Source organism: Gopherus evgoodei, chromosome 3 (assembly GCF_007399415.2).
Source record: "Gopherus evgoodei ecotype Sinaloan lineage chromosome 3, rGopEvg1_v1.p, whole genome shotgun sequence".
NCBI classification, from domain to species: Eukaryota; Metazoa; Chordata; order Testudines; family Testudinidae; genus Gopherus; species Gopherus evgoodei.
In genome coordinates, this window is record NC_044324.1 from 3684102 (window position 1) to 3789721 (window position 105620).

The following is a 105620-nucleotide window of genomic DNA, read 5'->3' on the forward strand; positions in this document are numbered from 1 at the left end:
ACTCCTATTGACTTTTAACGGAAATTAGGGGCCTAACCTACTTAGGTGCTTTTGTGACTCCTACTGGACACCAGCTGCATCTTTAGGTGCCTAAATACCTTTAGTATCCTAAGTCACTTGGGGCCCAATTTCCAATCTCATTTTCAAAAAGTGAGTTTAGGCACTTATTTTTCTCCGTGGGGGAAAACTGACAAGAATCGCATTTGCAGAATAAATTGTTTAGCAATGGCTGTTTCAACTAAACAGCAGAAGGCTGTGCTGGATCTTCTTTAGAAGGTTTTAAAAACATCTGATGTGCCAGAACATGACAGAACTCAAACAACACTTTTTTGTTGCTCAAAGTGATGTCACTTTTGAAAATTTTAACCTCTAATTAAAACAAAATATTGAAATTATGGTGAATATTTTTGCTGACTTTTTTGGATTTTGGCCAGAACAAAGAAAGGAAGGTGAAATTTTCAACAGTGTTAACTCTTCCCTCCCCGCCATTTTTCTTCTAGATCTTCTGTCAACCTCCCACAAATAATTGTTATGAGCTGGGTGAAACCGTGTTGTGGGTTGGCTTAAAGCCTCACCGAGCTTGGAGTAACATCTATCGAGGTTGATAGGTGTGAACTCACCTGTCAATTAACATAGATGGGGCCTATGTTTACAGTTAAGGTAAAAGGTATGTGTGAACTTGCCCAGGAACTTTTGGGCTGGGTATTATTTTGGGTACAGCTGTGGGGGAGTGTGAAAGAACACGTTCTTTTCACTCCACACACTGGATTCTGTTCTCAGTAAACACAGAGCAAATACTATCTGGTTTAGTGACCTGTCATCCCAGGAGATGTCCCCCAACATGACATAATGTCATTTTCTTAATATAGCCTATTAAAATCTCCCGGATTACTTTCAATAGTCACCAGGGGATCAATGCCGATTCCAGCAGCCTCCAGGCCAATCCCAGAGGGTTGGCTACCCTATCAAAAACGAATAGCTCATTGTCGATCCTGTCCAGGAACCAGCAGGTTTTGATTTATGATGAAGAGACTGGTGTAATTCCCACACATGTAGACATAGTGAAGCTAGCTTTACTCTAGCTAACTCAGGTACCAAGAGCAGCGAAGCTGTGGCATCCTGGGCTAGCTACCCATGCACAAGCCCACCAGGGAGCCTGGGGACACAAATGAGTGGCTAATTCATGCTTCAGAATCTTCGCTGCTATTGGTCCCTTAGCTAGCTAGATCCATCTACCCCTACTGCCACCACGGCTCCAATTACAGTTTAGACATAGCCTAAGTAATAAGATAGTACCCTAACCACTAGACCATCCTTCCTCACTACCTTCTACTGCCAATCCCCATCACCTGCTCTCATCTGAGGATTATGGGTGGGTGGGGAGGTTCCTCTCCTGTACCAGTCACGGAGGCCAAGCTGTCAGAGACAGTACGGCCCTTAAAGGGAAAGGCACAGATTAAGCACACAGGATGAACTAGTGCTGACAGAATCTACATACATCAGTCATAATATTCACCACACAACCCCTCCTCCAGCTGAAGAGGTCACCGCTGAAAGGCTTTGCTGCTGAAGAGACTATCAGGAATACACATAGCAACCAGAGCCTGCAACAGGGCCGCCTAGAGGATTCAGGGGGCCTGGGGTAAAGAAGGGAGCTGCGACGCTTATACTCACCCGGCGGCGGTCCAGGTCTTCGGCGACATTTCAGTGGCAGGGGGCCCTTCAGTCGCTCCGCGTCTTCTGCAGCACTGAAGGGCCCCTCTGCCGCTGAAATGCTGCCCAAGACACGGAGCAACTGAAGGGTCCCCAGCTGCTGAAATACGGGCCAAAGACCCTGACCGCTGCCGGGCCAAAGACCCGGACCACTGCGGGGACTGTGGTCTGGGGCAAATTGCCCCACCTGCCCCCCACGTCCCCCCGGGCAGCCCTGGCCTGCAATGAAGTGAGGAAGCCAAGAATCACAGTCACGTGTCTGAGTGACCAGATGTCTCGATTTCATAGGGATAGTCCTGATTTTGGGGGCTTTCTTATATAGGCTCCTATTACCCCCCAATCACTGTTCGAATGTTTCACACTTGCTGTCTGGTCACTCCAGCTCCACCTGCTGCAAATGCTCTGCAATGAACGTGACTCAGATCCTTACAGCGGCTGGGCAGGTGAGATCTGGGCTGAACTGTCAGTTCTGATCTGTTCAAATAAGACAGGCTGGGAGAAGGTCCAGTTTAAATCTCAACTGGTACATGCACAGACAGTGGTGCTGACCCCTCTGAAGGCCAGCTTACCTAGTTACGCCTGCTCTGGGGTATACAATAAGAGGCACAAGCAGCGGTTGTGTGCTCTAATGGTTATGGGGGAATTAGGAATCGGGAATTCTGGATTCCATTCCCAGGTTTGGGATCTAATATTTAGAGCAGGAATCAGGATCCCTGGCTCTGAAAGGGAGTGTTTCTCCCAGTGTTTAGAACCAATCTATGTCTGTTCAGTATTATTGCTGTGCTGGGGAGACACCCAGTGGTGAAAGAAGATGGCACCATAACCCTCCAAAAATTAGACTACATGTGGAGTGGAAAAAGGATCTTCTTCAAGGAAACATGTAGTACCTGTGAAATAGCTCCTCCCCTCCCATAAGTGTCTCTCTCCCCAGTGTTGCTAACTTTCACAATTTGCTCATGATTCTCACAATATTTGGTGTTTCACTTAAAGCTCCAGCTCCCAGAGCCATGGGATTTGGTGGGACTCGCAGCTTTCTTTTGAAAAAACTAAAGGCTAGTTTCTAGCCCCAGCAATGGCAAAGACTGAAAACAAGACCTGAGTACACCTTATTATGATGATTTACCTTCAAGTGTCAGAAACTAGCCGCAAAACAAAATGAACCCCTGAAATATATGTATTTAAATCTAAAGATTTGTTTAAAGCAAACTCATGATTTTTTAATGTTTGGGGTTAGCGATACCACATGACACTCCACGTCATGATCTCACTGCCCTGACTCCTTTCCAACCATGCATGTGCCAGGGTTTCTTACTGTTCTAGCCAGCAGAGGTGACAACATCTATAGTTAAGTTAGTCTAACATTTTCCACCATAAGACCCTATTTTCAGTTGTTTATAACTTTGTCACATTTTAATCAGTTTAGCGGAAGTTTTCCAGGCTGGGTGTCTGCCTCAGGCTGAATTATTTTATCTTTTAAAAAAAAGTTTCAAACTACCACATTCCAGATGTTTCCCAGGATGAGGTCAGGGAAAGTTACATTCTTTCACCCATGGCAATAAAAAAAGATTTTCACAACTGTTGAGTGGAGAAGCTCCAGCCCCTCCATGCAATCCATGAGAGAAGTCACCACCTGAGAGCCCCCTGGCAGCAGAATGCAGTATTACAACTCCCCTCCCCTCCCACCATCTCCCTCCATTGGCTCCCCATGGCCTGTTCTGGCAACTTGGCCCTCCAGCCAAATCACGCTCAGTTTGCTCCCCATCCTGGAGTTCATGGGCGGTAAATAAAAAGGTCCACAAAAGAATCTTCATGTCCAGCATAAACCAAAATAATCTCCTGCCCTGCCTGGGCTCAATGAAAAGTCAGTGACTGCTGACTCGCTGGTTTCTTCCCCATGGAGAGTCCAAACTGAGTCAATGTGGAATGGACACCCATTGCTTCCGGCCAGTCATAGTCCAGCGGCTCTCAAGGGCTGCCCTCGCCCAGTCCGTCTGGCTTCCTGGAGCACATGTTGCTCCCCTGACTTGTCTTAGGGCCCTTTGCAGCTCTCTGCTGCTTCCTTCCTTGCTATTGTGCAGAGAGCACTCAATCCACCTAGCATCCTTTTACCTGAGCCAATTAATTCATGCAACCTAGCAAACTGATATCATCTAAGGAATTGGCAGCTGAGCCAGCAAAGATGTGGCTGGCCGAGCCTGGCCATCTTTAAAGGCCTAACCAACCTCTGACAGGCAAGGGAGCACCCTCCGTGTCAGGAATGTGTCTTTTGCTGTTCCCCTGGGAAAGCTGCTCAAATTGGACCAAGGGATAAGACGCTGAGGGAAAAAATATTCAGTTTGCACATGCTCAGTAGAAAATTGTTGGAGCTCAGCAGCTACATTTTCTGAAGTTTCCATCTGCACAGAGCATGCGCCATTCCCTCACAGCTCCTATATGCCAACCAGCTTGCACGTGAACTGCCATCGCAGGGCAGCTGGGCTGGACTTCCTCTACAACTGCTATTCTTGGCACCAGTACAATGGTCCCTCACCGCCCCAGCAGAAGCATGCATTGTCAGTTGTGCCCGAATGTCAAATCCAGAGCTTGGCAGACCACTTAGAAGAGCAAAATGCTTCCCTGCCAGGAAAGGAAGGGCTGAGATTTCAGACTCAACTGTGTTAAAAGCCACCCATTTTGTCCCAGGGCTAACTATTCATTTTGGATCCAAGCCATTTTTTTCATTGATTGATGCCTTTCAGGAAATTAAAAACACTGCACCCCTTGGACAATATACGCCCTAAATCAGTATTTCCCGACCAGTTGGATGAGGCATTCTTATAGTTCATGAAAATCTTTTTTGTTACAGTAAAATTCACATTTTTGATCATTACTAGAGCATCCGTCTCATTCTGCAGCTAGAAGAATCATGAGGAACCCTCATATTTTTAGAAATACTGGTTGAAACTGGATTTGTTCCCCATACCTAATAACTGACACAGCTGATGTCTGGAGTTCCTTACAAGGTCGTGAGATCATTACACTATGTCATAACAATGTCCCTGCAAACTAAATTGGGTAGCATTAATATGGAGTGGCGTGCTAGAGATCAGTACAACTTGGACCTGTTTTCCAAAGGTTGAGCTAATTAATCTATTATTGCCTTACTTTTGTGATGTCAAAAGCTTTCTTTTAAAACCATGGTTATACCTAATTAGCAGATGACTCTTCTAGTCCGGCACCCATTTGAACCACAGTGATATTTGGACAGTGATATTAAAAAAACCCTCTTTGGTGGAAAGATAATTACTTGGCTGCAATAGGACTGTTCTGAGACTGAAGAATGGGAACAGCAGAGAAGTTAAAAATTGGAGCCATTGTATCTGTGTCGATACCAAAAGTTATAGGAATCAGACTGGGTTGAGCAGTCTGAGAAGAATGAATGAATGAAGCAATTCTGCAACAGAACAGGAAGTAGGAGATTTTCATAAGCGCTGAGGGGCTGTTCCCAGCAAAGTAAATGGTCAAACTCCCACAGCCGGATTCTAATCTCATTTATAGTAAGAAGTTGTCTACATGACAAGTTACTCTCAGCAAGCTATTGTATAAATCTATTGTAACATCCCGTGTGGACACCTTGATGCATATAGTAGATTCACATCCTGGCTTGCCACGCAGTGACTTGCCATGTAAACAAGTCCCTAAGGCCACTTTATACCTCTCTGGTATTGTGAAGGGGCTTCAGTATTGCTGTAGTGGGTGTGGCTGCCCCATAGCACCACCTACTGGCCAAGCATGGTGGGCACTCCCTTGCCTCAATTTCCCTCCCCGAGGTGAGTCTCCTCAGCTCTCAACAACCCAATCTGTGCTGGAACTATGGTTTAGCCCTCTGGCACCAGACTAGAGAGTGAGATTCTATGGCCTGCATTGTGCAGGAGGTCAGACTAGATGATCATAATGGTCCCTTATGACCTTAAGATCTATGAGTCTATGAGTCCCAACAAGCAAAAATAGTTCTTCTGCTCTTTGGAGCTTCTCTTCAGCTCATCCCCTGGCCCTGCTCCCAGCCCCTTCCTGGTCTACCTTTGAAAGTATTTATGGCTGGGACAGAGCACGCAGCCTGGTTCCCCAGCGTATTATTCTCAGACCCTTTCTGTGCTCTGTATCCTTCCCCACTCCAGTTAGAGCCCTATCTGCAACTCCACTCTCAGATGACTTCTTATGCTTTATGGGGAAGCATCCTCTCCCGTATACCTTCACGCCACTTCACACTTACCCTGCTCTGTATCCTTAGAAAACACAAACCTCAACCGAGCTTTTCTAGTGTGACTCTACCTTCCTGATACACCCACTAAACCCCTCATAGTACATTCCGTCACCTCAAAGTCTCTAAATTCTTCACAAAGAATCTGCCTTTCCTGGAAACACTCCCTACATTCCCACAGCAAGTGGGCAGCTGTTGCTTTAACCTTACACGCATTCCACAACCCACTGTGGTGTCTAGTCAACAGCTAAGAAATGATTCTTCACAACACAGTGGCCAGTTAGCAAGTCTATATAGGAGTCCTTCACTCCTCCTGTCAGAGCTTTAGAGTTGCATGTTACCCTCTATTTTGGGGGGCATACTTCATAGAATTTTCTTCCTCTTCCCTCCTTAGTCCGTAATTCTTGCCGTTTCTCTTTTAACTCTTTCCTTGCTAAACTTTGAAATTCCTGCTTATCCAGAGGAATCAGTTTGTTTGGCAATTTTGAGTAGTCGAGGGGAAAAATAATTGATTTAGGGTCAGACCAAAAAGGGAAATATTGAAATTTCTGGCAAGTCAAAGACAAGAAAAAAAAATCATTTCTGGTCAAATGAAATTTTTTGTTATAGCAATAGCAAATCATTTTGTTTTGATTTTGGACATTTGTAGTTTATTAAATTTAAATTCAAGTTCATTTTAAAACAAAAATCAAAAAGCTTCATTTTCAAATATTTAGACGAAACATTCTGATGTTTTTGTTTGTTTTTGCTGCAATGAACAATCCCCCCCCCCCCAAGTAAACAAATTCCAGCAATTTGGCAAAAGTCAACAGAAATGTCTCGTGAATTTTTGTATTGCTGAATCTTGCCTTTTGGTGGGGGAGGGAGAAGGGGGGGAAAAGGAAAGTTCCAGCCAAAATTTCTAGCCATTTCCACACGATTACATGCCGGTAGTTTATATAAAGAGCACCATCTACTGGTAAAAAAAGGTATGTAACCCAGTCCATAGATTTGGAGGACCAATAAAGTTGGACTCCAGTTTACACAGCTCTAAAGAGGTGGTGAAAATTCTGATTCCCGCTGGAGTTCTACCATTCAAACATTTGCTCCAGAACAGCATTGTAATCAACATGGGACTGGGAGATCAGGGAAATGAGACAAAAAGGGCCTCCAACAGGCCCGGGTCTTAGGGAAAGAGGGTGTAGAGTCGAGTCCCAGGCTGACCTAGGTCGCAGGGGCTAATGGGAAATCTCCAGCAGTTCCAGGCAACAGAAATAATCCATCAGTGTTTAATGCTAGAGCTGAAAACTCTCAGACAGAGGTCTCTCTGCCCTTGCTTTCCCCAAGAGGAAACCTACAGCTGCCTCACTCCCTTCAAAGCCAGGGGACAGCTCCTTCAAAAGGCAACAAGGAAGAGCATCCCAGGATGCAATGCAGGCACCGACACCTACTTTCTGCCTAGGGTATTGGTATCTCCTAGCAGCTCCCTTGACTCACAGGGGGAGGGATAGCTCATTGAGGGGAGCATTTGGCCTGCTAAACCCAGGGTTATAAATTCAATCCTTGAGGGGGCCATTTAGGGATGGGGGGGGGGAAATGTGTCTGGGGATTGGTCCTGCTTGGAGCAGGGGATTGGACTAGATGACCTCCCGAGGTCCCTTCCAACCCTGATATTCTTCAATTCCTGGGTAGGGGATGAATAACCTGACAGCATAAAGGGCTGCAGAGGGGGTGTAAAGTTGCTCCCAGTTACCCCACCACCTGAACAGGTTTCCTGCTGGAGGAGGTTAAAAGGATTTGCAGCAAATGTTGCCTGTGCAGAATTTTTCACTGCAAAGACTAGTGCAGCATTCACACATTGGCAGGGAGCCCTGGGGCAGAGGCCATATGGCATAATAGTGCCCTGGCAGGGGGCTGGACTGGATGACTCTAGCAGTTGTCCTTCTCTAACTTCACTGATATAGAAATTATTAGAACAATTTTCACAGAAGGAATTTGAATCAGCATCATTCCATCAAAATCAGAGTGATGCCAGTTTACACCAGCCAAGCATCTAGCCTGTTGTTTCAGGGGAAGTTAGAGGTGGCCAAAATAGGGCTTGGGATGGAAGGTCCATCCTCAGTAGACAAGTTCAGTCCAGGACTTTAATTTAAGCAAGTCATTGTAAGACAGTGAGATTCCTCATTCCTTTATATATGAGGCAAACTCATGAGCCAGGAAGGACCCCTACACGTTGTGTCAAATCCATCTTACAATTATTTGAGATTCATGGCTGATCTTCCAGAGATCAAGGAAGATTGTCAATTTAAGTATTTTTGTCCCACAATGGGGCAGGTTTCTTTGGCACTCTGGCTCTTTTCTTTTCACTTGAGCAGAAAGGTGTTTGGAACAGAAACCCTGCAGGCTCAGAAATCATTTCTCCACATAAGATGTGTTGTGACAATAAGGGATTGGTTAACTACGAGGGAAAAATTGATAGGTAGCTTGATTGGTCCGAGCACTGTGAAAAACACGTTGCTGAAGGTGTACGTAAAAAAAAAAAAAAAGCGGCAACAGATCCACTTAAAAAAAAAACAACACCATGTAATGATTCATAATGACCCATGCAACTAAAAACAGGAGTACCAGTGACCCACCTGTCATCTTTTAGCATCCTGCTAACAAGCTTAAAAGCACCTGTGAGAAGCAGAGTTTAGCCACAACCGGTTTGTACAAGGAAAACAAGATTCTGATTTTAGGAGAACATTGGTTCTTGTGCAAGGTAAGCCTTTTCCCTCTTCTCAGTATCCAGTTTCAGCACTTTGAAGAAGTAAAGTCAGGGTGATGTATCTGATGGTAGGGAAAAGATTAAAAATTCTAAATTATTCATGAAACTAGGGAGTTTTTAACTATATAGCAAATAATTATTTGGATTTTGACTAACCTTCTCAGGAAATGGTCTGATTTACTTCAGTGATGTGTTATTGTCCTAGAAGTGACCAGCTAAAGGAAGATATGGGGATAATAAGCAATTTCAAATGTTTGGGACTGGAAGTATGGGTCCAAGGGGTGCTGCTACACCCCCTGGCTTGACGTGGATTCCATCATATATAGGGTTTATAATTTGGTTCATTGACTCTCAGCAACCCCCCCACCCATAAAAATTGTTCCAGCACCCCAGTTTCAAATCTTTGAACCATTATTATTTAGATCTTCTAAAGGGTGTGTGTGTGTGTGTATTATATATGTAAAAAAAATACACTAAAGATTGAGGTGCTCAGCTGGCTGCTATGGTAATGGGGACCATATAGACAGGAGTGCAGGGTAAGATTTATTACCTTAAAAACAAGTCTTTGAAATATACAGCTGTTTTCTTGTAATCATGTACGTTTGATTAACCATTATATATGCCTATAGGTAATCAGGTCCTAGGATCTAATTTTCCACCCATCAAAATGCTGGAAATGCATTGTTAAATTACTTGTGTTGTTATTCATCCAGCTAAGGCTGGATGTAGTCTGTTGGCAAATTGTAACCTTGGGTGTTATTGTCTTGTACAGAAAGCCAAATGAAAAGCATACAGTGGATCTACCTATATGGACTAGTAATCGTGGTGTTGATCCCAGCCAGCTGGCAGATTGTCCTCAACGATTTGTCCAATGAGTCTAGGTAAGGTACATTTGAGACTGACAAGTACACTGTGGGTTGGTGGTACTGGGCTGAAGCAGGTGGAGAGATCACAAATGCGACCCATCAGATACAGCTTAATAATGTCAATTACTCTGTTTTATTTGGCTTTGCTGCCAGGCGATGGTAGAGCATATTTCGATGTGCAGCAGATGAAAACGTGAATAAGATGATGAGGTATATTAGGAAAGGAACAGAGAATATGGACCATATTATTAGGCGCTGCAGTATCATCTAGGAGCCCTAGTGATCATAGGATGGGAAAGGACCTTGCAAAGTCATCTAGTCCAGTCCCCTGCACTCATGGCATGGGGTTAAGTATTATCTAGATCATTTTTGACAGGTGTTGGTCTCATCTGCTCTTAAAAATCTCCAGTTACAGATATTCCACAACCTCTGTAGGCAAATTTATTCCGGTGTTCAACTATCCTGACAGTTAGGACATTTTTCCTAACGTCTGAACCTAAACCTCCCTTGCTGCAATTTAAGCCCGTTGCTTCTTGTTCTAGACTCAGAGGTTAAGGAAAACTCTCTCTCTCTCTCCCCCTCCTCCTTGTAACAATCTTTAATGTACCTGAAAACTGTTCTCATGTCCTCCCACACTCACCTCCAGACTAAACAAACCCATTTGTTTCAATCTTCCCTCATAGATTATATTTTCTAGACCTTTAATCATTTTGGTTGCTCTTCTCTGGACTTTCTCCAGTTTGTCCACCTCTTTTCTGAAATATGTCACCCAGAACTGGACACAATACTCCAGCTGAGGCCTAATCAGAGCGGAAGAATTACTTTTCGTGTCTTGCTTACAACACTCCTGTCCTGCTAATACATCCCAGAACGATGTTTGCTTTTTTCACAATCGTCTTACCCTGACTCATTTAGCTTGTGATCTTCTATGACCCCCAGATTCTCTTCTGCAATACTCCTTCCTAAGTAGTTATTTCCCATTTTGTATGTGCACAGCTGATTGTTCCTTCCAAAGTGGAGCACTTTACATTTGTCCTTGTTGAATTCCATCCTATTTACTTCAGACCATTTCAAAATTGTAATCCTATCCTCCAAAAGGACTTGCAACCCCTCCACAGCTTGATATTGTCCTGATGAACCAGGGCCACGTTGTGCTAGCGCTGTATAGATTTGGTCCTGTAAGACACTGAGCATGCAGTGCCGGGTCCTGTTGTAGATTATGTGGGTAACTTTAAGAGGCAGTGGGACCTAGTGGGTAGAGCACTGGACAGGGATTTAGGAGAGCTGGGTTGCTCCTAGCTCTGCCACTGGGGTACCTTGGGCAAATCACTTCACTTCCCCGTGTCTCAGTTTCCCCATCTGTAAAATGTGGATATGATGCTGCCCCCCCCCTTTATAAAGCACTTTGAGATCTACAGTAGACACATGCTAAAGAAAAGCAATGTATTATTATTAATGGTATATAGTGTAGCTCTGCATAAGCAATGCATGTTTTGGTATTATGGCAGCACCTACAGGCTCAGGCCAAGATCAGGGCCTTGTTACACTAGACCAGGGGTCGGCAATCTTTCAGAAGTGCTGTGCCAAGTCTTCATTTATTCACTCTAATTTAAGGTTTCGCTTGCCAGTAATACATTTTAACATTTTTAGAAGGTCTCTTTCTCTAAGTCTATAATATATAACTAAACTATTGTTGTATGTAAAATAAATAAGGTTTTTAAAGTGTTTAAGAAGCTTAATTCAAAATTAAATTAAAATGCAGAGCTCCCCGGACCAGTGGGCAGGATCTGGGCAGTGTGAGTGCCGCTGAAAATCAGCTTGTGTGCCACCTTCAGCACGTGTGCCATAGGTTGCCTACCCCTGCGCTAGATACTGTCCAGAAAGGGATTGCCTGGGCCCTGGAGAATTTGGGCCTAGTCTACACTGGGGGAGAGGGAGGTGCGCAAATCGATCTAAGATCTCGTAGCTGAAGTTGATGCATCTTAGATCGACTTATTTCGTGTCCTCGCGGCGCGGGATCGACGGCCGCCGCTCCCCCATCAACTCTGCTTCCACTTCTCATCCTAGTGGAGTTCCGGAGTTATCGGGGGAGCGCGTTCGAGGATCGATGTAGACACGATACATCGATCCCCAATGGATTGATCTGGCAGGTGGTGTAGACATACCTTTAGTCTAAACACACACACAGGACAAAAAGGATGGGACTTACCTACAGTTACATTGTCATAGCAAGTCAGTGGCAAGGGAGGGAACAGAATTCATGCCTGCCGACACAACGTGCTATCCACAGGGCCCTGTATCCATCCCACTGCAGCACCCTCCTTCACGTTTCCCATCCCTCTCTCTCAAACAGATGGCAATCTTTTGAATCGAAAAGCGCTCGGAGTTTTACTTCCAACATCAAGCGGCATTCTGAAGGCACCTTCACCAGCGATTTTACCAGATATTTGGACAAGATGAAGGCCAAGGATTTTGTGCACTGGCTTATCAACACGAAACGTTACAGGTAAACAAGTGGAATGTGGCTGAACTAGTAGAACAGAGACATGGTTCTAGGCAGACTCCTGAGAACTTAGCAACTTAAGGATCGGAAGAAGGCGGCCTATGACTACTAGAAAGACTTCGGTCGAGGCCATTTCATAGTGGAAAATTGTGGGTTTTGACAAAATGAATTTTTTCATGCAAGTATTGGCTCTCTGTGGGAAATTCTGATCTTTTGTCAAAAAGCCAAAACACCCAACTACTGAAATAGTTTGGCCAAAAAACAAAATATTTTGGCCCAAACCAGAAAAATGGGTCAGTTGGTGGCCGAAAGTTGTTCAGGATTCAAAATTTCCACCCAACAAAATCTGAAAATTTTCTGTGGAAATGTTTAGACAGGGGCAGGGGGGAAACCTACATGCTTGTTTGTCAACCTTTTCTGTGGAAATTTTCTAGTGGGATGGGGAGTGGGTCAGATTCCCACAGAGAGGAGTCAAGGCTGGATTCTTTAGGACAAACTCTGGGGTATGTACTCTGCAGCTGGAAGCATGCCTCCTACGCCAGGCAGAGAAGACTAGTTCTGTTCAAACTACTGCACTAAAAATAGGAATGGGGACATTGCAGCAAGGGCTGTGGCATGAACTAGCCACCCAACTACAAGCCCACCTGACCCCCTGGGTGTATTTTGGGTGGCTATCCCACGCCATAATCTCCACACCAGCTCAAGCAGAGGTAGCATGACCATCTACCCAGGCTGAAAGGCCTGCATCAAGCTGCAGTGTAGATCTGGCATGGAGACAGGGCCTCTGAGGGTACCAGAATCCCTCTCTGATCACCCAAATGGCAACAGCCCAGGCCAAGCCAACCCAAAGTGGTCTGGGCAGCTCTGGGAGGCAGGCACATGGTCACAGGTGTCTTGGGCAAAAGAATGAGAACAGAAGTCAATGAGGGGCGGTTTTTAAGGGGGGCGGGGTGGGAGAGTTTCCAAGAGATCAGGCAGAAGATGAGGCATAAATGAAAAAATAATGTCTTTTGCTCTTTAATGATGCAGTATACCAAGGAATGAGGGTTGAATGGTTTTTTTTGCACAGCTAGTACATTCACAGATGGGTTTTCCTTATTTTCTACAGTTCTACAAAGAGGTTCATAAAAGGAGACCACGACACCATCTCCTTCCCTTCTGACCACTCACTATTTAGGTAATTCAGATACACTTTGAATTTCCAAACGTCTACTTTTCACAAACTGCTCCTATAGCTAGGTTGTCCTGATGTCTGGATCTGACAACATGAGCTAAAGAACCAGTACATGAGCTCCAGATCAGTAGCAAAGGGACGGGGCAGAGAACATTGTGTAATCAAAGTCAAAATGTTTCATGCGACCGTATCAATTCCAAAGATATTTTCCCCAGAAATTGACATGATTCAAAATTGCAATGGCCTATTTTGTTGGGACTGTCCTGGTTTGTTGCTCTCTGATTAATTTTAATATTGTAGCTAATAACAGAGTTCTACATTATCAAAGCAAAAATGTTTCAATGAGGGGTTTCGGTGTTTCCAAACTGAAATTATTTGGCATTTCTGTTCTGCAGAAAAAATATGACATTTCAATTTTTCCATCCCAATTTGGGACCAAACAAGTGTCAGAAATGCCATTTGTGAGCAGCTCCCGTACCAAGCAATTCTATTCAAATCAGCAGCAGATACTGAACTAGGGAACATGAGAACATAAGAATGGCCATACTGGGTCAGATCAAATGTCCATCTAGCCCAGTATCTGTCTACCGACAGTGGCCACCACCCTCTGACAAACAGAGGCTAGGGACACCATTCCTTACCCATCCTGGCTAATAGCCATTAACGGACTTAACCTCCATGAATTTGTCCAGTTCTCTTTTAAATGCTGTTATAGTCCTAGTCTTCACAACCTCCTCAGGCAAGGAGTTCCACAAGTTGACTGCGCTGTGTGAAGAAGAACTTCCTTTTATTTGTTTTAAACCTGCTGCCTATTAATCTTATTTGGTGACCCCTAGTTCTTGTATTATGGGAATAAGTAAATAACTTTTCCTTATCCACTTTCTCCACATCACTCATGATTTTATATACCTCTATCATATTCCCCCTCAGTCTCCTCTTTTCCAAGCTGAGGAGTCCTAGCCTCTTTAATCTCTCCTCATATGGGACCCTCTCCAAACCCCTAATCATTTTAGTTGCCCTTTTCTGAACCTTTTCTAGTGCTAGTATATCTTTTTTGAGACCAGGAGTCCACATCTGCACGCAGTATTCGAGATGTGGGCGTACCATGGATTTATATAAGGGCAAATATACTCAGTCTTATTCTCTACCCCCTTTTTAATGATTCCTAACATCCTGTTTGCTTTTTTGACCGCCTCTGACACTGCGTGGCCATGTTCAGAGAACTATCCATCATGACTCCAAGATCTTTTTCCTGACTCGTTGTAGCTAAATTAGCCCCCCATCATATTGTATGTATAGCTGGGGTTATTTTTTCCCAACATGCATTACTTTACATTTATCCACACGAAATTTCATTTGCCATTTTGTTGCCCAATCACTTAGTTTTGTGAGATCTTTTTGAAGTTCTTCACAGTCTGCTTTGGTCTTGACTATCTTGAGCAGTTTAGTATCATCTGCAAACTTTGCCACCTTGCAGAGCAGAAAGCATGGGCTCCTACCCTCTGAGCTAGAAGACCCACTGCCTAGCAGCCCCATAGACCTATGTATGTGGTCTAACCAGTAGAGCTGGACATGGTGTTAATGTTGGACAGTCAATCTACCAAGCCAAAATCATTCATGGAACTAATTCAGTGCTAGACTGTGGTAAGGGTGTAGACAGACTGCCCAGAGCAGAGCCGGACTTAGTATTACTTTAGTCTGTGGTGTCTCCTGGCTGGCTGGCTGGGTGGGGAAAGTCATATATGGCACAGAGCATTTTCCCCTCTGTGTTGGCCAACGTGTTTGATGAGGCAGAGTCAAAGCTCCACTGCTCCCTGCCCTGGCCAAGCCGATTGCTGCCCACTGGCAAAGGAAGGGTAGTAGAAGGCTGACAACACTGCTCTATGGGTAGCAACACCAACAGGCTGCACAGGAGAAAAAGAGGGAGCTTTATGCACCATTACTCCCCTGTGCTGATGCATGTGGAGGGGCAGCATCTCCATGAATAAAGACAAAAACCAAAACAGTTGTGAGTTGATTGTGAACAGTTTGCAAACAGAAAGAGAAGGTGACTTGTCTTTCTATCCCAGTGAATAGACTGGTAGCAAACAGTACATGTTAACCAGACCCTACCTAAAGCATTGACCCAGCAACTACTGATTTAGGAGGAAATCTATACCTATTTTAATCCCAACAGTACAGCCATCCATTGCAATTCCAGGAATCGCTGAATAGCAGCGGCTAACATGACTGGCAATATAGACCTGTTTCACTGCCCTATATTCCTGAGCTCCCATGATGTTCTGTGTGTTTGTTTCTTAGGTCCGATTAGCCACCAGACCAAGAAATCAGCCTTGTGGAAGGATATTCCCACAGCTGTCTAGTGGATCTAGTCACCTCTGACAACGATCAAAGGATTCCTCAATGAATTATACTATGTGTTCATTGCTCCCCAGCTATTGTCATGACAAGGTAGAGTGAAATATCCAACCTCTGTGACTAATGAGGTCAGCACGCCCTGTTAAAAAATGGATTCGTTTCGACCCTTTACGCCGCTGTTTTAGTGTTGTCTGTGGGCTGCTTCTCTGGCACCAGCATTTTTGTATGTTCTCATAAATGACAATAAAGCTGTGGTAAATGAAGCTTTTTGTTTTCCCCAAGACAAGATCTGCCATATTTTAGAGAAAGTCATCCTGATCATTTTCCAATTCGCACCATTAGTGAAAAACCTACCAAACAGCATCCAAGGGCCCAGGATATTTAAGATTCCAACTCACAAACTTATTGAAGCTTGTGCTAAACATTAACACAGGCCTGGGTGAGAAAGGACTTTGATCGGAGACATCCACTGCTCTATAGAACAGCTGGGGTCTTGGTCCGTGATGGGTGCTTCAAATAATGCAAACAGGAAAAGGCTGGCAGTTCTAAGTATAACTCAGCCTGTCGGACTCAGATTAGAAAGGACACCTGCAAGCCCCAAAGCATGCAGTTAGAGAAAATTAAATAGCCAGGCCTTGCTCTTATACAAGATGACTTTTCACTCAAAGCACTTTACAGAGGTGGTAAGTATCATTCTCTCTATTGGGAAACTGAGGCAGAGGCAGGTTGAGTTACCCATGATTACCCAACAGCCTAGCCAGGAACAGAACACAGTTCTCAGGGATCCCTATGCCAGGCTCTAGCCACAAAGCCAGGGCTGTGCTCTGCCCTAAAACCAGAGTTTGAGCACATTCTTAACTTTAAGCAGCTGCTTGAGTCCCATTTAAGTCCATTGGATTTCAGCAAGCACTTCGCCAAGTCAAGGCATTAGCTCAATCCGGACATCTCTTTGGACTTCACTGGGGTCAGGGACACGTGGTCAAAGGTGGAGAACAGCTGTTTGCTTTATACATTTCAAAGCCAATTTAGTTGTTCCTATTTGCACCCCCCTCCCAGGGTACACTCACCCCAGATAGCACCTCCTCCTGGCCACTCTAGGGATTAGCTCTTTCCAGGTCCAAGTCCCCATTCCACTGTTCGTAGCATTCCCTGCTGCTGACTCAACCGGTTCACTCTTCAGGACTTGACCCTCCAGCCAAGTCACTATGAGTTTCCCCTTCCAGGGGACCAAAGTCTTTTCTTACCAGCAGTCTTCTCATTCATTACCCCTATGGTGCCACTTCCGCAGGGCTGGTAGGGGAGCCCAGGCTCACTCTCTGCTCCAGGTTCCAGGCCAGGGACTCTATGACTGGCAACTCTAGGATCCTGCTGCTCTTTTCCTGGACTTCCTCCTACAGCTTCTGGCTTCCCCCTTCTCTAGGTGCTTCTGCTCCAGCCCCCACCTCTCAGCACGTAACTGCAAATCATTCAATTCTCCCACACCACCTAACTCCCAGGGAATAACTGCAGGCTACTTCCCTACAGACCCTTTCTTCTGCTAGCCTTTTCCTCCTCAGCTGAGCACCTTCAGCCTTACTTTGGCCACCTAATTCCCCTCAGCTGTGGCCTTGGCTGGTTAATAGGCCCCTTTTTCGCCTCATTAACCCCTTCCAGGCACAGCTGCTGGAACTAGGGGTGCTGCCGCACCCCCTGGTTTGACATGGTTTCCATCCTATCCAGGGTTTACAGTTTGGTCTAATGGTTCTCAGCACCCCCACTATACAAATTGTTCCAGCCTCTTGCTTCTGGGCTGTTGTGGGGTGAACACCCTCCCCCCCCACACACACACACAAAAACAGCTGGATCTGCATTAGGGTTTGTAGAACTGTTAGTTGTTTGGTAGCACTTGCTGGCAAAGAAAGGAGATTCTCATCACTGAATCTTGACTCCATTAAAGGTGGCTCGCCCCTTTCTGAAGGGGAGGGAAAAGAAGGGAATATAAAATTGAAATAAAATGCCTCTCCTGAGCGGCTCCATAGAATAAAACGCAGGAATGTTGCTATTAGAACTCAACAGCCATGCTCTGTAGCTGTCATCAGCACATTTGTTGATTCCAACATCTTCTTTTGTTTTTAATCCATTAGAAGGTGGGGGAATTCGCTGCCATCTGAGAGTCAGGCATCCAACTCCCCAGCAGGAGCTGGACTCCTTTCTTGCATTGCTGAGAAAACTTTAAGTGCATGGGGGAAGGTTAAGCCCATTGAGAGGCTTCCTAAAGACTTGGGTGATAAGGTCACTCTGTGTCTATACCAGGGTGGGCATGCTGCAGCCCATGGGCTCCTGCTGGGGAACAGGGTCTAGGGCTTGCCCCACTCCAGCTGGGGAGCAGGGTCTGGAACTTGCCCCACTCCGGCACTCCAGCTGGGGAGCAGGATCAGGGGCTGCTCCATGCAGCTCCGAGAAGCTGCGGCATGGCCCCCCTCCAGCTCCTACGCACTCCAATGGCCCCACTCCAATAGCCTGCTCTGGCGCTCCAATGGGAGCTGCAGGGGCGGTGCCTGCAGATGGTGCAGCGTGCAGAGCCGCCTGGCCGTACCTCCATGTAAGAGTCGGAGAAGGGACATGCCACTGCTTCCGGGAGCTGCTTGAGGTAAGCGCCGCTCAGAGCTTGCACCACTAGCCTCTCCCCATGCCCCAACTCCCTGCGCCAGCCCTGATCCCCCTCCTGCTCTCCAAATCCCTCGATCCCAGCCCAAAGCCCTCTCCTGCACCCTGAACTCCTCATTTCTGGCCCCACCCTGGAGCCCACACCCCCAGTCAGAGCCCTCACCCACTCCTGCACCCCAACCCCAATTTTGTGAGCATTCATGCCCCACCCGATGTGGCCCTTGGGCCAAAAAGTTTGCCCACCCCTGGTCTGTACAGTAGGGTGCTGGGAAGCTGGGCACGAGAGGAAAAGGGGAAAACATGAATAAATCTTGTTAGAAAAGCTGGGAGAGCTGGGGAGGGTGTTGATGGAAATCGGTGAGGAGAGGCTGGCCTAGCCCATGGCATCAGATTAGTGTCTATGTCTCTAGCCTTTATTGTGCTACACGGACACTGCCCAATTTAGAATCAGCTAGTGGCTTCTTTCACTAACCCTCCCCAGCTCCCCCACCCCCCCAAGCTAAATGACAAAAGATCTTGTCCTCTTTCGCAATAATTAGGGGCAAAGCTTTCTCTCTACTGTTATGATACCCTTCCCTGCCACTGTCCTTTTTTCACCCCAAGTTATATACACTCTTCCTACAGACACAATACATCAGCTACTCTCTGCTGCGTCTCTTGTGCCCAGGAAAATCAGCAAAACAGGCTGCATTCATGGTGCATTTTAATTTGGATCTCTGTTATAACCTTCAGGCCTTGACTCAGCCCAGTTGTTTGCCCAATGCTAAGCAAGCAAGACATCCCCTGGATTTCAGCGACCCCTCACAAGCTTAAGGTTGATTTCCATGAGTTTAATGTTTGCTTCTTGCTGAATAAAGGCTGAAGGCTGCAGAGTTTGGTGAGTAACGTGCAGCAAACGATATTTGTGGTGGATTTGGGTAAAATTTTCAAAAGTGCCCACTGGCCAGTTTTTTTTAAAGGTAACTAGCAGCATCAAAAGGCACCTAAATCTCATTCATTTCAATGGGTGCCAGGCTTTTGAAAACCCCTTTAGGGACCTAAATACCTTTTAAAAGCTGGTCCTGAGGCTCTAGGAGTAGAACTGGGATGTATATTTTTTATCAAAATTTATTTTTGGTCCAAAAAATTGCAGATTTGGTGACACCAAAATATTTCACAAATTCGTATCAGTTTCACCAAATTGTTTTAGTTGGGAAAAAAAATCCGTGCTTAAGGGCTTATCTGGATCACGGTCAGAGTGCACTGCCACCCCCTACCCCCCCAGCAAAACTGAGCTCCTTGGTACAGTGTTTTTCCTCTACAAAATAGAAAAAAAACACTCGAACACACCTGTGGTTTCCTTTGGCTATGTCCTAGGGTGACCAGACGCCCGATATTTCGCTCCGCCGGCAGCACTCACCTTTTGGGTTTTTTCCCACTTCTTGCTTTTTTTTTCCTTGCTGCTTCACCAGCAGCACTCGACTTTTTTTTCCCCCCCTCGCTGCTCCGCCGGCAGCACTCGGCTTTTTTAATTTATTTTTTGCTCCCCATGTGTCCCGATATTTTCTCCCTCTCATCTGGTCACCCTACTACATCTGCAAAGCCACCCCAGCACTGTTTACTCAGTATTCCCTTCTCCCCTAACCCCTGCTGCTTCTTACTCAAAAATAAATCTGAAAAGCCCCTTCAGATTCCCGCCACATCTCTCAATGTGCAGCGGCAGTCAAAAAAGTGAACAGAATGTTGGGAATCGTTAAGAAAGGGATAGATAATAAGACAGAAAATATCATGTTGCCTCTATATAAACCCATGATAACGTCCACATCATCAATACTGCGTGCAGATGTGGTTGCCCCATCTCAAAAAAAAATAAATTGGACGTAGGCAAGGTTCAGAAAAGAGCAACAAAAATGACTGGGGGTATGCAAGGGCTACTGCATGAGGAGAGATTAATAAGACTGGGAAGATTAATAAAAAGAAATGGAGGGATATGATAGAGGTCTATAAAATCTTGACTCATGTGGAGTAAGCAAATAAGGAAGCGTTATTTACTCCTGCCCATAACACGAGAACTAGGGGTCACCCAATGAAATTAATAGGTAGCAGGTTAAAACAAAGGGAAGTATTTTTTCACACAACGCAGAGTCAGTCTGTGGAACTCTTTGCCAGAGGATGCTGTGAAGGCCAAGACAATAACAGGGATCAAAAAGAAACTAGATAAATTCATGGAGGACAGGTCCATCAATGGCTATTAGCCAGGATGGGCAGGGATGGTATCCCTAGCCTCTGTTTGCTAGAAACTGGGAATGGGCGACAGGGGATGGATCATTTGATGATTCCCTATTCTGTTCATTCCCTCTTTTTGAAGCACCTGGCACTGGCCATTGTCAGAAGACAGGATACTGGGCTAGATGGACCTTTGATCTGACCCAGTATGGCCGTTCTGATGTTCTCTCCAACAGCAGGATTTTTCTCTTTCAAATACACTGAAGGTGGCATTCAGAGTCAAACATATTTTTTTTATTATTTTTTTCCATTATTTTCGATGAGCTACAGATCAATCAAAGACAGGCACAGTTCTGACTGTTGAGGTACCACAATCACCAAGCAACATTTCACAGACATGAACCACAGGACAACAACGTTTTTTTACATAACAAACTCAACCAAAACCCCCAACCCTGAAATAAAATCTATCAAATCACATGTCAGACTTTTAGCAAACAGTTTAATTTGTAAATAACACACAGTTCAATTCTGTTATCCAGTTTTATTTACAACGTGGAGTGTTTTCAAACTACATCATCTCTTACAACAAAATAAATATATTTCAGTATCTCTAGAAAGAAAATAAATTTCTCCATTTCTACATGTGGCGTACGAGGAGGAAAAAAATATACTAGAAAAAATGTGCCAGCACCTTTTAAAAATTTTTTCCTTCCGTGTTTAGGGAATATTATGCACATCATTTCAGCTACTATTTTCAATGGGACCGAAGGGAACTAGGCATCAGATTCCCTTCGTGAAATTTGGTGCCTAACTCCTCCCAGCCTTCATCATTCTCTGAATTTAAAAAACCAGACAAATTAGACCCATTGGATTTACAGGGGACTATTCAAAAATGCCTTACAAGAGCAAGCAAAGACATGAACTTATGTGAATGTAAAAGAATCCACCCATTAGAAACCATCTCTGTTTATTGGTACTATAGGTGTTTTAAAAAAAAAGGGATGCTAATTTAAAACACCTTGAGGTGATGGTACATTTTGCTCCAGGGGGACATTTTCAAAGGCACACATGGGAATTAGGAGCCTAATCTCTAGTTAAAGTCAAAGGAGTTAGGTACCAACCAGCCACATGTGCCTTTGAAAATCTTTCCACGGTGTATTACAGCATTGCCAACCTCGAGTAGTCAAAAATCCTAAATCTGACCCTCCCAAAATCACAAGAATTAAAATCATGGGATTTTTTAAAATGAAAAATCTGGGGTGAGGGGCAGTCCTGCTGTTTTTTTGAATGTTAGAGTTTTTGTTTTGTTTTGTTTTCCCTGCAGCCATGAAAGCTAATTTTTTTTAATAAAAGCTGAGATTTTTATGTCATCACCTGACTCCAGGAGCTGGGCCTTCAAATCAAAACACCAACATAACATTTGTGAGACTATCACGAGAGCTGGCAACACTGTGGGATTCTGACTTCATCGTAGTCCCAAGGCAGAATGTAAGAATAATCTTCAAAGGAGAGCTATGAAATGGTTAGAGCGATGCTTGAAACGAATGAAAACAAATAATTTATTTTAAAGGAAGGGAATGGCTAATAATGATGCACGGGTAGAGGGAGCAAATTTTCTCCTGAGATGCAAAGAGTTTCCATTTTCCTTAAGGTGGAACTAATCCAGACTAGTTTTAGCAGGATTTTTCATCTTCAGACGTTGGTGGAAGTATTACCTTCCAAGTCACCAAGATCATCTAGGTCTTTGACCTCTCTGGCTGAGTCTGCTGTATTGTGCTCTGTCCTGAATACACCAGATTATGTCTACACTGCAAAGAAAAACCCACAGCACCGAGTCTCAGAACCCAGGTCAGTTGACTCAGGCTCACAAGGATTAGGCTGTGGGGCTAAAAATAGCAGTGTAAACATTTCTGTTCAGGCTGGAGCCCCAGCTCAAAGACCATCCCACTCCGCCAGGTTTCAGAGCCCCAGCTCCAGCCCAAGCAGGACTGTCTACACTGCTATTTTTAGCCCTGTAAACCTGAGTCAATTGACCCCGCGTCAACATCCCCAAAGAGACACCAAGTGGTGAGAACACAATGGTCTGCTGGGTGATGCTACTATGAACCCCAGAACACGCACTTCTATTAGCTCTGCCTTCAGAACTGGTTCCAATTCACGCTGCTGCTTCTGCCCCTGGTGGTCTTATGGGGCTGGCAGCTGCATTTAAGAACAGAGGGGTTCTCTTGACCATAGACTGTCCATCACTGTGGGTGGAACACAGTCATAAAGATTCCATGGTGCTAGGGTGACCAGATGTCCCGATTTTATAGGGACAGTCCCGATTTTTGGTCTTTTTCTTAAATAGACGCCTATTACCCCTACCACTGTCCGGATGTTTCACATTTGCTGTCTGGTCACCCTACATAGTGCAGTTCCTGGAACCAGCCGTAGAGGAGCCCTGACTTTGGAGCTCACCTTGCTGGTATCAGGAGTTGTCAGGGTTAATCACAGGCTGCACTGTTCTTCAGCCAGCTACTCTACCTTTCTTCTTCCTTTGCTCTGACTCTGGATAATTTAGCCTGTTGCTCAGATTTGCTGCAGCTCTGCTTAGTGCTGCCCTCTAGGGGTATCTTTGAGCACCTTGCTCGACGCACTTTGTTGCCGCAAAGAGTAGAACCGGGCAAAAATTGTTGACAGTTTTTGGGGAGTGAAAAAAATACAGATTTGGTGACCTCTAAACACTAATTTGTGAGGATTGGAGAAAAAACAACCTAAAAAACTCCCACCCGCTCCTCCAAATTCTATTTGCAAGAAGACACACTTTGATTTTTCGACTTGAAATGACTTTTGCTGTCCAATTTTCCTTTTGTTTGATTTTAAAATAACAAAATGGCTCAAAATCTAACTGAATTTTTTCCCATTCACCGAAAAAAAAAATTGGGAAAAAAATCTTTCATTTCCTGAATCTGTGGTGGCAGTCGGTGTTCAATTTTTCAATAATTGCCAGAGACCTGAAAAAACTATTATAGCATCACAGAATCATGGAAGGGACCTCAGGAGATCATCTCATCCAGTCCCCTGTACTCAAGGCAGGACTAAGTAATAACTAGACTATTCCTGACAGAGGTTTTTCTAACCTGTTCTTAAAAATCTGTAAGGACAGAGATTCCACAACTTCCCTAGTTAATCTGTTTCGGTGCTTAACCACCCTGACAGGAAGTTTTTCCTAATATCCAACCTAAACCTTCCTTGCTGCAATTTAAGCCCATTGCTTCTTGTCCCCTTCTCAGAGGATGAAGAGAACAATTTTTCACCCTCCTCCTTGTAACAATCTTTTATGCACAGCACCACCCCAGCGTCATGTCACGTCTCCATCTGCACGTTTCTCAGCACAGCATCATGTCCCAAAGCACAACATCTCCCATGCACCCCAGTACCTTCCCCAGCCCAGCCCCCCTGCCCCTGCATTCTCCACTAAGAGCAGACTGTCATCAGGCCCCCATGAGGCCTTAGGCATGTATATAGAAGAGGAGACATAGCTGGGGGACTGGCCACTGATGTCTTTGTAGAGACACTGCCCTACATCCTTTGGGGAGCTGCACAATCTGACTGTGCTCAGTGGAGAAAGACGGGGACTCGCACATTTCTATTTGTTATCAATCTGGTTTGAAATCAGTGACGGGCCAGATTCTCCATCATTGACACCAGTGCCCAGTGTAAAATGCAAGGCTCTGAAACACACGAGGCCAACCAGAATAGCAGCCCTTCGCATTGGTATAAATGACTGCACAAGACAGCGGAGAACCAAGGTCCAGTGCCTTCCTATGGGATGTTTTTAGCTGACGGATTACAAAGTAATTAGATTCTTTGGTGTTTGCAACCTGCTTCTGCATGTCCTGTTCTAGAAACAGGTCAGCTATCTAGTCATTACCATTAGGTAACGAGTCAACCAATCATGATACGTGGTAGGAAACAGAGGCATGCTCAAAACATAGGCCACAAAGATGGCAGCTAAACATTGACATTGATCCTTGGAATCTTTGGTGTTTTCCTTAAAGCTCCTGCTCCTGGAGTCATGTTGTTATGCAAGAGCCTCAGCTTTCATCAAACTAAAAAAGCTTCGAGCCTTCGTGGTTGCAGAGAAAAACTTGAAATTATGACCTGAGAGCACCCTATAGGCTCAGAAACAAAGCCAAAATGAACCCAAAATGTGATTGTTTTTCCCCCGTTTGTTAATTTTTGGTTTTCTTGATCTCATGGTTTTTAAGTCAATCTCATGATTTCTGAACAGTTTGGGGATTGGCCATACTGGTTACATCTCTGTTCTGGAACTATTTTGATTCTAGCTGAGGGCCCAGTCCCTGGCAAAGCTTTGCAGTTTTATTGTAGGTTGGGTTTTACTTATTTAAAAGGAGGGGATGTGGTACCGCAGCAAGCTGGGTTTGTGCTGTAAACAGTTCCACACTGTGCATCCTTTTACTCCATCCTTAATACAATTAAAAGTAGGCCACTTTTAAAGATACAGCCAGCTCTCCCTGAGCAATGTCATCACTTTCAACCACTCCATAGTGCTATCATTTTTAAAGTAAAAAAAAAATTGTTGCTAAAGTCACTTAAAGGGACCCAGTAATTATTTTTTATAGAAAGCATATAGAAGAAAGTGTTCTCCTGTCCAGTAGAAACAATTGTAACCATTGCATAAACAAGCCATTTTATTATTTAACAGAACTGATATTTCTTTTTAAAATGGCAGGAAAATCCTGGATTTTCTCCATGCGTTTCTCCGTGCTATATTTTTCTTCCCTGGAGTGGTCAGCGGGAGCAAACAATCGAACTCGTTTGAACACAGAGCTTGATACATTTATGAATAGAGTTACATGATGGGGTGACCGGAGGCTGGATTATATCATTATATGGAATAATGATATAGATGATTATATGCGATAACAGGAGACTGGACTCAATGATCCCTTCAGGCCTATTTAATGAGGGAGAGGATATGCTTGTTTCAGACATCGACGGGTCAGCTACTGCAGGTCTGAAACCTACAAGTGCTGCTGGATCTGAATGCAAAGAACTCGCCCTCCTTCTCAGCTCAAAGGCTGTAGCTGACTCTAACCACTCGAGGGACACAGACAGCCTCGCTGCGCAAGGATGGGTTACACTGGCACAGACGGCCAGGATAAAATAGCATGTTATATTAATGCAGCCACGCAGATGATTCAGGGGGCCTGGGGCAAAGCAATTTCGGGGGCTCCTTCCATTAAAAAAAAGTTGCAATACTATAGAACACTATATTCTAGTGGAGGCCCCTGCAGGTCCCGGGGTCTGGGGCAAATTGCCTTACTTGCACCTCACCACCACCACCACCACCCCGGGCGGCCCTGCAGCCATGCCGCCATGAGTTCTGTGCAGACGCAGCCGGGCAGGAGTGAGAATAAAACCCAAGCTGTCTTTTCTTATCTGGGAAGCGAAAGCAGAGCTGGAACAAGAGGCCTGACCTTTTCCTTCCTCAAGCTGACACGTTTTCAGCTCCCAGGGCTGTTGACCTGAAGGTCCCTCCCCACCAGTGGTCATTAGCAGAGAAGATGACTGGAAAATCTTCAATGCTTCAGTGGGCCCTTGGTGGATGACTGGGTCAGGAACCCCACCCCTTTATCAGCCTGAGTTATGCAGTAGGAGGCCAGACTGGGGATCAAAATGGACCCTTCTGGTCTATCAATCTGTAAATTCTGAGCTGGGGGAGATTCCCAGCTTTTGACAAGGGGCCTTAGATCTCTCAGACTCTAGTCCTTACTGCAACAGTCCTATAGTTTGTGGGATTATATCAAGCCTATTAGCATCTTTATCATTCAACAGCTGAAGGGAGGGCATTATGCAAGTGCACAAAGGAACCAGGCAGCCCTTGCCGATGGGGGCAGCCAGTAAATATGTGGCCGACATCTTCTTATTGGTCACAATAGCAAAGGCGGGAATCATGAAGGGCGTGATGCAGCCATGTTCCCAATGTAGACCCTGTGAGGCCCCTGCTTCATCAGGGGAAACCAAAGCTGCAACCAGCAGGCCAACTCTTTTAGATCCTGGCCAGCATGGATTTTCAAGCTGCAGCCATGCATAAGAGCTACTGCAGGTTCCTAGCTGTAATTGCTATAGGTAGTAGGTCTGAGAGAACAGGGACTAGTAAACGGTATTCTAAGTCAGTTTGTCACCCCAGTTCATCACTCCTGCGCAGGGAAATTCCTTTCCTGCCCCGCCTCCCCCATGCATGTATCACATCTACCATCTGTAGAAGTTCTCTGGGTTCCCTCACCATCTTTTCTCATGAGCTGTTTGTATTTTCATGATCCCCACCCACCCGCCAAACTTACTGGCTGTGAGCTAGGAACTTTTTCTCAAATCCATCTATTCTTAGGTCATTGGGCTACTCTGAATTGATCATGCAAGCCTTGGAGAAAATCAATTTTCACAGAAACAGGAGTCCTAGAAAAAAATCCTTTCCAAAGCTTTCGCGCCACTAGCTATGGAGAGTCTGATATAAAGAAGGGGCGGGTAAAAGACCGTTCTAGAGTTTCCATCTCACAAGGATAGGCGTAAAGATCAAGGAGTTACAACAAAGCTGTAATGTGATGCAAGAAAATGATATAAAGCTCTGGCCCAAAAACACTGCCCAACACATTCGTCTTCAACCAAATCTGCTGGGGTAGCAAAAATAATTCAATCATTACCTCACCACCCTCCGTTCTTATATTCAATTTAGAAGATCTGATTCTGATCTCACTTCCATCCAGGGGTGGCTCTAGCTTTTTTGCCACCCCAAGCACAGCAGGTAGGCTGCCTTTGGGAGGTCCCCGGTCCCGTGGATTTGGCTGCTTGCCTGTGGGAGGTCCACCGGTCCCGTGGCTTCATCGGCTTGCCTGCGGGAGGTCCGCCGGTCCCGCGGCTTCATCGGCTTGCCTGCGGGAGGTCCGCCGGTCCCGCGGCTCCGTCAGCTTGCCTGCGGGAGGTCCGCCAGTCCCGCAGCTTCGGCGTACCTGCCGCTGAATTGCTGCCAAAGCAATGGGACCAGCGGGCCTTCCATAGGCAAGCCATCGAAGGTTGCCTGACTGCCGCTCTCACAGGGACCGGCAGGATGCCCCCACGTGGCTTGCCATCCCAGGCACGCGCTTGGAGAGCTGGTGCCTGGAGCCGCCGCTGCTTCCACCATTCAGATGCCAGCCTAATGATGGCGTTACGCCCGATTTACACCAGCGAGGCTGGAACGAGGCTTGGCCCCTGTGTAATGCTTTCCACAGGTGCTTAGTAATATAGTAAATCAGGCAACTGTATTCAAAGAAGAAACTACCATTGAGACTATTCCTTTAAGAGAATGAGCGATGTACACTGACATAATGGATGCTGAAAAAGCAATCTACAAAGCAAATAACTCAAAGTCTATTCATTTTATAATTCGGGCCACCACATCCAGCCCTCTGGATGATCATAACCAGTCAGCTCAATAATTCTGGAAGGAATAAATGAATGCATTTGAAAAGAAAGGAGATCTATGTTTGGAGCGAGTTTCACTGCAGGGGTTAGCATTTACAGCAAACAATCAAGTACTGTTCGGGTGAGTGCTACCATAACACCTATCCACGCTGCAGGACAGGCGGTAACCTTGGAAAGTTCCTAATCGGAGACTAGTCAGATTTGCTTGCAATAAGCATAAAAGATTCCACCAATCGAGAAATCTATGTGCTTTTTAAAAACATAGGCCCTGATCTTAAAACTCTAACCTTTGGGGACTCTCTTCCTGAATTCGATGGGAACTGAGTTTTGGCTGAGTAAGAAAAGCAGAATGAAGCCCTGATTCAGCAAGGTCTGTAAGCACCTGGTTGAATTTTAAGCATCTGAGTCGGCCTATGAGAGTCAACAGATGAGATTCTGAGTTGTGCCTCTAAGAGGCACAGCACAGAGGAGGGTGGTGCCTTTCTGAGCCTGGCCTGCACCAGGGACTACAGTGGCCCCTGCTGTGATTTAGAAACCCCTATGGGCCGGTAAAAGGAGGAATAGCTCAGCGGTTTGAGCATTGGCCTGCTAAACCCAGGGTTGTGAACAGGGCTGGCACTTCCACTAGGCGACCCTAAGCTGTCACCTAGGGTGGCAGGATTTGCGGGGTGGCATTTTGCCGCCCTTGGAGGAAATTTGGCAGCAGAGGGTCCTTCCGCTCCGGGTCTTCGGCAAAAATTCGGCGGCGGATCTCGGAGCGAGTGAAGGGCCTGCCACCAAAGTGCCCCAAAGATGCGGAGTGGAAGGACCCTCCACTGCCGAACGCTCAGAGAAGGAGAGCTGCCATCTAGAGTGGCAAAAAGCCTGGCACTGCTTCTGATTGTGAGTTCAATCCTTGAGGGGGCCACTTAGGGATCTGGGGCAAAATCAGTGCTTGGTCCTGCTAGTGAAGGCAGGGGGCTGGACTCAATGACCCTTCGGGGTCCCTTCCTATTCTATGAGATAGGTCTATCTCCATATATTTATTATAAAGTCATGGCAGCCTCTCAGGCAGGGCCGGCTCCAGGTTTTCTGCCGCCCCAAGCAGCACAAAAAAAAAAAAAAAAGCCACAGCAGCATGATCGCGCTGCTTCACACTTCAGCAGCAATTTGACGGCTGGTCCTTCGCTCCGAGAGAGAGTGAGGGACCCGCCGCTGAATTGCCGCCGAAGACTCGGACCGGCTGGAATGCCGCCTCTTGGTATTGGCCAACCCAAGCACCTGCTTCTTTAGCTGGTGCCTGGAGCCGGCCCTGCTCCCAGGGCTGACCTATAGGCCATGGCACCCTCTGACGCAGCCTTCACAGCTCTGGCATGCCCTCTACCGCAGAGATGTACGGAGGGTTCCTCAGAGGACAGCCTTATGGTGCTGCTGGTGGAACCCATCCCAGCTGGATCTGGGGCTTCTACTGCTCTAGCTGAACAGGAGGGAGAGTTCTGCCCCAGACTAGGATGAAGGACTGGACAACCCCTTGAGATCCCTTCCAGCCATCCAAATTTATGATTCCCTCATGCACAGAACTAGATGTATTTAAAGTTACATGCCTAAGTGCTTTGCTGAACGTGGACCTCAAATGAACACTGATTTCTGAAAAGGGATTCGATAGCTGATCAGATTGTGATACTCTGCCAAGCAGTATAACAAAGAGAAAGTCCCCAGACTATGATACAGTTAGACAATGTGACAGTCGGCTGACAGCTCTTGTTTTCAGATGACATATTAATTAGTTTTGCCTCTTTCCGCCCAAGAAGCGAGCGCCACGAGATTGCAGTTTTCTCCAACTCGTGCATGGTTGGAAGCTATTCGCTGAAGAGCTGGTGTGAATAAATCTTGGTCTGACGTTTGCACGGGAGTGCATCATTGCAGCATCTAAGCTATTCTGGTTGGTCTCTGAGATCGCAACTAATGTTTCTGTCCCATTATGGGAGGAGGGTGACTCTTTGGAGCAGGCTTATGCCGTGAATACTCACCATTATGAATCATCTGCAGTATTCCCTATTCCCACGCACAGCATGAGTTAACATAGGCACCGATTCAGCAAAGGGCTCAGGCACATGCTCAGGCAAAGCAGGTGAACAAGCAAGAAAGAAGCATTGTCTAATGGACAGAACATAGGACTGGGCCATAGGTGCATCCAAACCTTCCAATGGGGGGGAAAGAAAAGTACGGGGGGGGGGGAAGGAGACACCGAAAGCCCCTGACATGGAGCAGGAAGAATGGGAGACCCTGGCATAGGGGGAGGGCAAAAGGGGGTACACAGAGCCCCAGGCATAGGGGAAAGGAGGAAATGGGGGTACACAGAGACCCAGACATAGGGGAGAGGAGGAAATGGGGGTACACAGAGACCCAGGCATGTGGGTTGAACGGGGGTCTCGTATGAGGGGTCGGGGGAGGGAGTACACAAAGCCCCTGGCACAGGGGGTTTAATGGAGGATCCTGGTCTGGAGGGGAAAGGGGGTATGTGGGTACACAAAACTCCTAGCATGAGGGAGGTGGGGGTTGCAGGGACTTCCTAAAAGACAGAGGGCTTGGGGGGGGGTACTCAGGGAGCTTGTGGGGGAGGAATGGAGAGATGCAAGAAGCCCAGGTGTGCGCACAGATATCAGCTGACAGAAGCAGCAATGCCTGCATGACCCTTCTATCCAGACAGTCTGCAAGCTCTTTAAGGCAGGGACAGTCTTTCAGCACAATGGAGCCCCGATCTTAGTCAGCGCCACTTATGGGCCACCATAACACACAGGACTCATTTACATAATCAGCAGAGCTTTTAATTTTAAGCAAGTTCCATTAACTTCAGCGGGACTTAGCATCATAGAATATCAGGGTTGGAAGGGACCTCAGGAGGTCATCAAGTCCAGCCCCCTGCTCAAAGCAGGACCAACACCAACTCAATCAAGAATGTGCTTATAGCCCAGATTTTTAAAGGTATTTGGAGGCGTCACTGTGCTCAGCTGTGCAATGCCAAACTGATTTAGGAGCTTAAGTATCATTGCCAAACGGGATTTAGGCACTTAGAAACCTCAATCCCGCCGACCATCCACCCTAAATTAGGCATTGCACGTCTGAGCACAGACGGCACGCTTTGCTGAGTCCAGGCCTTAGGCGCTAGAACGTGTGCAAAATAGCAAAAACTAGAATGAGCGTGCACTGAAAAACCAGTTTGCAGCTTTGGTCCAGGTCTGCTGAAGATATTCCCATTACACTGGCCTGCCGTGGACTGTCCCAAGATGGACCTGTGACAACTATTAACATACACGCAAAATCACTGCAGAAACTTAACTGAGAACCCAACCAACCCAACAGCCAGTTAGGGAAGAACAGTAAATGGACAGTGGCCCAGAAAGATCAGAAAAGTGAATTTTGTACATTCAGAGTTTATATTTTTAAAGGAAAATCAGATGGAAAATCTATACCACTCAATGGCTGTGTGGTAGCAATCTCTCTACCATGAAGAGAACAGAACGCACGCACGCACGCACAGAGAGAGAGGCTTAACAGCATTGAACTGTCATCGATTGCAATGGCCACCTCAGCTTGCTGGTCTGAAGAGAATAAATGCCCACCGAAGCACACCAAAGATCACTGAAAATGTCTGAATGGCTTTAATGTGAATCCAGTTACTTGAATGAAAAAAGTACCAAAGGAGAGCGGTGGGTTTTTTTCCCCCCTTTCTCCATTTTTAAGAGTATTTTCTCCCCGTGTCTGTACATCTTGGCTCATCCCTGAGTCATCTTCACATTCTCCTCCCCCGCCGCCAAAGTCAAGGTCCCTAAATGGAAAAACTAAGCATAGAGAGAGAGCCTCATTGGCAAGAGAAGGTAACATCTGCCGTCAGATGCTGAATCATTCCTGCCCATAGGAAAACCACAGGGGCTGGGGGCGGGGGATTTCTGCCAGGGGCGACTTGTGGGAGGCGCATAAAAGGTCAAGTGACCCTCGCCAGGGTGAAGTGCCCCCAGCAGCCAGCCTGAGCGGGGAGGGGAAGTAGGGGCTGAGATGGAAGGGAAGGGGTGGAGCCAGAACCTCTCCTGGGACACTGCCCGGTGCACTGAAGCAGCTGCCTGGGATAGCACCTGGCTGCAGCTGCAGCAGGCTGCCCCCAGGTCGAGCAAGCCGGACACACACACACACCCCGTAGGATCAGAATTGGCTCCTGTCCCCAGAAGCTGAGCCTGGGCAGATCAGGTCTCAAAGAGAACCCCCAAGCTAGCTCTGTGTCTGACACACACACGCTCACACCCATCCAGCTGGCACACACACAAACACGTGCAGAGGAGGACCCTGGCTCAGTTAACTCAGATCATGCCATCCGTTTACCTCTTCTCCTGGGATTTAGAGATTTTCTGTATTCATGCTGAGAGCTTTCCATACGGTTGTCTTAGACATTTCATCTGAGATGTTTATCTCTGAAGGATCATCCCTGCAACAAATATTATAGGTGTTGATCGCCGTGATCGCTATCGGTTCCGGTCCAGCAAAGCACTTAAGCACGTGCTTATCTTTAAGCAGGTGAAGAGTCTGAAGTCAACAAGACTGTCCATGTGGTTAAAGTGAAGTCTGGGCTTAATGCCCTGCTGGATCATTGACCTTAGGAACCAACTCACACAAGCGCTGAGCATCTACTGGGTGCACTGACAGTTGTGGGCTCCTAAGTCATGCATGGTGATAAAAACACTTCTGCACATCATTCTAAATGGCTGGCGTCAATATGCCAGAATTGCAGCCAGCTGTTTGTTGAGAAAGCTCCTGTGCAAAATGTGCGGTCGAGAAAGCTTCTGTGCAAAAATGTGCAGTTTCACACACTGTTTGCTCACAGTTTCATTACTAACTTGGAGTCCTCAACTTGGGAGTCCTCAACACAAAGGACAAATGGATTGTTTCTTCGGACTGCGTTTGTCTGATAGTCCCAGTCTGGGAGGACCAGAAAGAGGGCAGGTCTTGACACTATTTCAAACAGTCTCTTAAAACTAGCACAAAGGAATGTCGGTTATGCTCGGAAGAAGCCAAGTCTGGACCTTTTAATCTCATATGAGTTTCCAGTAAGATTAAAAGAACAGATCAGCATCCAAGTGGTGAAGTAACGGCAACATCCTTTAAAGCAGAGGACAAGGGTGCAAGATGCACGTCTTGGCTGCTGATGCTGCTAGCGCTGTTCATAACACCTGGGCTGACGGAGCCCAGGGGAGTAGCAGGTAGGATCCACAATAACATTACCTAGCTCACTCATCATGCTTTCCCTCTGCAGATCTCACAGCACTTGACAAAAGGAGATAATCACCATTACCCCATTTCCCAGATGGGGAACGGAATCAGTTCACCCAAGGTCAACCAGCAGGCCAATGGCAGAGTCAGGCATAGAATTCAGGGGTCCTGCATCCCAAGTTCAGTGCCCTAACCACGAGCACCACTTCCTCACAAAATGTAAAGGTATCTTAGTTTTCACATCCACCACCAGGTCTTGGCTTCAATAGGTTTTCCCATGAGGAAGGAGTGAGAAACCTCACGTCACTTTCATTTCAGGACATGTCAGCCACTTGATTCTGCCTAATGGGGGTTGCCAACAAGGATCAGTGGGAAGTCTGGCTATTAAGACTCATGAAAATCCCCTTTCACATCCTTTTTATTCTCCTTATGAATAGAGCCGATCAGAAAATAGTCAGCAACACATTTTTCTGTCAGAAAATGCCATTCTGGCGAAACTGAACTTTTCCACAAAATAGCATCGATTTTTAGGGGGAAAAAAGGAGGTCGGAAATGTTGAGCGTTCCCATTTTGACATTTTCAGAACACAAAGTTGCCATTTTCATTTCAAAATTACTTTTTGTTTTGAAATTGACTTTATTTTAAAAACATTTTTAAAAATAAAAAATTGTTTCAAAATTGAAACAAAACATTTTGAATGTTCCAACCCTATTATTTTTAAAATTTCATTTCACAGGTTGGGCATTTCGTCCCAATGAGGGCTGGAAAAAAATGTGAAATCTTGAAATTTTTCACAGGATGAAAAATCTGTTTTCCAACCAACTCTATTTTATTAACACATCTGCACTCAGAAGTGGTTATGAGGGAGGGGAGTGGAATCAGTTCACGTTAGGAACACCACCACAGATGTCTGGAGATTTCTCTCTACAGATCTGCCTGGGGAGCGCAAAGCTGTGTAACAGCCTCTATATTTATTGGAATATGAAGGACATTTAAATATGTGGCACTAGAAGAAAGTCAACCTGGTTTGTTTTTTTTAGTGTTCAGATTACAATAACTAAGGCTTGGATGTTCAAAGTGCCCAAATCTCATTGAAATTCAACTCCCTTAGCCAGCTGTGAAAATGCCAGCCTAGGTCACTAATGCTGAGAAAAGCCGGGACTGCTGGAAATACATCACATCCATGACGATACTAGTGGAGCAAAGAACGTGACAACTAAATATTCATGCTGGGTTTTTCCTTAGTGAATTGTACCTGAAATTGTTATTTCGTCCTGGAACAGTCAAATATTTCGTGTTCCCCAATGGTAACTGCATGACATTTGCTTCAGCAGCTTCGATCATTTTCTGAGATTCCTGTTTTTAAAAAAAACAAAACAAGTTCTCTCTGTCGAGGAAGAAATTAAGGGCAGTCTCACCTGGTTAATTCTGCTGGCCAGGGTACAGATGAAGTAGAACCGTGAGAGCAAAAGCTATTGGATCTTCCGCTCCAAATGCAAGTGGATTTTTTTTGACCTTGCCTTCTCTGACATAAATAAATAGCAACATGTGTATTTAAAAAAAAGAACCCTACCCAAACAAAACACTCCACGGAACACACAGGATGAGAGACTGAACCACACATTGTTATGTAAAGCCTCCGCTCAATCCAGTAGAAGGCTATTGTAAGATTTGTAACTTTTCAGTCATTGCTAATATGATCATTAATTCTGCAACCTTCTGCAAACTTTGTAACACTAGTTATTGTTAGTATAGCCTGTTAAGTTTTGTAACTTTTGCAAGTTTTGTAACCTTTTCAGTTACCACTTGTATAAACCTCCAAGCTTTGCAATATTCCATCACTGCAATCAGAGAGAGTGTGAACAAGGGAGTGTGTGTGGGAGATAAGGGAGTGTGAACAAAGGAGTGTATGTGGGACTGGGCAGAGAGGAACTGCAAGGAGAATAGCGCCTAGAGACAGGAGTCAGCTCTGTCCGATGTAATCTGCCCTGAGAAGGCAATCATGGGGTGCTGTAAAGAGAAGAAGAACTTGATATGCCTGAAAGGAACGAGGGCTAGAAATGCCTCGGTGATGGACACAGAAGGGAAACTCAGTGTATGTGACAGGAGCTGCCCAGTTCCATAAAAGGAAGAAGGCATGCACACAAGCCAGCTGCTTCTTGACCTGCTCGCCGGCCCAGATCCGTAACCGCAGGCGGACACACCAGATCTATTACGCTTCAGCTTCTCGGCTTCCTCTGCTGTCTCTGGTAACTCTCTGCCTGTGTGAGTGTGTGGGTGAAGAGGGTATGAATGTGATGAATGTGTGTGTGCATGAATTAGCCCCATCCCTTTTCTGTTTGATCCAACAGCGGCATTTCATAAAAATATACGTGTAACCCTGGGCTGGTTTCTAGGGAAACTGAGGTAACACACATGACCAGATGTTAGCCACATTGCTTAATGCACGACTGGAAGGAACTGAGCTACGACAGTGATGTGTGTGGTACGAGAATCTGTACAGTTTAGTACAGTAATACTCAGGAGCCATAAGTTACTCTTCAATGTGTGTCCTGCGGTTCTTTGCAGCACATGATATTAAAACACTGCACAATTTAACTATTATCCAATCTAAGCAGCAAAGAGGCCTGTGGCACCTTATAGACTAACAGACGTATTGGAGCATGAGCTTTCGTGGGTGAATACCCACTTCGTTGGATGCATGTGTCTGTACTTGTGCAAGTTTCGTCATGAGATTGACGGCATGCATCCGATGAAGTGGGTATTCACCCACGAAAGCTCATGCTCCAATATGTCTGTTAGTCTATAAGGTGTCACAGGATTCTTTGCTGCTTTTACAGATCCAGACTAACACGGCGACCCCTCTGATACTATCCAATCTAAGTTATTCATGAATCAGGATCCTTTTGCTAGGTTATTAACCAATTGTACTTGGTCAATCATTTTGCTAATATATATGAATTCATACTACTGTGGCTCCTCTGGGTAATGTTGATCATTAATTTAGTTCCTGAACCAGTGAGGTCTGGATATAACTGGTATAGTATATAATATAGCATAGTTCTGGCCCACCTAGTATGTTGTATATCCTGCAAAACATTTCAATTTCAATGCAACTGCATTTTCCAAAGGAAAAAACTGTTTCTTTGAAAATTACCAGCCCTGACCCTCCTGCTTCCAGATACATTACACTGCTCTTTATGGTCCTCCAGCCAGATTTCAGTCTATAAACAAAGGGTTATACTGGCCAGTGGAAGTGTTATGAGTTCACAGGCGCTGTCTAGCCCAGGACACTCAATGGATATTACCTCTTCTTCCTTGGCTTTATTTTTGGCATCATCCAGTTTTTTCTTCTTGCTTTCTGGCATGAGGTCATCGAGCCAGCTGAGCTCCCGCTTCGAGAAACAGAAATCCATGACTTGCCGGACAAAGACCAGAGCCAAGACCTACGTGGATACAAATGAACAGCTAATCAGTTCAAAGATGGCTCCGAGCCAATTTTCATATTAGAGTTCACCAGTGAAGTCAATTTGGGTATAAATGGGTGAAATGGACCAAGGTGATTATGGTTTCACTCAATTTTCAGATTCGGAACATCTTTTGTTTTCGGGTATGCGTTAATCAACATTCTGCACACACACTGGGCCCGATCCTCATGTACAGTGAGGCCCTTAACAATGCTCAGGCGATGCACAGGGGCCTTGTCTTCATTAGGGAAAGGTGTGTTTTTAAAATGTGGTAAAATCCTAGTGTAGACAAGGCAAACTATCATTTTAGCAGGCGTTAGCTGGTTGAGTTCAACCCTGGACTCCTGTTCTGGGTTGTCCTCAATCAGCTAACCACAACTGCCTCATTGACATGGGGATTTTGACATGGTTAGTTCACACATGTTAAAAATGCATCTTTTTTCCCAGTTTGGACATGGACGCAGCAGCAGGCCCAATACCTGTCCAGTTAATCTAGCAAGCGTAACAAAAATGCTGCCCCAACTCATTCCTAATGGCAGACTTCAATGAGACCGCTCACGTGAGTAAGGGATATAGACGAGGCCTTTAGGGATCTCTTCTCGTTTGCACTGCACAAAAGAGCCTGAATAGGGAGTTATATTGACACTCATTTTACTTTAGCATTGGAGGCCGTAGGGGAAATGAGATTAAGACTGACCCTTACTCACTCTTGAACAAAACCATCAATCACACCCTAAAGCAGATGACTGGTGTCTATTGATACAAACCATCCAGCTAGAAAAGAACAAGGGCTTTACCATCATGGGAAAGACGATGGCAGCAGGAGAAACTTTGATGGCCCAGAGTGAAACGAGGCACATCAGCTGGATCACGGTGAAGAGATGTACTTTTCGCAAGGGGACGTGCCGTAAGTAGATAAAGTCGGGCTGGTGTTTTGCTGGCATTCCAAACAGCTTCAGGCGATCAAAGAACTGAAAAGACCATGTACAGAAGAGATTCTGATTACGCAGGATTTCAAATGCTGGCCGAGATTTGCATTCAGTAGTTTAAGTTATTAACAGGAAGAGAAATGAGAGAGTCTCCTTTAAAATAACAGGCTAGTAGGCTGTTGAAAATTACCATATGCAAACTAGCATGAGTCTTTTTCCCCCCACCGCAGTGGCTAGATCACGTGTAGAGGTTTGTAATTCTACTACTGCCTGTAAGCTAATGGACCAGGTCCTTTAGTTCAAGGAGTAATAACACCACCACACACTTATACACCACTTTCCATCAGCAGATCCCAGACCACTTTACATATGGGGAAACTGAGGCATAGGGTGGGCAATACCTTGCCTCACATCATCCAGAAGGCCAGCACCAGAAATAGAACCTAGGTGTTAGGAGTCCTAATTCAATGCGCCATGCATTGCCACACTATCTAGCACACAGCCTTGCGTTACAAAATCACATACCTGAATTCCTCTAAGTGAAGAAACACCCATGTAAAGGAACACCCCATAAAGCACCGGCATCGGGATAAACTGCAAAGAGAACATAAGTATTAAAGATAAACCCATATACTGTAAATAAGAGCCATTTATATAAGGCTTGCCCATCATTAAGGCTGACATTTTCCATGCTTCAGCTCTATTTCGGAATGACATTTGGGGGAAAGTTACATCAAAAACAGTTCGATCGTTTCCGAGAACGAGGTTAGAGGAAAGTAGGTTCTTTCGCCAATGTTCAAAAGTACTTACCTCAATGCTGCTGTACTCCGTGACATTGAAGAAAAGCCATCCCCATAGTTCACTGTGACTACATATAAGGCTAGCATGCTTCATCTTAGCCTACAGGTGACGTTTTGGGGTGAAAACTTGTAAGAAAGTCTGTGCAGCCACTATGGAACGGTTAGCCTTTACGAAAGCAGTGCATGCTGGGAATCACAGTCAATTGTAACTGGAAGACCAGCAACTGGATGTAGTACTGGTCTGAATACTCTTGATTTCATCTAGTTTTAAAAACTCAAAAATGGATGAGCCTGGCTCTGGCTGGAAGAAAAAAGGAGTTTGTGGCACATGCTCATGTGCTCCAGGATGATGGCTTAGACATGACCCGAGTCCAGACTCTGCCTCCATGTCTTCATTCAGTTTTAAATCAGTTCCATAGAGGGGAATCCACCCAGGCAGGCTTTCCCCTCCTCAGCACTCTGGGTCTTACGGCTTGCACACACAGCCCCGTCATCGACACATGCAAATTGGAAGGCTCCTGTGAGCAAAACCCACAGCCAGGCACATGAATCATAGAATATCAGGGCTGCAAGGGACCTCAGGTGGTCATCTAGTCCAACCTCCTGCTCAAAGTAGGACCAATCCCCAGACAATTAAATTCACATGCACATGTGGCATGAGATGAAAAACACACGCGTAGAAATATACACGCACAAACAGAGGGCCCATTTGGACAACCCAGCTATATGGGTCTGCAACTTTGTCCATTAACCCTCTTTAAGGGCATGTCTTCACTGTACAAAGTGATGTGTTCTTAATTTGGGGTAGCTCACTCAGGTTAAAACAGCAGCAAAGACACAGCAATTTGGCTTTTCACTCAGGTTAGTAGCTCAAGATAAAGTCTATGGGAAGACTGAGGTTGAATGCAAGCTACTAACGTGAATTAACAGCTGAACAGACATGACTTCACTGCTGTTTTAACCAGGGATAGCTAACCTGAATTAAGAACATAGTTTTTTTTTTCTTCAGTGAAGACATATTCTAAGATGAAAGCCAGTTTTGAGGAAGTGAGCCGGGTGAGCTGCCACCTCTTACGGTAATAGGCTGACCAGATAGCAAGTGTGAAAAATCGGGACAGGGAGTGGGGGGGGGGTAATAGGAGTCTATACAAGAAAAAGCCCCATATATCGGGACTGTCCCTATCAAATCGGGACCCTATATGGTAATGCTCCTTGTAATATTTCTTATCATATTATCCCTGGAAATAGGAACCTGGGAGTGGCCAGACTGGATCAGACCCGAGGTCCACCTAATCGGTACCAGATGCACCAGAGAAAGTGCAAGAACCCAGCAATAGGCAAATGTGGGATAATCTGCCCTTCCCTGAAGTCTCACCTTGATAATTAATAGTTAGAGATTGGCTTAAACCCTGCAGCACAAGAATCTCTCTCTTTTTTCCCCTTGAATTATCTGTTATAACTATAGATATTATTGTTATCCATATAAATGTCCAATCCCTCTTTGAATCTTAAGTTCTTGGCCTCAGCAACATCATGTGGCAGTGAGTTCCACAGTCCAATCACAAACACAATATCTGTCCATATATTTATTGTCTCAATGAACTTTGGGTACTTTGTGTCCTGTTACCTTTAACACAGCAGTCATGAAGACGGAACAGCCCATAAGCACAAAGATCATGAGGCCAGTGACTCTTTGCTCTCGTATCCCGAGAAATTTCGGTTGTTCTCCAGGAGCTGAGCAGCCAGACTCTAGTTTAAGGCTGTTCACGTGGGTGATGGATAGAACAGTCGCAGCGACAAACCAGGGCAGCCCCATCACGGAGCAAACACCAAGCATTATTGCTACCATCAGAAGGTCCAGGTGGTAGCCACATCCTTTCTGCAAGAAAACAGAATCCAGTGAGACATGATACAAGCTTCACCCAAAGGGATGATCTTTGAAAACAGATTCATGGGTTGAAATCCTGGTTCACGTTAATGGCAGTTTTGCCACTGACTTCAATAGACTCAGGATTTCACCCATAAATTTTAAGGCCAAAAGTGACTGTTATGATTAGCTAGTCTAATCTCCTTCATAACATAGGCCATTCGCAGAATTTCACTCAGTTATTCCATATCTTGCAGTTGAGCTGGAGCACAGATTTCAGAAACACAGACTAAACCTTGATGTACAATGCACAAGTTATGTTTTTTAATTAAATGCCATGTAACGATCTGAAAAACACAAATATTAATACAAGAAATAAAGAAACTGAGTTATTTGTGCTCATAAGAATTCTTTCAAAAACAGAGAATTCCTAATTTTTATCCAGAAAAGTTCCAGCAGGAAGATTTTATGCTTTAATAAAGCGCGTTGGAAAACTAACATCCTTCAAGTCTATAATTGTCCAGTCATGTATAAATTAACTTTTAAGCAGAGTTTGGTGGGAAAACATTTTAATTCTTGTTCTTGCAAAAAAACTGATAAAAATGAAAACCACTCAAGTCTGTTGACATTTTTCTTGAAGAACTGTCAAAAAAATCCCTTAAAAACCAATTTAAAAATTAAGCTTTTTTAATATGAAAACCTGGAATTTATCAGCAAAACCAGATTTTTTGGTAGAAATTTCCATTTAATCAGAAATCTATTTTTCCATCAGAAAAATTTAAACTGTTTTTATTTTTAAGCAACTAAGATGAAGCTATACTATGAGTTGCTTTGTGGTGTGTCAAACTAATTAATTCCCCTGTCACCGATCGTAATACAAACCTCTCCTTGATATTTTGGTTTTAGGCTCATTTATTTGTTAGGAAGATTATTGACCGAATTCTCTGTTGCTCTGCCCCATGTGTAGTCATTTAGGGCCTAATTCAGGAAAGCATCTTTATTTAGGACGGCAATTAAGCGATTGCTTAAAGTTAAGCATGTGCTTAAGTCAGGGCCTTGCAAAGTGAGCACAAAGCTGATATAAACTGCTACCATTCCCATGTGGAAGCGTGTCACGCTCACTTGCCATGGGGGGTAAATGACACAAGGTTCAGAGTAATGGAGAATCAGGTCTCTTCATCCACTCCTAAAACACTGTTACCTTGAGTTTATGCTCTTTTCTGTTTATGATAACTGCAGTGATTTGCTGGTCCATGAATATCAAGATGGTGCAGAGGAGAGCTGGGATGAGAGCCGCTAACACCGTCCACCAGGGATTGGGTCCTATCGGGCTAATAATCCACCCACGGTCATCTCTTGTCGGCTACGGCAAAATACACACACACAGAGCATAATAAAAGCCATTTATTGAAGCAATTGTGCCATCCATTCTCAGTCATTTTTCTATCTATGTACTTATCCAGCTCCCATCTCCACAATACCCGAGGGCCTCACAGTCTTGAATGTACTTATCCTCACAACACCCTTGCAAGTTAGGGTTATTGGCCTCATTTTACAGATGAGGAACATGCTACTAAAGAGAATATTTTCTAAAGCTTTCAAAGGATTTAGGAGCCTATGTCCCATTTTTTTCAAAGTCATTTATGCAAAGTAATTTATCCCGTTGATTTTAGGCTCCTAAGGCCAGATCCTCGAAGGTATGCCTTACTCTCATTGATTTCAATGGGAATTAAATGCCTAAATATCTTTAAGGATCTAGGCCTAAGCGCCTAAATCACTTCTAAAAACAGAACAATCCCCAAGCCACTTGGGTGCTTTTGAAAATTCCACCCTGAGAGCTGAAGAGGCTTTCCAAGGTCACCCAGGGATTCTGCGACAAAATCAGGACAGAGCTCCCAGCGCCTGAGTCTCACTCCTTCCTACCAACCACTAGATCTCACAGCTAGGAATTGTATCCAGGAGTCCGGTCTCTTAGTTGCCCTTGCTTTAATCACTCATTCATAGACCCCATCAAGAAATGGGAACGGAACCCAGGAGTCCTGACTTCTAGTCTGCCATCCTCCATCCACTAAACCATACTGCCTTTCACAACATACAGCTCATTTTAAAATGTCATTACAAATGTGGATTGTTCCGTGAACCCAGATCTGTTACACCCACTTGATTACCTTGAAGACACTGGGAACTTGTAGCTTTGGTGATGGGACTCCAATTAAGAAATCAAAAGTCACCATAGTGACGATAGTTAAGAAAACAGCAAAGTCACTTATCGTGGCTCGTACCTGGTATGAAAAATTAAAGAAGCATTTTGCATTAGTAAGGCTGCAAGTTTGGCACGGAGGTCACGTGACTTTCTGGGACCTCCGTGACTTCTGCTGCAGCCAGTTCAACTGGCTGCTGCTGGGGTAGTCTCGGACCACACGCCCCCCAGCAGCAGCAGGAGTTTGGGTGCATGTGGGAGCAGGCTAAGGGTTGGGGTGCGGGAGGGGGTGAGGGCTCTGTGCGGCACTTACCTTGGGGGGCTCCCCAGAAGCGGTGACATGTCCCTCCCTCAGCTCCTACCTCCACATGCAGCCTCTGTCCACAGGCACCGCTGCGGAGCCGGCGCTAGGGGCAATGTGCAGAGGCAATGTGCAGAGCTAGGAAGGACATGTTACCACGTCTGGGGAGCCGCGAGGAGCAGGGTGGGAAGCCTGCCAGCCCTGCCTCCCCTCCACCCAGCTCCAACAGGGGTTCCGGGGCACACACTGTCGCCCACCCCCTCAGCACCAGGCTGCTATCCCCTGAGCACCTGTGGGGCCCCCCAGACCACCCCCCTAAGCACCCGCAGTGTCCCCTGGCCACCCTCTCAAGCGCCCACGGCACCCCCGGGCTGCCCCTCCATAAGCACCCACAGCACCCCTGGGCCTCCCCCCCCACTAAGATTTAGTCAGGGATATACAGTACAAGTCATGGACAGGTCATGGGCTGTGAATTTTCATTTACTGTCCGTGACCCATTCATGACTTTTACTTAAAATACTCGTGACTAAAACGATGCATTAGGCATTAGTAAACTGTCAAAACAAAGTAACAGGCAGTACAGTCAAAGGCAAATGATCTTCCAGTTAAAATTCTTTCCCTTTTTATTGTTAAACATAATGTTAATTTTTAGCAAACAGTCAGATTCAAACATACTTTTTAATAAAAGATTCTACCATTCAGAGTTGTTTTTAAATCCCTGGATTCTTCCCTTTAGGAACATATCAATACCCACAGTCAGTTCCAATAGTTCTGTTACTTTATCCATATTACTGAATTCTCAATTTAGCAATATTGGTTTCAGTCCAAATTGTTCAGGTGCCATGGAGTGCATGCAATGGGGTTTGTGGGCACTGGATAGATTTCACTGGACAAGGATCATTCTAAATATATCACATATATACCCTGATGTGCCGCAATCACGCCACGACATCTGCTTCAATACATGGAGAATTTGGTAAGATTTCCAATACAGTTGTTTGAAAAATGTTTTGGGGTTTTGTTTTGTTTTTTGCCCTCAGGGAAAATGTTGGTTGTCAGACAAAATATTTCAGGCAAAACCCAAAATATTTCAATTTGGAAATGCTGCCATGATGCTTCATGGGAGATGTAGTTCAGGTGCCTCAAGCTCTCATTCTCCTCTATAGGCTGGGCTCCCAGCTCAAACTACATCTCCCAAGATGCACTCTGATCTGCCCTCTTCTAAGAGGAGGCAGTGTATTATGGGAGTCCAGGGCCATATTGCATCATGAGTGATGTAGTCTACCTGGGAAACCCAGACCACAGTGGAGGATGGGAACATGAGAGCAATGAACTATAGTTTTCATATGGGACCATGGCAAAATTTATGACCAGTCCTAATGTCCCCTCAGCCTTGGAATTTATAGCAATATACACTAATGAGAGCTACCATGAAATACTGGTGTTTCAGGAAAGAGAGGGTTGCCAGTTAGCCACCATCTTCTACTTACTTTTGTTGGGAAATAGTGGCTGGTTTTAAACATCTTCAGTGCACCGGACATGATGAAGGTGGTGAAGAAAAGAATGCAAGACCAGAAGAGGACATCTGGCGTGTAGGGGCCATGGTGCCCACAGGCGGGTCCAGTAAATTCTCCATGCATTTTTTGACATTCCTGGAGAAACAGGTAATCAAGACACCACCATAAACACACATGATATCCGTGATACACCACAAATGTGATGGTACATCTCAATAAAGTAGCTCTATAAAGATCTTAGTATCTGCATAGTCTGAAAACAGCATTCAGAGCTAAATCCTGCTATTCTTACATAGGCCAAACTCCCACTGACTACAATTCGCCTTTGGCTGACAGCATGTGGCTTTAATATGCATTAGGTAGCAACATGTAGGAATGATCAGAAGGGCTGTAATGATTCATGGATATTAACACCCTCTTGTTACAAGTGTTGGTTGCTAACTTTTTTCATTCATAGATTTGAAGCCCTGAAGGGACAGTTAGATCATCTAGTAAGACCTCTGATCCTCTAACTCTGAACTTGACAGGAGTAAACTATTAGGTACCTAAAGTCTCCATCCCGCAAACACTTAACAGATGAGAGTCATCGCTTGGGGTTATGTTTTCAAAAGTGTTCATCACTCTACAGTTCCTGTCATGACAAGTAGGGCCAGATTTTCAAAACAGCTCAGCACACAATCTGCTGACTAGAACTGGTCAGAAAATCGATTTTCTGTTTTATGAAACATTTTTGAATGTTGAAAAAAAAAATTGTTCCAAATCATGACAAAATGAAATTCTTAACAAAAATTATTTTGTGGGGGTCATTCAAAACGTTCAGTAAATTTGAAATGTTTTGTTTCGATTTTCTCTTTTTTTTTCAAAGTGAAATTTTACTGCAAATATAATTTCACAGAAAATTTAAGTTGCATCAAAGTGGAATTTTCAGATGGAAAACTGTTTGGACAAAATTTTTCGGATCAGCTGTAGGGTTCACCTCTTTTGACAATCTCTTCCTAATCATTGACGTGCTTATACCTTGTCACTTATTAACTTTGGGTAACCAAGAATTCATCTAGCATGACACTTACCTGAATCGTTGCACTAATGACATAATTTGTGCAAACATTGTAAGACGAGCTGTTTACTAATGGAAAAACAGTAATGGAAATGTAATGGAAAAACAGCTGAGACCATTACAGCCCTGCCAAAGTGCACGTGATCTTAACAGAGTGGAAACGACACCGGCTTTATTTAAAAACTACCCCCTAAAAAAATAAAATGCACTAATGCTTTACACATCACAAATGTCTAGCAGAATACGGGCTATGCTGTGGTCGCCTTGTAGGGTGCGCTAGAGTGCTGAAAGGGCAGGGAGTGCTCATGCACGGAGCTGCTGCAATCTGTCACCTAGTGCTTCAAGGATATTGGGAATAGGCAAAAAGAAACAACATTGCTCCAGGTCCCATTGGAAGCTAGCTAGGAATCATCCCCTGCTAGCAGCAGCAGGCTACCAAGCCAACATTAGAGAAAGTGCAGGCTGCATAGCTACAGAACAGGCGTAGTCCTTGCTGCTCCTGGCCATGGGGCAGTGTTGCCAACTCTTATGATTTTATTGCAAGTCTTGTGATTATTTTTGCTCACGGTTTTTAAGCCCAGCTCATGATTTCAGGGGACTGGACTCACGATTGCTCACCATTTGGGGTTGGCTGTACGGTGACTATTCCTCCTGATGCATTATGCCTGCCCAGGGCAGTCATACTTTTCAGATTCGCTTGCTCAGGCAGGGCTTCTCCCGCCTCCTCTCCCAGCTCTGACCTGGCTCACAGAGTCAAATCCTCATAGGCGCGGGCTTAGACATTACCAGTAAAATGCATTTAAACTGGCAGCTACCAATGGCGATGCCAGTTCACTGCACAGTGACCGTCGAACAAGCATGGGGTAAATTAGGGTGCATTAAGGCAGGAACAGGCAGCAGGTTTAAAACAAACAAAAGGAAGTATTACTTTACACAATGCACAGTCAACCTGTGGAACTCGCTGCCAGGGGATGTTGTGAAGGCCAAAAGTGTAACGAGGCTCAAAACAGAATTAGATAAATTCATGAAGGATAGGTCCATCAGCGGCTATTAGCCAAGATGATCAGGATACAATCCCTAGCCTTTGAGTGCCAGAAGCTGGGACGGAACAACAGGGGATGGATCACTTGATGATTCCCTGTTCTGTTCATTTCCTCTGGGGCATCTGGCATTGGCCACTGTCAGAAGCCAGGACACAGGGCTAGAGGGACCACAGGTCTCACCCAGCATGGCCGTTCTTATGAATAGAGAACAAAACCCAACGTTCCACTGAACTGTAAATCAACGGCACATCCTCAGCTTAAACTGCGAGTGCTGCTTTCATCTAGTGAGACCTCACAGAAAAAGGAAGAGTTCAGGGAAGGCAGGAGAGGGATGGAAAGGAAGGTTAAATCAATGATAATGGTGGAAGGAGAAGTAAGTTCTCATGGAAAAACCCACAGGAAGTGATCGAGAGATTTTGGGGAAAGACCTCTTTATGTTCCACACAGGGTCTCTGATTCCATTAAGAGACTTAAGCATACATCTAGCTTTAAGCAGTTTCCCAACTCACATGCTTAAAGTTAGGCACATCCTTAAGCACATTACTGAATCCGAGTTCCAGGCTTGGAGTAATTAGGCCCCAAATCAGGAAAGCACTTGTGCACGTTCTTAACTTTAAGCGTGCGCTTACGTCACGCTGACATCAATCAGACATAAGTGTGGACTTAGAGATGAGCACAGGATTGCTTTCCTGAACAGAGATGCTTTCCTAAACCAGAGGCATAGGCAGGCTGCATTTACTACTTGGGTCTTTGCAGATGATCCCCTCCCCCAGCCAAGAGAATGCTGGTCCCAAGCATTTAAACTAGGGCTGGTCAGGAAATTTCTGACAAAATGTTTTTTCATCAGAAAATGCCAACTCATCAAAACTGTAATTTTTGGTAGGAAGGGGTTAGTTTTGGCAATATTGTCACAGAACCTGGGTGGGATGTCTGAGGGGTTACCCCTAAATAGCCAGTGGCCTGGGGCACTCAGCTGAGTGATAAATAGAGGAAGTATTTGAACCTGTATCTCCCACATGCTAGTGAAGCAGCCTAGCCACCAGGCTGGAGTCAGTCTCCCTCTGCCCCACTATTTTGTGGTGGAATGTTTTATTTATACAAAGTGCAGCTGCCCAACAGAGATTCTCATTATATATTCCAGCTATTATGACGCTCACCTGGAGATCCAGTTTCAAGTCTCTCCTCCATATCAGGTAGAACAAGTCTCCCATAGGCCAGGTGAGTGCTCTAACCACCAAGCTATTCAGGGCAGGCTTTAGCCTCTCTCTCTCTCCTCTTGTATTCACAGGAAATGGTGAAAAGGTTTCCGTTTCATTGCACATCGCAGTGAAAACAAGGGCTGAAACTTTGACATTTTTTGCAAAACAGAATTCCTGTTTCCTGGCCAGCCCTAATCTTAAACTCACAAGAATCTGAACTGCATTATTTCTGTTACAGAAGTTCTACTACAATTTGAGGCCTGGGATAACTTAGGGGCCTTAAGTAACAATTAGAAGCATGAAAAGGCCGCGCTAACATTAGCAGGAGTGTGACATGATGGTTATTTTGACCATGATGCCCTTCTGCTCCATTTTGATCTGTATAAGGAGACCAGACTGCAAGTGTGAAAAATCAGGACAGAGGGTGAGAGGTAACAGGCACCTACAGAAAACAAAGCCCCAAATATCAGGATTGTCCCTATAAAATCTGGACATCTGGTCACCCTAGATCTGTAATATACCACAGATAAGAGCACAGAGGCCCATGCACTTACGCTGACAGTGAGGTTTCCCCACTCAATCGCAGAAGGGACAATCTTCCTGTCACTCCAGAACTGCAGGGTTTGATTGCTGGGATTGTCAGGAGCGGCACACTTACAGCTAAGAGCAAAGAAAACACATTCGGGTTAAAGTATCAGAAGAGGGGAACTCCTCAGCGATAACAGAGGCTCGTTGCGCAAAAATTATACTTAGCTTTTAATTTTGGGGGAGAATATGCTGTATTCTTCAGATTAAGCACAAAACCAAAGAGATTTAAGAGCAAAATTGAGGTCAGCCTCAGTTACAGAGGCACAACCAGCACCTCCAAAGCAAAATATGTACCATTATCCACACTGTGCAGATGGGGAAACTGAGGCAGAAAGCAGTGAAGGGACTTGTTCAAGGGCTCCTGAACGCAGATGTCCTGACTCCCTGCCCAGTGCCCGAACCACTAGATTGGAATGTTCTCGAAGTACATAGCAAAATGCCAGTGATTTCTAGGTGTTGATGGATTCCCTGTTCAAAAGTTCCCACATCTTTGTGGCACATCTCTGTGCTTTACCACTAAACAGTCACAAATTACGTTAGCTGGAGTTCAAGAAGCTTAGTCCCTGCATTAAGATCCGATTCAGCAAAGCACTTCAGCGTGTGCTTAAATTTGACTCCTGACACTTCTATGGCCTTCACCATCATATCTGAGCATCTTACAATCACTGGTAGATTTGATCCTCCCAACTCCCCCGTGAGACAGAAAAGAATTCTTACAGGCACATTAAGTGATTTGCCCAGGGTCACACAGAAAGCCTGATGCAGAGGGCTTGTCGACAGCTATTCCAGAAAAAGGCAGGATGTGTCTTCAAAGCAGAATAGCTATTCCTGAATAACACCATGTGTGGACACTTGTTCTGGAATGTTCTTAATCCACTTCCAAAGTGGATTCTGGAATAAGAATGTCCACACGGGGAGCTATTAAGGAATAGATGGCAACTAAAGTTGGGTCTCAGGAACCCTAGCCCATTGTCCTTTCCACTAGATTCTAGTTTTTATTAAACAGTAATAAGTCACCAGGACCAGATGAGAATCACCAAAGAGTTCTGAAGGAACTCAAATGTGAAATTGCAGAACTACTGTCATTTGTAACCTATCATTTAAATCAGCTTCTGTATCAAATGACTGGAGGATAGCTAATGTGACGCTAATTTTTAAAAAGGGCTCCAGAGGTGATCCTGGCAATTACAGGCCAGTAGGCCTGACTTCAGTACTGGGCAAACTGGTTGAAACTATAGTAAAGAACAAAATTGTCAGACACATAGATGAACATAATTTGTTGGGGAATAGTCAACATGGTTTTTCAAAGGGAAATCATGCCTCGCCAATCTACTAGAATTCTTTGAGGGGGTCAGTAAACATGTGGACAAGGGGTATCCAGTGGATATAGTGCATTTAGATTTTTAGAAAGCCTTTGACAAGTTCCCTAACCAAAGGCTCTGAAGCAAAATAAGCAGTCATGAGATAAGAGGGAAGGTCCTCTCATGCATTGGTAACTGGTTAAAAGATAGGAAACAAAGGGTAGGAATAAATGGTCAGGTTTCAGAATGGAGAGAGGTAAATAGTGGTGTCCCCCAGGGTCTGTACTAGGCCCAGCCCTATTTAACATATTCATAAATGATCTGGAGAAAGGGGTAAAAACAATGAGGTGGCAAAATTTGCAGATGATACAAAAGTACTCAAGACAGTTAAGTCCCAGGCAGACTGCGAAGAGCTACAAAAGGATCTCTCAAAATGGAGTGAACAGGCAACAAAATGGCAGATGAAATTCAATGCTGATAAATGCAAAGTAATGCACATTAATGAAAACATAATCCCAACTATACATACAAAATGATGGGGTCTAAATTAGCTGTTACCACTCAAGAAAGAGCTCTTGGAGTCATTGTGGATAGTTTTCTGAAAACATCCACTCAATGTGCAGTGGCAGTCAAAAAGCAAACAGAATGTTGGGAATCATTAAGAAGGGTAGATGATAAGACAAAAAAAATCATACCGCCTCTAAATAAATCCGTGGTACGCCCACATCTTGAATACTGTATGCAGATGTGGTTGCATCATCTCAAAAAAGATATATTGGAACTGGAAAAGGTTCAGAAAAGGGCAAAAAAAAATGATTGGGGTATGGAATGGCTTCCGTATGAGGAGAGTTTAATAAGACTGGGACTTTTCAGCTCGGAAAAGAGACGACTAAGGGGGGATAAGATAGAGGTCTATAAAATCATGACTGGTGTGAAGAAAGTAAATAAGGAAGTGTTACTTACTTCTTCTCATAACACAAGGACTAGGGGCCACCAAATGAAATTAATAGACAGCAGGTTTAAAACAAACAAAAAGGAAGTATTTTTTCACACAAAGCAGAGTCAACCTGTGGAACTCCTTGCCACTGGATGTTGTGAAGGCCAAGACTATAACAGGGTTCAAAAAAGAACTAGATAAATTCATAGAGGACAGGTCCATCAATGGCTATTAGCCATGATGGGCAGGGTTAGTGTCCCTAGCCTCCGTTTGCCAGAAACTGGGAATGGGCGACAGGGAATGGATCACTTGATGATTACCTGCATTGGCTTCTGATACTGGGCTAGATGGACCTTTGGTCTGACCCAGTATGGCCGTTGTTATGTTCTTAACCATGGACCAATCCAGTCCCCGAGATCTCCCTGACAGAGCTTAGGAAGGCAACAAGCTGGTCCCTGTTATCAAAAAGGGTGAAAACCACTGTGGTAGATCACCTTCCTCTAAGCACGTGTTTAAACCCACTCTTCTTCAGCAAGGTGCTGTAATCCTGCTGACGCCAAAGGGAATTAAACATGTGCTTAAGTGTTTTGCTAAATCGGGATGGTCTTAGGCGCATACTTTGCTGAATCAGCATCTTACTGTCCTGTTTGACAATAGCAGCTTTAGAAAAGGGGGGGGGAAAAAAAGATTAACTCACTAGTAGAAGGTAAGGTGGTCGAGCTGGCTGTGCATGTGGACGGGGTAGGTTGCCCCTAGCTTAATCAGTTTCTCTAGAGCTTCGTAGATGAAAATGATACAGATCAGAGAAGCAAATGCTTCTTCAGTAAAGCGAGTGATGTAGCGTACGAGGGAGCTGGAGTCTGTTGCCACAAGGACGATGCACAGGAAAGCGGTCCACAGTCCAATGCTGGTTCTCAGGGAAAGGTAGGAGAGCGAGTAGTCTCTGCAAGCGCCAAAGGTCAGAATAAGCCAGCAGGTGCACAGTGAATGGCACAGGAAATTGGGAAGGATTTTATTCATTCATTAAGACTCTTATGAGGACCAATTAAATGCAACACTGCTCTTCAGGCGAACTACCATCAATCCAGGGTATAGACCAGGCAGAGAACAGCTCAAATCTATTATTATTATTATCATTATTAATCAGCCTAGCAACGGCCCAATTAAGCCAGGCACGGTACACATCTGTATTAAAATTTCAGTCCTTGCCCTTACAGTCTTCAAACACATACATGCATAACATTAAGAATGTATAATCCTTAAATTCAATGGGACTAGTTACAATGGCTGGTAGGAAATTTTCCATCCAAAAAAAATTTTTTTCATTGATAAAAAAACTGAATTCCCAATGAATTATTTTTTTTGATGAAAGTGTCTCCTTTCTGCAGAAAAACTAAATGCTTGGAAACCAAAATATTTCAGGCAAAAAAATATTTCACTTTTTCGATTTTCAAATTTCGATTTTCAAATTTCTACCCCAAAATCAGGGGGACACTTTTCCATCAGCTCTAATAGTTATGTGCTTAAAGTTAAGCATGTGCATAAGTGTTTCCAGGATCCAGACCTAAAAGACAGGACATAAGAAGTGGAGGAGACAAGCATTTGGGGATGGGGGCTAGGAACTTGAGAATATGCGTAACTTTAAGCATACAAGCAACACATTCATGGCTGATGAAAGTCAGTGTATCGTTCACCGTTCCGGTTTTTATTAAATCTACTCAAACTATTCCAGTCTTACACCATCACTCATGAAAGCAGCAATGTTTTATTTGCAAGGAGGAAATAAAACTGAATCTTACAATTGCTTTTTTTTTTTTAATACATATTTTCCCTGTTGTTCTTTTAATCTGCCACCTGGCCCATATGCATCAATTCTGTACATTCTAAAGCGCACACGGCCTTACTTGCAGAACTTGAATAAAATCTTTTCAAACACCAACACCGGTCCAGTGCTTCCTAGGATAGTGAGGGGTTGTCCAGCGAACAGAGAGTACACAACTCCAGTCATCGAGGCACCAAATAAGGATTCTATTGCACTCTGAAGTTAAAAACAAACAAGCAGGCAACAGATAAATATTCTTCCATCTTTAAGTTTTATACATATTGGGTCTGAATCTCATTTACACTTAATCCACTTTACACTGTTCTGTCAGTGCATAAGGGTGGGCGTAAACAATATTCACACCATTTTAAGCTGAGTGTATGCTGCCAGAGTGCTGTACAGGACCTTAATGGAGAATTCATGTGATTATTTGCAAAAGACACTAACATCTGGCTAGATTCTTAATGTGAATCTGACACCCAAATCCCTTAGTTGGTTTGAAAATCCCAGTTTGCATCTCTTTGCTTGCATTTTATATGACCAAACAGCAATAAGCATATGGGTGTAGTACTAAGGGACTTTAGTCGGTGACCAAGCAGTTCCTTCCCAGTCCTATATTCCTTTGGATGGAACTAAATATGCTGCCTCAGTTTTCCCATCTGTACAATGGAGATAATGATAACGCCCTCTTTTGTAAAGCGCTTTGAGAGCTACTGATGAAAAGTGCCAGATAAGAGCTAGGGATGAGTATTGTTTATGGATTGCAATGCATTGGATTTAGTGAATAAAATCTGCAAATGCCTCTTCCTTCCTTAAGATTTGATGCCATTTTGGGGGTTCTGGACTCCAGACCATGACTGCAAAATGCTGCCATATAAAAGAGCACATGCACAGGGCTGAATGAAAGTGGTGTGGGCTCATGGCACACTCTTGCCAACCTTTACATAAATACACAACCTGCGGGGGTGTGGGGAGATAGTAACACTGGCAAAGACAAGATGAGGAGTTGTGTGACGCAGCACAATGGGAAATCAAATTACTAGACACTTTGGCCTCATGCTCACAGTGGCTAGCCCCTGCTGCCCCTCCTATTTCAACAGCTACACTCGATTTTTAGCACACTAGCCCAAATGGCGCTAGCACGGATATACCACCTCCAGCTAGAATCTACACCTCCAGCTCCAAATAAGTGTAGATGTACCCTGAGACTTTTACACAAACACCCATCACCTTCCATCTATGTCTCCCATCCTACCTACGGCAGGATCTTAATTTTAAAAAGCAATCACTCTGCCAGGTTAGTGTTATTCACCTATCCAAACTGAGAGGGCTGCCCCATGGAATAACAGCTTTGAAAATGTAACATTGAGAGCTACACTTTATTAGCACGCCCGAAGCATATGCAGCACACGCCATGGAATTCCATGGGGCAGAGGCTTTGCGGATGTGAATTAATATAGTTCCATGAAATCAGTCAGTGTTGCCAACTCTCATGAGTTTATCACGAGCCTCGTGACATTTGGTGGGGTTTCTTAAAGCCCCAGCTCCTGGAATCAAGTGATCACACCAGAATCTCAGCTTTCATTTTTTAAAAAATTTAATTCCTAGACTGCTTGGCTGTGGAGAAAACCTGCCCCCTAAAGGCTCAACTAGCAGAAGGCAAGTCAATAGAACTCAAAACATATTAGCAGCAGTGAAATTCAATGCCTATTGCTCTTGGTGTTCTCTGATGTAGCTTGTTCTCCTGGGAATCATACCTTATGAATTAGAAAAAAAAATTCTTACTATTTGTCCATCGGTTGCTTCCCCAAGCAGCCCCCCAAAGGTAATCACGGGGGACATGCAGGCACAGTATAGGAAGAGGAAAGACGCCAAGCATTGCAAGCTCAGAGCGTCCCTGAAGTCACTCCAGAACCAAGGAGCTTTTCGTTTCACATCCATGATCAAACCACCAAAGAGCCTGCAAAAAAAGAAAAGAAAATGATATTTTTCCCCCTATCGGAGCCAACAATGGCAGATTTTCTTTTTTAAACAAGAGACAAGCAATGGTGTCTTGTAAATTCTCTATGTTGCAAGTCACCCTACACCTTGCTCTGACACTATTCATAATGAAATGATGCCTCATTCCAATGCTTTCCATCAGATCTTAAAGTGCTTTACACAGGAGGTAAGTGTAAATAATAAAATTATTATTATTTATTTGTATTATCTTAGCATGTCAGAGCCCCTGTTGCGCAAGGTGCTGTACAAACACAACAAAAAGACAGGTGACAGCCAACCAAAAACAAAAAAATCCATTACTTGCAAAGGTCTAGGGTGAACTTTAAGGAGAGGCAGATGAATGTTAAATCTGGTCCCACTAACCTTCCTGTTCGTTCAAGTTCGGGTCCACTGTGCTGTTCTGGCTCAGTATGGCAAGCAGTGCCATTAGGGACACCTGGCATCTTCCTCTTGTCCTGTTAAAACAGAAACACAAGAGCGAGATCTTCGTGGTGTTCACCTCTAGATCCCAGGTATCTGATTGCAAGACACTCTTCCGTGCTTAGTAGAATTAAACAGCCCCGAACTCCCGCTGCACAGATCAACCCCTACCTGCCTTTGAAGGTTGTACTAACAGATACACTTTTCACCAGGCACAAAAGATGAACACACCCAGTTTATTTTGGACTGGACGGACTCAGCTGGATCCAGAGCTGAGGGTCTTTCACACAGAACAGTGTTCCACCAGCCCCTCTCTTTGAAATTCAGCCTGGCCATCTCTGCTATCTAAGTACTTATATGGCCAACATTACTGTAGTATCTACATGTTTCACAGTCTTTGATGTATGTATCCTCACAACCCCTGTGTGAGCTAGTAAAGTGCTCTGATTAGGGCTTGACTTCCACAACCTCCGTGACTTCTGCAGCAGCCAGTGTGGCTGACCCCAGGGCTGCCCAAGCAGCTGGCCCCGGGGACCACCTGAGCAACCACCTGAGCAGCAGTCCCGGGGCGGCCAAAGCAGCCACAGCTTGATGGCTCCCGGCAGTGGTCCCAGGGCGGCCGGAGCAGCGGCTGGTCCTGGGACTTTATCCCTCTGGTGACAACCACAGCAGCTGCTGGTCCCCCGGGGGGCTCCCCTCACGGTGGTGGCTAGAGCAGCCACTGGCTACCCCTGGCAGTGGGCCCCCAGGGGCTCCCCCATGCAGATGGTGCTGTGTGCTCCTTCCTGGCAGCGACCCCCCCAAGATTCAATGAAGGATATTTATGGTATAAGTCATGGACAAGTCACAGGCTGTGATTTTTTGTTTACTAAAAATACTCATGATTAATTCATAACCTTAGCTATGATACCCATTTTAGAGATGGGGAAACTGAGGCAGAGAGAGGGGAAGTGACTTGCCACAAGCGTGGGTGACAGTTGCCAAGCCATGAATAAAACCCAGGTCTCAAGTTCCATCCTGTGCTCTGTCCAGTATGACACACTGTTTCACAGGGGTCTCGTGTACAGTTCCTGCTCATACATCCCCGTCAGCCATTATAGTCTCTCTCTCATTCTGGAAGTGAAAAATGTTACCTACCTGGGAAGGTACATTTTTCGGTGGTTCAATTCTAATCGACGGATCCCATTCTCCAGGAGGCAATACTGTCACCTGATCCAGGAACTCATCAATACCAGCTACAAGGTCACCACGGTCTTTGGCTTTATAAGCAACGTCATGGAAAATCTACAAATAAGAGAGTAAGGTTTAGGCATGCTTAGCTTAGGAAGGGGAAACCAAGGCACAGAAAGATGGCATGGCCTGCCCTTTAGGGGGTTAAACTAGATGACCCTTGCAGTCCCTTCTAACCCTATGATTCCATGTTGTACAGCAGGTCAGAGACCGAGCAGGGAACTAAAAACAGTTCTCCTGAATCCCAGTTGAGTGCTTTATCCACTAGATTGCACTGCCTCGCTTGAGTAATAACAAAAAGATAACAATAATGGGCCAGACTGTCAGGTGCTAGTTGACTAGAGCTGGCCAGAGAATGAGGTTTATTCCCAGAGAAAATTTCAATAGCTCAGTGAAAAATAAAAAATAAAAAATATTTTGATTCTGAAATGCCACTGATTTGCCTCATGGGAATTACAGTTTGGTGACCTCATGCTCCCATTGTCCCGTAAAAGCCAGGGTCTCTGGTCAGACTACATCTCCCATGATGCACCATGGCCTCGCTCTTGGACAGTCACTGTCCATGGTGCATCATGGGAGATGTAGTCTGCCTGAGGAACCCAGCACATAGAGGAGAATCGGAGCCTGAGGTGCTTGAACTACAAGTCCCATAAGGCATTGGGGTGGCCTTTCAGAGTCAAAATATTTCAGAATATGGCTGTTATATTTCAGCTTTTAACTAAAATATTTCAACTTTCAGATATTCAGTTTAACAACAAAATCTCAGAATTTTCCATAGAACACACTTTTTGCAAAACATTTTGTTTTGCTGAAATTAAACTCAACCTTCCGTCAAAAAACAGTTTCAATGGAAAATTTTCAGACAGCCTATTTGTCACCCACAATCAGGGCCATTATGCAGACTTGTTGAAAAGCCGGGTGCTTATTTTGATGCCTAAATGGAGGCTGAGCTATTTTGCAAATGTGGATTTCGGCTGCCGTGGGGAAGAGAACAAACTTCTCTAGTGTTACACACCCATCCTGATCTCATTCTTCATCTTATCAGCCTGGAAACAAACAGTACATGCCCTTAAATCCTGGTCTGGAAGAGAGAATGATTTAGAAGAGGGCAGAAAACAAAGAAATGCAAAGGAGAAGAGCTGAAATTGTCACTTGTGCCATACCGTACCTCATCTGTCATGAGAGTGGCCATTGACCTGCCAATCTCATGGTACTGATGTGCTTTCCCTTCTGGTCCCAACAAGATAAATAGGAACCTGGCCACAGAAAACAGAGAAAAAAATGCTTTTATTAAATGGTAGTAAAGAGCAAAAAGAAACCACCTGAAGTTTCCAATGGGATCCGCACAGTAAATTAGCTTCAACGGGAGTTAGCATGCAATGCTCATGGACTTGCAATGGGAGTTAGGCACATTAAAGCCTCTGAAAAGCTCTCCCTTTAAGTGTATTGCTTCTGTAAAAACGTCACTTCACCCACTGGGTGGAGTTCTTCGGAACCCATACCTGTGTATTGAGCTGATAAAAGGCATAAGAGAAAAGCTGGCCTGAGTTTACTGGGACTTTCCACAGAATTTTTTTAATCTGATTTGAATATATATACATAATTTAATTTAATGTTTAAACATTTTTTAATTTTTTTTAAAAAAAGATAAAGTGTTTTTTAACACCCTTACCTTGTTGGGATCGGCACTTCCGTCATGCCTGAGAGAAGGACGGCTGGCGTCAGACGCACGAACGCCACCACGGGACGAAGGAGGAAATCCAACTCTCCCACTAGAACGTTGGAAGCTTCTGCTCCGGTGGGAATTTTCTTCATAAAATGAAGCTCCGCCTAGTTATGAAGAAATAATTTTCAGACAATTAGGAGTCACGCCTCCAGATCCACAACTGCACCTTCGATGCCTGCTCTCTACACAGGTGTTATAGCGGTTTAATTATTCTGGTTGGAGGGGTGATTTTCTACTGAAATTGTTAAATCGATACAACCGTAGCATGGATGCAGTTGTACTGTCATAAAGGTGCCTTAGGACTTTTACATGGGAAAGTTTTTTCTGTATAATCTAAGGAGAAGAGATGAGCTAATATTTGATATTATGTTCTGGGTGAGGAGGGGAGGCAAACCAAAAAAATCTGAAACAAAATTCAGTTCAGTTCCAATCAAAACCTGAACGTTTTTTATATTTTTTAATGAAACATAGAAAAAACGGAAGAAAAAAATTCGTTTCGGTCCAAGAAAACGTTTTGGTTGATCTGAAACTGATTGTTTCATTTCATTTTGGGTCAACCAAAATGTTTTGTTCAACCCACAATGAAATGTCTTTGGGGTACTTTTCTTTTGGGACATTTTGGGGTATTTTGACTTTAAAAAAAAATTTTTTTTTTTGTTTCTGTTGAAACTATTTGTCAAATTCAACCCAAATTTGTGAAGAGCATCACCACCTGGAAAAATGTATTTTTGGGGCAAATTTACTATGTTTCAAAAAAACTTCGCCCGGCTCTAACAACCAGTGAATTTAAATCTATATAGTTTTTCCAGTATAACCTCCCATACGGAATAAGCATCACATGTCAATGGTTGATCTCAGTGGACAAATGGTTAAGGCAATACGGCCCAACCCAAGGGCCAAACCAAGTTATAAGAACTCATGAACAGATTTTCAAGTTCTCAGTATCCACAATTAGGATCTGACTTTCAAAAATGCTCAGCTCCCATTTAGGCACCTAAATAAGGACGTCTGTCAAAGCACTCAGCACTAGGCCTGTGCAAATAATTAATTTTTTGGTTTGCTGGCCAAACTAGAAAAAAATCTGGGGCAAATAATTGTTTCGGGTCACATGAAATATTTTGTTCAACCTGAAAGAAACTTTTTATTTCATTTTTGGGGCGAGGGTATTTTTTTTTAATGGAACTGAGGTAAAATTCAAAAGGAAAAGTTGTTTCCAATCAAAATGAATCAGTCAGAAAATGTTAAAACCAAACAATATGATTTTTTTTACCATTTTTTCCCCAACTGAAGCATTTCAGCAAATTCAACACAAATACACAAAAGGTTTGAGACAACCCAAATCTGTATTTTTTAGCCAAAAAAAGTTTTGGCTAAAAAATGTCACCAATCTCTACTTTGCCCCCATTACGAAATTTATGGCCAGTTTTTTCAAGCAGGCTCCTCACCCAGCATGCTGAGCTCTAGAAACATCTGGCCCCATCAAATTATCCACATTTCTTGTATTTACCTTGACTGACACAGCCACACATAGCATCTCACCTTGCTTAAATCCATAGGACTAGTGTCGTGGGTCACTCCATTTTTAACTTCTAGACTGGTGGTGCCAGGCTGAGGACACTGCACGTGCATTGCTAAAGGAAAAAGAGACCAGAAAGCCCAAGGAAGCATGTTTCCTCTGTACCATTTGTGGCAAACACACACTGTTGCAGGACAGCAGTTAGTGATCAGAACTGTATTTGCATGAATGCTAAGTAATCACACACAGCTCCCATTAGCTGAAAGGATACTAGAGCAAAAAGCTTTTGAGCTGCCCAACACCAGCTCCTTCTCCCACGAAAAAACAAAATAACTAAAGAGAAATAAAGAAAAGAAAACCCTTACAGAAACGTCCTCCCAATTTCCCTGAGTCCCATTACAAGAAGTCTTCTTATTTTGGGGCATCTTGATAAGTGATAGCTTCATGCATTTTACAGAATCACCTCTCATTTCTAATATGTGTTAAGGCTATAGCTTCACTGCAGAAAAAGGTGTATTTTTTACAAGGCCTGGGTAGTTTTAACCTCAGAGTAACTATCTGAGGTTAAATGTATACCCCTCACCTAAAGTGCATTGTCTCCACTAAGATTTTACATTGATACTTATCAGGGGGTAGCCGTGTTAGTCTGTATCCACAAGAACAACAAGGAGTCCAGCGGCACCTTAAAGACTAACGGATTTATTTGGGCATTAGCTTTTCGTGGGTTGCATTTGAAGAACTGGTTTTTTTACTCATCAAAACTTATGCCCAAATAAATCTGTTAGTTTTTACTGATACTCAGGACACATGTGGGGGGAGAGGTCACCGGTGGAATGAAAAAAAGAAGAAAAAAAGGAGTACCATGAAATATCAGGACAGATGCTTAAATATCAGGACGTCAGGTCACCCTACACAGCGATCAGTATGAATGCTAAGGAGTCAAAACTACCAGTCATCTGGCTTCATGATTAGAGCTAAGCACAATTTTTTGACTTAAGCTTTTTCTGGTAAAAAAAAAGGCAGATTCAGCAACACTGAAACATTTCATGGATTCGTGTCAGATTTGCCGAATTGTTCGTCTTGAGAAAAACAAACTACCACAAGAAAAATCCAAGAATGCTGAAATATTTCATTTCGACATTTTCAAAACAAAATATTTTGATTCTTTTGGGTCACGACAACACACGGCAGAGAAATTTCCTTTAATGTTATTTTTGAAATGCTTGAAATTGAAACAGAGCATTTTGTTTGACCTGAAATAAGGTGGATTTATTTTTTTACTTTTTTGCTTCGCAAAAATTGCAAAATATTTCATTTTGCAGTCAACCCGCAATGATTTTTTTTCAGTTTTCAGAACTACGGGCAAACCATATAATCAGTTATTCCCTCAGCTTTCCAGCTTTAATCATCATGTAAAAAACCAACACCGTTTTTTTTCCAGTGAAGTCATAGATAACTCAGCTGGGATTTGTGCTCCTTGTTGATTCAGGCCTTTTGGAAAATCCCACCTCAAAGGGTCAGGCTGTTTGAAGGCGTGACCCAGAAATCCTCACCCGTTTTATCCAATAAGTGTGGATCTGACTGTTTCTTGCTGACGTCAGTGAAAGAGCGGACAATTGGAAGGAGGTTGTTCCTCTTCTTCTCATTCTGGTGGTGATGCTTTTTTAAGAGGGCATCCCGGATATTCTCTCTCATACTTTCATCAAACTCACTGCTTGGTTCTTGCTGATCCAGGATCATATCTGGGGGAGGAGAAAATCATTTCTCTAGCGTGCCGATTGTGTCACCGATGAATGTCCATGTGCTCAATGTAGGAAGGGAGGAACAGTGATTACAGAGCTATTCTAGGACTGAATTTGTGTCCCTGCTCTGCCACACACTTCCTGTGTGACCTTGGGCAAGTCTCCCTATGTCTCAGTTACACCTGTAAAGTCGGATAATAGCATCACTCTACCTCCCAGGGCGAGTTCTGAGGATAAATGCATTAAGGAACGGGAGGTGCTCAGAAAAAAGCAGTATAAGTACCGTTGACAGAACTAAACATGCCCTCAAACTATTCTTATTTAGCTCTGTGCTTAGAAAGACTTCATGGCCACAGCAATCCCTGAATTGCACCTCCACAGTGTCCCCATATGATGGGGAGGTGGTGGAATCTCCTTCCTTAGAGGTGTTTAAGGTCAGACTTGACAAAGCCCTGGCTGGGATGATTTAGTTGGTGTTGGTCCTGCTTTGAGCAGGGCATTGGACTAGATACCTCCTGAGGTCCCTTCCATTCCTGATATTCTATGATTCTATGAAAGACTATCCCTATCTTACACATGGAGAAAACTGAGGTACCACACAGATTAAGTGCCACCATCAAGCCCTTGCCTGATCTGAGAATTAAACATTTCCCCTTTGTTTCTTGGTGAAGATTCCGTGGATCATCCTTTCCCCCTGCAAACCACCCCCTCGTGTTCGTATTGCAGTCATGCTGACAGTGGGTTACATGCTTTCCAAACACCGAGGAAGAGAGAGGGCGAGGTTGTAACTTCAGTGGAGCCAGGACTCACTCCAAGAATCACTATAGCCCCAGCCAGCCAGCAAAGAGCAGTGGGACAAAACCCGTGACAGTTTCAACCCACGATGAGCTGGGAATAAGGTCGCACGCCTCATAGGAGAGCGTTACTACCGCCAGACGGAAAAGACAACCAATGCCGACGCGATCTTATTTAGGGAGACATTGTAGCATTGTTAATATGCCTTTGGGCACGCCTGCGCAGCTGCTGGGAATGTATTTCCCAGCATGGATAGACAGACACACACTGGTTCTGCTCGAGCTAACGTGCTAAAAGTAGCAGCGTGGCCATGGTGGCATGCACAGTGACTCTGACTAGCCAACTGAGTACATACCTAGGGGATCAGGTTTTTACTTAGACAGCTAACTCAAGCAGAGCTAGCACACGTCTGTCTAACCATGTAGAGAAGCACGCTCCCACATGCTGCGTACACATATCCTTTGTCTTCCAACGAAGGCAGGGAGTTTTCTTTGCTAAAAAGTCTCTGCAAAATGATTATTCACTGCTTAGCTAATGCAGTTATTATTCCCCGTTCTCAGTAATGCAGTCTTCTTTCCTAATTGCATTGCTCTACACATTTAGCCAAATTATAACCAGTCTATAACTGGCTTCCCTGAGATTTCTTGGATAATTGACTGTAACTGGCAGTGCTTGAGGAGGAATGTGCTAAGAACGGATCTGACATCACTAGACCTTGAAAGAGTTTGAATGGAGATCTGCCAGTCAAAAATAATTTCTACAAAGCTGCTTTCTCAATTACCCTCAGTTATCTCAACAGAAATGTATTACTTGGCCCTCTGCCAAAGGAACCCTGGCTTTGAAAGTTAGGTCTTGTCTACATATTGCAAAGTAGGTACTGAATATGAAGTGAAATAGCTATTCTGTATGAACATGCCTATTCCACTAACTTGCTGTATGGACTCGCCTATTCCACAGTAAGGTTTTATCTACATGGGGAGTTATTCCAAACTGACTATTCTGATTTATTCTGAATTGTCTCAATCCACTTTAGAAATGGATTAAGTTAATGCGGAATTAGGATTTGTCCACATATGAAAACCAATCCAAAATAAGATTGGGGCATGAATTTAAAGAGGATTAACTATTCCTGATTCTCTCCATGTGTGGATGCTCTTACCCCAGAGTAAGAATGCAACATTCTGAATTATTTATAATGTACTTATCTTAATCCAAACTATTTGGATTAAACTAATAGAAGTGTCTACTTATGGCATCAAACAGGAATAGTTATTACACTTTAAATTTATACCTTACTTTATTCCGGATTAATTTTCATGTGTACGCAAATGCTAAGAGTGCCTTTTTGCAGTTTAGCTTAATCCACTTTCAAAGATGACTAAATTAAACCAGATACAAGCACCCTTGGTGTGGAATAAAAGTGTCCGCATGGGGAGTTAGAATAGCTAGCCTGCCATAGCTATTCTGGACTGTTTTCCTATGTAAATAACCCCTTAAAGAATTTGCATAGTTCACACAGATTCCCACGTCTGAAAACAGAATAAATTAAGGTGAGATATTTGTAACAAATAGTTTATTCAATGGATTTTACCTCTTTTTCTGACCCCAAATGGTCCAGACATACACTTCTAGAACAACAATAGCATGTTAATCTATTAGACTCATTTCTGTTATCTGAAGTTATTCTCCAAATTATTTCTCTGAATAATTGTAGGTCTGTAAAACATGAGAGAATTTGATATTTGAAAGGTGCGCTCTTTTGATTGTCACATGGTCTGTTTCTGGACCTTGATTGGATGAATGTAATCAGGATTTCACGGTGGAAAAATCATGGTTCCAAATCTAAAGTTCGGTTTCTGTGCATATTCTAATATGTTTGCTTAACATTTGCTGTTTTGATGGCATCCCTACCGAGGATTTTGCAGGAACAAACATGATGCAGAGGGAAGTTACTTCGTTCAGAAATGCACAAGGATATTCCCAAAAGCTTTTTTCTCTGACATGACCCAACTGATCACTCAGTAAAACAGTACCTGCAATTTCCTCGATGCTGTTGGCACACATATCCAGAAGGACAGTCCCGTTCATGATACAACTCCTCAGCTCAAAGAGGCTGTGTAATGAAAGTGTCGCTACATAGGGCTTGCTCCAGCGTTCTCCTCCGTCCTCCACATCTTCTTCGAACTTCAGCCACCTGGAAGCATGGCAAACCAAACACAAATAAATACCAGCAGTGACCAGTTCTGGTGAAAAGACTCTCAAGCAGGTGTTGCAAAGATACAAAGCTGTGTATGAAATCTACCCCATAGACATTCGGTAACTCAATTAACGGTTCAAAGCTGGAAAAGGGAAGAGGATTCAGGGGCTCATTTTGTTTTTTAAGCAGCTGACGCAAAAAATTCCACCAGCTCTAATAATGCGCTGAAGGGTCTATTTTATATTTATTTTATATAGGGCACAGCAGCTGCTGGGATTGGATGACGGGGGATGGATCACTTGATGGTTGCCTTGTTCTGTTCATTTCCTTTGAAGCATCAGGCATTAGCCCCTGTCAAATGAAAGGATGCTGGGCTAGATGGACCATTGGTCTGATCTAGTATGGCTGTTCTCATCGTCTTAGTATAGTGCACAAACGCCTCATAATCTTTAAAGCATTTGTCCTCGCAACATCCATGCCTTTCTATCTTATATGGTGCCCATTATCCTAGTATGTAAGCACCTCTCAGTCTTTAATGTATTTAGCCTCACAAGCCCCTGTGATGCAGGGCATCGCTACCATCCCCATTTTACACATGGGAAACTGAGGCAGAAAGAGACTAAGTGATTTGCCCAAGGTCACACAGCAAGCCTGTCTCAGAGCAGGGACATGAACCTGGGTCTCCCATGTGCCTGGGCTAACACATTGATCACTGGACCATCTCACCTCCCCATGTCTGTACATCAACATGTCTGCCTTTGATTCTTCCACATGCTGTTATTACATAGGAGGTGCCTGAAAAAGCAGAGGTGCTGTGCTATATACAAGGGATCCGCATCATATCTTCCTCCCCCCACCTCTTTACCAAGTCACACTCTGGAAGTGACAGACTATGAAAGCCCTGTCTAGCAGCAGCATCTTTTCTTCCAGCAGGTGGTATCATTGGGCAGCACTTCAAGGAAATGGTACCAAAAACATAGCCTGATGGGAGGTCAGGAAAACACATTCAGTTTCATTGAGCCAGTGGAATATATAGCTGTGTGTCACCTGGCTGTTTCCTTCCATTCGGCATCTTCTCCTTCTTTCACACAGATTTCATCCAGCTCTGTGAACAAATCATGGGGAACGTGCTCCTCGTCCTCCTCCATACCAAGGATAAACTGAACTCGCTGAGACGGGGTGTCTAATTAACAAACAGTTAAAGAGGCATCTGCTGTGACCAGGTTACGCCATTAAAGAAATGCCACATTTAAGAGGAAGAGGTTGCTCATTGTTATATGTATCGAATAGAAACATCACGCCAAAGATGCTTGGTTTCAAACCAACCCACATGTCAGAAGCCAAATATAAAATTCATAGGCACCCACCGGTGGCCCAGCCAATCAGCTCCTCTCTCCGCCCCCACCCCCCAGCACCTCCTGCCCACTCTGGATCAGCTGTTCAGTGGTGTGCAGAAGGTGCTGAGGGGAGAAGGGTTTTAAGAACAGGTTAGACAAACACCTGACAGGGTATATGTGGTCCTGCCTCAGTACGAGGGCCTGGACTTCATGACCTCTCGAGGTCCCTTCAGGTCCTACCTTTCTGTGATTCTATTATTTATACATGTATTTGGCAGATTAAAAATCCCCTAAAGAAAAAGAACAGAGCCAAAAAGTAAAAACGAATCATGAAATAACACGACCGTTCCCAGCTTTCGCTTGGATAACTTTGTTTGTATGCTGCATATTTCTCGTCCACCTTTCCTCTGTCTTGTCTATTTCAACCGAAAGCTCCTTTATGACGGGGATCGTTGCTTGCTATGTGTCTGCATCATACCTAGCATAATGGGGCTCCGATCCTAGTAGGGGGCCTCTGGGTGCTTCCTCTACAAATAATAAATGCTGATCATAAACTGAATTACTAGGAGTAAATTCTTGGCCCTCATGAAGCGAACGGCAAAAGCTCCCAGTCACTTTAGCTGAGCCAGAATGTCCCCTCTTAATTTCATATACGCTAACTAGCACAAGTTTGGCTCTAACTATTTCAGAGTGAATAAAAAAACTCAGATGTTGCTTTCACTGGGGTGAGATTGGGCAATGAACTTTCCATGTCCAGTGCCCCATGTTATCCCAGGAAGAGCAATGCCAGGCAATTTACCAACACTTGTGGTAGATACTCCATCCCTGATAACTTTTAAATCAAGACTCTAGGTTTTTCTAACTAATCTGCTCTAAGAATTCTTTTGGAGAAGGTTTCTCGCCTGTGTTATTATAATAATAATTGGAGATATACCTATCACTGGATGGGACCTTGAAAGGTCACTGAGTCCAGCCCCCTGCCTTCACTAGCAGGACCAATTTTTGCCCCAGATATCTAAGTGGCCCCCTCAAGGATTGAGCTCACAACCCTGGGTTTAGCAGGCTAATGCTCAAACCAGGTCACGCTAGATCATCATGGTCTCTTCTGGCATTGGAATTGATGGATCTATTAAAAAATATTGATTCCCGTTACTTATATAAGTTCTGCTTCCATCATTAAACGCACGCTATGTTCCCATTGTACATTAGCCTGAGATGTTATTTACCATGAGATTCCTGCTCATCTTCTTGAATGGCTCCCTTCGCCCGGTCTCGTTTCCGATGTTTCTGGCCATGATTCCTGTGATGCCTGTGGCTTTGTCTCACCAAAGGCATCCGTACCCCAACATATAGCGTTCTGTGCCCTGCAACAAAGCAGAAGCATATTAGTCTGTGTCACTCTTAGCCCCACAGTGCCTGTCAAGATGAATGGTGCCCACAGTGCAACATTGCTGTTCATATAGCTGTGCTTCATAACGTATAATGTTCAAAGTCAGTAAAAAAAAAAAAAACACTTAGGTCAGCATTTCTCAAACTGGGGTATGCGAGGGTACGCCAGGTGGTCTGCAGGCCCCACTGATCAACTCCTTCCCCTCCCTCCCAGAGCCTCCTGCATGCTCAGGAACAGGCCCTGCTGATCAACTCCTTCCCCTCCCTCTCAGAGCCTCCTGCATTCTCGGGAACAGCTGTTCGACAGTGATCAGGAGGCATGGGGAAGGAGGGGGAGGAGCGGGGACCAGGCCTGCTTGGGGGAGGGGGAAGAAAGAGGCGGGGAAGAGAAGGGGCAAGGGTGGAGTGGAGGTGGGAAGAGGTGGGGCAGCGGTGGGGACTTGGGAGAAGGGATGGAGTGGGGGCAGGGCCTGGGACTGAGCAGGGATTTTGAGGCTCCACAAAATAATTTAAATCAAAACGGGGGTCCTCGGGTTGCTAACGTGTGAGAACCGCTGACTTGGGTCACACAATGACAGAGTTCAGCAAAACGTCAAAATTCCATTCCAAGGGAAAATTCCAATATTTCAGCTTCTGTTTTTATCCTGAATCAGGAAAGAAAAAGTGAAATATCAAAAGTTTTCATGGACCAAAACTTTCAGGAACATTTTGATTTGGAAACGTCAGAACGTTTTGTTCCAAGTCGGTTCAGCATTCGTCACTGATAGAGATGGCAGATAACTCAAAAATTGGCAGGCTGGTAAATAATTTAGAGAAAGGGCCACTGATTTAAAGTAGGGTGACCAGATGTCCCGATTTTATAGGACAGTCCTGATATTTGGCGCTTTTTCTTATATAGATGTCTACTACCCCCCCACCCCGCCCCGATTTTTCATCCTTGTTATCTGGTCACCCTAATTCAAAGAGATTGCGTGATAAACTGCATTTTCACACAGCTATGTGCACATTTATATACCAGGGGATAAAGAATGCAGGCCATGCTTACAGGATGGGTGACTCTATCCTGGGAAGCAGTGACTCTGAAAAAGATTTGGGGATCGTGATGGATAATCAGCTGCACATGAGTTCCCAGTGTGACTCTGTGGCCAGAAGAGCTAATGCAAACTTGGGACGCATAAACAGGGGAATCTCAAGTAGGCGGAGAGAGGTTATTTTACCTCTGTATTTGGCAGTGATGCAACCACTGCTGGAATCCTGTGTCCAGTTCTGGTGCCCACAATTCAACAAGGATGTTGATAAATTGGAGAGGGTTCAGAAAAGAATGACTAGAAAACAAGCCTTATCGTGACAGACTTAAAAAGCTCGATCTATTTAGCGTTTAGCATAAGAAAGAGAAGGTTAAGGGGTGATTACAGACTAAAAGTACCTCCCTGGGGAACCAATATTTAATAATGGGCTCTTCAATCTAGCAGAGAAAGGTAGAACATGATCGAGCAGCTGGAGGTTAAATCTAGACAAATTCAGAGTGGGAACATTTTTAATGGGTAGAATAATTAACTTTGGAACAACTGACCAAGATTCATGATGGATGCTCCATTACTGACTATTTTTAAAATCAAGATTGGGTGTTTTTCTAAAAGATCTGCTCTAGAAATTGTTTCGGGGGAAGTTCTCTGTAGGGTTGCCAGGTGTCCAGTTTTTGACCAGAATGCCCGGTCAAAAAGGGACCCTGGCAGCTCCGGTCAGCACCACCGACCGGGCCATTAAAAGTCCAATCAGCGGTACTGAAGGTCTAAGTCCCTACCTGTCCTGGCACTGCGCTGTGCCCCAGAAGCAGCCAGCAGATCTGGCTTCTAGGCGGGGGGGACTACAGGGCTCCGTGTGCTGTCTCCTCCCCGAGCACCAGCTGGCCAATGGGAGCTAGGGGAGCGGTGCTCGAGGAGGAGACAGCACACGGTTTAAAAATCAATTTAAGTAAAACCAGTGCAACTTTCTCATGTAGACAAGAACTCAGTCTATATTCTCAGGGCCAGCCCACAACACTTTGGTACCTCAGGCAGGGAGCTCAAATGATGCCCTCATGCCCCCTCGCTTGGGCCAAAACTTTGAAAGGTCTCAACTCTGCCTTCTTCCTGTTCTACTCCTCTCATGGTACTGCTCTGCTACCTACCCCAATAAAGGAGAACTGACAACTTAAAATGCCTTGTTCAAAAATTTTAAGTAACACTTAACTTTCAAACACCTGAACAGCAAATGTAACTTTTCTTGTCTGCATAGTAAACACTGGCATTTTTATCTGAATAATCAAAGTGGTGCTTTCCATGCCTTCTTGGCTGCAAAGATTTGAACTACTTCCGAAGGTCCACAGTCTGGGCCAGCTCATGCTCTATTGAGATGGTTGCAAGACCGACCAGCCTCTCCCATGTCATTGTGGAGCACAGATGTGTTTTTATTAACTTCACCTTGGAGAAGCTGCATTCTCCACTGGCAATTGTTACAGGAAGTGTTGGAAGTATGTGCAGAGCAACAAAAGCATTTGGAAAGAGGGTGGTCATCTTACTTGTTCACATATATTCCAGAACAGCCTGTGGAGTTGATCCTGCTGAAATGTATCTTGAAAGGGATTTCAGTTTATCAGTAAATCACTCGCATCAATATCGCACATGTCATCATGTGTCAGCACTGTCTTTAGTGCCCTGCACTGCTGTTGTAGGTTTTCTTCAGGTATAGTGAAGAGTTTTAGAATATCATACAACATTCCAAATATATTGATGTGTTCCTTGAGCTGCACGAAACATTCTTCAACTGACTGTCCTGCACAATCTAGCACCTGGTTAAAGAATTCAACTTTGAATTGTTGTGTAGGGTCTTTTATGGGATTATCCCTTGCCTCGTAATCAAAATGTCTTCTTCTTCAGTGACTCTTGTGTTCCTGAATGGGTGGGAAAATAGCTTCAGTGTTAAGTTCCTCTGCCAACTTCTCTGCACTCTTCAGAACATTTTGAAATCCCTCATCTGACCAGTAAGACTGTAGGTATGACTTTGCTTTGTCCGGTTGTCCCATTGCTCCAGATATATCAAGGTCAACACCTTGGAGTCTCTTGCTTACAACATTTATTTCAAACAGTATGTCATGCCGCAACACCAAGCAACACAGAAATTTGAAGTTATGTATGTTTCTGGCGATTCCATTTCCCTCTGCCACTGTTCTCCCTTGAACAGTTCCTGTCCTAGCATTATCCTCCATAATGGCAACTATGGCATCATCTATCTTCCCAGTTTGGTGTTTGATAGGCTTTATCGCCTCCACTCGACTTTCCCAGCGTGTGGCACTCAGTGGCTTCAGTGTCAGAGAGGATGTTCCCAGATGTTGCTTCAAAATCTGCCATCGAGGAGTTGTTGCAGAGAAAAATACATAGATGCTTTGAATTACATTAAAAAATTCAGCAGCCTCACTAGAAGCTGATGCTGCATCACTGACCACCAAGTTCAATGAATGAGACCTGCATGGGACAAAAAAACTCAAGGGTTTAACTCTCAGGTCCGTGTCTGCACTCCTGTTCTTTCCTCTCATGTTGGCCCCATATCGTAGCCCTGACCTCTCATGTCAGCTGTCACAATTTCCCTATCTTTAGCTTTTTAAGAAGCACATTTGTCATACCAGCTCCTGTAGTATCATCAATGTCAATAAATTCTAGAAGATGCTCTCTGACAGTCACCATTGCAGGAACATTTTCACTAGGTTGTGTTGTTGTTACAAAACGCACCATTAAAGTCATTTGTTCCATATGGCTGATGTCAGGTGTGCACTCCAGAATAAGAGAGTAATATCTTGCTGATTTCAGATCTGCCACCATTTTCTGTTTGACTTTTGTTGCCAGTAACTGTGTGATCTCATTTTGAATGGTTTTTCCAAGGTTGTGGTGTGTATACATTTCTTCGGTGGTGACTCTTCTTAGATGCTCCTGAAATATAGCATCAAACTCAGCCATCAGCTTCACAATTTTAAGAGCTTCCATTGTTTGGCATATACAGCTGATCTGATGTTCCACACAGTGCTAGGTTTTGGGTAGCAAGCATTCTCACAATGGCAATGAGCCTTTTCAGAACATTTTGCCAGTAAAGAGACTCTGATGCAATCTTCTCTTGATGCTGATCGTCTATGGTGGCCTTTAACCTTAGTCCCATCTCAAGCTCTTTCCACCTATGGAATGCTCTCTGGTGATTTGCTGCCTTCTCGTGGCATGCCAGATTTCTAGACAGATTTTTCCAGTCCTCTATTTCTGTAGAACACAATGTGGCTGGAACATTAGACTGGAAGAGTTTGCAACAAAAACAGTATGCAGCATTCTGGGTTTTTGAGTACACAAGCCACGGCCTCTCCACATAGTCACCATTGGGGATTTCACACCAGTAATGTGTTGGATGGAAACTTCTGTTTTCATTGTCTTTGGGGAACGTGAAGTTTTTCACTTGCTGTGGTCCATGCAGTACAAGGAAGTCCCTCAGGCTATTGCTCAAGTGGGTCCACAGTCCTGGATCATCCAGACTTAAGGAACTAAACTCAGAAGCAGCTGCTTCTTGCGCCTCCACCACACTGTTGTCTGATCTACACTTTTCTTCAGGAATGTGCATGGTTACATCCATTGGATATGGATGTTCCAGTAGCTGCCGGGTCACCTGCACTCTGACTAACTGGAAGATCAGGCATCTCCTTGCCACTCACATCCTCACTGGGGCCAGAAGGCTCACCGTGGACATTTGTGTCTGTGTATCTCAGGAGAGCTCCTTCCTGCTTAGACAGAAAAGCTTCCTTTGCTTTCTTTCTTTTTCTGAATGCTGCCCCAGAGGGGCATTTTCTTCTTTCACTCATGACTGCTGTTCTGTGCCTGCTATAGTGGCTCTCAACACTCAGTTGAAGAGGACAAATAAGCAGGCTGGTAGCAGGGCCTGAGTGAGGGATGACATCAGCGTCTTAAGGGCCTAACTGGCTCTGACTACTTCAGTTGACTGCCTGTTCTCCTCAAGTGGGTTCAGAGAAGCAGCAGGAAACAGGAAGCTCCCTGAGAAGCTGGTGTGAATCAGTCCAGACTCCTGGGAGTGCTGGAGAGGTACATAAGAGGTTCCTCCTCCCCTCTCTCCCTGCATCTTCTGCTGCTTTTTGTTATTCCGTCTCACCTTTTCTCCTGCCTGCCTGTTATGTCTCTTGTGCCCTCCTTCCTCCAGCACAGCACTCCACCATCTCTGCATCTAGAGCAGAGAGATTACATATGCACCAGTGGCAGACACAATTTTCTACACTCTAGGTCCTAGTGGCCCCCTCCACACACAGTCTGGCACCTGAAGCGGTCGCCTCAGTTCACCTTATGGTAAGGCCAGCCCTGTATTCTCTCAACTGTCAGTCAGATATCTGCAAAGGAGCCATTTTTCCAGGGCCCCTTAAAGGTCATGGACTTGTTCTATTTTAGATCTGACATATCTGGTTTATTTTATTATTATAAAGTTTCAAAAACAAGGCAGTGGCTTGATTTAAAAAGCCCTTAAGAAGGAAACAAACCTCTTTGTAATTTACAACTTTAATAGGACAATGTTCCCGACAGTTCATTAAGCAGAGGCAGAATGTAATTATTTTCAAAGATTGCATAAGGCATAGCACAAGAGGAGATTAAGCCAATCTCCTGATAATGAACTATTAGACAAATCATAGTCAGACACCTTAAGCATTCAGATTATTCCAGTGGCCTATCAAAGCTGGGTTTTTCTACCTGCTGGACTGAGAAAATATGCTGATGAGTCATCCCACCCGTCTCCTGTATCTAATGTTGTTTCCTCTGGAGTTTTCTTTTGTTCCTTTATTTATAATTTTTATTTTAAATAAGAAAAATGTCTGCTGCCTCTCTTATTACGCATTTAAGCCCATTTGGCCAGAATTGAACCTGAAATTTAATGAGATTCTCTGGCCTCTGTAAGGAAGGCCGTCAGATTTGGTCATCATAGTGGTCCCTCTTCTGGCTTTGAAATCTGTAAAAGCGGGGACAGAAGATGAAGCAAGAATCAAAAAGCCGGGTTATATGTTGCTCTGTATTTTGTGTCATCACCGGCACCAGTGCAAGGCAAATCTTTAGGCCAGGCATGTTGAAGACACAGCCTGTATGATGTATCTCCTTGGCCTGAACAATGCAGGCAGAGTCAGCAGAACCTACATGCTCTCTCTCTTCTTTTCTAAATATGTTTTGAGCCCTCACAAGGGTTAGTCTTTACTCAAAACACTCGGCTGTGTTAGGACACGGCATGGAGGCAGTGCAGTACATGGAGCAATGTCGTCGGAGATTTGTCCACTTTGTCAGCTGGATATTGTCTCCCTTTGGCTGCTTGCTTCACATTCTTGGCTGGTTTTCCCCACATTCTTTCTCCTTTCCCTCTTCCACCCGGCCCTATTCCTCTCTGCATCCCCTCTCCCTTCCCTCGTCTCTCTATTAGGTAATCCCCTCCAAAAAACTCCCCACCTCTTAAAAATCAAAATTCATGGTATTAACATGCCGTACGCAACCCATCACCGTGATCTCTCCCACCAGGCCTACCCTATAAATGTGCATCAGTATAAGTACTTTGCTCAAGGGTGAGAAAAATCCGTGCCCCTGAATGACGCAATTGTACCAACCTAACCCACAGTGTAGACAGAGCCATGTCACGGAGGTGGATTAGCTACGCTGACGGGAGAAGCTCTTCCAACTGCATACTAACGTTTTCACTGAGGCAGTGTTTTAAGTGTAGACATGCTCTTATACCCTTTTCTCCTCTCTTTAGCAGGTCTCTGCACCTCCATCCATTGCTCTAAGCTTGTAAAGGACTTAACACAATGGGCCCGCATGCTCAGTTGATCCCTACGCACGACCAAAATAATCATCACAGTCAAAAACTCACAGCAATTAACGGACTGTCCGATACAATGTGGCATTCCGTGCAAATAGGAACTGCTCAGCATTGGGTCAGCTAATTTCTGGGTAAACTAACTGGGTTCCTATTTGTTGCTTTCCTTTGGGAGCGTCTCAGCAGAAGGTTCCCCAGCAGGGTTTGCACACCACGTCTGAACAGGTTGTGAGAAGGATACATTTTATTCATGGATAACTGGCCAACAAAAACAGGGATCAGTTTGTCAAATGACAAATCACGGACTATACACATATTGCCCAGATCTGCTCTCAAGTCCCACTGCTTCTCTTTAGCATGAGGCCAGTTAATAAGCAGGAGTCTCATGTACACTAACACCCCTTTGCACGGCCCGACCGATGGGAATGAGACTCTTTTACAGCCCAGGCAGTGGCTCTTTGTGCATTTTGTCTTCCAACTCATACAAAAATGTAACCCTGCTGAATGAGCAATGCAAAGTTCAGCTGTATCCAAAGGGCCTGATTCTCTGTTGTTCTGTCCTTGTGCTGCCATTCACGACAGTGGGTGTAAGATGCTGCCAAGCCCGAACAGCAACAATTTACACCTGGTTTTGCACTGGTGTAAATGACTGCACCATGGAACACCAGGCCCCAGGTGTGTAAGGAGTGTAACTCACGGCGCTAATGGGTGGGCAATCCAATCACAAAGAGACTGATGGAAGTTGTGTTATGGCCAATCATTTATCTGATCTGGAACTTTATTAGCCAAGAAGTACATTTACTCCAGGTTCCATCTAGCTAGATGTTAATGATGTACTAGAAAAACTGAAAAATATAGTTATCAGCTGCAGCCTTCGACCTTACCTTCCAGCTCTTCTTTCTCATAATGAATATTAACGACATTACTGGTCCCACCTTGATCCACCACCGCCTCTTCGTCGACTCTCTGTTTAAAAACAAAACAAAAATGGGCAACTAGATAGAAGCAATTTCCTATTTTACTCACTGTGCACAAGATTTTCAAAGTGACTTAGGAGGAGAGCGGGATACTATTTATCAACCAAAATTCTTTGTGGGTGAAAAAATGCAGATTTGGCGGCATCGAAACATTTCATGGATACGTGGCAATTCTGCCAAAAAAAATTCAGTCGAAAACTAAAAAAAAGAAAATTCCAAAAAAATCAAAGTCTTTCCATTTCAAAATGTCCTTTCTTTTTTTTTTTTACAATTGAAACATTTTAAAAAGGCTCAAATTAGATACGAAACATTTTGTTCCATCCAAAATTATTTTTTCAACTTTTATCTTACCCAACATTTTGTTTTCAGTTCAACCCCAAATCTTTCTTTCTTTTTTTTAATTTTTCAGAATTGCCAATGCATCAAAAGATCCACTATTGGCACAGATCCACTTAGGAGCACAGCAGGGGATTCTCAAAAGCAGTGTTGGCCTAACTCTGCTCCCACCAGTAAAACTTCAACCACGTGTCTTCGTATGTGTTTGTACAGCACCTAACACAATGCAACCCCAGTCCTGACTGGGACCAGCAGAAATCTTGAAAAAGCAAGGAGCTCAGTGAAAGGCTGTTATTTAAATATCAACAACATAACGGATCGCAGTATTGCCAACTCTCATGATTTTCTTGCGAGTCTTGAGATATTTGGTGGTTTTCTTAAAGCCCTAGCGCAGGGGTAGGCAACCGATGGCACACGTGCCAAAGGCGGCACACGAGCTGATTTTCAGTGGCACTCACACTGCCCAGGTCCTGGCCACTGGTTGGGGGGGCTCTGCATTTTAATTTAATTTTAAATGAAGCTTCTTAAACATTTTTAAAACCTTCTTTTTTTACATACAACAATAGTTTAGTTCTATATTATAGACTTATAGAAAGAGACCTTCTAAAAATGTATTACTGGTACGCGAAACCTTAAATTAGAGTGAATAAATGAAGACTCGGCCCACCACTTCTGAAAGGTTGCCGACCCCTGTCCTAGTGACTGGAGTCACGAGATTCCCATGCAATCACAGCTTTCTTTTTTTAAAAGCCCTTATAGTTACAAAGAAAAGCTCAAAAATGGGAGGCAATTGTACCCTAAAAGTTAAGAAAAACACAAGATAAATAAATTGATCCCAATCCTTTGGAGGCGAAGGGGTAAAGCTCATGATTTTTAACCCAATCTCAAGCCTTGTCTATACACAAAAGTTGTACCACTTTAACTATACCGTATACTTAAAGCAATAAAGCTCCTCCAGTGTGGAAGCAGGTATACCGGTATGAGTGAGCTTATACTGGTATAGTTTATTCCCACAGGGGAAGGGGAATAAGTTATGCTGGTATAAAGCACCTTTAAATTGATACAACTGTGTCCACACTAGGACCATATTGGTAAAAACAAACAAAAAACACACAGAAGGGGACACGACACGCACTGACCAGCGGGTTACACATGCAGTAATTCCCAAAATGATTCAGGCCAGAGAAAAGGTTTATTTCTCAGTATCACAGGAGACAAGCTACAGAACTGAAGCTTAGCAGCAACCAGTAAGTACACACAAGAGTCCCTTCTTGCTTCTCCCTATCATCAGTGTGGCGGAACGGGGTTACCCCCTTCTGACCAAAGAAGCAAAGACCGTCTGCATTTCAGACCTATGCTGCAGTTGTGGCTTAACACCAGCGCCTTCTGGAAAAACTTGATAATATTTTGTCCCTCTCTTCATGATACATTTCTGCTATTGATAATTAAGACTCTTTCAACAGGGAAAAGATACACCACAGTATCCTTATTTTTTCTCTCTAGGAAGGTCACTTGTGCAAACGCATGGAGTAAAAACCTGCTGTAAACAGAATTTCCCAGAAGAAAAGCAAAACCTTTTCACCTGTAAAGAGCAAAGAAAGACTCTGTGGTGCAATAGTGCTCACTCTTTATTTTGCATTTGTTTCAGAATTTGTCGAATTCCCTTAGCTTACAAGACATTGAGGATCTTTCATAGCTGCCTTCTGGTGTTCTTGCGTTTTTAGGGTTTATGTTTACAAGTTCTTGGCTCAATTTTTTAAAAAAGAGCTGAGATTTTCACATAATCACATGGTTCCAGGAGCTGAAGCTTTAAGAAAAAATATTGAAAATCAATACAATTGCAAGAGTTGGTAATGCTGCTTTATGGAAGCAGGAAAACTACAATGAACGCTGCTTATACATATTAATTGGCTCGAATCAAACAAGAACACTTAGCTTGATTTAAAAGCGTATGTTATGTCAACATCCATAGTGCACTACCTTGTAAATGGAGAAGTAATTAACACCTCCATCTGCTTCCAAAGGGATACACAGAAGCAGCTCCTTTCATTTTCACACACTCCCACCACACTCCTCCACCCTTTTATCCCTGAATTGGAATTTTTTTCCTGCATGCCTTTCTGGGTGGCTAGCCCTTTAAAACTGGCAGCGGCAAACAAATCACTCAGCTCTGAACCGGCCAGTCTGGCTGATGTTTGCTGCATTTCACTCTCTATCAGAAGATAGGGGAGCACATTCTCCCAGTCCAGTCTGGACATGCAGGTGCAGCACACTGGGCATGCATGGATTCTGTTACAAAATACACTCTGTAATTGGGACCCTTGGAAAGAACAAAGTCTAGAGACTCCTGCAACTTGCATGTGGTGCCCCAAACAGATTTGCAATATCTAACAAGCGACAGGCAGCTGGAACAAATCAACTTTTTACCATAAAAATCCTCGCCAGATCCTTAGACCACAAGCTATTTGGGGCAAGGGTGGTCCCTTACTGGACTAGCACAATGGGGCCTAAATCTTGGTTAGGGCCTCTGGATGCAACCGTATTAACAAGAAGGAGAAGAGGGGAGGATTGAGAGATCCAGAAGTAAACAGCTGAACAGACAGGGTGTGCCAGAGGGAAGGATAGTTCAGTGGTTTAAGCATTCGCTTACTAAACCCAGGGTTGTGAGTTCAATTCTTGAAAAGGCTATTTGAGGATCTTGGCCAAAATCAGTACTTAGTCCTACTAGTGAAGGTAGGGGACTAGATTCAATGACCTTTCAAGGGTCCCTTCCAGCTCTATGAGCTAGGTATAGCTCCGTATTATAAGGTAAGCAAGAGCCATGCTGTCTGGGGCATTACCTGAGAACAGAGGGGCTATTGTAACCCAGTGGTGATCGTGTGTTACAGGCTCCCTTCTGTGTCTGATCCACAGAGCATATAAACCTGCAATAGCTTTAGCTCAAGTTATAATAGCTGATGCTTTTTTAAGTTCAGGAGGTCTCCAGTTCAAACCCAGTCAAAATGGAGGCTAACACGTTATGCTTAAATTTGGCATATTAACAGGGCCCCGAGTCATGCTGATGTTTTGAACGTGCCAGAGTTTCATTAAAAAGAGAATTAGAACTCCACAGAAAAAGACGTTAAATTGGAATCGTCAGCGTTGGTGGTGTCGGGGCGGTTGTTTGTTTCTCTTTTGCATTATTATTTCAAACGAGCAATGTTGCTTGTAAATAAGCAACATTAATTCCTAGGAGAATCCTAGCTATGGCGACTAAAAATAAAAGGAAACAGCTGAAATATCAGAGGTGGTTCCAGTCCGGGAACGAGAATTAATGCTTTGTAGCCCCACAAGTTCCAATTTCAGAGTAAACTTGTTATTACTTTGTTGCAAGAAAGCAAATTGGTCCTATTCTGCAGAATTAATTAATGTTACCTAGCAGCAGGCTTATTATTACAAGACCTGTTGGCTTTCCATTTCCTGATTACTCCTGTAACTATCTCTGCCTCTATCTGTCCCTTCGTAGCAACAGTCACCCAGATCGCCTCTGGCAAGGTTTCAGACAGGCATGGAACCACCCTAGACAGTAAGCGGCTTTATTTCTGAGACATCATACAGATCCTGATTAGCATGTGTCTTATCTGGCCCTTCTTAAAGGCAGCAAATAAAAGCAGTAGCTCCATACCACTGCTGAAAAACTATATGTAATGCAAATTTAAACTCTTCAGCGTAGGTTGTTTTTCATAGAAGATCTTTCAGTGGCATTGCCTGCCCTTTGTATTCCTGCCTGAGCTAGCATTTGGGAAGATGCAAGGTGAGAGAGGCTTACTGTGCTCAAGACTGTGGATATCACGTTTATGTAGCCCGTTCAGTTACATCACCCACATATTCAAGTATCAGGGGGGTAACAGAAACACATATTCAGGGATGTCTATTGCATGCTGACCAAAACATGCCAGCTTTGAAAGCATAAAGTGGATGAAATAATCCATGTGACATACACTACACATCAGCCGATCATGGAAATACTACAGTGACCTGCACATCACACCTCAATGCATTGCACCCTTTTATGAATTCAGTGCAACTTAACTAACGAAGCAGATACAGTGCAACAGCCACTTAGGCTGCTAAAATAGTCCGCATGAACGCTGCATCGTGTAGTTTTGGTGAACCCTTTGCCCTATATTTGCTAATTAAAAAAAACACTATTTCTGAGAGTTAAAACAACAGTGGTTGCCATTTAAAAATCAATATTTGCCACCTGATACCACAGGGTCAATATATATATTTACTTTCTCAGTTCTAAGAGGAAACTGGTAATGTAGGAATCTACAGTGTGGTAGCTGTTGGCAAATATTGACTTGGGGCCAACTCCGAGGTGTGTCAAAGGGAATCTAACTGGATATAATTCGCACCTTTTTCCAACCCCTTCCATGTGTAACTTAGATCAGTTTGGACCCCATTATACTGAGGTAGACTAAATGTGTGAAATTCAGAGGTGATGCGTAAAACATTGGTAAGTGAGTGTGAATCTAAAGCCAGATCTACACTAGAAATTTTTGCTGGTAAGTAATGTCAACAAGGGTGTGATTTGTGAGTGGGTAGGTCTTTTGGTTCGGGGTAGGGAGGTTGCAGCATTTCTATACCAGCAAAAGTCTTACTGTAGATGCAGTTATACCAGCATAAAAGTGCTTTGGTCCATATAGCACACCACCAGTCTAATAAAAATTGTCAGGTGTTTTTGTGGGTATCACGGCAGAGGAGAGTTAAGCTAAGTCTGCACTAGCAGGCTTTGCTGGTATAGCTATACCAACAAAGCTTTTCTAGCTTGGACCTGGGCTAAGTAACGAGAAAGATCAGCTTGAGTTTAAATTCTGCAACAGCTCACAGAGACAGACAGAAAGCTGCAGAGCATAAGCGCTTTGGCTGCAATTTTGTCATTTCTTTTCCACCCTACTGACTGATGAGTCGTAGCTGAGAAAACGGAACAGTGATAAAAATATAAACTCTCCAGGGATTCTTCAAGACACAGTGATAACTTCCCACCAGCAACAACGGCAGAGTGTGTTCACAAGGCCCTGCTTGGATTTCTCCGACACCGCAGATCAGGCACTAGGTCTCTGCGATTATTGTTTTAAAATCTAGCACATGAGGAACAGAACAAATGGGAAACCCAAACTGGAGCTTTAACACGAAGCGAGTCAGGAGCTGTCATTTTGAGGCCCCCTAATGCTTATACTCCGGGGATAGCTGCAGTATAAACAACCTGATCCTGTTCCAAACTTAGGGCCAGATTCTACCATTAATGCCCAGACTTGAGTAAGTGGGAGACCAGCTGTTGTGCACACCATCCCCACCACATAACATGGCTCATCTTCTGCTCACTTTGCAGCCCAACCCACTCCATCAGATGGCCCCTGGCTCTATCTCCTCCCTGCCCCTTTTAGGGTCTGATCCTACTGCACCGCTGAAGTCAACAGGAGCTTCTCAGCTGATTCTAAAGGGCACAGATTAGACTCCTGAGAGGGGCCCAAGCCCTAATAAGCCCTTGTGACTGGAAGAATATATGCACCCAGTTGGATAAGTAGAGACATTTCATCCAACAGGGCTGTCACTCCTGGCTCCTTTCACCAGCACTTTGGCCCAGATCTGTAACCAATTTCTATGGTAATTAGAAGCCTAAATACCTTTGAGGGTCTGGGTCTAAATTCCCATAAAGAGAAAAATTCCAAGATTCCCTAGGAGGTAAATCCCATTTGGAAAAGTTACCAGCCCTAACTGACGGCTATTGCCAAAATACAATAGCCAATATTCCTGATGAGTCAAGGACAGTCTTGAAGGGTAGAGTCATAGCTAGAGGGGAGAAAGTTACCTACAGCACAGGAATAACCATCATGAGCAGGGAAGTGTTTTTATAGCCTCCATCCCGCTCTGAGAAGCGGTAGCAGCAGGTTACAGAAGCGAGACCAGGAGTTCTGAATTCCCATGAGGCAGCAGAGGAAAGCTGAGGGACATGTAACATTTCTCCAGCAGTAACAAAGGACCTAATCACCTGCTCCCGTGGAGAAATCCCAGGGAATGGCAGGAAACCTACACAGTTCTTTCCATAGTCTCCTACTGAGCATGCCCTAAAGGGGGAAGTTTGGTCAGGACACTACACCTTTTCTAGGTGGCAAAGCCACTCAACTGCAACAGAAGTTGGTGGACACTGAATCCTATCATATTAGAGTTATGAAGGTGCATAACCCTGACCTGAATCAGAGACTGGGACCTGGAAATGTCAGAACCCGCATATAAATGTACCCCCCTTTATTATTCTCAGCGAGCCTCTGCTTTCTAGCAGCTGTCAGACACACATCTGTCTAGTACATCCTCTATTCAGGATATTCATATTCAGGATTCTAGCTGCACAAACTAACTGCATACTTTCATTGGTCCTTATTCTTTCAACATCCCCTTTGCTGTACTAAACTGCAACACCCTTTCGTTTTTCTATTCTCCTAACATCCACTCCTGTCTACATCCCTTTGAAATGTTCTCAGACATTTTGCTTCCAATGCAACACCTCTCTCTTTCTTCCCCACTCCTGCTGAGAACCTAGCGCATTTCACTTCCGAGAGTGATAATGAGGTTTGCCACTGTTTTTTTATATTTTATTATCATTATTCTTTTTAAAATCCCCATTCTTTTTAGCAGCAGCCCAAGCATCTATTACCTGCAGTTTCTCTGATGTCATGGTGGTTTTCAAGTCTGCCACCAGGCTGCGAAGTTAGTCAATACCTTTCTTATCTAATCCAGTGTCCAGATCAGATTTAGGACCAAATTCACCACAGATAGCGCTGAATTCAACCCCAAGTTTGCCGCATGCTCCGTTCAAGCCACAGGGAGAGAAACTTTACAGCAATAGCTTTTGATTAAAAAAGAAAAAAGAAGTCAACTTAAAACTTGATTAGCCCTGAAATACTTCAATCCTAGTCTTTGAGCCAAAGGGTGGGGGGGGATACAATGGTCACTTAAATACTACTCTAGTTAGTCCATCTGGTAACCCCTAAGAGGCATATGACTCTCAGCTCTGATGACAAATGGGACAGCGCGGCACATACCAACAGCAAGTGGGGGTTGATTCTACTGGCTTCTGAAAATACGCATCACAGGCAGAAAGGTTCTATGCGGTTTTTAAAAGATATTGCACCTGAATCAGAGAGATCTGTGGACTGAGTCAGTCCCAGCTGGCATTTACATGGATGCTATATCCTTCGGAGCAAGCAGGGCCATCACCACTACAAAATTCAAGGGAGTTTTTCTTTCCATTTAGTTTAAAAGATCTTTGATAAATAGGCTTCTTGAACTTGGTTCCTATGACATGAGCTTTTGCGTAGGGTCAGCCTGGAGAAAGGCATCTGGGCTAAGGAATAGTCTTGATTGAAAGTTTTCAATCAAACGTAAGACTGAAAAATAAAGCCGCAAACTTGTGGACCTACCAAAGAACTTGCGTAGCATGCAGGGAGGAAGATGCTGGGAGCGTGGCCAGAGCATATAGACTTCCACCCATCCTGAACTGGTATAGATTAGAACAACCACCAGGCTGCTCTAATTATCCTGGAGGCACAGATCTGTTTTAAAAACCAGGGAGCCATAAATGGCATTGTCCACTACGGCACATAGTAGAAAGTTTAGAATAAGCGTTAAAGGCCCCAGCGTGCCAGGGGTAAGAGGCACATTCAGCACAGATACATTTAAAGAAAGAAGTGATCAACAAAAATTCTGATAGAACAGTTTTCTGTCGGAAAGTGCTGATCTGACAAAAATCAAAATATTTTGCATGAACGTCTCGATTTCGTTAACATTTTCAACCAAAAATGATCAAACCGTTCAGTTTCAATAAGGTTGAAGTGGTTCATTTTGATACAGTGTCTCCACTAACCAGTGTGCCAGGCTGCCTGGCCCCTCTGGGTTGTTGCACTGACAACAGACACAGTCCATTTCTTTTCCCCATGTGGATCTTTAATCTTTAGAGTCTCAAGATTGCAGAACACAGTACAGGCATGTGTCAAGAAAAGCCTTCCACCCAACTTTCTCTACCACATCTAGCTCTCTCTGCTCTTCCGCCTTACTTCCTGTTCGCCAATTATATAGCTTCCCTTACTGAGCTAATCACCCATGAGCCCAATCATTGCCCCCTAAGTATCAACAATCTCCACATAACCGGTTAAGTGTCTGCAATCATCTCTGTTAGCAACTCCCTAAGTGACTAGGGTACTACAGCTACCATTCTGTCACATACAGTCAAAGTATTTCATTTTGTCCATCATATTACATATAATATTTTATTTACTGTATATGATATGAGATTGAATTGATAAAGTCCAAATGAAATACTTCACCCTCTATCCAAATGAAATGTTCCAAGAAGGTTGTTTCAATACTTCCAAAATGACATTTTTCTAAATTTTCATTTCAAAGGGAAAATTTGAAATTTCAATTTTTTTGATTCAGGACAAAAAGAAAAATGTCTAAATGTCAGAATTTCCCGTGGAACAGAAATTCTGAGTTTCACCCATCTCTATTTCAAATCCATCCTTTCTTTTCAGATTTCCTGAAGTCAGAATGATGCTTCCTACTTCACTGAATTTCCCAGCATGCACTGTGCTGGAGATGCAATAGCTTCCACAGAACCCCAGTGGAATATGAACCTGGCATATATAGGGATAATCCAATCACTTATTTATACTGTGCTCATCACCTGCCTCTCACAAGTGACAAACTACTTTTTTTTTTTAAAGCATGGCTAATTAGTTATATGCTGCAAATTCATTCCTTGTAATGGACTGGCTTACTCCTCCTCAGAACCAAGATTAACTGCCCAGCTTTAAAGGAAATGTGACACTTGGTGTAAAATGACCTGGTACATGAAAATGACACCAAGGTCTAATCAATTAAAATCAGGTCACAATTCAGTCTCAGAACCCGGTTGCCTTCTTATTATTGGACAGTAAAACCGCAAAAGCAAACAACAGAAGAAATGGAGGAGGCAGTCTGCAAGAAGTAATAAAGAGAGATAAAGTATTATGGTCAACTGTTATGTTTCACGGCATACACACAAACAAGTTAGATAAAAATATGAAAATCTCTTGTTGGAAGGTTGCAACATAAACATGACTTTCTTCCTTAGAATTCAGACTGATAACACACAAGAACCCACAAACATAGACCAGGCAGGCAAGAGAGAGACAACGCAACACACCTTACTCTAGCTAGAGTCTGCAGAACTGACTCTGACACATGCTTACTTCCCTGCAGAGCCCCTCACCATGCAAGCAGGATCAGGAAAGCCCTTACACAGTAAAGTGACAGCCTACAATCCCAGCACAGTCTTCAAATATACCACACCAACTTTTTCAAATTTAGGAGCCTAAATGTAATCACGTAGGGCCCCACAATTGGAGCTAGATTTCCAAAAGAAGACAAATCCCGTCTAGGCACCTAAATAGAGTTTTTCATACAACAGCGTTATTATTATGACTTTTTGCCCTGGTTTGGGATGAAAAATTTAGAAGTACCAGAATTTCCCATGAGACGGAAATTCTGATATTGGATCAGCTCTCTTATAAACAGAAAGGGAAACAGGCCAGTTTACACTTATTATTCAAGCCGGGCAAAAAGTTCTAGCATCATAAATACTGAACAATTGCAATAAGATGGTTAAAATAATTTAACAATAAATTAAGGCGAGATTACTAGGGCTGGTTGAAAATTTTCCATCAACTTTTTTTGATGGGAAATTGGGTTTTCAGCTAAACAAACAGTTTTGCATAAAGTGTCTGCTTTCCTCAAAAAAAATCAGTTTTTCATTGGGACACTGGCCATTTTAACAAGTATCAGGGGATAGCCGTGTTAGTCTGTAACCACAAAAACAACGAGGAATCCGGTGGCACTTTAAAGACTAACAGATTTATTTGGGCATAAGCTTTTGTGGGTAAAAAAACCCACTTCTTCAGATGCATTCAGATGGCCATTTTGAAACATTTGGGGGGTTAGGTTGGTTTCAACAAAAAGTCATAATTTTCTGCCAAAAGTTCTGACGACATATTTTTTAGCTTTGAATCAAAATTTTCAAGGGAAGCTGGAGGGGAAACATTTTCCAATCACTTATAATCATTAGTAAGACCTGGAAATAATTATTTTAATGTAAGATTTTAATCCTGACTTTAAAATGAAGATTGGGTTGTGGTGATGCTCAGTTGCATAAAATTTGCAATGAAAGACGGCTGCCGTTTGGAACATATTTCTCTCTCCTACTATAAATACTTTCCTATGAACTAGAGCTTTTAAAAATCAATGCAATCGCTTTCACAAAGTGCCTGGAGGTACAATAGGCAATTCTCAGAAAGAATCCTGGCAGATGAAGGGAAATGTGTATGCATTATTCCAGATACAATAAAGCTGGGCTAAACAGGGACTTTCTCCTGAGTGACCTCAGGCTCTCCCAGATCTGAGAGGAACTCAATAAATCATCCTCTTTATCAATAGGAAGCTAATAAAAGAGGACTGAATCGAAACTGGATGCAAGCAGCGTGTTAGGATAAATACATTAAAGATTGTGAGATGCTCAGATACTACAGTAATGGAGGCTAGATAAGTACATTAGATTCCTTGGTCACTGTCAGTCTGGTTTTATATCTGGAAATCTAAGTTCTAGGTTCCCAGTCACCTTGGTATATAGTGCTGGGTGTCTGATACAGAGAAGACACTGGCTAGTGATTTATTCTTAGCAATGTACTAGAATCAGAGATCCACATTGATTTTTTTTTTAAAAGACTTAGCAGCCGCCTTGGCTACTATTGGACATAAGGTAGCATAGCTTCAACTGCAAACTCTGGAAGGTGTAGATGGGACTCTGCTTGCCTCCAGGAGAAATCCCAGGGGGCAGCAATGGGCATATTTTCATCTGCCTTGAAGGGTCTCTTGTCTCAGCATTTCACAATGTTCTATTGTCACTTGTCACTATGCAGTTCTCTGTCCCTTATCTAACCTTGACAATGTCCCACCCATGCTACTACCCTAGTGTCTTGTTGAGTATCTGGTTTAGTCCAGATTAAGATGGAGGTGATATTAGTTAAGGGAAGCAACCACAGAATATAGCAGGATTGGGGCCCACTTCCATGACTGAAGGGTATGGCTATAATTTGCCAAAAAAAAAAAAAAGGGTCACACTCCTGGAGGAGGAGGGTGGATTAGAGAGTCAAGGTGTCCATTGGACAGTGCACTGGACTGGGAGCCAGGAGATGTTGACTCTGTTCCCAACTCTGCTGATGACCTGCTGTGTGATGTAGGGGAGATCACCCCGTTTCCCCTCCCACCCTTTGTCTGTCTTGTCTAAGTTCTGCAGAAAAAGGACAGTCTCTTGCTGTGTGGATGTATGGTGCTTGGTATAATGGGATTCTGATCTCAGGGCTTCCAAGTGGTACTCTAATACAAACAATAAATAATATTAAGTGACTGCATGCATCAAACTTAGAGGCCATTAAAAAAAACATAGCCCTAAAAGTGGATGCACTCTCTCCTGAGGAGACTTTTGACTAGGCTATGACTGGTTATTATATTGAGGAATTTAGCAATCTAATAAAGCTGCAATATTATAACCTTTGCAACCACACAGCCTATTCAGAAATCTATTATCCTGCCTCCACTTCCTGACAGATGCAAACAGTTTTTGTCATCTTCCCTTGATCTCCCTTGGATATCTTCAGTTTGTGTAATTCTCTCTCAGGCTGTATGGCTGAGAATTCAGACTCCCTCAGCGGGCGTCCAGGACTCGAAGCCTTGATTCCTAGAGTCATGTAAGTCGGTCTTTGAATAGCAGTCAGCCAGGGAATTTGCTATTATCCAAACAGAATGGATTTTTTTTGCTTTTTGGCTCTGTGCCTGCTGCTTTCACAAGTTTGTCATCCTTCTGATTCCCTAAAATAAACGTTTGATGCTGAAGTTTCCATAAAACGGAATATTAAACTTGCCTAAACCTTTGGAAAATACCAGAGTGCAGCTGATCCTATTAACTCTTTAAGCAACTTTATGTTGGTTTCATAAGACGCTAGCCAAAATTTTTCACCCGGGAGTGCCTAAGTAAGGCTTCTGAATTCATAGCTGGGCATCTAAATACAAGCAGCCTGATTTTCAAGAGTTCTCAGCACCCACAAATCCAGCCGAAGTCCATGGAGTTTGCCGATGCTCCACACCTCTGAAAATCAGGCTGTTTTTATCTAGGAGCCCACGTACGAATTTCGGAGCCTAATTTCAGACACTCGGTTTTGAAAACATTGCCCATTCTAGCCAGTCCTTTGCAACACAGTGCACTAGATGCAGAAAAATGCTGAGCCTCAACCGTTATGGCTAATCAAATTAAAAATGAGGCTTCTCTCCCAGGCACCATGTTGCAACGCCTTTGGATGCTCACTGCTCCAGCATAGCTTGTCTATCTACTACAAAACTGCTATAATCTTTGGATATCCTTGTTGCACAGTCCAGTTGCCATGCCGCAGCAGGGTCAGTGGAGCACAATGGCTGACTGCTGTTCCCTGTTGGAATGACCTTTTCCAACCTGCCTTGCAAGGCCAGAGTTGCCTGAACTGCCGACTGGTATGCACAGCTTTTCTTCATCAGACATCTCCTTTTGCCCAGGAGGCCAGTTACGCGAGCAGATCTACTCAGTCTTTTCTAACAGAATGGACAACATAATGTATAACCTTAAATTAAACAATATACCCATGTGGACACATGAAACTGACTTGAACGACTGCCTGACTTGCTTCTTCACAGGGGTAACTTCGGCAATCAACAGGCAGAGAAGAAAGCAAAGAAACCATTAGAGAAGATGTAATTGATATTCCAGCTTGGCCATCTGTGGGGGATGGAACCACTTATCTCGCTTATACAACATCAAAAGCTTTCAGGGAAAAGGAAGAAAGAGCAGGATCAATCAAATAAGGAAAGAGTTTACCCAGAAATCTCTCCCAACATCAACCGTGATGTGATGTCTGAATATTGAGTCTGAAGAAGAGAAGAATGGGGGGGGGGGGGAATTTGATAGCTGCTTTCAACTACCTGAAAGGGGGTTCCAAAGAGGATGGATCTAGACTGTTCTCAGTGGTACCAGATGACAGAACAAGTAATAACGGTCTCAAGTTGCAGTGGGGGAGGTCTAGGTTGGATATTAAGAAACACTATTTCACTAGGAGGGTAGTGAAGCACTGGAATGGGTTACCTAGAGAGGTGGTGGAATCTCCATCCTTAGAGGTTTTTAAGGTCAGGCTTGACAAAGCCCTGGCTGGGATGATTTAGTTGGTGATTGATCCTTCTTTGAGCAGTGGGTTGGACTAGATGACCTCCTGAGGTCTCTTCCAACCCTGATATTCTATTAATATTGTTATTGAATAAGGATATTATGGTCATGCTCTGGAGTAGGTCCCCAATCCTGATCTGCTGGGCACTATACAGACACTGGAAAGTGTCCTGCTCCAAACAATTTATAATCTAAGAACATAGGCTATTCTGCCCCACTCACTAAAACACATGGAAAGATAAAGTAAACTGACAATATTCCAACTGTCCATTCCCACAGGCCATCTTCTCTGTTACTGGAAGCTTTCAAAAACCTCGAGCAAGCGGCAGAATTTTAAGGATTACAGCAACAGATGAGGTACACAAGAGGCCTAATTTCTTTCCTGGCTCTGCCGCTGCACGACTGTGGGCAAGTCACTTTATTTCTCTGTGCCTCAGTTTCCCATTATCAGTAGTACTGAAAGCACTTTACAAAGGTCAGCATCATTACACTCATTTTACACATGGGGAAACTAAGGCAGAGGAAGGGAAAGTACCCATCTGGCAGTAGAGCCAGGAACAGAACCCAGGACTCCTACAATCTAGTCTATGTCTCCTGCCACTAGGCCACACCACTCAATGTACTAATGGTGGGTGCTTAGATACTGCAGTGGTCGTATAAGAAGCTGTGTAGAAAAGAATTCAGGCAAAGGACTGTCTCTTATTATGTTTGTACAGGGCCTGGCACAATAGAGCCCCAGTACTAATTGGGGAAATAAAATAATATAAATAACTCCTAATAGGAGAGATATTAACTCGAGTTTTGGTACAGCCAATATTGAGAAAAAGAGAGATCTTTTCTCAAAAAAACCCCCAACACTTATACAGAATACCAAGAATCCAACTCATTTCAATGCAGCTGCTAGTGCCAACACCCCTTCTTGGCTGGATACAGGCTCTTTCCATTTTCTAAAACGGTACCTGCAGTCGAGGCACCGACGATAAGCCTCTGAGCCAACCCACCAGCCAGTGCATCAAATAATATTCCCAACAGAAGCAAGCTTTCAGACCCTTTCCTTCAAGGGTGAGTTTCATTTCTCCAAACCAAAGGAATTCAAGATAAACCAAGTTCTACCTCCTACAGAAACCAACCCACTCCCTACAGACCTCACCTGCCAACTGAGTTCAGGCTGCCCTTTATATCTCCCAGCATGCCTAGTTCTGAGTCACATGCTCCCATCACATGACCTCTAAACTCAGTCTCTTTATGGGAAATGTACTCTCCTCCGGGGGCCCTGGCCAATACTGGAGAATGAGGGCATGAGTCACCCAGACTACAGTTCCCATGTGGCACCATAATGGCATTTCCAAATTGAAATTTTGGGAGGTTCGGACGTTCAGTTTTTCAATTAAAAGTCCATTTCTTTCTGCAGAAAAAACAAATCTTGAAAAATTGTTTTGTCCAAAACCCAATTTTCCACCAAAAAACAGTTTCATTGGAAACATTTCAACCAATTCTCATTTTGACCCATTGTCTTCCTATATGGTTGCGCAATACAATGGTCCCTGTGTCAGTATTTTTATTACTGATTATGCGTATTCCAATAGTGCCTATGAGCCCCCATCAGGGACCAGGATGCCATTGCGCCAGGCGATGTACAAAGACAGAGCAAAAAGACAGTCCCCGCCCCCTGGCTGTTGCAATCTATCATGTCACTGCTGTTGATGCTGCCAGAAGCAGCTGCTAATTAGATTTTATTTTCTTAACATGCAATGTTATAAAATCACGGCACCACTTTCTTTTTAATGCCACTGCTTAGGATTTACATCTCAGAACTTGGAGGACAAATTCGATGCAAAAATCAAATAAGCATGTGATCCGTTTCTGCATTCAGTACTGACGGTAGGTTGGATCTGCTGTGCCTGCTCACTGAATGCAAAGGCGCAGATGACACAGGCAGGGCAGGATGCAGGAAAAATCTGGGTGAGCATGTACAGTATTCGCATGTGGTGATCCACTATACTCCTGGGGAATCACTCAGTTATCCACAGCCCAGTTAAATGCCCAACTAGTGTTTCACCACCTACTTAATCATGGCCCTCAGAGATACTAAGACTCAGAAAGAGCTGATGCAGGTCTGGGAGCTAATGGATCCACCTCTTTCTCCCGTGTATAATCTGCAACCTTTACTTAGCATTTCTCAAGAATGCCCCAAAGTTAGAGAAGAGGATTGGGAGTCAGGACTCCTGGGCCCCTATTACTCAATTCTGGCTGGCTGCTTTGTGAAAGCCTTCAGGCTGCACTAACTGAAGCCCTGTCTATATTGTGGTTTTGTGTTTGGTTCCTTGCTTGCATGCTCTGGTGTAGCTACACTAGTAGAACTCGCTCTCGGAGATAGGGCTCCGGTATGATGTGACCACGGCCTATCATATGCTGACCAATATTGTCTCATTGTTTCCTTGTACTCCTCTGTCTGTCTGTATCCATCTGTTGATCTCTTCACTCATATCTACACCGTAAGCTCTTTGGGCAGGGAATGTCTTTTGTTCTGTCTTTGTACAGCGCCAAGCACAAGGGGGTCCTGGTCCATGACTCCAACTCCCAGGCGCCACAGTAATACAAATAATAATAACAGATACACAGCAACTGTGTAAATCAGTTTTTTCCCCAATGAAACTTACTGGGGTAAGTTTCAGTCCCGTTTGTACTGTTGCAATGCCTCTGTGTTAGGCGTTTGCATTGGTGTAATGGCAACAATGGCAGAGGGCTCATTTTGAATCTCCCAGGGGCTAGAGGCCTTTAATATCTGAGTCATGGTACACCTGGTACTGAGGGTGTATAGCAAGGATGGATGGATCCCAGCAGGACCTCCCCGGGGGAGGGCAAGTGGGGCAATTAGCCCCAGGCCCGAGGCCCCGCAGGGGCCCCCACGAGAGTTTTTCGGGGGTGCTGGAGCAGGGTCCTTCACTCGGTTTCTGCTCCAGGATTTTGGCAGCGGGGGGGGGGGTCCTTCTGCCCTGGGGCAGAAGGCTCCCCCCGCTGCCGACTTACCACCGAAGATCTGGCACTTCGGTGGAGGTCCCGCTTCAGTGGTAATTCGGCGACGGGGGGTTCCCGCTGCGGGTCTTCAGGGCACTTTGGCGGCGGGTCCCGGAGCGGAAGGACCCCCTGCTGCCGAATTACCGCCAAAGCGGGGACCTCCCACCACCGAAGACCCTAGGCCCCCCGAATCCTCTGGTCAGCCCTGGATGCCAGCACAGGGGGCAATGATCCTGTGATTAGGATATTTGCCTAGAACTTATGAAGCATAGGTTCAAGTCCCTACTCTGCTAGAAACCTTTGGCATGTCCTTTAGCCCTCAGTTACTCATTTAGTATATAACAGGTACTTCACTATCTCCTAGGAGTGTTGTGAGGATATAGACATTAAATGTTCAAGGTACTACAGTAGAACCTCAGAGTTACAAACACCCTGGGAATGGAGGTTGTCCGTAACTCTGAACAAAATGTTCGGGTTGTTCTTTTCTAAAGTTTACCACTGAACATTGACTTAATGCAGGTTTGAAACTTTACTATGCAGAAGAAAATTGCTGCTTTCCCTTTATTTTTGTAGTAGTTTACATTTAACACAGCACTGTGCTGCATTTGCCTTTTTTTTTTTTTTTCCGTCTCTGCTGCTGCATTATTGCATACTTCCGGTTCCAAATGAGGTGTGTGGTTGACTGGTCAACTTGTGACTCTGGTGTTCAGAACTCTTGAGGTTCTACTGTACACTATTAGGGTGATGGGGACATGTAAGCACCTCAGATACAACTAACACGTGTGTGAACCAGTTGAGTGGGATGATTTCTTTGAGGTCCTGAAAGAGAGGTGCTCTCTACAGCAGTGGTTCTCAAACTTTTGTATTGGTGACCCCTTTCACACAACAAGCCTATGAAAGTGGGGTTTGGGGTAGAGGCTGACAGCTTGCGACCACCGAGTAATAACCTTGTCACCCCCTGAGAGGTCACAACCCCCAGTTCTACAGCAAGGGCAGAATTTAGTGTAATCCTCATCTGTCCAAATCCACACTTATCCAAACCTCCCTTTCTAATCCATTATCTCTTCTATTCTAGACGCTCAGTTTGCTTGATTCCTGATCATTCTTGCTCCCAGGCATCGACAGCTGGTCAGTGATTTTTCAGCACAACCTTTTTTTCCAATCAGACAGTGCCAGTTTGTCAAAACCAAAAGGTTTGGTGTGAAAGGGCCACTTCTGATTAATTTTTTCAGCCTGAAAAAAAACTGTGAAAAAATACATTTCAAAATTGTTAAGACATTTTGTTTCGGCATGTTCCAAAGGAAAACATTCCGGTTTTCTGGTTCAAAATGACTTTTTTTGGCTCTGAAATTTAAACTAATCACAGCCCCAAAAAATGGATTCAAAATGGTGGACATTGAAACAAACCCTTTCAAACTGATCCAAATGAAATCGTTTGAGGGACCCAAGCAATTTTCTTTTCCAGATTTTCAGTCTGCAAAAATTTTCAAGGTTTCGACTTTCTGTCCTGTGTGACAAAGTTCCTCCTCTACCTTGGTGGGTCCTGCGCTTATTGGCGGATTTGCTCACTTCAGAGATCCTCCCTTCTGGTGGAACCCATAGTCCAGATCATCTCCTCCTGTGTCTGATCAGGAGCTGGGAGGTTTAGGGGGAACCCAGGCCCACCTTCGACTCTGGGTTCCAGCCCAGGGCCCTGTGGATTGCAGCTGTCTAGAGTGCCTCCTGGCACAGTTGCGCGACAGCTACAACTCCATGGGCTACTTCCCCATAGCCTCCTCCAAACACCTTCTTTATCCTCACCACAGGACCTTCCTCCTGGTGTGTGATAACACTTGTACTCCTCAGTCCTCCAGCAGCACAGCCTCTCACTCTCAGCTCCTTGTGCCTCTTGCTCCCAGCCCCTATTCCAGCTCCTCTTGGATCTCTTATTGCATTTTTGGTTGCACTTTTCCCCTCACCTGTTTATCTATGCACTCCCCATCCGTGGCCCCACAAAGTCGCGGGATCTCCTTATCAGCCTCTTCTTGGCCCTGGCCAAACTAGCCATCTACAAAACCAGGGAGAGAAGGTTAGCTGATGGGATTTCCTGCGACTGTGGGGCCTATTTCCACTCTTCCGTCCGTTCATGCATCCAGGCAGAGTTCCTCTGGGCAGCGTCCGCTGGCTCCCTTGACACCTTCTAGGAGCAGTGGGCGCTGTCCGGGGTTCTCGGCTCGGTATCCCCATCAGGATCCCTTCGTTTAGCCCTATGACCTCACTCCCGATCCTGTTTTTTTCATTTGTTGTCCCATGTAATTATTTGGTATCACAGACCTGTGGATCCTCCCCTTAGGCTGGGGGGAGGTCCTTTAGCAGTGGATCACTCTCCTGTAGCCATCTGGCCTGACCCTGTCACACCTGATGAGAGACAGGCAAATTTTTGCAAATCTTGACAAATGTTGCACAACAGAAAAGCCATTTACTGCTCATTTCTACCTAAAAGTGAGCCAGACTCTACAGAGGAGCAAGGAGGCATAAGGTGACACCCTACTCTGTTGCATGATCTGCCATGATTGCATATCACAGTATACTGGGCTCCGGAAGAGCAGCTGCCACTGCACTGCGATTCACCCTCATGCACAGTGAATGGGAAGCAGGCAAACTTTGGCTCTCTCCCCTCCAGCGCACTAGCCACTGCCGCTGAGCTCGCAAACAGGGGGAAGTAAACTGCACCAGGAAGAGGGTCACGATTCAGTCCCTTCCTGGGGCACTGCAACTCCACACTGCCCATCACTCAGGGCAGACTGCAAAGTACCAGACTTAACCCACATGTGGTGCTGTCCACGTGGATGACACAATTCGTAGCCCATCGCATTATTGTCACTATTAACCAGGACTAATGTGTTCTTTATGCTGCGCTTTGGCCTCCTAATGGCATTTTTGGAATCCCATCAGTAGATACCACTTAAAAAGGTACAGGATCAAATTGTCAAGAGTATCATCCTAGGAGCTATAAAAATATCTTGCAAGCCAGCCTGTTTGAAAGTTGAACTGGGGCCAGCTGTAAGGTCCTTCTTAGACCTTTCAAGCAAAAATCACATCTTCAGGCAGTGATGATGTATAATAGACATCCAAGTGAGAAATGATGAGATACAATAAGAGCCGCCAGAATGGGGACTGTTCGTCGCTTTAAGGGTCTCTGTATTTTATTTTCAACATACTGTGACAAAGTTCTCCTCTAACTTGGTGGGTCCTGCGCTTATTGGCGGATTGGCTCGCCTCACAAATTCACCCTGTGGGTCGGGAAACAGCCCAGAGACCTTCCCCTCTGGTAGAAGCCACAGTCCAGGTCAATTCCTCCTGTGTTTGATCAGGAGTTGGGAGGTTTGGGAGGAACCCAGGCCTGTCCTCGACTCCAGGTTCCAGCCCAGGGCCCTGTGGACTGCAGCTGTCTAGAGTGCCTCCTGGTACAGTTGCACGACAGCTACAACTCCCTGAGCTACTTCCCCATGGCCTCCTCCAAACACCTTCTTTATCCTCACCACCGGACCTTCCTCCTGACGTCTGATAACACTTGTACTTCTCAGTCCTCCAGCAGTGTGCCTACTCACTCTCCGCTTCTTGCACATCTCTTGCTCCCAGTTCCTTGCACGCACTTCCTCTCCTCTGGCTCCCTCTATCCTGACTGGAGTGAGCCCTTTTACAGCATCAGAGGGGCCTTAATTAGAGTCAGGTGCTTAACAGCCTCACCAGACTCTTAGCAGGTTAATTGGTGTCAGGTGTTCTCATTAGCCTGCAGCAGCCCCTGCTCTGGTCACTCAGGGAACAGAAAACTGCTTAGCCAGTGGCCAGCATATCTCCCTTCGACTACACTGCTGTTCCCAACTGGCCTGGGTCTACCACAATATGTAGTCCACTATTGATAATAATGAATTCAGCCGTTGATGAGACCAAGGGGTAAGGAAAGATGTTGGAAAATGGGGTTACAATCAACCAAAAAAAAAAAGACAAACATGTTGGAACTGAGTGTCATTTCCTTATTCCTGCTTTATTTATTTCTTTATTTGATTGTTTTCACTCACCATAGATGTCCTCCCTTGCTAATCTATCTGCTACCTGTTTATTCTGCTAAACCCTGGACCACTTCCCCGCTTTAATGCCAGTTGATGAAATTAAGGGCCGTGTTTGGCGCTTCAGCACAAAGCAGAGGCAAAGATTTGGCTCTCCTTGCATAGGCAAATATCTCCAGGTGGTACAGAACCAACTTAGCATGCTCAGCAGCCTCTTCATCCCATTCATGAGACATTCCCGGAGGAAAGGGGGCATGGGCAGAGGGGTCTTTGGGGCAGGGATTGTCTACTACTGTGGGTTAGTACAGCACCTAACACAATGGAGCCCCTGTTTTCAGACTGCCCCTAGGTCAGGGATCCCCAACACGGTGGCCGCGGGCACCATGGTGCCCGCTGGGGTGTCTAAGTGCATCCGCATACTGGCCGGCGGACGAGCATCCGCTGAAATGCCGCTGAAATTCGGCGGCGACACCTCTGGATGACACCACTTGTTGGCAGCATTTCAGCAGATTCTTGTCCACTGCCACGGTCCTCCATGGCTCATCCAGACAAAAAAGGTTGAGGACCACTGCCCTAGGTGATACTGTAATAAACATGGCTAATAATGATCTCTGCACCCCATGGGCCACAACTACTGGAAGGGACAGTTGAGCCAGGCAGACCCCAGGATTGGGGAGTGCAAAAGTAGTTTAAAACCAGTCCCTGTCCCACCCTCCAATTCTGTCCTCGGTACCGTGTGCCTGGCCTACCAAATGGCCGTAGGTTACTTTTCTGATACTCATGGAGAGTTGGGGGGAATCCAGTCACAAGATGTGAAAAATGTAGCTGATTCACAGATAATTGTAATGGGGGGAGGCAAACAGGACAATTGTAACTGAAACTACTATAACCAGGGCTAAATCCCTAGCTTGGGAAAGAGAAAAGGAAAACAGCCTCCTTGTTACTTTGCATAGGGGTAAATATCACTTATTGTGTGTAACCCAAGCAAACGCAATGGATGAACAGTTCGTGCTGAAGTACAAAATACTGCAAGCTGAAGGATGCTTCTCTGCCTTTTAAGGGTGAGGCAAGCGGCCATTTGGTTACCTCTTTCGTTTTTGCATTTGTAGGACAGTATGGTTTGTTCGAGGTTTTCCCGTCTGCTCCTGCGCTGGAATTTTTATCTGCCTTTATCGCCTTTGCAGAGGTAAGTCAAGACTTCGGCTGATGTGTGTTAAGGTGACCAGAGGCCCACAAACACAGCGGCTTGCACATTAAAAATTGTCACTTTATTATACATTGGGAGGGATAGAATCATAGATATGAAGTGCTGGAACCGACTTCAGGTCATCGCATCCATCCCCCATGCTGATAAAGGACCAGTATATCTGGACCATCCTTGACAGGTGTTTGTCCACCAGTCCTTAAAAAGCTCCAGTGATGGGGATTCCACAACCTTCCTCGAGAACCAGTTCCACCCCTACACTACCCTTACAGTTTTTCCTACTTTCCTGAATCCTCCGTTTTACCCTGGGCGGGACATGGTGAACGATGGTGTCAGCACAGTCACGGGACTAAGCAACAACACCGGGGCTCAGAAGAACTAGCTTGTATTTGCTGGCTCAGCCTCCGTGTGACCTTGACCAGATCAGTTCACCTATCCGTGCTTCTGTTTCCCCTCTCACTGTTTGTCTGTTCAGGCTGCAAGTTCTACGGGGCAGGGTTTGCTTCTTACTATGCATTGGTACGTCGCCTAGTGATCTGGGGCCTTTGGGTGCTACGGTAAGACAAAACATCACAATGATATTGAGTCGTTATTATAAGGCCAACAGCCACTATGTTCCCACCCCTTCAATAAACATCACTAAAAACCTGATAACTAATAGAAAAATCTGGTGGGAATTAGGTGCCAAACTCCCCTAAACTGCTTTGAAAATCCCACCTCTAATATCATTAAGATACGGGGCAGGGAGGGTAGGAGAAGCTTATTGCAAATCTACATCTCCCATTCTCTCTTCCTCCGTCCTCCCTCACGCATGTGCACACGCACACACATTGTGCAAGAGAGAAATAAGACAGCAGTGATCTTTCAATTGTTATAGTAAATTGCAGTTTCAGGGAGTCTGAGTCCCCTGCCCCCACACACCACTCCCAGCTGACACTGAGCCTGCTGCTGGCAATCCTTCGGCCTGTTGTCCATACCAGACTGCCTCTTTGTATTGTGGAAGCTCATTCGGCATTGACCCGTATGGCTCCCAAAAACTCAGCCGCTGCACATAAAGCCACCTGTTTAGTTACAAAAGGAAGCCAGGTGCCAACGGGTGAGTGTTTGGATTCCACTCGGCTGCCTCAAAGGAGTGGGGGGGGGAATAAATGGGTTCTTATACCTCAGTGGCCGTGGCTGTTTTCCCTCACCCCAAAGGTCTGTGTGTCCGGACAGTCCTATGCTGCTGGGGGTAGGACAGGGCCCCTCGGATTCCCCTGGGGCATTGTCTGTGCATTGGCCCCACTCCCAGAGGTAAGTGAGTTTGAACAGTTCTCAGCTCTCTGAGGGGAAGAGGGGGAACTGCTCTCCCCTTACCTCTGAGAGGCAGTAACCCCCCCCTCCCAAGGTGAGGGCATCTGGACCGCTCTCTGCATGGGGACAGGAGGAAGAGGAGGAGTGGGATTCAGTCTCCCTTTTCTCCCGGGGGCAGTAGCTATGGAATTCCCCCCCCTCCCATATTTGCATCGGGACAGCTCTCTGCAAAAGGAAAGGGGGAAATTAGTCTCCCTTTTCAACCAGGAGCAGTAGCTGCTTATCTCCCCCCCCCCAACACCTCCCCCCCCCCCCAAGGTGAGAGTACCTGGAGAGCTCTGTGCAGTAGGGAAGGGGTGGGCTGTGGGCAGGGAGGGGAGGAAGGATTTGTGGACAGCTCCCTGCAGATGGGGGCAGGGAGGGGAGGGAGGAATTTGGTTTCCCCTTATTTCCCAGGGGGAGTAACTGTGTCTATCCCCTTCCTCCAAGGTGAGCGCATCTGGACAGCTCCCTGCAGGCAGGGAGAGGCGAGGAGGGGTCGGGGGGCTGGAACAATGTGTATAATGGGGGTGCTGATGAGAGCCATTGAGTTAAACTGTAAACCCTGTCCATAGTGGAATCCATTTCAAGCTATGTAACCCCCCGCCCCCCAAGATAAGTGCATCTGGACAGCTGTCTGCAGAGGGGGGTGGCAGAAAAGGGAGGGGGGAATTTGGTCTCCTTTTAACGCCCCCCCGGGAGCAGTAGCTGTGTATATCCCCCACCCCCGCAAGGTGAGCGTACCTGGACAGCTCCGTGCAATGGGGGAGGGGGGGTGCGTGCCGGGACGGGAGCGGCGGGGATTGTGTCTCCCCTTACCCGCCCCCGCACCCCCTCCTCCTACAAGCCACCCATTTCGAAGTCGGACCCCCCCCCGCAAACCCCCACACTCCGGAGTCAGACCCCCCCCACAAGCCACCCATTCCGCAGTCCACCCGCCCCGCAAGCCCCTCACTCCGGAGTCAGACTCCCCCCCTCCTGCAATCCACCCACTCCGGAGTCAGACCCCCAACCCCTGGCAAGCCCTTCACTCCGAAGTCACACACACGCACCCCGCATGCTCCTCACTCCGGAGTCAGACCCCCCTTCCCTCCATCCAGCGCTAGGAAATGGCTCTGCCGCAGTGAGCAGCCGCCGCAGCTCCCCGGCTCGGCTCGCAAGCTGGGCTCAGCCCCTGGCGCCGGGCACCGAGCATCCCCCCGCCCATCCCGGGCCCGGTACCTGGTAGCTCAGGACGATGCCGTCCGGCTCATTGCTCCCCGCGGGCATGGCTGGGGCAGGCGGCTCCGCCGCGCCGAGCTCCGCTGCACCAGCCCCGCCCCCCCCCGGCCCGGCCCCCACCGCCTGCGGGGCGGGCGGCTCCCCGCTACGGAGCCACCGGCGGCCGCTGCCTCCCCCCGGCTCCCCGCGCCCTGGCAGCCAATCCCGGCCCGGCCCGGTACCGGAAAGGTGGGGTACCAGGAGGGGAGGAGGCGCAGGGGGAGGGGAGAGGTGGGGATGCAGGGAGGGGGCACAGGGGGAGCGTGGAGGTGGGAGGTGCAAGGGGAGGGGACAGGTGGGGAGTATGGGTTGGGGAGAGGTGGGGTTTCAGGAGAGGGGGTACAGGGAAGGGGAGCGCTGGAGGTTGCAGGGGGAGGGGAGAGATGGGGATGCAGGGAGGGGGCACAGGGCAAGCGCAGAGGTGGGAGGTGCAAGGGGAGGGGACAGGTGGGGAGTATGGGTTGGGGAGAGGTGGGGTTTCAGGGGGAGGGGGTACAGGGAAGGGGAACGCCGGAGGTTGCAGGGGGAAGGGAGAGATGGGGATGCAGGGAGGGGGCACAGGGGGAGCGTGGAGGTGGGAGGTGCAAGGGGAGGGGACAGGGAGTATGGGTTGGGGAGAGGTGGGGTTTCGGGGGAGGGGGTACAGGGAAGGGGAGCGCTGGGGGTTGCAGGGAGGAGGGGAGAGGTGGGGATGCAGGGAGGGGGCACAGGGGGAGCGTGGAGGTGGGAGGTGCAAGGGGAGGGGACAGGTAGGGAGTATGGGTTGGGGAGAGGTGGGGTTTCGGGGGAGGGGATACAGGGAAGGGGAGCACCGGGGGTTGCAGGGGGAGGGGAGAGATGGGAATGCAGGGAGGGGGCACAGGGGAAGCGCAGAGGTGGGAGATGAAAGGAGAGGGGACAGGTCGGGAGTATGGGTTAGGGGAGAGGTGGGGTTTCGGGGGAGGGAGTACAGGGAAGGGGAGCGCTGGGGGTTGCAGGGAGGAGGGGAGAGGTGGGGATGCAGGGAGGGGGCACAGAGGGAGCGCGGAGGTGGGAGATGAAAGGGGAGGGGACAGGTGGGGAGTATGGGTTGGGGAGAGGTGGGGTTTCGGGGGAGGGGATACAGGGAAGGGGAGCACCGGGGGTTGCAGGGGGAGGGGAGAGATGGGAATGCAGGGAGGGGGCACAGGGGAAGCGCAGAGGTGGGAGATGAAAGGAGAGGGGACAGGTAGGGAGTATGGGTTGGGGAGAGGTGGGGTTTCGGGGGAGGGGGTACAGGGAAGGGGAGCGCCGGAGGTTGCAGGGGGAGAGGAGAGATGGGGATGCAGGGAGGGGGCACAGGGGGAGCGTGGAGGTGGGAGGTGCAAGAGGAGGGGACAGGTGGGGAGTATGGGTTGGGGAGAGGTGGAGTTTCAGGGGGAGGGGGTACAGGGAAGGGGAGAGATGGAGGTTGCAGGGAGAGATGGGGATGCAGGGAGGGGGCACAGGGGAAGCGCAGAGGTGGGAGATGAAAGGAGAGGGGACAGGTAGGGAGTATGGGTTAGGGGAGAGGTGGGGTTTTGGGGGAGGGGGTACAGGGAAGGGGAGCGCTGGGGGTTGCAGGGAGGAGGGGAGAGGTGGGGATGCAGGGAGGGGGCACAGGGGGAGCGCAGAGGTGGGAGATGAAAGGGGAGGGGACAGGTAGGGAGTATGAGTTGGGGAGAGGTGGGGTTTCAGGGGGAGGGGGTACAGGGAAGGGGAGAGAGAGGGGTTGTGGGAGGGAGGGGAGAGGTGGGGTTGTAGGGGAGGGGGCACAGAAGGAGCCCGGAGCTGGGAGGTGCAAGGGGAGGGGACAGGTGGGCAGTATGGGGGAGGAGACAGGTGGGTTTGCAGAGGGAGGGATACAGGGGAAGGAAGAGGTGAGGTTGCAGGGGTGGAGGTACAAGAGGAGAGGATGTGGGGGTTGGGGATAAAGGGCAGAGAGTATGGGGGAGATGGTACAGGGCAGAGTTGAAAAGAGGTGGGAATGCAGGGGATGAGGGGTAGAGACAAAGGTACAGGGGAAGGGGAGTAGAGAAGATAGAGAGGTTGTGGAGGAGGGATAAGCAGGAGAGGGATGAGGAAGGGGCTAATGGAAGTATAAGGAGGCAATGGCAAATCAAGGAAGAGAGAAGAGTGGAGGGCGAGGGAAATGAGGAAGAAGAAAGAAATCCTGGTCTGGTTCCTACAAGGAGGAGCAGGGGAATGTGTTGGGTTGGGACAGTCAGGACAGGAGCGCCCTAAAGTTCTCTACTAAAATTTTGCCTCCATACTGGAAGGAGAGATGAGGCACTTTTCCTGTCTCTGATGGAGTCCATGGCTTTCCTCCTGCCCACCCCGGCACTTCCCGGAATGCTAAACCCTACCTGACAGAGATTATTTTATTCCTTTATTTATTGGCAAAGAGCAAATCCAAATTCTTTGCCTATGGACTGGACAAGGTTGTACCAAGGATGCAAATTTCCAGGTAACCTTACTTGAGGGACGAAGATCAGGAGACACCCACCCCTCCGAACTCCCCCCAACCTTCATATTGCATATGCTGACCCCTGTGTTATCATCAGTGCAGCCTGTGTATTTTTTCAGGAACAAAGGCTAAACGTTCCAGCACCATGCATCTTAGGAGAACTTTGTTTGCCCAGCAGCACTGCGTCCTTCTTCCACTAAGGAGGAAAAAGCTAAAAAGTTGCTTGTTTAGGGCAACTGAAACTATTAGTGAATTCAGGTCAGATTTGGCAAATAATTCCAGATGATAAAGAAGTGGGGTAGAAAATGAAATGTCGTGGCATTTTATTTCAAAGTAACATTTTGTTTTGAAATGTAGCTAGATTTCTTTTTAAAGAAAAAATTTAAAAGGTTTAAAAACACCAGAAAATGTAACTAAACAAAACCAACAACCAACCAAAAAATAGTTTGGGTCAAACACAATGTTTTGTTCGACCCAAAGCAAATCATTTTTCTGGTTGGTTGGCTGAAAAACACAAACATTTCAATTTTAGTATGACCCCCAAAATTTTTTTTTGTTTACCTTTTTCAGTTCGGCCAACAGCGCCCCCCTCCAAAAAAAAATAAAAATAAAAAACCTATTCACTCAGCCCTAATTGTAACTCAGATTCATATTCACAATTATTCATTTAGGACCTGCATCATCTCCCGTTAAAATTAATGGTCGTTGGCTCGAGCCTTGAGAAAAATATAATGAAATATAGCTCCTCTGAATGCAGACATGAAGAGCAAAGTCTATTTTGTGTAAACCACATGGCAACAAATTTTCTTTTTTAGAGATGTGAATCACAGAATGATAACTTATGAGTTTCTCTGATTCATGATGGTGTGGGGAATGGACCTGTGCTCATGAAATCAAGAGAAAGACCATAAACCGATGTGTATGGGCCAGATGGCTTTTCTAATTTTGAAAATAGCTCAATAGATTCTCAGGTCAGAAGGCACCACTTTGATCATAGAATCATTGAAATGTAGGACTTGAAGTGAGTCCAGTCCCCAGCACTGAGGCAGGACTTAAGTATTATCTAGACCAGTGGTTCTCAATCAGGCATACATATACCCCTGAGGGTATGCAGAGGTCCTCCGGGGGTACATCAACTCGTCTAGATATTTGCCTAGTTTTACAACAGGCTACATCAAAAACACTAGCGAAGTCAGTACCAACTAAAATTTCTTACACACAATGACTTGTTTATATTGCTCTATATACTATACACTGAAATGTATGTACAATATTTATATTCCATTTGATTTATTTTATAATGATATGGTAAAGGTGAGAAAGGAAGCAATTTTTCAGGAATAGTGCGCTGTGACACTTCTGTATTTGTACGTCTGGTTTTGTAAGCAAGTAGGTTTTTAAGTGAGGTGAAACTTGAGGTCCTCAAGACTGAGAAATCAGACTCCTGAAAGGGGAACAGTCATCTGGAAAAATTGAGAACTACTCATCTAGGCCATCCCTGACCAGTGTTTCTCTAACCTGTTCTTTTAAAAACCTCCAATGAGAGATATTCCACAACCTCCCTAGGCAATTTGTTCCAAGTGCTTAACTACCCTGACAGGAAGTTTTTCCTAATGTTTAACCTAAATCTCCTGTGCTGCAATTTAAGCCCATTCCTTCTTCTCCTGTCCTCAGTGAATAAAGAACAATTTATCACTCTTCCTTTTATAACAACCTTTTACTTGTTTGAAGACTTTTATCATGTCCTTTTCAGTCTTCTCATCCCCACACTAAACAAACCCAATTTTTTCAGTCTTTCCATGTAGGTCATGTTTTCTAGCCATTTAATCATCATTTTTGTTGCTCTCAGTTGGACTTTCTCCAATGTGTCCACAGTTTTCCCAAAGTGTGGTGCCCAGAATTGGATGCAGTACTCCAGTTGAGACTGTTTCAGTGCTGAGTATGGAGGAAGAATAACATCTCATGTCTTGCTTACAACACTCCTGTTAATACATCCCAGAATGATGTTTGCTTTTTTTGCAACAGTGTTACACTGTTGACTGTCATTTAATTTTTGATCCACTGTAACCCCAGATGCTTTTCTGCCCTCCTGCTTCCTATGTATTTAACAGTGACACTTTGAGTTAGTTTCCCAGACCTAAAGAAGAGCTCTGTGTAAGCTCAAAAGTGTGTCTCTCTCATCAAGAGAAGTTGATCCAATAAAAGAGATTAATTCATCCACCTTGTCTCTCTGTACTCCTTCCTCAGCAGACATTTCCCATTTTGTTTTTGTGCAAATGATTATTCCTTCCTAAATATACTACTTTGCATTTGTCCTGACTGAATTGCCTCTCGTTTATTTCAGACCATCTCTCCAGTTTGTCAAAATCATTTTGAATTCTAATCCTGTCCTCCAAAGCGCTTGCAACCCCTCCCAGCTTGGTATCATCCACAGATGTTATAAGTGTACTCTCTATGCCATTATCCAAATCATTTATGAAGGTATTGACTAGAACTGTACCCAGGACAGATCCCCGTGGGACCCAGCTTGATATGCCCTTCCAGCTTGTGAACCATTAAAACTATTATCTGAGTATGGTTTGCACTCCCCTTGGAGTAGGATCATTGTGGCCACATTTCCCTAGTTTGCTTAAGAGAAGGTCATGCAAGACAGTATCAAAAACTTTATTAAAACTGAGATATATCACATCTACTGCTTCTTCCTTATCCACAATGTCTGTTACCCTGTCAAAGAAAGATGTGATCCTGTCATCTAGTCTCTCTTTGTGTATGTCACAGGCCATAGAATTTCTCTTCTTATTCAGGCTAGAACTTTGGAGCTTTCAAAAATAACTTTTAAAAACATATGCCGAGAGCAATGCTCCCATCTTCTATGGCTTTAGCTGTAATTCTTCTAATTGCAGTGATTATTTTTAGTTATTAAATAGATTCAAATGGGCATTTTCTGTCTATGTGCGAGTTTCATATTCATTTACTAAAAGTATAAGGAAACATTCATCTTCCCCATGTCTTACTGGAAGCTGAAAATGGAAGTGTAACTTGTTAAATTAGTAATCAACAGTGTCATTACTGATTTCCTGTAACTGGTGGATGACCAGATGGTATTACATTATAGGTCGTGATAAACTGAATTGAAAGAATTCCTGGAACCAATCAAAGGTGGTTTTATCACAGCTAGGAGAGGATTTGTGGTTTCTCCACGAAATATTTGTTCTGTACATGCTGTAAGAAAAGATTTCATGAACCCATCATTAAGACCCATTTCAATGGGATCTAAGAGCCCACTTCCCTTAGTACTTCTTTGAAAATGCCAGTGTAAAATACGTGTGTGTGTGTGTGTGTGTGTGTGTGTGTGTGTGTGTGTGTGTGTGTGTGTGTCCTTGACATTTTGCAATTGAACTGATGCAGTGTTCAAAAGTGATCGCGTTACACCCAGCCAGACAAAGGGAGAAATGACAGGAAGTTGAGCGTGAAGCACTGTTTGTGAATGAGTCATTAATGCTGATTTCTAAGATTCTAGCCAATGACAATGCAGAGATGGTCAGTGTCTGATTGTTACTGCCTGATTAGCACAAAACCAAGAGGGGAAATTTCAACTCTCAGTTATAGGCATAACGTTCATTGGCTTTAATGGATTTACTACAGATTGATACCAGTGTCACTAACAGAGAACAGACTTTCGCCCATTTTGGGTCACCGTATCTGTGTAATGAGTCTCAATTGCCCTGTTTCAAAGAATCATGGAATGTATTTATCTATTTTTCCCCCTCAGAAAGCAAAATAAAACCATACACCAGTGTTTAATATGAGTAATGTACACCAGCTATTGGGCAGTTATATTACCATTTAGTCTTCGGCCTCCGAATGCACACAAGGTGTACTATTATGTTTGTGTCATGTAAGGCCTATCATGTGTTATCCCTAAATTAACACACTTCCAGCTGATATCAGGAATAGGTCTGAGACAGTGCAGTAAGCAGGCATCATGTCTATTGAGATGGACAGCAACTGTAGCAACCTGAAGGATTCATATTCTAAGGCCATTGTGACCATCTCTAGCCTGACTTCCTCCTGTATAACACAGGCCATAGATCATCCCAAAAAGAACTCCTAGAGCATGTATATATAGGATGTAATTCAGCCTACCGATTTGTATGAAAGCAGGAAAAAAATGTTACTCTTTCTAACGGTTTGATCCTGCACTAGTCAAATCAATGGGTTTTTCTCCATGGACTTGAATAGGAGT

General features: G+C 44.9%; 2 protein-coding genes across 4 annotated transcripts; one reads left to right on the forward strand and one right to left on the reverse strand.

Moving 5' to 3' along the window:
- Nucleotides 1-9479: 9479 nt before the first annotated feature.
- Nucleotides 9480-15599, forward strand: LOC115649463 (exendin-3-like). Of its 2 annotated transcripts, XM_030558394.1 has the most exons (4): nucleotides 9480-9580; nucleotides 11919-12071; nucleotides 13177-13245; nucleotides 15544-15599. In XM_030558394.1, exons 1-4 carry the CDS (start codon nucleotides 9480-9482, stop codon nucleotides 15551-15553), a joined length of 333 nt encoding a protein of 110 aa, XP_030414254.1. In that variant the 3' UTR covers nucleotides 15554-15599. The 2 variants fall into 2 exon arrangements, with proteins under 2 accessions (XP_030414254.1, XP_030414255.1); XM_030558395.1 differs by lacking the exon at nucleotides 13177-13245 and having other exon boundaries at nucleotides 15544-15573.
- Nucleotides 15600-30817: 15218 nt separating this feature from the next.
- Nucleotides 30818-98948, reverse strand: SLC4A8 (solute carrier family 4 member 8). Of its 2 annotated transcripts, none has more exons than XM_030554545.1 (25): nucleotides 98872-98948; nucleotides 74298-74379; nucleotides 66381-66518; nucleotides 64865-65000; nucleotides 63654-63814; nucleotides 60637-60825; nucleotides 59107-59198; nucleotides 57514-57671; nucleotides 57010-57097; nucleotides 55749-55895; nucleotides 54555-54646; nucleotides 53976-54150; nucleotides 52273-52406; nucleotides 51066-51311; nucleotides 48097-48202; nucleotides 44217-44378; nucleotides 42394-42507; nucleotides 41427-41588; nucleotides 39986-40237; nucleotides 38084-38152; nucleotides 37427-37600; nucleotides 36471-36608; nucleotides 34418-34518; nucleotides 32278-32380; nucleotides 30818-31742 (listed from the first exon to the last, which is right to left on the reverse strand). In XM_030554545.1, the coding sequence occupies exons 1-24, from the start codon at nucleotides 98917-98919 to the stop codon at nucleotides 32293-32295; spliced, it is 3252 nt and encodes a 1083-aa protein (XP_030410405.1). In that variant the 5' UTR covers nucleotides 98920-98948; the 3' UTR covers nucleotides 30818-31742; nucleotides 32278-32292. The 2 variants fall into 2 exon arrangements, with proteins under 2 accessions (XP_030410405.1, XP_030410406.1); XM_030554546.1 differs by lacking the exon at nucleotides 98872-98948 and adding an exon at nucleotides 81424-81498.
- Nucleotides 98949-105620: the final 6672 nt, after the last annotated feature.

Bases quoted from the DNA above. Each gene is read 5' to 3' on its own strand.
- LOC115649463 (XM_030558394.1), top strand. From the start codon at position 9,480: ATGAAAAGCATACAGTGGATCTACCTATATGGACTAGTAATCGTGGTG. The intron at 9,581-11,918 runs GTAAGGTACATT...TCTCTCAAACAG, and splicing joins GATTTGTCCAATGAGTCTAG to ATGGCAATCTTTTGAATCGA. The intron at 12,072-13,176 runs GTAAACAAGTGG...TATTTTCTACAG, and splicing joins ATCAACACGAAACGTTACAG to TTCTACAAAGAGGTTCATAA.
- SLC4A8 (XM_030554545.1), bottom strand. From the start codon at position 98,919: ATGCCCGCGGGGAGCAATGAGCCGGACGGCATCGTCCTGAGCTACCAG. The intron at 54,647-55,748 runs GTAGGTAACATT...CTGTTTTAACAG, and splicing joins CGAAAAATGTACCTTCCCAG to GACAAGAGGAAGATGCCAGG. The intron at 51,312-52,272 runs GTAAGGCCGTGT...TGGCGCTTGCAG, and splicing joins ATTTTATTCAAGTTCTGCAA to AGACTACTCGCTCTCCTACC.